Source organism: Acomys russatus, chromosome 23, assembly GCF_903995435.1.
Source record: "Acomys russatus chromosome 23, mAcoRus1.1, whole genome shotgun sequence".
Lineage (NCBI taxonomy): Eukaryota > Metazoa > Chordata > Mammalia > Rodentia > Muridae > Acomys > Acomys russatus.
Window position 1 is genome coordinate 6,787,296 of NC_067159.1, and position 107,220 is coordinate 6,894,515.

Consider the following 107,220-nt stretch of genomic DNA (forward strand, 5'->3'; position numbering starts at 1 on the left):
TTAGCCAGGGTTTTATCACAGCAACGGAGAAGCATGCTAGCACAGATGGACATACACAATGAAAGACAGTTGACTCTTAGAAACATGGCCACGAGTAGAAAATTCAAGAAACATAATAAAGGACCAGAAAGATGGCTCAAATGTTAAGAGTGCTTCCTGCTCATCTAGAGGACCTGAGGTTGACCCACATTGGGCAACTCACAACTGCTTGTAACTCCAGCACCAGAGGGTCCAAAGCTCTCTCGTGGCTTCTGTGGGTGTACCTACACATGTGGCATGCTCACATACAGACACACCTGTTGGAGGTTGGTCTGATGTATTGTGATGCTAATTACTGCTTGCTAGCTCTACCCCATTTGTACTATGCCTAAGAGCGTAACCTGTTTGACCAATAAAAAGCCATCTGGGCAGGGCAAATGGGATGGGGGTGGCTAAGGTTTCCAGGGCTTAAGGAGACAGAGAGAATTTTGGGAGGAGGAGAAACAGGAGGAGAGGAGAAAAAGGTGGAGGTTGCGCATGGATTAGGTGGAGGAGAAGCACATGGCCAGCGTGGATGGAGAGTTGGCCCAGATGATGATAATTAGCAAGTATTTGGGATTATGGATGGGAAGTAGCTTGATAGAAGTTACTAGAAGCAGATGGCGTGGGACTGGGGCCAGGTATCCCATACCTACCCTCACTATGGGAAGTAGTTTAGGGGATTAATATCTGCCCTGCCCCAGGTTAAATAAGACTATTTTAAAATATAACAGGTGTCTGTGTCTTGATTGATTGCTAACAGGTTAGAAAATACTGTAGTAATAATAATTATAGACCCAATAATAAACATTATTAGGCCATACAGGCAAATTAACTGCAACACATACCATACACATAAGTAAAATAATGAGCTATGTCACAATACTATTCACATGAATTAAAATACATGCTCATAAAACAACCATTACTTTTTTTTTTTTTTTTTTTTTTTTTTTTTTTGAGAATCCAACATTAAATAAATACAATAGAGATGGGGTGAGGATTTGGCATTAAGATGAATGAGTGAATGGCAGGGGTCTTGCATGAACCAGTGGCATCATGTGACACAAGGCACAGATTAACATAATCCTCCTCTGTACCTGAGGAAAAAAGTATCTGTATTATTGAACATCAGCTTCATATAAAAGAAGATGGACAATCTTTTGAGATGTGGCCATTCACTTACTTATTCACTGAGTAAAAACATTTGCTCAACATCTAGAGCATGAGGCTATGTGCCAATTACCAGGAGGATGGAGGGGTTTTGTTTTTGTTTTTGTTTTAATCCCTCCTCTACATTCTCTTGTTTGCAGACAGAGGTACAAATAGTCACAAGGCAGTAGGTAGTCTCCGTATGTGACTTGCTTTTGTGTCACTGTGACAAAACGCCTGACAGAAATAGTGCAGAGGGGATGATTTTACTTTGGCTGATGATGTCAGACCTTTCAGGCCATTATGGTGGGGAAGGTAAGGCAGAGCATCTCAGTCCGTGGCAGCAGAAGGATGAGGTGGAGGAGAGCCGCTCACATAGTGGCAGGCCAGGAAGCAGGGAGTGCCAGCAGGAACGAGGAGCGGGAGCTCATGTTCAAAGCTCACAACAGTCTGTAACTCCAGTTCCAGGGGGATCAGACATTCTTCTGACCTCCAAAGGCCCCAGGCATACATGTATTTTATATACATACGTGTGGAGAAAAATTCATATACGTGATATAAAAATAAATAACTATTAAGGAAGAAAATTCCTATAGTCTTAACACTTCAGCCTCCTGAACAGTCTTTACTAGCCTCATGTCTGTTGGCATTTGAGGTTTCCAAATTCCCACCAGAATTATAAGTTCCACTTCACAGCATTCAAGGGCTTTTCAAACCCACATTTCCAGTTTTCCATATTCTTTCGGCAAATCAGTTCCAAAGGCCTAAGGACCATGTGGTCAGGTTTAACCTCATGAACAACCCATTTTCTGTGTCTATTTTCGGTACGAGATACTTCTGTACCAGCGTGACATACTGCCTGGCAATTTACGGGAGGGGGGGGTTAATGTGGCTCATGGTTTCATTCCCTCTTAGTGTCAAGAGCAGGGAGGGACAGCTCAGTCTATGGTGGCAGGAGCCTGTGGGGATGAGATCTCTTTGCATAGCAGACCTAGAAGCAGAGTATAGGACTGGAACTAGGAGGAAGGAGCAAACATTCAAAGGTCACCCCCTTGCAACCTATTCCTGCCAGCTTAAGCCCGCCTCCTAGAGGTGGCATCATCCACCAGGGAGGAAGCATCCATGCTCTTGGGGGACATTAGAGATTCCAACCATAACAGTCTGGGGTCCAGAAAAAACAACCGCAGGGACAGATGCGGCACTGGCCTGGGAAGGGAGCGGACTGGACAGTCAGATGCATGGGCAGCAGTGGACAAAAGTGAGGACAGAAACATGAGGCCCAGTTCAGGGGTACTGAGATGAAAGGCAGTGTCTCCCCCAGTGACTGCCCCCTCCACGGAACCCAGAAGAGCTGAGCCAGGGGCGCAGGCATAAGCCCACTGCCGAGGACCTAGGAGAACAAGACAGGGAGTTTGAATTCCCCTAAAGACAAGCAAAGTGCAGCAAACTAATGAAAACACCATGCTCAAATCGTCCTTCAAGCTTCCACCCCAGACGCTACATGACAAATGGTTAAAGGAGAGGAATGTGAGAGGCGAGGATCCTATCCGGCTGCCATAGGAGCTTTGCCCGACACAACACAGTCATGGCTGAGGCTGGAGACAGAGAAGCCTGAAAGAGCAGGCCGCAGAATCTAGAATTGTGCTCATGGAGTCTGATTGTCTTCAGACTCCAGAACAAGAAACGCAGGAGGAAGGAGTGTGGGCAAGACCCTGAATGCAGTTTGGGAAGGATGGGGCTCAGGGAGCATGGGTAGTACACACACACAAAACAAGAGAGGATTCTGGGCTTGAATATCTGCATCAAGAGCACTGTGACATAGAGCCATGGAGAAATGGCAACTCTAGAAAGAGAGGAAAGAAGAGGGGGAAGAGAGAGGGGCAGTCAGAGAAGGGAATCAGAGTGAATGAGCCAGGTGGAGCGGCACACACCTGTAATCCCAGCACTCAGTAGTGAGAAGATCACTTGAGTCCAAGATTTAAGATCAGCCCAGTTCTCACTGAATAAGTAAGTGAATGAATTGATCAATCAAGTCGAGGAAGAGGCAGATTTAAAGAAGGAATCGGGCGGGGGGGGGGGTCAACAACAGGTCAACACAGACAAGTCAAATAACAGCTGTGGCAATATATTATGATAAAAAATATCTCTTACATTCTGAGAGACTAGAGCTTTTTGCTGAACCACATAGCCATAGTTAATAACACACCTTAAGGCTTAAGACTGCTATACTATTGTGTGCCCAGCCCTTTTGTTTTACGTGCTTTCTAATGTAACAGTCAACCTTACTTGCTTTGGACTGCCCATGTAATCATCTTTTGCAACCTAAATTAATGCACAGCTGTAATCTTAAGTTATGTACTCTCCCATGCCTCTGACCCGGAACAATGCACGTGCATCATTTGCTGAAAGCAGCAAATATGGAGGTTGAAAGCAATATTCTAAGATGAATATCCACCATAAATGCTGAACACAACATCTGTATATTAGTTGATAAAAAATGTTTGTTGTCTGGGTCAGTTGGGGGTCAGTTGGAGCCAGTGACTGAACCCCTTGTAAAGCTCTGTGCAAGATTTCTATAAAATATCTCTCTTTCCTTCTCATGCTGCTTTCTGTACAGTTCAATAAATACAGAGTGGAAGCCCTTCGTTAGGAGGACAAAAGATATTGGGAGCTTGAAGTAGAGATTTAGAATCCGGGCTTGCCCTTGGCTAAATGACTCCAAAGGGGAAGCACTTGTATTTCTTCCTTTAAGACACTGACGCATTCCTGGTGGGTTGGAGTTAACCACTGATGCATTTAACTCATGCAAACCTCAAGACTGGGGTTGTAACAACCAAAAGGTCACTGGTTGCAGTAGGAAATGGCTCCCACTGCAGAGTCTCAAGAAACAAAATAGAGACTTCAGGGGCACAAAAAAAAAATGTCCAAGAAGGGTCATTTGGGACAGATACATAGCTAGAGGGTCCAAAAAGATATTTAAGATTGTGGAGAGGACCAGTGGGGAAGGGAGAGGGTGGAGCCATAGGTGAGGGGGACGGTAGATGGAAGGAGATGCTGGGGAAGGAACGTAGGCTGCCATGCTGAAGGGATGTGGGTGGGTGGAAGAGGAACAGTTCTTCCCTGGATGCAATGAGATTTCCTAAACTGATACACCGTCCACAGCTACCCACTGCTCTGAAGGGTGATAATGTGAAAGTGTCTTTTCTTCTTCTGATGTGATTGCTATCTCCAAGGCTTACTGCCCCCATCTGATTACCTAGGCTTAGCCCTAGAAGCTTCTAGCCTCCATACAATCTAATCTAGGCTTAGAATGATTTCAGCCTCTGAGACCTACGGTGGAATAAGCTCACCCTTTCTAGATCTTTCTGAACTCTTGCTGGCTGATTCAACTCAGCTGTTCTGGCTCAAACTTCTCTCTGAGCTGACTGATTTGAACTGGCTTCTCTCAGCTTCTGAGTGAATTGCTCTGCTTGGCCTCAACCTAACTCTAGCAATTTATTCTAGTCTTCTGGCTCCTTCTCATTGACTGGCTTGTTCTGTTTTCACCTGAGTCTAGTTTGTTCTCTTTTCAACCTGTCTCTGTAAAACTCTCCTGTAAAACTGCCTCCTCCCCCTGCTCCTCTCTCTCTCTCTCTCTCTCTCTCTCTCTCTCTCTCTCTCTCTCTCTCTCTCTCTCTCTCCCTCTCAATCCACCTCTCTTTCCTCTATCTTCTCATGAGAGTTAGGCATATCCTATTCTGTCAAATCTTTCTCTGATCTGTCACTTTGCCTCTCAATTAGACATCACTTTCAAATGTGAGTGCTTCTTTCTACAAATTATCCTTCACTGTTAGTGATTAGAGGTGTGTGCTAAGGAGATGTCTGCATGCCAGCTGGATCACACAGAGAAGCCATGTTGCTGGATTAAAGTTCCTCTACAAGACAGGCATTGGCCGAAGAGACTCTACTCCATCATTGCCCCATTTCCTCTCCCAGGCTTCCTTCAATAGTGGCAAGAACACTGTATGACAAAGAGCCATGATGGAGGGCCACAGTGGAGAGCCAACAGAGAGGGAAATGGGAGGGGGAGCCCAGCCTGTGTGGGCACAGGGGTCCACAGCCCTCTAGCCTAAACTCAGGGCTCTGCTCAACTGTAAGACTACTAGCCTGGAAACTGTCGCATGTGGGCTCAATTTTCTTAATTGATATATTTTATTAACAACTTAGTGACTGAGCATACATCACTTATAACCCGACTAACCAAAACAATAGGAAATGAGGATTAATAGACACAATAACAAAACTGTAAGGATATCAGTTCTGAGGAACGATTCTCCTGGCACAATCTGCAGGATTTCTTCTGCTGGAACCTAGAGTAACCAGAACCCAGAACCTTAGCAGGAGTCAGAGCCCCGAAGCCTTTCCTCAAGCGGTTCTCTCTAGGAGCGTCTCGAAGTGCAGCGATGAACAGCCAAAATTATTCCAAGTCTCCAAAAAGCCCCGCCTCCATTTCTGGGCTCATTTATATATCTCCTCCCAGAGTCTGTTCATGAGATCTTTTCAGCTGGCAACAATCAAGCTCCCACACGAGGTGGTCAGTCTTCTAGTGGATTAGCCTCACCTGTTCTCTCATGAGACCGGTCCAATCCCACACTTGAAATCCTAAAAAACAGGTTTATCTCTCCTTCAGTCCTGGCTTTGTACTTTAAACCTGTTCTCACCGTCCCCAGATCCAAACTCTGGATCCACCTCGTGTGTGTGTGTGTGTGTGTGTGTGTGTGTGTGTGTGTGTGTGTGTGCATGTCTTCATGCAAGGCACATGTGTATGTATATGCATATGCAGGGACATAGTTGACACTGAGTGTCTTCTTTGGTCACTCTATATCTTTGGTCACATCTTCTATATTGAGTCAAGACTTCTTTTTTGTTTGTTTTGTTGTTGTTGTGTTGTTTTGTTTTGTTTTGTTTTCAGTTTTTTGAGACAAGGTTTCTCTGGATAGCCTGGGCTGTTCTGGACTCGCTTTGTAAACCAGGCTGGCCTCGAACTCACAGCTATCCGCCTGCCTCTGCCTCCCTAGTGCTGGGGTTATAAGTGTTTGCCACCATGGCTGGTGCAGGCCTTCTTGTTTAAGCCCAGAGTTTGCCAGTCTAGCTAGCCAGCTTGCTCTGAGTTTCCCTGTCTCTACCTCTGCTGTGCTGAGGTTATAGCCAAGACATTACACCTGCCCAGCATTTACACAGGTGCTAGGGATCTGAACCGTGGTCCTTACAATACTTGTGTAGCAAGCATTTTACCTGCTGGGCCATCTCCCTAGGTGCCCCACTGCCACCACTACCATGTCTCATTACTCACCCTGCCCTGGGTCTCAGAAGTCTGTTTCTTATCTCTGAGCTCTCATTCTTGGCTTAAGAGTTTTGTCTTGCTGCATTTTACACCATAGCTTTTGATAATCATGGACATAGTCGTGTACTGATGTCCCTTTCTTATTCAAAAAGGTATTCGGGTTATTTTAACAAGGACACACTGACTGTGGGTGCTGGCTAGTTTTGTATCAACTTGATACAAGCTCTAGTCATCTGAGAGGAGAGAGCCTCAACTGAAAAATTGAGAGAATGTTTTAAATTAGTGATTGATGGGGGAAGGCACAGCCCATTGCATAAGAAAGCAGGCTGAGCAAGCCATGAGGAGCAAACCAGTAAGCAGCACCCCTCCATGGTCTCCGTATCAGCTCCTGCCTCCAGGCTCCTGCCCCGCTTGAGTTCCTATCCTAATTTCCTTCAGCGATGGGCTATGATGTAGAAGTCAAATAAATCCTTTCCTCCCAAAATTGCTTTTGGTCTTAATGTTTCATTACAACAATAGTAACCCTAAGTAAGACACTGTGGGATAATAGAAGTTCCTAAACATGAGATAATGAGTAGGAATGAAATCAAAGTCAAAGGAAGAAGTATGATAAATCTAGTGATTGGGTTAAAATGTCAAAAATGCAATCCATTAGCTTTCACACATTTCTAAACAGTCACGCATTGAGTTCTGAGCTTCCCAGGAGACCTGTAAGGAAAGAAAGACAATGAGGTATGCAATTCATGGGGCGTTTGCATTCTCTTAAAGTACTGAAACATAAGAACCAGTCAATTCAAAGTAAGAGAGGCAAAAAGAACCTTCAGGGTGTGAATGAAAGAAAGCCCTCCTCAGGATCAAGATGCAGGCTGAGGACAGCAGCAGCCCTCCAGGAGCCTTCTCTGAACAGCTGTCTCCACTGGAGGAAATTGATGAGATATTTGATAAATTTAAAGTATTCAGATTCAGAAAGTTTAAACATAAGTGAGTGATAAAATACATGGAAATGAAGCAAGGAATTGAAGCAACAGTTAACCTCAGCTGCCACACACACACACCAAAAATTACATTACAGTGGTGTTCACATAGTCACAGTCATGTGATCCTCAAATGCTGATAGCAGCTTAAAAGAAGTGTTGATAAAACTCTCTCGTTGTAGATAGAAGAAGAAAGTGGCTGTGAGATAATGCTCACTGTTGTTTAATCTACTGGATTTTGGGGTAATTTACAGCTCAGTATAAAAATGCAAAAGTAGGACTCAATAATGTCTAAAACAAAATTCAATAAGTAGCAATCTAAACTTTTTATTTAGAGATGTGAAGGGTGCATATATATTTACACACATACACACATAAGTAAGCATATCTATACACACATATATAAGTAAGCATCTCTATACACACATATATACATATGTATATAGATGCATATATGTGTATTTATACATACATACATACATATGCACATATATGATTACAAAGGTTGGAATATGTTTATAATCTCACTTCTTTAGCCAAAAACAGAAAAACAGTTTATTACCTATGGTTAACTTCTGGTAGCTAACATTCTCTGGCAATCTAAACTTGTTATTTAGAGATAGGAAGAAAGATACATACACACACACACACACACACACACACACACACACACACACACATACATGAATGATAAAGGCTTATGAAAGTTAGAGTATGTTTATAATCCCAGCAAAAAGGAAACAGAGTCAGTAAAGATCCTGAGTTTGAGCCTAGCCTGGGTTACATAGTAAGAGCTTGTCTCAGAAAACAAAACAACAAATTAGAAAGCTGGGGCTAGAGATCTGCTTCCAGGATGGGTCACCCACGTGGCTGGCTAATTACTGCTGACTGTTGACAGGAGGCCTCATCCCTTGCCACAGGATCTCTCCATGGTGCTGCTTCCGTGCCCTCACAGCATGGCGCTTTGCCTAGAGTGGACAATATAAGAAAAAGACATGGTAGCAGCCATAGTGTGTTGTAGGGCACGCGGATGGTGCCACCAGAGGAACTGGCATAGAAATGGTGAGGTGGAGGGTGTTCAAAGCCCTGGAAATCTCAAACTTGAGATCCGCCGCAGTAAGAACCACTCCCTCCCTGCTCTGAGCCTGGCACAGGTAACCCTGCGACCCCCAACTCTCCAGTAGACATCTAGCTGACGCCTGGATGCAAACAGAGCATCACCAACGTGCCAGCCATAACCAATGGAATGTATTCACCCCCAAACCACTCCCTACTCCCCAAGGTTTATATAGTACTTGTTCACCATGAATAAACAGACATAAGCTGCTTTATTAATAAACAGTCACAAGCTGATTCACCAAAGATCGTCTAAGATGTGAGTATGGGGGGGGGGTGAGTGGGGGGGGGGATCCTAGGGACCAAAGCTGATGCCTCTGAGGTTCCTGCCCACTAGGCAAGTGCCCTATCACTGAGCTACACCCCAGCCTCTGTAACTACAGTATCATCTCTAGCCCAGGCTCAGAAGCCACACTATTATTGCTGGCACAACATATTAGTTAGACATATCAGCCCTATTTAGTGGGGGGATGTGAATATACAAAGGTGTGAATTGCTAGGAGGCATGAATCACTAAGATCGACAGCAAGTGTTCAGGCCGTAGAAACTTGCCCAGTACCTTGAACATTATCCATAACATTCTTCTAGTGTCTGAGGGGGTCAGAAGAAGGCATTAGATCCCCTGTAATGGCGTTACAGGGGGTCGTAAGCGATCATGCAGGTGCTGGGAACTTCCTCTGTAAAAGCAGCATGTGCTCTTATACACCGAACCACCTCCAGCCCCCATTCTGAACATTCATGATGAGTACCTGAGGAGTTAGGACAATTACATAACAGAAATCTTAATGAAAAGGCCTAGCTAAACAGAGGCCTCAAGTATGTATATAGGCACCCAATTCTCTTAAAGGTTGACTTTTCTGTGGCTTCAATTTATGGACTCTAGAGGAATGCTGGAAACGAGTGTCTTTTACCCCCAATAACTCTACTTTTTTTTTCCCTCCCAACTGAGCATTTGGTGAATGTTGGGCTGCAGGGATCTCAGTGTCCTGCTATCTGACAAGAACATGGAGTTCAGCTCCTCCCTGTTAGCAGTTAAGGGCAGACCAATATTCTTTAACAGGATGAGCTGGAGATGGGCAGCCAGCCATCTATGAAAGTTCAGGAGCCCGGCTAGGGCATCTGTTTGGCTGGCAGGAGAACTTCTTCCGAGGAGTACCTGCCCTAGTTACAGACAGCCTTGGCATTTTGAGTGTTCCAACTCTAAATCCACACCCCTCTTTTTAAGCCAAGACCAGGAAAACAACTCCTTCCCTCTGGTTCGTTTCTATGAACCCTCCAATTTTCAGTGCGCAAGCAGCCCCTCCAGTCCTGTCCTTCCAGCATGCAAACCAGTGTCTGAGCCCCTCATACCCTCCCCTGCTTCCTTGTGAAAACTTCCCAGCCAACGTCTAGTCACAGTGGGGGATTCATGGAGACAAAGCTATATGTGGTCCTGCATACCTGTAATTCCAGGGTGTGGGGGTCTGAGGCAGGATCTTAAGTTCGAGGCCAGCCTGAGCTACATAGCAAGACCCTGTTGCAAAAAGTAGTAGTCAAAAAAATCAAGTAGGGAAGGAAAAATGTCTAGACAACCCAGAGGTTGATCAACTGACCCCAAACCACCTCATGGTCTCTTTCAAACACAGCCCACGCAGTATTCACTTGCTAGAGGCTCAGCTTGTGCCATCTGAGACCTCAGCTCTCCTTTCTAGGAGCCCTTGTGCCTTTGTAATTGTAAGTTAGAAAAGGAAGGTTCCAGAGGCAAAGGAACAACCAGAAATTGCAGTAAAGATTTTTGTGTAGTTTGTTTTCCTGCTCCCTGTCACCCTGAAAAACACCTAAACATTTCTACCTAAGGAGGTAAAAGCCTTTGTCAAGGGACCCAAATCACAGCCCGGCAAACCAGATGTGGCCCTCCAGATCACAAACCAGATGTGGCCCTCCAGGGGGGTTGTTTGGACCTCATTGTGTTTGGGAAGGTTTTTTTTTTTTTTTTTTTTTTTTTTTTTTTTTGGCCAACATTTACAAGTCAGAAGATTTCGCACACACAAAACCAGATTTGTGGCTTTTAAAATATTTGGGGAACTAAGACAACCGTGAACCCACATTCCCTGGTGGGGAGAATTGGCAAGCTCCTGGCGGCAGCTGCTTTCAGATGGGGCATGGCTCTGCACGGTCCCCACCCAGAGCCAATTTGGTTTTTTTTTTTTTTTTTTTTTTTTATGACTGGATTGCTCCACCCCAATTTTTGTCTTTTGTTTGTGATCTTCATATACTGGTGAATGTTTCTTTCCCGGCAAGCAGTCTTGATTGGTTTGGCATTTCTTGTAAGGCCTTTGGCCTGGTAGTGGAGTCCACAGTGGGAGCAAAGCCTCACCCTTTTAAAGCAGAACAGACGTTTCAGCATCCTCAGAGGCCTACTCTGAGTGGGCGGGCCCTTCCCGGCCAAAGATGGTGCTCCATCACCACCAATCTAGAGTTGTGCACTTCCTCTGGGATTCAAGAATCATAGTGGCGCATGCCTTTAATCCTAGCACTTGGGAGGCAGAGGCAGGCGGATCTCTGTGAGTTCGAGGCCAGGCTGGTCCATAAAGTGAGTCCAGGACAGCCAAGGCTACACAGAGAAACCTTGTCTCGAAAAAAAAGAAAAAAATTAAACAAACAAATAAAAAAAAATCACACTGCATAACCTGGCTCAAGCCAGGAGCCTCTTAGCTGAGCCTGCCCATTTTCATCAATGCAGTGACCAATCTCCAGCTCTCTGGGGCCTCTGGCCCGCCCTCAGCTGCCACACTCACCTTTGAAAAACTACACCGCCTCTTGTTAACACCTTCCATGGGATGCCAGAAACTGTAGATTTCTCAGGGAGAACTTTAAAAGTCTGTGATGTTAGTTTAGGCATGCCGTTCAAATTTTGTCTTACAGACATACCATCGGAGCAACGCTTTCTTCCCTGAGAAATGGAAAAGCCAGTCCTCACTCTCAGGTTGGCCCAGGAACCCCCAGCATTCTCAGTCCACTTGTTCCCTCTGAACCGGGCACCCCTTTCCTTGTGGTTCAATCACTGCAGGTGGAGAGGAGCCTACCCAGGCAGGAGGTCCATCCTGCGATTTTCTCCTGGGTTACCCAGACTGCTCTAGAGAGATCCTGATAAAGCAGCACTGTGCCCTCTTCTTGATATATCTAGCATTCAGTAAAAGAACATACTAGAAACTCAATGAAATGTCACTTTAGGAGGGAATTCTTTCTTGACTTTGTAAAAATCGCAAGCCATTAGACTAGAGATGGTCTCACCCTGTGTTTATGCACCCCTCTTGGCCATTGTCACAGCCCAGACCTTTTTGTTTGGTTAGTTCTTTTGAGACGAGGTCTTATATATAGCCTAGGCTGGCCTGGAGTTCATGGCTCTTCAGCCTCCTCGGTTAGAGGCATGCTCCCCACTTACAGCTTCAGTCTAGTCTTTGCTGATTCTGTGTGTGAAGGCTAAGTCCCTTCCTGAGTGTGTGTGTGTGTGTGTGTGTGTGTGTGTGTGTGTGTGTGTGTGTGTGTATACACATATATATGTGAATATATGTTGGAAAATATAGATAGAGAGATATATGTATTGGAATTCTTGTCTCTTCACTGCCTAAAATGATGCCTCCCAAGGGTGATTCTTAAAAATCTAAGGGCATTGGCTTTGGGTTCAGGTTGGTATTTTGGTTGTTGCTGACTGTCTCATGTGGCACTGGTTAGTCATTTGGCCTCTAAGCTTCTTTCCCGCTCTGCCAAATGGACCTGGCGATGGTGATGCCTAGCTTCTGCTTCTGGTGCCATTGGAGTGAAATGAGCCACCGCCCAGCACTTGCAGCTGATGAAAAGCTTCATAAAGACAGTTGTTCTTGTTAGAATCACTGTGGAATATCCCTCAAGCTTGTGTAAAAGTCAGTCCTTTTAAAGAGGGAGTTTTTCCATAGGATCCCCAAGGATGCATGTACAGAAACCATGGCTAGCAGTAAGTTTCATGTTACAAATGGTATACAAAGTTTTGCACAGCATATTGGGCACTGAGAAATCAAAATTGAGGCAATTCTGGAGAACTTGCAGAACCCGAGGCATGTCCTCTGGCCCCAGTCTGAGAAGCTTCTGCTTACTAAGCTGGAAGATGAACAGGGAGAAAAGGTCTTTGCTCTCACTGGCCTTGCATGTCCCTGTGGAGGGCATTCTTCTTGTGGCTTCATGGGCCTCAAAGTCCTCAGCCTTTGTTCCCCCCATGGTGGCTGCAGGTAGCATATGAGGAAGAGTCAAAGGCCACTGCTTTGAACCCGGTGATTCTGCCTGGTGTGCAGCCAAGACGCAGCTTCATGCATCCCTCACTCCTACCCAGAAGCCAGCAGCGCTTTGCACAAAATGGAGGGGAGCAGCTGGTGGCAAGAGGAGGCCTCCTGGGGGGGGGGGGGGAGGGAGGGAGAGAGAGAGAGAGATTTGGTCCAGGGAAAACAATCTAAAATTTTACATCTTTAGCAGATGGGGAAATCGCCACAGCAGACAAGACCCAGCAGCTGAACAGAAAGAGGTTCTGTGTCCCCCTCTACCACTGCCCCAAGCCCATGGTGGCAGAAGCAGCCCTGTGCTATGCAAGACTCCTTTGGGGTTTGCACGTAGCCCATCTGTGGTGCCAGTCCTCAGCCCAGCCTGCGACCACATGCCTGGTCTGTCCTTTTCCCTAGCAAAAGCCAGTTTCTGGGAGTCACCCTGGCCACAGACCCAGATTGGAACCATCCAGATATTTCCATTGTTGGTCTCAAGAAGTCTCCGGTGCTCCCTCCCTACCAGTAGCATGTGGCATCTTTTCACACACACACACACACACACACACACACACACACACACACAAACACACGAGGTCTCAGTAATAAACAACTTAGCTGCCACCATTCTCTTTCCGCCAAAACCAAAGAACAACCATGAGGGTCATGAGGAAATTAGCACACTCATTCTGCAAGCATGGATTGGTGACATGTGGGAATAATCTGGGGACAGCAGCAGCCCTGCCTCAGGGAGGCCTCCCTGAAGCTCTTCCCCTGCTGGAAATGCAGCAGACAGAAGCTGTAGAGCTCGAATGTTATTTCTCTCACCCCAGGAGACTATGAGAAAGAGGGAGAAAAAGAAAATGAAGCGACGTTAACCAAGCCCAGCATTCTAGAATGTACCAGGAGCTGCTGTCCCCTCAGCAGCTGAAGGGACCTGCCCTAGGGAGCTCATCAGAGGGCCGTGGGTTCATTTGTGGCAGCTCTAGCGGAGGCAGGCCAGGTCCAAAGTGCCCCTCAGCAAAGTGTGAGGTTGGTGGGCGAATTAGCTATGTTCTAAATCACAACACAGGCTAGTCCAGCAATATCGGAAAGAAGAGGGTCGGCAGTGTTGACTGGCAGAGCTCAGAGAGCCAAGCAGAATCCCACAGCTTGGTTCCTACATTGAATGAGAAGAGTGTTGGGGAGGGGGGGGCAGCTCGGCGACGGGTGTCAGAGCTCTCACTAGATGACTTCTAGGAGTTTAGCCCAAGAAGATAACGAGGTTTGCGTCTTTGGAACGGACGTGCTCTCTTCAGTGTGTAGTTCTTCTCCTCCTCCTCCTCCTCCTCTTCCTCCTTCTTCTTCTTTTTAAGGTTTTTTTTTGAGACAGGGTTTCTCTGTGTAACTGTCCTGGCTGTCCTGGACTCACATTTACAGACCAGGCTAGCCTCGAACTCACAACGATCCACCTGCCTCTGCCATCCTCACTGTCACCTAGACAGCGTATCTGGGTGTGTCTGGGAGGGTGTTCCCAGAGAGGATTGAGAAAGGAAGGCTCTTCTTAAGTGTGAATATCACCATCCGGTTGGCTAGGGTCCTAGAATAAAGAAGAGGACAAGTGTGAACTGCGCACCACCGTTTGAGTCTGTTTCCTGTCAAGTTTCCTGTTTCTGTTGAGTTTCCTGTTTCCTGTTTGCCGTTGAGTGAACTGTCACCACGCCTTCACCTCCATGGTAGGACCCAGAACAAACCTTTTTTTCTCAAAGCTGCTTTTTGCCCGGTATTTTGTCACAGCTGCGAGAGAAGTAACTAATACAGAATGTTATTTGCAATAAACATAAATACTCCCCAACAGTCAGCGATGGGCCAAGAAAATGATGAGATTTTTATGCAGCAAAACTCTTATGCAGCCATAAAACTCTCTTGAAGAAAAATTACTGGCATGGGAAATTTTCTCCTACTGTACAGAGAAACCTAAAAACATCTTCCGAGACATTGTTTCTCAATATCTCCAATGGCATATCTGTAAATAAAACAAAAATAAATATAAAATGACTAGATAGGCATATTGTTGTATGGGGCAGGGAAAAGTGATTTTTTTTCTTTCACATTTTCCACAGTTAGCATGTATTATATTTTTAATTAGGCTATATTTTTAAAAAGCAATAATTTGTCTGTCTTCCTAAAAGGCATACTAATTTTTTTCATATATATGCTTTTAGGACAAATGTTTCCTCCTGAGAAGAGACCAGAGCCGGTTGAGACTAAGTGAACATAAGGCAAAGCTGTTGACACAAAAGAGTCCCCAGCAGGGCCAGCTATTAGCAGCATCAGTACAAAGTGAGAAGATGGGGTCCCATTTTCAGAAAGTAAGAATTCCAAGAGAGCAACAGCCCGGAGTCCTTGGAAGCAGAGATGCCAAGTAACATGTGAATACATGGTTCACAGTCCTCAGCCACTGACCTGAAGCAGTATACCTGGCCCAGCAGGTGAGGGGTTGTGCATGGGTACAGTTGCAGGACACCTGGCCCAGCAGGTGAGGGGTTGTGGATGGGTACAGCTGCAGAACACGTGGCCCAGCAGGTGAGGGGTTGTGCATGGGTACAGCTGCAGGACACCTGGCCCAGCAGGTGAGGGGTTGTGCATGAGTACAGCTGCAGGACACCTGGCCCAGGAGGTGAGGAGTTGTGGATGGGTACAGCTGCAGGACACCTGGCCCAGCAGGTGAGGGGTTGTGGATAGGTACAGCTGCAGGACACCTGGCCCAACAGGTGAGGGGTTATGGGTACAGCATCCAGAGATGCTGACAGGGCACATCGCTGCCTCCTCACTCTTCTCTCTGCACACATCTGCATTCAGCACAAGTCCAAGTTTCCAGCAATCAACCCCCAGAAGGGCCACGCTTTATCATATACATGCAAATCAGAGCCAGGGAGATTACTTAAACCCTGGATCACAACTTCTTTTTTTTTTTTTTTTTAAGGCAGTGCTTATTTATTTTAAGAATATCAAAAGAATGTCAAGCCACTTTCTACCTTAAAATTAATGACTGCCCTTAGCTTAGAACAGAATGTATGTGGTTTTTTTTTTTTTTTTTTTTAAGTAGTTTGATTATTTTTCTCTCCAGAATCCTCAAGAACCCTGATTTGTTGAGTTTCACGGCTTTTCTCTGGCCCAACACTCTTTTGTTTCCTCCAAGTCACCCCCACCCCCATCCATTTTTAGCAAAGAAATTCATTAACAAATTCACCACAGAGCATTATTCATTGTAGTTGTGTCACTGAGAGGTTTTTAATATCGCGAGTTACTGTAAATCACCCCTCAGTTGTGATCACATGAGCAGGAGAGCCATCTAAAGAGGTCCATGGGGCAGCTTCCTCACTCCTCACACTCCTCACCCTGCTCAGCAAGTCTGGAGGGGAGCAAACTCATTACCTCACCCCTGGGTTAAATTATGTGCAAAGTAAATCTCTCCTTCTGCAGATGGGTGAGGTGCTGCATGCTGCAGAAATGCAAACAAATCGGCTTCAAACCCAGCCAGGGTTGGTGAGGGGAAAAAAAAAATTGGAGATACTTAATCAGAAATGCAGACATTGAACTTCTACAGACAGCTTCATCTGAGGTTAAGCACAGAGACAGGTCAGACAGGGCCTCCTGTGGCCCTGACCCCAACAGCGAAAATCTCTCTCCTTTCTTAAAGGGGACATTGGAGGTTTGTCTGGTGACCATGTCAATGTCTGTCAATCTCCCCCCTCCTCCCCCCGCCCCCGCTCCACCCCAGGAGCAGGTGTGTGTGTGTGTGTGTGTGAGAGAGAGAGAGAGAGAGAGAGAGAGAGAGAGAGAGAGAGAGAGAGAGACATGCCCATGTGTGCTGTGTGTACCCTATTCTATCATCTCTGGCTTTGTTTTGAAACAGGGTCTTACTATGTAGCCCTGCCTGTCCTGAAACTGACTCTGTAGCCCAGGATAGCCTCAAACTCACAGAGATCCACCTGCCTCTGCCTACCATGTGCTGGGATGAAAGCTGTTTATCACTACACCTATTTCTGGACTTATTTTCTTAAGACAGGTCATCTCACTGAGCCTGAAGCTCTGTACTTTGGCTTGGCGGGTTACATTTTGTCAATCTGACAAACCCTAGAGTCTTTTGGAAAGAGGGACCTTCCGTTGAGGGATCGCCTCCATCAAATTGCCGATAGGCAAGTCCATGGGGCATTTTTTTCTTAATGTTGATGTGGGAGGGGCCCAGACCACAGTGCCTGGTGCCACCCCTGGGAAGGTGGTCTGGGTGGTATAAACAAGCTAGCTGAGCAGCACTCCTCCATGGTTCTGCATCAGGTCCTGCCTCCAGGTTCCTTCCTTGAGCTCCTGCAAGTTGCTTTTGGTCACTATGTTTACCATAGTAATAGAAAGCAATAGACAGCTGTCTAGCAGGCTCCTAGGATCTGTATGCCTCTCCCTCTCCCAAAACTTAAGTTGTAAAGCATTCTGCTTTTCATGTTTTAAAAAAAGATGTATTTATTTATTTAGTATATAGTGCTCTGTCTGCATGTACACCTGCAGGCCAGAAGAGGGCATCAGATCACATTATAAATGGTTGTGAGCCACCAGGTAGTTGCTGGGAATTGAACTCAGGACCTCTGGAGGGAGAGTCAGTGCTCTTAATCTCTGAGCCATCTCTCCAGCTCTCTGTTTTTTTCCTTTTTAAACATAGTGCTGAGAGTTTGCATTCAACTCCTCTTGCTCTTGAAGCAAGCATTCTTACCGCTGAGCCGTCTCCCCAACACCCGCCCTTCTACCCCTGACCTTCGCTTTTTTCATTTTACCGGAAATGGGAGGAAGAATGAATGCTGGAAAATATTGTGAAGGACATCTAGTTCCTCTCTGGGCTGGCTAGTTTTACGTCAACTTGACAGAACCAAGAGTCGTTTTAAAAGAGGGAGCCTTGATTGAGAAAATGCCCCCACCAGATTGACCCTTGGTAAGGCTTTGGTACAGTGTCTGGACTGATGACTGATGTGAGTGGGCCCCATTCCACAGGAAATTCCACCCTGGGCTGGTGCTCCTGGTGCTATAGGAAAGCAGGAAGAGTAATCCCTGAGGAGCGAGCCAGTCAGCAGCACCCCTCCACGGCCTCCGCTTCAGTTCCTGCCTCCAGGATTCTGTGAATTCCAGCCCCGACTTCCCTTACTGATGGGGAAGTGTGAGATGAAATAAATCCCTTCCTCCCCAAGCTGCTCTTGGTCCTGGTGTTTTACCACAACAAAACCCCTGACTGAGACACCGTCCTCAGCTCATAGGTATGCCCTCTATACCGCCCTGCCCAGCATTCTTCTGGCCTTTGCTGGAACATCCTCAGGACAAGGAGGGGTACTCCCAACACGTAACACAGCAATTGGGCACATCACTGACTCAAGCAGACCTATCCACTTACCTTTCTTTCCTTTTATTTCTTCATCTTCCTCTCCCTCTCCTCCATTTAACAGGATCTCAGGTAGCTCACTTACTATGTGGTGGGTACTGGCCTTGAGCTCCTGATCTTCTGCCTCGTGCTCCCAACATGCTGGGACTACACGCCTGGCTTTAAGTCTTCCGTGAAGAGTTTGTCTTAACTGTGTATAGCTTTGTGTAGTTGTGTGCATGTGTGTGTGTGTGTGTGTGTGTGTGTAGGTGGCCATGGAAACCAGTGACGTTGGATCCCTGTGGAGCTGGATTGACAGGTGGTGGTGAGTCACCTTGTGTGGGTGCTGAGAACTGAACTCAGGTTCTCTGCAAGAGTAGTACATGCTCATAGCCACTAAGCCATCTGTCTAGCCTACCCGGCTTTTAAATAGTCTAAGAGGTCATGAGCTGGAAAGATGCTATTGACTGAGAATGCAACTAGCATTTCCAGTTGCAACTCAAGGGGAAGAGGAGAGGAGAAAGAGAAGGAAGAGGAGGGGGAGGAGGAGGAAGAAGAGGGGGGAGAAAGAGGAGGAAGAGGAGGAGGAGGGGGAGGAAGAGGAGGAGGGGAGGGGAGGAAGGAGAGGAGGAGAGGGAGGAGGAGGAAAAAGAGGAGGAGGAGGAAGAGGAAGAGGAGGGGGAGGAAAAGGAAGAGGGGGAGGGGAGGAGGAGGAGAGGGAGGAGGAGGAAAAAGAGGAAGAAGAGGAGGAGGGGGAGGAGGAGGAAGAAGAGGTGGGGGGGAGAAAGAGGAGGGAGAGGAAGAGGAGGAGGAGGGGGAGGAAGAGGAGGAGGAGGTGGTTCCAGGAGGATCCACTGCAGCCGCACAGCCGCTCACTTCCACTCAGCCCAAGTTTTTGTTTGCCTCCTCTTACTCCAGGAGCTGTCCTCATTGGCATTCCAGCAAGTCACTCCCCTGTTGTTTCCCCAGCATGACTGGGATTTTCCAAGGCAAGGTTCCTCTAGTTCCAGATGCTTTCTGTACCCTTTGCTTGTCCCCTTGCTTTGGGAGGCTGAGGCAGGAACAAAACAACAAAAGACTTTCCCTCTCCTGGTAAGTAGCACAAAATAATAATAATAATAATAATAACAACAACAACAACAATACCATTTCACATTAATCAACAAACAATACTAAGTGGATGGTTGGGAGCACAAAGTCAGGAAAGCAGTGGTGTCCTCACGTTGTAGCAAGGCCCAGAGAAACTGTAGGCAGAGACACCTATGCCACAGGCATGCTTCCACTTCTTGGGGGTTTTGATAGTATTGTTAAATTGACAAAAATCTGGGCAATGGGCCCCTGGGTGTGCCTGGGGGGGGATTACCTCATGTTCGCTGATGTGCGATGACACACCCACTGTGGGCACTGCCATTCCCTAGCAGGAATCCCATGGACTAGACAAACAGAGAAAGGAAGTTGAGCAACAGTGTGAATTCCTCGCCCTCCGTTCCCGATTGTGGATGTGAGATGGCAGCTGCTTCAACCTCCTGCTGCCTTGGCCTCGCTGACATGGTGGACTGTGAGCGGAATAAAGCCTTTGTGAGCTGCTTTCATCAGAGCATTTATCCCTGCAGCAGAGCAATACCTAGGACAGAGGGATGACCCCATGCGGGAACTGGAGGCAGACACAGCTGTCCATTCAGCACTTGCTAACCAGGGGAATGGGAATGACTGAGGGGTATGGCAGAGGAGAAGAGAGCTGGTGTAGTCAGCAAACCAGGAACCACAGAGATGGCTCAGCAGACGAGAGCACCTGAGCTTCCTTCCACGTAAAGGTGGAGAGAGAGCACAGACTCCATAGAGCTGTCCTCAGACCTAAACACAAACACACAAAAACACTCACAAACACAAACACACGCACATAGACACAAACATAGACACATACACACATAAACACACACACACATATACACACACATACACACAAAATGCAGCACACACACCACCACCAATAATAATAATAACAACAATAATAATAATAACAACAATAGCAATGGTTTTTTAAAAGTGGGCTGTATGTGTCATTATAAGCAATCTCAATAATATCATGGTTTAAAAAATACACAAATGTGTTTATAGATACTTTTTACATGACTTTGAGACACTGTTATCAGGAGGTGGAGCAGGAAATCAAGAGGTCAAGGTTGTCAGTTGCTCGCAGAGCTTCCATCACGCAGACTTGTGTGCGTGCGCCCACCTTTCTGAGTTACTCAGAAAAACATAACTTGTCCTCTTCTTTTTTCCTAGTCATTCCTCTCAGCTAGTGTCCCAAATCTAAGCATGCTTTCCCTGAGGCTCTTGAGTTTCTTACTCTTTCTCTGAAGCACCCCTGCCCCATCTGCCCTACGGTTGCTTGCTGACCACCACTGCTGAACATGCCATCTTGCCTATTGATGGGGGATGGTCTAATGTGTTTTGATGTAATTACTGCGTGCTGCTTCTCTGACCCACCTGTTGATTAATAAAAAGCCATCTGGGCAGGGCAGAGGAGATAGAGGTGTGGCTAAGGTTCCTGGGCTGAGAGAGAGAGAGAGAGAGAGAGAGAGAGAGAGAGAGAGAGAGAGAGAGAGAGAGAGAGAGAGAGAGAGAGAGAGAAGAATCCTGGGAAGAAGAAAGACAGGAGAAGGAGAAGGGAAGGGAGGAAGGCCGCCATGGGTTAGGTGGAGAAGCACATGGCCGGTGTGGATGGAGATTCGGCCCAGATGAAGAACATTAGTAAGTATTTGGGATTATGGACGGGAGGTTTCTTAATAGAAATTACTAGAAGCAAATGGCCTGGGATTGTGATACCTGCCCCACTATGGGAGGTAGTTTAGATGATTGATATCTGCCTTGCCCCAGGTTAACTAAGGCTATTTTAAAATATAACAAGTGTCCGTGTCTTCATTGACTGCTAGCCAGGCACACTAAAGTGGAGGCCCACTCTGCCTCCAAGCACCAAAGAGTTTAAGATCATCCTTTGCTACATACTGAGTACAGGACGAGACTTATCTCTCAGCGTACACACACACACACACACACACACACACACACACACACACACACACTTGCATAGACTATATTAGCATAGAAATATATGGCAAGCTTATTTTTAAAGGCTTGGAAGGGACCTGGAGAGACGGCTGTCAGTAAAGCACCCATCATGCAAAAAACAAGGTCTTGAGTTCATTCCCCGGAACCTGCATAAAACCTGGTGTTGCAACACAAATTTGTAGCTCCCACACTGGGAGAAAGGAGAAAGGAGAAAGGAGAAAGGCAGATCCCTGGAGCTCTCTAGACAGTCAGTCTACCTGGTCGGTAAGCTCCAGGCTCAAGGAGAGGCCTTGTGTCAAAAATTAGAGAGTGAACAGGAGCCTGTATGAAAAGTCTCACCTACGTCCTCTGTATATATGCTTTGTGGTGTAGCTTGGTGTTCCTATGGGGCTCCTAACAGTAGGAGCAGGGGATGTCTCTGTGGTGCCTGCTCTTGGGACCCTTTTCCTACTAGGTTGCCTTGTCCAGCCTTGTCTAGCCTTGTCCAGCCTTGAGTTGAGGGTATGTATTCATCTTACTGTGACTTGCTATGCCATGTTTGGTTGATATACTGGGGGAGTCTGCTCTTTTCTGAAGGGAATTGGAGTAGGAGTGGATCTCGGGTGGGGGCGGGGAGAGGGGAGGTAGAGGGAGGGATGGAGAGGAGAGGAGGGAAAGGAAATTGTGGTCAGGATGTAACATATGAGAGAAGAATAAATAAAAAAATAATTTAAAAAAATAGTGACAGGGTTGGAGAGATGGCTCAGTGGTTAGGAGCACTGAGTGCTCTTCCAGAGGTCCTGAGTTCAATTCCCAGCAACCACATGGTGGCTCACAACCATCTATAATGTGATCTGATGCCCTCTTCTGGCCTGCAGGGGTACATGCAGGCAGAGCAATGTATACATAATAAATAAATAAATAAACAAATAAATAAATAAGTCTTAAAAAATAGTGACAGAGAAAGGCACTTGATGCCAATTCTTGGCCTACACATAAACATACATCACACACACACACACACACACACACACACATACACACACACACACATACACACACACACATACACACACACATACACACACACATACACACACACACATACACACACACATACACACACACACACACATACACACACACACACACACACACACACACACACACATACACACATACACCCCCTACTTCTCTTCAGCTCTCAATAGCCAGTGTCCCTGTGCAGGCTAAGTGTCACAGACTTCTGGCCATGGAGGGAGCCTTGGTGAGGGACAATGGGGTGCAGGGGTGCCTACACGACAAGGTTAAACCTGTCTCCTCATCTGTAGGCTTGTGGTAAGTATTAAACAAAGCAGGCTATTCACTGTTAGTTCATGGATATTCACACTTTCAATGTGTTTACCTCGATTCCAGTGAGTCCCCACAGCAATGCAGCCTTGGTGGCTGTTTGTTCATTTGCTGTTTGTTGCTTGCTGGGGTATTTCCCTCTACGGCTTTAGAGGCCATTTAAGAGTCTCACAAAAATAACTCGTTCTGCCTCGTTACCACGCTGTACCGACCCACCCCACCAGCACATGCATGCTTAGCTTCTTCCTGGAGACCCTGACCTTCTTTCCTGAGACTCTCCTTCCCTCTCTTCAAATACCTGCCATTGGCGGCATTCAGGCTCTCCCTCCCTCTGCAGGCTTCTCAGCACAAGCTGTCTCTTTCTCAGGGAGCTTGTCTTGGACTACTGAGGGAAACAGCACGTTTAATCACCCCACCCTGAGCCCCTGGATGTGCCCCTTCTTCATGAGCTGTAAGCGTTTGAAGGCAAAGAGCTATCCTGAGTGGTCCTCAGCCCCCAGCACAAAGCCCCGGCTCCTGCCAGAGGCTTGCAGGTGGCATCAGTTGGTTAGAGGATGATACAAGGCCACAGCAGGATGTCCACCAGCTTGAAGGAACAAGCGGTGCTATTGTTCATTGTTTCTGTGAGTGGCTGGGGCCAGAGGTGAGTGTCCTGCAGAAGCTGTAGCTCAAGGCAAAGATGAATTCACAGGTAAATTCAGACGTCCAAGGGACATAAACACTGGCGATGGAGGGGGGGGGTTGGGGGAGGGAGGCGGCAGAAGAAGCCAAACAAGCAAATTAAAAAACACTGCAACATAAGCTGGGTTCTAGCACTGGCTGCTGCCCGCTGGCACGGTCCTATGTTCAGGGGACAATCAACTGCCTCTGCAAGAACATAAGCCTGGAGAAAGACAAGGTGCTAAGCACTCACCTCCCGCATTCAAGGAGGTCGCACATCGGATATTTACAGTATGACTCACAACAGCAGCAAAATTACAGTTATGAAGTAGCAACAAAATAATTTTATGGTTTGGGGGTCACCACAACATGAGGAACTGTATTAAAAGGTCATCGTGCTAGGAAGGCTGAGAGCCACTGCTCTAAGGCTAATTAGAATCAGAATGCGATTGTCCCAGACTGCTTCCCCACGGAAAGGGACAAAGTCACCCACCGTCCAGTCTGCATCACCAGCATCTGTGAACCAATGGCGATGCATGAGAAGGCAAAAGCACATCTGCCAGGAGAAACTCTTGGCGCCGTCCACCCGGAGCTCCTGCAAGGCCAAGTTCAGCACAGCAGTATGAGCACGGGAAAGAGTCTTCGTGGGGCTCCTTAGCTTGGGCTGAGGGCCTGCCGGAGGTGATTCATTCACCACCCGAGGCAGAAGCAAAGCACTGTCACCCTACACAATGCCTGCCATACTTTGTAACATGCTGTCCCACTAAGACATTGCATGAGGTATGAAGGCAAGTCAATGTATGGATCTCCTCCTCCTCCTCCTCCTCTTCTCTCCTTTCTTCCTCTGCCTCCTCCTCCTCCTCCTCTTCCTCTTCTCTCCTTTCTTCCTCTGCCTCCTCCTCCTCTTCCTCCTCCTTTTCTTCTTCTTCTTCCTCCTTCTCCTCGACAGAGTTTTTCCTGTGTTTCCCTGGCTGACCACAGACTCCTCCAACTCCACAGCCTTCAGAGAGGAAAACTCAGCCTGATCTTTTCCAGACTGTGAATTGGTAAGAGTGTTTTTCTGCCTCACTTGCCCTCATTAAAAACCCTCAGAACATAAATCACAACTTATGGCCAATAATTTGCCTGTAATTTACAGGCTTCCAAATGAATAGTGAAGATGGGTTTAAGTGAGATTATTCCTATCGCCATTTAAACCTCCCCCACCCCCACCCCAGCACAATTAGCATTTCCCCCGTGGCCCCCTTACTACTTAATTATCCTAAGTGTTTCCCATTTACATTTTTTTGAGCTTGCCACAGATGTCTAACAAACACGAGACAGTAAAAATATTTCACTTCAATTAAGACTAAAGAGGGCTGGAAAGGACAGCGCAGGAAAGAGAAGTAAATGTGCTAGGTCATAATTAGACAGCAGTGGGGAAGTCACATCTGTGTGTGCTTACTTCTCCTGTGCTGGGAGGGAAAGACTCTTACAAATGCCGGTCACTGAGTAGCGATTCCAGGGGCTAGAGACTATGGCATCCTCAGCCATTACCATCAGAAAGCACACAGCTGCCTCGTGAGTCAAGAGCCAAACGAATATCACACATGGAAGGAACCAGACAGGGTGTGTGCTATACGATGTGTTCCCACGACTTGAAAGTGGGAATGGGTGGACCAGGTGTCTTTGAGGCTTCTTCCAGCTTAAAACAAGTGGTGCTTTTTGACTCTGGAAACGTCTGCCATCCTTCTGGTGATCAGTAAAGGTGCCTGACAGGCATGCCAACCTTAGGTCTTTCAAATCCTTCTTGTTCCAGTTTTGCCCCAAACTAGAGTAGACAGCTAGTTTAAAACCAGTGAGATAGAGTCCTCAGAGTTTTCCATCTACTGATGACAGGGAGGGATGACAGGTGACAGTGAGACCAGCAAGGGGAAACACCAAGCAGAAAAGCAGAGACATAAGGAGCCACATTCTGCACGGTGGAATTGGTCCTGATGGCATTTTGCTGTGGGATAGTAATTGAACTTGGCAATAACTAAGTCATCAAGAAAAAGTTAAATTGTGGCTATGTCGCTGGGAGCTGGCCATCAACTCATTTACAAAACACCATTCACACACGGAATGCGCCCGATTCTGTCTGAACCCTAGAAACAGAAAGACACGTGAGGCATGGTCCCTGCCCTCAAAAGACTTCAGTTTCAACAACAAAAAGATGAGGGAGCCGAAGCAGGTGATCCTAAGAGCCCTTCCCAAGAGGTCAGGATGCTTCATGCATTAGGACGTGAAGCATAAAATAGCTACTTTTAAATCACAGTGATCAAAATTGACAGAAACTTCCTACTGGAGCAAAGCCTTAGGTGAGCTCACTGTTTCGGTGGGATCAGCACGTGTTCATGTGGCTGCAGAACAGGAAACAGAGAGTGGTCCAAACTAGAAAGCTGGCTACTGACCTTCATGGCCTAGCCCCGGTGATGTGCTTCCCTCAGCTAGGACCCACCCCGCAAAGGCTTCACTGCTCCCCTTAAAGTAGGATCACCAGCTGATGAACAACCATTCAGAACATGAGCTTTTTGGGGACATCCGACTTCAAAGCCTAACACCCAACCATCCCAGGAGGCCCTGGACTGCAACAGAACAAACTGAAGCCCCGAAGAATGTGGATCTGGTTCAAGGTCACAGAGCTGCTGAGGTGCAGAGCCAAAACCCCCGATACATGACCCAGTCACCTGGGGTAAGGCTATGCTAAGGCCTGTGGAGATGGCTCAATGGGTGAAAGCAGCTGACGCATAATCCTGATGATTGCGCTTGCGCTCTGCATGTGCCGGTGTCACCTGCAATCCCAGGACTCCTACAGTGCAATGGGAAAACAGGAGACTCTGCGGAAGCTTGCAGAAACCAAAGAGATCTTACATCAACAAGGTGGAAGGACAGAACCAACCCCCAAAACTTGTCCTCTGGCCTCCATAAGTGCGCACACACACACACACACACACACACAAAACACACACAAACTCACACGTACACAAACTCACATAGACACACACCATACACACACACACACTACATACACACAAAACATGCACACAACATATACAAATGCACATCCATACACACACTACAAACACAAACCACACACAACACACACTACATACACACAAAACATACACACAACATATACAAACTCACACCCATACACACACACACCATATACACACACTACACACACACACAACATATACAAACTCACACAAATACACATACACCACACACATACACATATCATACACATTAATAATAAATTAAGATTTATTTTTAAAAGGAAAGGCCATCTTATTCCTACCATGTGCTCTTTCTCTACTAATTCCCTCTCTCCAAAAAAGGTAGTCAGAAAAGATGGGGAATAGCTCGTTTGGTATATGCATGGGATTGCAGGTCTGAAACACAAAAACATTCATGTGCAACTGGGCAATAATAAATATCTGTAAGATGAACTGCAACTACCATAGTATTAAAAGATCTGTCAAAGCCAGGCATGGAGGCGCACGCCTTTAATCCCAGCACTTGGGAGGCAGAGGCAGGCGGGTCACTGTGAGTTCGAGGCCAGCCTGGTTTACAAAGCAAGTCCAGGACAGCCAAGGCTACACAGAGAAACCCTGTCTCAAAAAAAAAAAAAAAAAAAATCTGTCAAAATCAACAGCAGGATTAAGTAAAAAAAAAAGTCAATAGCGATGACCACAGGGACACACGCTAGACAACTGAAATATCTTAGGAAATATTGTAGATGAAAAAAGCCAGATTGGGAAAACGATGAAACTACACCATACCCACATGTGTTCACACACATTCACATGCACTCACCTCTCACAGACTTGGTGCAGGCACAGAGATGGGACACACTGTAACCTACCATGCTTTCTTCCCTGATGCCTGGTACCCAGTGCCATCACTTCCACTGCTACAGAGGCCTGTGCTGTGAAACTGGTACCCTGTCTTTGGACAGAATAACGTGCAATTGAAGGAAGGCACCTTGAAAGCCACTGGTTCAAAGCAGATGGTTTCTAATGCCCCACAGAAACGGCAACCAGCAGACTGCCCAGCGTCAAGACAGCAAGCGGCATAACCTGGGGATGGGCACTTACTGAATGCCTACTGTGTGCTCTGCTGGGCACTTACTGAGCACCTACTGTGTGCTCTGCTGGGCATTTACTGAGCGCCTACTGTGTGCTTTGCTGGGCATTTACTGAGCGCCTACTGTGTGCTCTGCTGGGCATTTAATAAGCACCAGCTCCTCCACTCCTCACAACCAACCTCTGACACAGGAAATGCCCAGTGGTGCTCAGAGACCTAATCTGTACATGGCTAGTTCACCATGGAGCGAGGCTGTGAATCAACTCAAGCTTGTGCCTCTAGCTGTGCCCATGGTTATCAGCCAAATAATCTTAAAACAAATTAATTCCTCTGGTCCCTAGCTTCTTAGGACCTGCCCGTCTCCTGGGATTATGGTGAGGATCAAAGAGGAAACCCATGAATGCTTGCTGTTTTGTTTTTTTAAGGCCCTACACATGTGCAGGATCCTGGTCTTACTGCTCCACGAAGATTTCTTCACTTGATTCTCATGACATTCTGTCAAGTCGGAATTACATCTCCCTGCGTAGATGAAGTGAGACTCAGATGAACTAATTTGTCCCAAAGTCACAGTATAGCAGGTGGAAGGCTGGCTGTGTGAAGCCAGGCTGCAGATCTGCAGATCGCCATCACCTCCCGCCACCTTCTGTCGTCTCATTGTTTTCGTCCCCGTGAGGTCACCACTGTGGGAAGACTTGCAGTTGAACTGTGATCATTTTCCTTGCGTATGTATCGCTTGTCTTTGTCCAGCTGAACAGGGAAATGGCACCAAGAGCATTTCCTGCTTGCCCACAACGTGCTGCTCCTGAGTCAGGTTCTGAGTTCCAGGGATAGCATGCTCCTCTGCGGACTCGTCTCAAAGGCTCACAGTGTTGTGAATACTAAGTACATATATGTGTATATATATATATATATATATATATATATATATATCAGCATTTGTTCATTCTATAAGTACTTACTGATCCCCTTCTCTGAGCGCTGCATTAGGCTCTGAGGACACAAAGATGGCCCAAATAACCATGACACCAGAGGCTCCAGAGTGACCAGGTGCTCATAGCAGAGGCACCTGACCCTGTGTGCCTGACAGTGTAAATGATTGGGGAAACTGCCCAAAGCGGGTGGTACCTGGGACCACCACACGCTGTCTGCACCATTCCTGAGTTTGCATGTTGTCCTTACCACACAGTAAGACTCTTACTGAGTAGATAGTATTTTATGGATTTAAATAACTTGTACCAGAGGGCAGATTCTGACCTGAAACTCTCTCCAAGATTCTCGGACTCCCAAATCTTTATACATGCAGGTTGCCTCTGGAAACAATAAACTCCATCTGTGATGGGATAGAAAGACACCATCGTTGTATTAGGTTTTGCCACTTTGACCAGATACTTCAGGCCATGGTAAGCTAGCCTGGCTGCTTGGAGCCTGTGGCAAGGCAGAGCATCACACGGGCGGGGGTAGGGGGGATGGTGGGGGGATGGGTGGGGGTGGGGAGGTGGGGCACACGATGGAATAAAGGGCTCCCTAAGGTGGTGGAGAAGAGAGAGGAAAAGGGCGGGGAGTCCAATACTCTCTCCAAGGGCTAACTCTAACTGACTCACCTTTTGGAACCTTCCTAGTGACATCAGCTGGGGACCAAGCCTTCAGCACTTTGCAGGGGGCACTCAAGATGTAAACTATGTGGACTAAGTAGCTCAGTGGATGCTCTTCCAGAAATCTAGTGCCCATGTGGTGGCTCACAACCTTCTGTAACTTCAATTCCAGGGGACACAAGACCTTCTTTTCTTTCTTTTTTTCTTCTTTCTTTCTTTCTTTCTCCTTCTTCTGTTGTTGTTGGTGGTGGTGGTGGTGTTGGTGTTGGTGGTTTTTTGAGACAGGGTCTTTCTGTGTTAGCCTTGGCTGTCCTATACTCCCTTTGTAGACCAGGCTGGCCTCGAACTCACAGCAATCCACCTGCCTCTGCCTCCCAAGTGCTGGGATTAAAGGTATGCGCCACCACACCCAGCAAGACCTTCTTTTCATTTCAAGGGCAGCAGGCATACAATCGGTGCACAGACAAGCATGCAGGCAAAACACCCATGCATATAAAACAAGACAAAATTTAAAGATCCAGACTGTAACAATCATGAATGACTAAAACAGGCAAGCTGAGTGACTAGGCTGTATGGATGGCACCGTGGAGGAGGGATGGCTTGAGTGAGACTCGGCAGGAAGCCGCAGGTTCTTTCATTATTCTAGTAAGTCTCCTGAGTTATGCTCAGGGAAGAGGGTCCTAAGGGGACACAGGTCTTTTCCCAGCAGCTCACTCATGGTACAACTGTTTTTGGTTCGGGGCGGTAAAGTGAAGATGAGAAGTCCTTGGGTTGTAGGAAACAGAAATCTGGTCCTTATACCTTAAACCAAGCCAGCAAACCCAACTAAAGAGGTATGTAAGGATTCAGACATTTTGTGGGACCTAGGAGGCAGAAGGTGCTGCGCCCCACCACCACCCAAGGGGTGGCTGTAGGCAGGATGTGAGCACTGACCAGGGCCAGCCCCTCTTCCCTGCCTGCGCCTGAATAAATGTCCACTTTGGCTTGCAGTCTGCCTTTCACCATCTCTCTGCAGCAGACAAAAGGGTCTCCTAAGAGAAGACACTTTTTTTTTTTAACTGGAGAAGAATGTCCAAATATTCCTCGGGTCTAGCTTCTCTGATCTGTCATTTCTAAAAGGCCCAGAAAAGAGAATCTGACTTGTTCCTCCCTGAGCAGCCCAGCTGTGGTCAGACAGAAGGAAGTCAGTACTCAGAGAGGCAAATATTCAAGGGCGTGAGTCCCAGGGGCCCTGTGAACCGCTCTGCAGAGCTGGGTGAGCCGGGGCCAGGAGCACTTCCTTTTTCCTTTCTCACCCTGCTGCCCTTTAGATGATATACACCGGCATCTATGTTTCATTCTTCTGTGTAGTTATTAAACCCATAAATACAGACTTAATCTCAGAAACTCTGCCTGGTAAGTGTAGACACTAAAGAGGTGGAGGAGAGGGGCAGGAGATGGCTCGACGGTTAGGACACTGGCTGCTCTTCCAGAGGACCAGGGTTCAATTCCCAGCACATGGCTGCTCATAACCATCTGTGGCTGCAGTTTCAGGGATCCAACACCCTCTCCTGGACTCTGTGGGCATTGGGCATGTACAGATATACACACAGGCAAAGCATCCATATACACAAAACAAACTAAAGAAGAGAGAGAGGGGGAGGGGAGTGAGAGCTTAGCAGCCTGGGTGGCTGCAGCAGCAGAGGACATGGCATCCTCTCCCAGGCTGCTGGGACCAAGGAGACTCCCAACAAGCTAAACAGGTCTTGCCCTCCAGCCGGGAGAAACGGCCAGCTTCCCAAGAGCATGCCGTATAGCAGCCAGCCAGGCTGGCCAGCCAGCCCTAGAGACCCAACCTAAAGGCCAGGAGGGACAGACCACTAGGGGAGTCAGCAGCTCTCCAGATGAATGCGTTGTGACCTAAGCCAACTAGACAAAAAGGGAACTGTGGAAAGAGGCACTCCCAGGCCCCCCACCCCACCCCGGAAACTCTGAGGCTGGAGGAAGAAGCAAGCGAAAGGTCTCTGGTTCCTGCTTAGCTCAGAGCCCCATCACAGAGGAAGCAGTGACAGCCGAATCACTGTCATCCTCTCTATCTCTGCCCTAGCCCTCCCCACCACCTGGGGTTCTCGGGCCTACATTAACTTAAACAGACAGGCACTTCATTTTCCCTGGCAAGCACCAAGGAGGACAGCACACTGAGAGGAGAGAGATAGGGAGGGAGGGAGACAGAGAGAGAGAGAGAGAGAGAGAGAGAGAGAAGGAGAGAGAGATGAGAGAGAGAGGAGAGAGCTAGATAGAGAGATAAGAGAGAGAGAGAGAGAGATAGAGAGAGATAGGAGAGATATGATAGAGAGAGATATAAGAGAGAGAGAGAGAGAGAGAGAGAGAGAGAGTGAGAGAGAGAAAGAGAGAGAGAGATTAAACAGTGGTGAGCCAGGAAGTTTGGCAAGTTTGGGTGAGGTGAGAGGGTCCTCCCAACCCTAGCTCATGATAACATCCTACAGCTGGACCAGCAGTCAAAAGGACAGCGTCTCCAGAGCTGCGGCCCCTTTCCTGGTTTTTAATGGTGACTGTCCTCCGTCTGGCCTGGCACTGGAGGAAGATGTGGGACGTCTGTGTGGGCTTTCAACCTCCCTCTGCTCCAGTAGGGCCTTTGCCATCCATGCTGTTTTGGCCAACTAGAGGTCATAGAGGTCATAGCCTGTTTTGGCTAGGGTCTGCAGATGGAGGAAGGCAAGACTGCCCTTGATAGGCTTCAGCTGCTAAGGCTGTTTCCTGAGCAGCAGATTCTTTAGTGTAATGCATTTGGGCAGTTCACGGGATGTACCCATGCAGGGCCTCTCAGCTTCTGAAAGACTTCCAAAATAGCCCTAGCCACTATGCAAGGACCAAAAGGGGGTTAAAAAATGACTTAATGACAAGGCCCCAGAGATGTCTGCCCTCTCAGAGAAGTCTGTGCAAGCCTTTCCAAGGAAATTTCAAAACAAATCAACAACAAGCAAAAGCCAGTTGTTTTCTTTCCCATTAAGGATTCTGGCAAACCAAGACATCACACGTGCACACCTGTGTGAAACAGAAGATCCCAGTGTGTATTTATATGCACCATCTGAGCTATTGTCATTAGGGTCATCAAAAAGCCACTCCTACACCAACAAAACTCCACAGACTCAGTCCCACCCTCCAGTGGTTTCCCGCTAGGCACACAGTCACACTTGCCATGTGATCACACGCATGCAGTTGCATACAGTTACACACACAGAGTTCCAGACATTGAGCCCCTCAGTCTCCCTCACACAGATAACTCCCCTACCCGTTGCATGCACACAGCCTAACAGACCTGCTCCATTGTGTACATGCGTCTCACATGGTACCACAGTCTCACACAGTTGCTCAGCCTCAGGAGCCAGGAGCAGATGCGCACAAGCACATTACACATGCACACGGTGTCACAGCGCCACACTGCACCTTTCAACCCCCCCACCCCACCCCGACCTGCTCTCAAGGCTTCCACAGAAAACACCCTCCTCCGCACCTCCTATATGCCCTGCATTGCAGCCAGATGTTCCGTGGGCAGACCCCTCTATGGGCTGACAGGCGGTGATTACTGTTGCCAGCCCCACATTAGGAGAGAATTGAATGGGAGAGAGCCCCCACCCGCCTCAGGCTCCCCACAATAGCGCCTTTGTGAGGTGCTTTGCTGCCTTTCTTTTCCTCTTCCTCACCAACCTACGTCAGGAGCAGCTCTGCCTGCAGAGAGAAAAAAGAAAGACAAAAGGAGCATGGGGGGGGGGGGTTGTCTGACTGATCCACCCCATCCTCGGGGTGGAAGGAGGGCTGTACTTTGGCGAGAAAGCTATGTTCCTGTCCCCCTTTCTCTCTGAGTAAATAATCCAGAGGACTGCCTGAGATAAACTCCTCCACAGAAGCCAGGGTTTCTGTCCATCAGCAGGCCTTATGCCTGTGGGTTGAACATGCGGATGAGGCCCGGGAGTGGACATCATGCAGAGACCAGCAGATCCCCAGAGATTGGGGTCCAAAATCTGGCGCTCCTCCAGTTTTTTGGGTTTTTTTTTTGGGGGGGGGGTTGTTTTTTTCTTCTGCCCTTCCGGTGCGACCTGGTGCTCGAGGTTAGGGTATTAGACCAGCAGGAGTTAAGTTTCTGGGGACTCCAGGGCAGATTTCGCTCAGCTTCTGAGACTGGGGTAGGAGGAGGTGGGCAACTGAGGGTGGAGAGAAGGAAAGTGGGGCTGTGTTGGTGAAGTGGTGAGACCAACATCAGGGATAGTCACTGCTCCTCCTCCCTGCCCAAACCGCAGGCGCTATGGCAGCAGGAAAATCACAGCGGTTCACGGTTCAGACCAAGGATTGTGCAACCCAGACCCGGGGAAGAGCCGGTGCTAGAGGGAGTTGGGGACGTGGGCTGGGGACAGACTCCACTTCAGAGGTCAGACTAGGCACACATGTATACTGCTTCCTATACTAGACTTCAAAGCTGGGAAGATCCACTTTCTGGTTCAAAATCCATCAAGAGCTGAAACAGGAAGCGCTGCCTCTGGGCTCCCAGGGGCTGAACGCCATTGGTGGTTCTCTGCGGCTGCTGTGAGCACAGCGGGCACAGAGCAGGAGGCCCTTTGTCCAACCTCCCAAAGTGCCCCACAGTAAAATGTGTAACCAGAGAAGTTCCCGAGGGAGCTAAAGGAGCCTGGCCAAGCCCTAACGTGGCTGAGGAGTAGAGACTGGGGCGGGAGGAAAAATACAGGGCCATGAGAACTCTTGTCCGGAGGGTTACCGCAAAAACACAAGGAGAAGAATGGAGGGTTTTCCTTTTAATGCAAAATGTTGCCGTACAAACTGATGTGGGGAGAGAGCCCCGTCCTCCTCCACGTGGGAGGCATGGATGAGGAAAGGCAGAGTTGTCTGAGTTTTTCCTCTCCCTTGGGTTATGCTGAGGGCAAGAGTACTGCCGCCTGCCCTCCGGGGTTGACCCTATCCCGAGGTCAGGGCTCGGAATTTGGAACTAAAATTTGTGGGTACAGGGCAAGAGAGGGCAGGAGTGAAGATTTAGGGTGTTTGCTGTTTAGTTCCAAAAGGTTACTCAAAGGTCTGGAGTTCTGCATAAAACGGAGTGGTTATGAGAATTTGGTTGTCATTTAAAGAATAGTGTGTATAAGGCACCAAAGGCCTTCATTTTGAAGAACTAACAGCAGGGATCTGATAGGAATATAAATGTCTGGGGATAAGAGAAGCAACGCACAAGGCTAGCTGCTTAAATTTCCTCCTCTTTCTTCCTCATCTCCAGCTTGTAGACAATCTGGTAGCCGTCATCCCAGGCATACAGCTGGCGCTCACGGGGGTTATAGCGAAGGCTGGCATGGGCACCATATCGGCGTGGAAAATAAGAGAGCGCTGCCCGTTCAGGGGTGAGAGTGCCGCTGGCATCAAAAGAGCACTGAATGCGGGCCCGACTGGCAGGACGGGTGTTATAGACCACATACAGGGTCCCGCAGATGACAAAGGCAGCCTCTGCGTTCTCCCTGGGACATGGCGTGTCCCACTGTTGCTCTGTGTCAAGCGTCTGTGGATCGAGCTTGGCCAGACACAAATGCCTGTCATCTTCCCGAGTGGCATAGACAGCCCAAAGGCCTTCCTCATCAGCTGCCAGGTCGATATATGTGTCTACTGTCAGTCCGTAGGGGGGTATCAAGCGCTCTGCAGGGAACACTGAGCTGTCCACCACTGTTCGGTTGGCCAAGTGAAATTTGATCAGCTGCAGAGTAGTCTCCGAGTCACCACCACCACCCCCTCCAGGTCCTCCCGGAGGCCTCCGAGCGTAATAAAGGAAGCCGCCATATACCAGCTGCCCTGTGCCTACCCAGGGGAAGGGCACCCGAATTCGGGAAGCTTTCCGGGCGGCCATAGCGAGGGTGAAGTCACGCAGCCTCGGGAAGACGAAAGCCGTGTCATTCTGTGTGCCGTCTAACACGTAGATCTTTTCTGCTGGTCCCAGTGGGTCCTTGGTCCATAGACCCGCGGGGCTACCAAACCGCTTCAGGATCTTCATTGACCTCACCTGAGAGATGGTGTAGCTACAGTCTGGGGGGGGGGGGGGGGGGGGAAGAAAAGCACGGGAAAAGGACAATAGAGTTAGATACGTAGATCAGGAACTTCCTTCCTCAGGGGGAGCCATCTGGAGAACAGGAAAGCATTTCCTGTGCGCATGTCCGCTCCTGGAGGGTTGCGAGATGGGGGACGGGGGCGGGGGGTGGGGGAGGGGTAACCAATAAGATATGCGCCGTGAGAAACTCTTAATGGATTGTCATTAGGAATTTCCTCACAAGGTATTCTGAAACCCAGGGCCACGGTGGCTTGGGACAAGGAGAAGAGAGGCAGAGAGGGGAGATGTGAGATTGTTCGGGTCTCTTTGAGGTCACTCACCTGTCACAATGTTGTACTTCTCATTTCTCCGGCCCTTGCCTTTGGCCCCAGGGCCTCCGGTCACCGTCTCCTCCAGCTCCACGCAGGGCAATGCCGGGTTCTGGGTCTCCAGATAGTCCACCTCCCGTTCCAGACGGTCCACTCGCCCTGAGATGGTGTCCGCCTCAGTTCTGAGCGCTTCTCGCTCTTTCTCTGCCACCTCCAGCAGAGGCAGCATCTTGTTCTTGAAGTCCCGCAGCTCAGCAGCATGCCGACTACTCTGGTCCTGGCACTGGGCCAGCCGTTCCTGAAGGGATGGGGCGGGGTGGGGTGAGGGGGGGGGCACGGGCTGCAGGGTTAAAACTCCCAGGCAAAGCAGAGGCCCAGCCAGGGAGTCAAGACCGAGCAAGGGGGCAAACTCAGCTTTGCTCCAACAGCACCACCCCCCACCCCCACTCCACACCCCGCTGCTCCCACAGTGGTGGCATCCCATTCCAGGAACATGGTTTAATTCACCCGAATAAGAGTCCTTCAGCCTGCGCTCTCAGGGATCTGAGCCGCCAGGAAATTAGGATGCTACAGAATTCAAACTGTTTAAAAAGGGGACTGAGACGGAGGTGGGGTGCGGGAAAGAGATGGGCAGGAAGTTGCAGGCAGATGCCTGGGAGACTTCAACAGGATAGCCAGCTAGCTCTGAGCTACCACCACCCGACTCTGTGCCCTCATTCCATCTAATCCCGAGGGGAAAGTGTTGCGTTTATTTGCTGTGCAGTTGTTTTATGTTGGGGAAATGAGTCTGTCATTAGGAGGCTCCTCGTCATTAAGCCGTGCACTTCTCTGGACTTCGTACACAGCCTGGTGTTGTTGCTCCCAGAGCCCGGACAACCAGTTGCACCGAAAGATGTGGAATCACCCCGGGCTAGGCTGGAAGAGAAAGGAATCCCTCACCTCTAAGGCAGCAAGTCGGCGTTCCATGTACTCCACAAGGTGGTGCTGCTGTCCCTGAAGGGGTCCCGTCCATGACAAAAGGAAGAAGAGGAGCAGAGTAGCTTTGGGCCCCATGGCAGCCTTAAGTGGGGCCGGAGTAGGAGTGTGCAATCGGCCTCTTTCTCTCCAGCCGGTCAGCGCTGGAGGCGGGAAGGGGGAGGCACCTCCTCTTTTCTCATCTCTGGACCTCTCTCACTACTCTGGAATGCTTTCAGTCTCTTTGCAACCCCAACCCCCTCCTTCCCGCCTGGACTGATCAAACACAGATGGCCCCTTTGCACGGTCGCCAGAAGCCTTAACCACCAGCAGCTTGGATTTGTGAGCTCCTCAGGAAGGAGATGAGATGGTAATCTGAAGGCTGAGGCCTTCTGGGCAGTCACACGAGGGGCAAAGGAGCAAGCTGCAGGAGGCTGAGGCCCCGGGAAAACTCAGCAAACTCCATTTTAGGAGAGGGCTCCCAGTGCTGACTTAGCAAGAAACCGACACCCTTCATTAACCGGTCCCTTCTCCAGCAATAACAGAATGGATTTTCTGCCCTGTTCAGTGAAGCCAGAAGCACAGGAGATGAGGTTTGAGGGGATGGGGGTTGGGGGCAAAGTGAAGTCAAAATTCTATAAGCTCATTGGCGCCACCTTGTGCTGAGCACCTGGGTCCATCTCACGTGTCAAAGAAATCAGGCTAGGACTTCAGCCCGTGCTGGAAAATCTCTACCCAAGCAAGCCAAATGGATTGAATTTGTAGGTTTTTCTTTAAAAATACAGGGTTCCCTATGGAGTACCGAATCTCTAATTTAGCCCAAGGAAAGGAATATGGCAGATATAAATCAAGAACAAACACTCAGGTTGTTGAAAAGTGGTGGTGGTGGGGTTGTTTTTAAAACTAGCTGAATTAGTAATTTAGGACCTGAGAGCTATCTGACATGACTTTCCGGGTATTTCCTTGCCAAGATTGGAGGGTGCAGCAGGGGCATGCTAATTTACATGCATGGATTTAGGGGAGAAGCCTGAAATAGTGTGTTCAAAGTAGTCTAAGCCAAAACAAGTATATCCTGACCCTCCTATTACTGGGGGGAGGGGGGAGACTATTAATCATTTCTCTTGGTTAGGGTGCAGGAGGGTATTTCTAAGTATTTCTCATTTATTTGAAGTCTTATTATTTAGTTATGTATACTTTTGTGTGTCTGTATGTAGGTTTGTGCATGTGACACAGGTACCTGCAGAAACCAAAAGAGGGCATCAGGAGATGAGTAACAGGAGAATGTGACTGGCCTGACTGGTTGCTGAGACCTGAACTCCTGTCCTCTGCAAGAGCACTACATACTCTTGACTGCTAAGCCTTCTGTCCAGCCCGTTTTTCTCATTTCTACCCAGCTAAAGCTCAGGAGCCCAAGGTAAAATAGCTGACCACTGTCAAGTTAGGCAGGAACATACAGCAAAGCAAGGCAAATAAATCTCATTTACTCAAGGACCCTCAGTGATTAATACAAACAAAATCCTTCCTTTCCAGAAGAAAATTTTCACTTTGGAATCAAGGGAAATTTGATCAGAAGTTCTCCTTGTTTTTAAAGATATGTGTGGTTTGGATGTGGCCACATAGGCCAGAACCCCTGCAGCTGGAGTTATAATCAGTTGTGAGGGCTCTGGTGTGGGTGCTGGAAATGGAGCCCAGACCCTCCATAAGAGCAAGTGCTTTATCACTGAGCCATCTCTCAAGGGCCAAAGGAGGGAAACAAAAATATCTTTCTGTAACTCTCATTTTCACTGTGCTGCTTGAAATATTTGGTGTCACATGCTGGGAGACAAAGTGAATTAGCTAATCTCAAAAGTCATCTGCCAGCCAGGCGTGGTGGTGCACGCCTGTAATCTCAGCACTTGGGAGGCAGAGGCAGGCGGATCACATTGTGTTCCAGGCCAGCTTGGTTTATAAAGTGAGTCTAGGACAGCCAAGGTTACACAGACAAACTCTGTCAAATAAAAAAACAAACCAAAACAACAACAACAAAGCCATCGGCCTTTTCAAAGGGTCAACAGTCAGGAGCCCAGAGCTCTGGAGACACTTTATTCTTGGGAAATACTTCCTGCAAAACTATTCATTTCCGTTATAGAGACTTGTACAAAGATGTTCTAATGTACATGTTCTTCTCGTGTTCACACAGAATGTTTAATAATGCCAAAGATGCCATTTATTGATCCCTTTTATGCACTAACGCAGAATTAAAAACAGCCAGTCAGAAAATTTACCCATTTTATTGATGCATTGCAATTGCTCTACTTTTTACCATATTATGTAGAAAATACTGAAAATACAAGCTACTTTGTAAAACCAAAGACAAACATTGAATCCAAAGATAAACTATGTTTTACACAATGGACCCTTTTCCCATAGTTAGTATTAAATTTTAAATAGCTATTTCTTTTGTTAAAATGACTATTTTACATACTCCCTAAGTACACCTGCATTACAAACATAGCTCAGTAATTCTCAGAACTACCTGTTTCTAGAAGCTTGTTGTAAAAGGAAGCACACAACCAGAGAAGGGAAAAAGGAAAAAAAAAAAGTTTAAATCACACACAGTAACTAGCATATCAAACACATTTAATAAAGTAGGAATCCCATTGCAGTATCAAGGATTTGAAGCAGAAATACTAACATTACATATAATGTACATATAATGTACTGCTACATATAGTGAGATTATTTTTCAAGCTGAATTGAAGCCACACATTATATAAAGTTTAGCAACAAACAACCATGGAGACATGGAGACATGCTGCACCATCCATCAGTTTAAAAAAAAAAAAGTCAAATTACAAAGCAGGCTTGGCCATTCCTGTCACTGAGAGGCAATTTCATTTCCTAGCCTAAAACAAACCATCTCAACTAGTAGATTTCTGCATAATCATGCAGAATAAAACACACATTACTGTGCTGGCCTGGCTAAGGGCAGTCAAGCTAAGCCCCTCTAGTGGAGGATAATGGGTGAGCAACCACAAAAGCAGCTCTGAATGACCAGAATTGTTTGAAGTGGGGTTCTCATTCCTGGGGCTGGCATTTTAGCTAAATAGGACGAGGGTAACCATCATCTAGGTGTGACTGGGGACTCTGGAGAGACTAGACATCCTGGCGTGCCTCGGGGCCTCTATGCAGCCCTCTCCACTTCCTCTCTTGCCTGGAAAGGAAGAGGCTGGAAATGCAAGTTCTAAGAGAGGGCTCAAAGCCTTAAGCTGCTCCAAGGTCAGGCAATGCTGACCCAGGGCAGCGAGCGGCTCACTGAATCACAGGGTTTCCCTCCGTGCCGCCAGGGTGAGCGCCAATGACAAGCCCAGGACAGGACGAATGTACAGCATGCCCGGCACATGCACACTCAGCACACACGGTGGGTTATCTTGGAAACCCTGTAATGCCCGTTTGGAGACTGACAGCCTCAAGTCTGTGAAGCTACACTGCTAGCCAGACATGTGGGCACTCTCTTTCCTCATGGTTAAGGCTCCCATCTTCAATAACTGGATGAGGGGGGCAGGGTGAGGGTTGCTTTGTTTTATTTTCCCTGCATATCATTCCTTTAAAAAAAAAAAATCAACAACAAATCTTGTCCCTTGTAGAGAAAAGATAAGGTACAAAAATGTTCCAACTAGAAACTAGAACTCCTTTAGACAAGAAAGCCAGAATGCTTGGGGGAAAAGGAGACACAAAGATCACAAACACACACACACACTGACTTAAACTGTGTACCACTAGTGACAAACTACACAAATGCGTGGTTATTTCAACCAACAGACTGCTGAGCACACAGCTTAGTATAACGAGTAAAGAAAAGGCAGAGTACACACCATGTTCCTGGCAGGCTGACTCCTGCCCCGCCCGCCCTGGAAACCCTCACTCCCATGATGAAGAAACTCCAAAGTCGTTGACAGCTCCTCGGTGTTCCGCCTGGTCCAGCGCTTTGCTGAGCAGGCTCCATGAAATCTCCCGTCTCCATCCTGCACCTCCCCGACACCATCTCGATAGAGAACCAATCCTAGAATGACCACTCAAATGTAATCTTCAGTTCAGGTGGACCACATCTGTGGCTTAGAGTTAACCTTCTCCCTGCAAATCCTTCATGGGCAGGAATGTCCCCATCCCTAGTACCTTCACACCTTGACCCAAGTCCATGGAGGAGTTGAATACTAGGACAATTTCACAGCTTGAAGGGCTCCAAGAACATATACAAAGAAACCTCAAAACCCTGGTGATTCAAGAGGCTTTGGTTTCTTTGTAATATTCCTCACTGCTTAAGAAACCTTTCTGTGAGCTTCCTGTCACCAATAGTTCTACAAACCCTCCTCATGGTATGGGGACATGTTAAGCAATACAACAGGCTCTTTGGTATAAACACATCTGTTACATGCTTTAAAAAAAAAAACAAGCAAATAGTTTACTAGTAATGTCAGCTATGTGCAGGAACTGTCACGTGGAAAAGAGAAAAAGGAAATCCCATCCTAAGTGATTGCATACACTTTCAAATATGCATATTTAGCACTGGCTTCCCAGCTCTCCCTGCTTCCTGGACTCTCACAGAAGCCAGGTAGCAAGGCACAGCGTGAGAGCCACATATGGGGATGCTTCTGTGAGAACTGAGCTAAGGATCCAAAATGGAACAGGACTGTGGTGGCAGTAAAGACGGAAAGCTGCTGTTTGATTTTTCACTGTCGGCAGGGAGACTGAGAGCAATGCATTTACACAACACAGCTACTAAACCTGCTCTGTTAAATCCCAGTGACCGCCCTGGGGTCCACTGGGGCTTGCTGGTCCATCCTAAGGCAAGCTCACTGTAAACTCTATTAACCACTACATTATCATATAAGGCACTACAATAAGGGGAGAGGAGAGGGGGGGAGGAAAAGACACACACTGAACAACTCCTCACCAGACACACCTGTGCAAAACAATCCCAAGGGTCTCCTCTCCTCGCAGGCAATGCCCCTGCTCACTCAGCACTACAGTAATACGCTCTAGTATAATTGCAATTAGTTCACATACATTCCAACAAGTATCAGTTCATTTTGGTTTAAATACAATGGAGACATAATGCATCTCCGGGGTAACACTGGGGGATCAGATACACACTAAATACACAATTCAAGTGTAATCACTACACATTTGATTACAAATAACATTTTGGGTTAGAGGAAAAATTGTTATATTTTTCTAATCAATATGTACATATTTAATTATGCAAAATATTAAAACACCACCATTACAAAACTTCTAAAATATTTTTAAATTCAGTAATAAACTTTTAAAATATTTTCTGCAGTTCCTACATGCACTTATTATATAAGTCTTAGTAAGAGAGCATTCAATTTGCTGTTGGCATACAAAGGAAGCTACTTTAAAGTATAAAAGCTACACATAACTTATCTGGTTTTAGTTTCTTTAGCTTTCCCCTCAAATAAGTCACATGGAACAGAAGGTGGAGATGAGGAAAACACAGAGGCGTACTACTGGAAATTCACAGAAATCGTAGTCAGCACTCATCAGTGCCAGTGGCTCATCCTAGAGAGATTCTGCACACTATTGTACGCAAAACCCCACCACCATACGCTTATCATCTCACTGGCTTTTCTAGTCGGAGAATTTAACTTGAACCAGAGAGAGAAGGAGGACTTTAAAAGAAATAATCAAAGAAAGCATTCACGGTGCTTCATTTAAAAAGAACTCTGGTGGGCATAGATCCTCTCACACTGAGTAACCAGCAAGTGCTGGGCTGCCTTTCTAACGCCTCTCTTGTAATGAGCACAGAAGCAACTGCAAAATTTCAGTACTTAGCCAGTTTGCCAAAAAGTAGTAACAACTGCCCAATGAGGATAGTACAGCATGAAAAAATAACTAAATCACTGTAAGTTTCAATGTGCTATAAGTAAAGATCAACTTTTGAGGAGAAATGCCTAATAGGAAAGTATAGCCTTGCACAAGCTGCTTTTAAAATAAAAGGCAAGAAAGTCTTAGTTTTTAAACAAACAAAAAGTAATGACTTTTCTCATCTGTTACAAGATTCAAATCCTTTATCAGCATTTTTCCTCGTTAAGAAGGACTTCACTTGTTTTTAAAAGTATTTATAGAAATCAAGTCAAAGAGACAAAATGTATGTCAGAGGGTAACTTCAGAACGCTCTTTCTTCCTTGGTAACTGCAGAAGATGGGCTTCTGAGCTCTTCCAAAGTCCAAAACTGCTGTCACAAGAACAAAGAATTAAAAAACAGGGCAGACTTGGGAGACTACAACAATGCAGTCAGCACTGAGAGCCGGGCCCCAGAGAAAAGCCTTCTGCTTCAGTGGGCCCTGCAGAACGAGCTTGCTGGCTAGGAACTTTCAAGAGAAGACAATGGAGGCGCTCGCCAGGGCCCATGAAGAACTCAGGCCAGTAGCCGGCAGCCATGAGGCCCCCCTCGACCTCATCAACTACAAGTAAGAATACTGACTGATCTTGGTAGGACTCAGTGGGTATCCAGTGTAAATTGCTGAGCCTCGGGAAGACCCTATGTACGACTGAGTGGCAAACTGGTGTTGGTACTGAGCAGGGGCCACACTGGCAGAAGTGAGGAGGCTAGGCCCAACACTGACAGGAACCTGGTGCACCAGAGTGCTGGGGTGGGTGGTATAAGCTGTAGCATGCCTTGAGGAACCCTGGGGGGAGAAGAGATGAGCAATGGAACTGGTGGAACCCAGTGCAGCAGCAGAAGTGGGGGCAGCGTACGTATACAGGTGAGGCTGGCTTGGTAGGTGAGCAGGGGCTGGGGCCAAGTGTGGGTGCCCCGTCGAGTGCAGTGGGCTGCCATGCTGGAAGGCGTAGGGGGCTTGGGAGAGCGGGGCCACAAATGCCTGCTGTCTGCGGGGAGCAGGGTTGCTGCTTCTTTCCTGCGAGGTTGGAGCTGACGATGACTGCTGGTTCTGGAAGGAGGAAGAAGGGAATGAGGAATCTTGAGGTCATTCTGGCTCATAGCACTAAAGGCCTTGAGGTTCTGACGTGTACCATTTCGGGACTGCCTCGGCACAGAATCTCCCAGACTGGCAATGGAAGCTGTCAGAGGCGAGCCAACTATGCCTAGGCCTCTTGGAAGAACAGACCCTAACTGCTCGAGAAAGCAACAGTTTGCACCTAAATACGACGGTATGAGAGAGGAAGTGGAGAATCTTGAGTTCATTCATAAGGGGTGTCAACACGTGCATGTTAGTGACTTCATTTCCCCCTGGCCTGGGATCAGTGGTTCTTCTTTGACTAACCTTTCTTTCTGTTTTCTTTTGCTCTCCTCTAAGCCCCCCACAGTCCTCCTCGTGTGTGGAACCTCAAGCACATGGACTGACTCAACTGCCATCTGCACAGCTAAGCCTTCAATCTGCTACTCACTTCTCACAGAGAGCGTATGTATAAGCAGCAGAGTTTTCACTGAGAAAAGGGGGAGCATAAATGGAACAGAGAACCCCTCACTATCCCATCAGAGGGTCACATGGCAAGGCAGGATATGTCCCACACTCTAGGAACAGAATTAAAGCCACTGATGTAAGTGGCTTTCTCTGCCTTGACTCAAGTTCCTTATGGCCTGAGGGTAAGGAGGAAGGCCCGGCTCCAAAGCATGTATGGTGGGCAGTGCATCCCAAACACACGCACAGGCTAAGTGACGACACAGACGGAGCACATGCAGGTACGACGCAGGCCACAGAACACCAGATGTTCCACACAAAAACAGCTTCACTTGGCTTTATTCAGCAGTCCAGCCAGAAGCAGGGTTCTCCAAAGAGTAACAGGGGAGAACTCAAACAGAAGGTAGCAGCCCCTAGCGCTTACCTGGCTAAGGTTGAGTGGCTGCACCGCGCTGGTTCCCCCGCGTTGAGCTCGGTACCCTGTGGGGGTGATACAGCACCCAGATGACTGCCCACTCACCGAGGCCACTGGCTTGGTCTTACTGCTAAGGAGACCTAAAAAGGGGTCAAGGGTTAGCATCACTGACCTAACACAGTACCACAGAAGTCAAGTCCACATTTGTCTGTAGTTTGCAAGAGCTAGGTCTCAGTATACCTGACTTCAATTAGTTTGTACCACAGCAACAGAAACTGTACTGTCAGTTTCCTTTCTGTTTTGCCACAAAGATCTTTAAATAGTTACCTAAGTTATCTGATCTCTTAGCACATATAAGGAAACACTAGCACACAGAAGACACACTCGATACTCCCGAGGAGCCTATAGTTTTACATAGGATGGAATTGTGACAATGAGAAGCTGAGAGAGAATCTTGGTAATTCTTAGACTATTTGAAGGTTCAAAGGGTCTATAGTGAAGGCAAAATTCTATCCTTTGAGACATGTACTGTCTTCATATTCTATTAAAAGACAGTAAAATACAAACGTTGGCTTCCTTCTATGTTCCCAGTAGGAAAACTGGAATGTGGACTATATTATTAAGGATTAATATTATTAAGGCATAAGTCCTAATAATTATATTCAGAAACCTGGCATCAGGAAGTTCTACTTTGTCTTCAAGGCAGCTGACTGTCACTATGGAGGAGAAGCACACTGACTTAACACAAATGATCTTAAGCTAGATCACCCTTTTATGGCCTATAAGCAATAAGTAGCATGACCCTAATAAAACACTATGTAAAGCACAGATGGCCATTCTAACACCAAAGCCATTCCTCTCTTCTTTTGCAATCATGTTGCCGAAGGGAAGCAGCTGCCGAACAAGACTGCCTGTCCTAGACCTGAGGAGAAGAAAGGTCTGTCCCTCCAAACTTCTGACAGGATGCTAAGAATTCTAAGGTTATAGTCCTTAACGCCACGCAAGCCTACAAACCAAGGACACTTGCAGCAAGAAGTCATAAGTAAAAGTTAACTTTTGTTATAAACTTGTTTCTGCGGGACTTGCCTACGTGCTAGTGCTACACAACTAACGCAACAACTAAATTGAGGACCTGAGCTCAGTATCCAATAGCAAAATGGATGGAGATAATCAGGTAAAAGTAAAACTAACAATGCATCACTGCTATGGCTGAAAGACTAAAGAGCATGTTAAAGCCATTAAAAAATTTCTTTTATTTTTATGCATGTGTATGTGTGTCTATATTTAAGGATGCTCACAGAGCCCAGAAGGTGTCGCTAGAGCTGGAGTTATAGGTAGTAAGTGGTATGCTGCCTGATGTGGGTAACAGGAACCAAACGCAGGTCTTCTGCAAGAACAGCAAGCACTCTTAACCACCACGCCATCTCCAGCTCACAGCCACCTCTAATATTACTAAGTCCTTTCCAATTCTGCACAATCAAAGCAAGCACCTGTGGCAAGCCAAACTGCTTACTAGAGTCTTCCTGCTATTTAAGATATGGCTTATCAACTAACTTTTCCCACCAGAGGCGACTATATCGAAAACACTATGCTGACACCAAACACAACCTCATTTTCAAATTAATCCAAACAAATGTAGGAAGACAAGCTGATCAAACAAAATTTCCTATTACAGGGAATTGATTTCTGAATTAAGTACTATTTAAGAATACCTGGTTTTTTCCAACTTGGGTCTGACAGAATGATTCCCCCCAGAAGGGCCAAGCTGCTATCAATGCACTATCAACAGTGCTAAGTGCATCTGCGGAGTGGGCCGTGAAGGAGATGGGGACTGCAGATATGCTCAGAGACACGAGGGTCAATAAAACCAGGGTCAACAGAGCTGTTTGGGCCGAAGAAATAAAGGAGGTTCCACACTGCACCGGAGAATGTTTATCCAGAAAACGTAATGAAGATGAGGAGTCAAACAACCTCTACACACTGTGCCTGTTACCATATTCAAAAATCTACAGTCAGTGGATGAGAACTAACCTGCTGAATATCAAAGTTGTAGAATTGCCTTCCTCCAAAAGAATATCCATGCTCAGCCTTAACCAAATATTAAACTTACACACATACAAGGAAAACGCAACTCTAACGTCAAAGATCCTACTCACCTGAGGCCTGTGTTGCTACAGTGCAGTCACCAAGCTGTGTTTTCAATGGAGGCACAATGATGGTACGGGTGCCAGTGCCCTCTGCCGCAGTTCTGCCAGGTCCCTCCAGAAGTGCCCCACTGTTGCCCCGGAGAGCACTCAGAGCGTCAGTGGAATACGGGCTGCTCAGGGAAGAGTCCGAGTCTGGAGAGTCATTCACAGTCACATAACTGATGACATTAGACCTTGCCTTCAGGCCCGAGCTGAGGAGAAGGAAACAGAGAAAACTGTGAACTGTCCTTCTAAGCAATGTGTCTTACATGCTCTGTGGCTCGCTCCTAAATGAGGGCAGGAACCTCAGCAGCAAATAGCTAAGAAGTATTTACTCTCCATCAGGCACCGTTTTCACACAATACAAGTGAGGGAATCGTTTCAACCCTGCACATTAGGCACTATCACCCCCATTTTGTAGATAAGGACATTACAACATAGTCAAGGAATTTATACCAGGTAAGGACAGCACTCAGACCCAGGGCAAAATAATGATGGCGTCTACAATTACTCCACATCGCTTCTTAGCTATTCTCACTCACAGTTCTTTCAGTAATATTCTTCAAGAGCTGCTTTTTCTTCTTTATCATTTCCTTAGACTAAAATGTTCATGACTATCTTTAATCAAACTTCTCATACAGGCTTTGTCTTTTGTTTGTTTGAGGCAGGGTCTGGCTATGTAGCCCAGGATATCCTTAAACTCAAAATCCTCCCGCCTCTGCCTCCCAAATACCAGCAAACAGGTGTGTGCTGCACTGCCACAGCCAGCTTCATGATGGTTCTGACAAACACATTCCTTCATGACTCTCACTTTACCGTTTTCAGCTACCCTTCCTCCGATCCCCACCCTTTGAAAAAAGGTTTCTCTATGTAGCCTTGGCTGTCCTGGACTCAATTTGTAGACCAGGCTGGCCTCAAACTCAGAGTGATCCACCTGCCTCTGCCTCCCTGAGTGCTGGGATTAAAGGTGTGCCCCACCATGCCTGGCTTCCCTTATTTTTTAATAGGATTAATTCAGTCAAAGAAATTATACTGGCTATACCTCATATATACATAATACCTTGCTATTACTCTGTCATTTTCTCTCACCAAAAGGTTTAATTTTCTCTTCTCTGAATCAGTTCAATGAGCACTTTCAAAACCTGACTTGCAAGTTCACAAGCTTTCAAATGGTCCTTTCGAATTAAAAGGCATGAAATGTTCTGGAACTTTGTTTCTCTAAGTTCACTCAAACTTCACTTGCTCGTTGCTCTTCCAGAGGTCCAGAGCTCAGGTCCAGCTCCCAAGTCAGGCAGCTCAAACCCACTGTACCTCCAGCTTTACTGGACCCCATGTCCTCCTCCAGCCTCCAAAGGCCCCCGAACCCATCGGCACATCAGCATAAATAATAAATTTTTTATTTATTTATCTGTTTATTCATAGATCTTTTTCTTTTTTGAGACAGGATTTCTCTGTGTAGACTTGGCTGTCCTGGACTCGCTGTGTAGACCAGGCTGGCCTCAAACTCACAGTGATCTGCCTGCCTCTGCCTCCTGAGTACTGGGATTACAGGCGTGTGCCCACACCCAGATGCATAGATTTTTTTTTTTTAAAGATTTATTATGTATACAGTGTTCTGTGTTCTGCCTGCAGGCCAGAAGAGGGCACCAGCTCTCATTATAGATGATTGTGAGCCACCATGTGGTTGTTTGGAATTGAATTCAGGACCTTTGGAAGAACAGCCAGTGAGTGCTCTTAACCTCTGAGTCATCTCTCCAGGCCTAGATTTAAGAAAACAAACAAACAAAAAAAAAACCAACAAGGTCTCACTGTGTAGACCTTGGCTAGTCTAAGACCAAGCTGGCTTCAAACTCATAGATTTGCCGGCCCCTGCCTCCTGAGTGTTGGGATTAAAAGCATGTGCCACCACACCTGAAAATAATTAATCTTTAAAGCTCGCCTAGTTGCAATTCTGTTAAGTCTCTTAGCTCACTTTCACACATGAGTCTGTCTTATCTTCATGGGTAAAAGGCCATACCAAACACCACAAGCTCAATGAAGAACAAAACACAGATCAAGCAAGGCATTAGGCATTCGTGCTAAGAAAAAGGCACTTCTCACAGTCCCTCTCGGTAAACTGCCTATCTAAGGGCGCGGTGGAAGTGTCCTGAAAGAGCTCACCTGGTCACAGGTTGGTAGCAATGTCTGGGAATGTTATGGAACCTGGAGGAGATGGGGCTTAGCCAGAGAAAGCAAACCACTGGAGCTGGCTTTGAGAGTTTACAGCCTGGCCTCACACGCTGTACCCTCTCCTCTCCTCTCCCCACCCCCTTCTGCTTCCTCCATGTGAATCAAATGTGGCCAGCCAGCTTGCGGCCAGTGCAGACTCACACCTGTGTCCATGCCTTCCCCACCATAACTGATTGACTATATTTATCCTCTCTGAAACCCCAAGCCAAAATGTACTGTTTCACCTGAGTTGCTTTTTGTCAAGGTGTTCTATCACAGGCACAGAAAAACAACTAATACACTTGGCAAAAATGCTAGGGTAAAAGGAAATAAACTGATATTAGAGCTCTTCAGTTTTTAAATCATAAAAGGGAAAGAGTCCTACCTCTCCCAAGAAATCCTTCCCAGAATAAGACATTATATGAGTTCCAAGTAATCTATCTGTTGATGCCAATAAACTGTTCCTTGGACACACCTGTTATGGCTTGTTCTGTTAATCATGTCTTTCAAGCCAGAGTAGTTATATCGAACTGTTCTCTAATGTGTCTGAAAGACTAATTGAATTGATGAATAACATTTACAGAAAGTTTGACACAGCTCAGTTATGAGAGCTTCTGTGTTTCACCAACTTATGCACACTCTGCTTACAAACGACCCTTTTCTGTTTGTTGTTTGTTTTCTCAGTCAAACTGTCCTTGAATAAAGCTATCAGTCAAAGACCAAGGGTATACAGATGTTAACAGTCAAAGCCACTCAGTGCCTGGCAACCGTTTGCCCAACTTACCTATTGGGCTTGTATTTGTTGTCCTCTTCTTCATCAGTGTCACTACGGATGGTGATGACACTCACAGGAGGGCTGGGAGTATCTGGAATGATGATTGGCTGATGCTGGTCTTGGACAGGGACTAGGGAATTGTAAGAAGATGTGGAGCGGAGAGGACTACTCCCAACCAGAGAATAAACTTGGGAAGGCAGGACTTCAAGAGAAGATCTGTGGGGAAAGTTCACAAGTTAAGAGTTGTCCTTGCCCCCTACCCTCCCACACTGTATATCTCTTCCTTTGACTTTCTAATTGTTTTCTGGTTGTTGTTGTTGTTGTTGTTTTGTTTTTTTTTTTAAACCTAATCATTAAGATAATACACTTAACTATAAAAGGTCTAATGAAAAACTAATGATTCTGGCTAGTGTTTCCAAGGATAAGAATTTACATTTTTTTAAAAGATTTATTTATTATGTATACGATGTTGTGTCTGCATGTACCCCTGCATGCCAGAAGAGGGCACCAGGTCTCATTATACATGATTGTGAGCCATCATGTGGTTGCTGGGAACTGACCTCTGAGCCATCGCTCCAGCCCTACATTTTTATGCACCTCTTCCCAGGTTAAATTTCACTCTGCAAAGCACAGGCAGAAAAATGAAAATATGCCTGGCCAAACACCTCAGTGCTTGCCACCCTGACCTGATGACCTGAGTTCAATCCCAGAAACCAATATAGTAGGGCAAAACTGATTGCTGTGCATTGTCCTGTGACCCACATCTGGTAAGGCATGTGCAGTGCACAAGTACACACAGACACATACACACAGACACATACACACGCCACCTCACATCACACAAATATTAAACATGAAAAGCTAAAACATAAAGTTAGCCTGGATCCAAAGTGACAGCAGAGATAAAGGATAATCGTATTGAGGACATAGCTGCCGGATGAAAAGATCAGCCCACACTCACTTTGGCAGGCACTTGCTGCTTTCTACCCCAAATACCTGTCCTGAATGCGGCACAACCTCCCTCAAAGCTTTAACCACAGGATCGAACACAGACTTACTTGGAAGAGACTGGAGCAGACTGCTTATTCTTCTTTGAAGGGAGGGAACTAGACTGCTGCTGTCTGACAACATGGGCAACACCAACATTCAGAGGCTGAGCAGTGGCCAGCGTCACATGGTTAGTCAGCAGAGACGGCTGCTGCATGATAGCGCTGTACTGGCTGCCATGAGAGTGGGCATTCCTGTACACACAGAAACAGGAGGGTGACTCCCCAAACCACTAACATCCAGCACCAAATGGCTATTTGCATGATTAAGACACTAAGCAGAGCTGCGTTTTGCAGTCATTCACTGTGATTATAAGCCTATAAGAACTTGCTGTATTTAAATATGAAGCAAATGACTCCTGACCACAGAACCGACATTTTCCTATAGACTGCTGAGTCCTTTTCTCAAAGGATTTCAAACATAAAACTTGCATAATTTTCTTTCTAGTCTCTTCATATCAAGGATTCCTACTTTATAAGATCCCACTCATACAAATCTCCCATAGAGAAGGACAGGGTGCTTGCCTCCAGTCGGCCAGCTGCTGACTGCTCCCCATGGCTTCTGGAAGCACTGCAGTGGGCTGGACAGAGTTGTGTAGAGCTACTCCAGGCAACTGCTGCCAAGCTGAAGGGAGGAGAATTTGTTGGGTCCCTCCAGGCCAAGCTTGCTGCAAGGAAACACACAGAAAACATCCACACTTGACTCATTCTTAGCTTTTTAATTTTGTTTTTCAGATGAAAAGAAAAAATTGTATCTTAAAAAAAAGTTTGTAGATTGTTAACTTGCAGAGATTTTTTAAAAAGAAAGAGAGAGGGTACAGGGGGCTTACTATGAGTGTGAGAAGGGAAGGGCATGCTGTCTCTCCCACTATCAGCATAACCTGACCAGCAGGGTACTAAGAAATGAACACATGTCCCCACAATGTCCCAGTTTCTGTGATAGCAAGAAAAAGAACCAGGGGGTCAATAAACCCTGGCGAAATAAATTTTTTTTAATACAAAAGCCTGTAAGACATATCCCTAGAAAGAGTTAAGAGGACTTGCTTAGGATTAAAAAACAGAAATTCTAAAATTTGAAAGCCAATCAGATTCAATCCAACCCATAAAATATAGGGCAGAACTGTCCTCTTTATTAGAGGGGTAGAAACTGCAGCAGACGTGGATGGCCACATACTAAATGCTTTGGTAAATAAGCTGATACCAGCCAAAGAGAGCTAACATTACTTATAGCAGCTATATGATAGAATTAAAAATTAAGTCAATGAACAAAAATTTTTTAAATGTATTTTAAAGCTCCATATTTGTTTTTAAAAGTTGCCCAATCCATATTTGTCTTATGTATCATTTGTAGAAATGTATTTTAGTACAAAACTCATCACCATAGGAAAATAGAGTACTTGTAGTTTTTAAGAAACAATGATGATACGTTTGATATATTGAATAACAAAATACATTTTCTGTACTTCTAATAGAAACTGACATTTCCTGAGAAAAAAAAAATATGTAACAAGAAGTTTCCTTTTTAAACCTGAATTTGGTAGTGCAATTATCTACTAGGGTACATATGGTTCTGTTTCATGAATTTCAAATTGCAAGGCCATCAAAACAGCTTTAAAAATATTTCTGCAAGTAACAGATCCACTTGTTACAAATACTGGTTCCAAACAAGAAGCCTTCTGAGCAGAGAAACTGCAAACACGTCTGCTATCATACGCAGAATTTAAAACAAAACAAAACAGAACAGAAAATAAGAGAAGATGTTAAGTCACACCATGCGTCTTTCCATAAGCCAACACCTGCACAAGACAAAGCATGTAGTTTAATACAAAGCAAGAAATAACATTCCAATGTGAGGCAGAAATCTGGCGTTCCAAGCGACGAACTGTTTTGACAGAGAAAGAACAAAAATATGCAAAGCTTAACAAATGACTAGAGCAAACTTAAGAAGAGCAGCAAGGGTGAAGGGTCAACTGACATTCCCAATCTCAAAACTACAAGTGCGCAAGTTAAAATGCGGGCCAACCAAGCTGGAGTTAGATCTGACTCCCTAGCTCTCAGGGCCTATGCTTATAGAAACAATCCACAGGAGGCAAAGACTTTAAACTGAGAACCAAACCAGTTCCATCCAAGTATGCTTCTGTAAGTGTTTTCATTCAGGAATACTTGAGAGATAACAAAAGGGACTTAGATCCTCTGTGATACAAAAGCACCAGGAGATTCAACAGCAGTTTAGGCGTGCAGAGGCATACCCAATTTTAAATTTCAAATAATGAAATGCTGGATTTGAAATAATTCTAACTCACCCAAATAAACCAAAACAAAACACAGCTAAAATCACTCTGCAAGCTACAAATCCTGAAATACACTTAAAAAAAAAAAAAAAAAAGCCGTATTTGTTTTTTCATCTCTAAGCTGGACACACCTACAAATTACAGCTATCAGCACTGACTTTTCACTCAGGACTTTGAAAACCAAAAATACTGTATGTGCAAATTTGTCAGCAAATTTCCATCTTTGTATTATAATTTATTTGTAAAATAATTTCTTTAAAAAAATCCCTACAAATAAGTTAATTTTGATCATCAATGACTTATAAGTGTGCATTTTGAAGAGAACATCTTTAAGTAGAAGATAAAAGGTGCCACTGATTGTGAATGCCAAAAAGAACTCTCTTCAGAGAGTCACGGGAGGAAGTTAATGTTATGATAAAGTAATACATTAATACCATTTTAAGCATTTCTATATACACAAAAGTTTTAGAAGATTAAAATAGCAAGAGGGAGCAGTGCAGCTAGCTTGATAGAGAGTTCACACTTTGGCACCTGGATACCTGTGGCCAAACGGAAGGCATTTCCTTCCATCTCAAAAGCCAAGGGTAAGAGAGGGCAGAAAACAGGTGAGAGTACTGGCGTGCTCCTGAGGCTACACAGAGAGCGTTAACCACACTAGGCTGGCAGAGAAGAACCACACTGATCCTCAGAGTCAAACAGTGCTTCAGCAAATGTTGGGGAGAAAACAATGAGACATTAAGGATGCAGCAAGAACACAGCCACAAGATGGCACATGCTTCCATGCCCTCCGAGAAGACTAAGCTAGGGTTTGGGTTTTTATGTTTTTGAATGAGAAAACCAGAAGAACAGAACAAAAACAAACAGGAAGAAAATAAAAAAAAAGAAAGAAACCAAAGAAACTCCGTTAGTAACACAATCAAGTGAGGGAATTACCAGTACAGCAGCAGTCTGTTCAACCAGCGCCGGCCGGCCGGCTGCGCAGCTCAGGGTAAAGGGCACCGCATACTGCGGCGTGATGGTGGCTACTTGAGGGTGGAGAGTTGCTACCATTAGTGGTGTACAGCTTCCCTGAAACGTAGACAGGCAGGTGAGTGAGATCAGCACCGAGGCAGGCTAGCTGGGTTCAGAGGGTTCTCACTCCCCCCAAGGTATTGCTGACAATGAACTAATTCCATGTCACTTAAAACACACATGCCAAACACAACTTTTCCTTTTCAGCTGTGCATGGCTTTGACCCACTAGGGTAAAAGTCAATGTATCAGGCCCAAAAAAAAAAAAAAAAAGTATAGGGATCTTTCTTGGACAAGATTCAGAGCATCCATTCTATAAAACATTTATGACGAAATCTTCCTCTTACTCACAAAGTAAGTTTTTGGATTTCAGAATTTCTTGTACATCATGGGCCACAAACATTTACATATAGAATTCAAAGTGGAATGTGGCAGACTATATAAATCCTTCACGACTTTGTTTATGACCTTAGTTTCTCAAATCGTCTGGAAAATATAACATTTTAAAGTTTTCTTCTAAACGTAGGGAATGAAGGATTATAGTATTTGAGGACATAGTCTGATGTGAGTTAGCTTTATGGTTATCAATTCTACAGTACAACAGGGACACAAGAAGGGCAGGAATGAAACCATACATTTTACAATAAAAACCTTATGCATGTGTGCTATCATGACCACATCTCATGTCTGCAATGTTGTCACTACAAGACTAAGGATATAATAAGAGAACTGTAAAAGACAGAATAAAGTATTCTCTTATAGATATTTCATTTTAAGACGTCTGAATCATGAGCAAGAAAGATCTTATAGACAAAGCAAATACCACCTTTTTTTTTTTTCAGGACAAAATATCTGAATCTCAATAGTACTTAGCAATATTGCATACTCTGTCTGGCATTTACCTGCGTGAGTACTCCTGACTGTATCTGCAGTGGCTGAGCAGCGGGAGCCTGGGGCACAATTGGCACAGCATTATCCATCCTCACAGGGAATCCAGAATGTTTTGTTGTTGCTTGCAGCCCAGCTGGTGGAGAAAGCATCAAAGTTAAATTGCTTGGCTGGGTCTAAGAATACTGTGGGTTGTTACTGGGGGTTTTTTGTTTTTCGGTGGTGGTCTTTTGGGGGGGGCAGGTGGCTTTTAGCTTGTTTTTACTGCTCAGGTTTTAGTTCTAGACACTTAAGACAAAGCCTTTCCACTCACAAGTCACTGGGGTTAAGAAAAGGAGGCTGTTCCCTTCAGATTAAATCAGTGCGAAGGCATTTAATATAGGGAAGGCTGGCTTAAGGGGATGCAAACTCTTCTGACGGTATAATACGTATTCCATCCCCATTACTGGCACAGGTAAAAAGCCAGACAACCTTCACTCGAAGTCACATTTGCCTTCCAGTTCACTGGGGGAATGGGTGAGAAAGAACATGCTTTCAGACTGTAATCTATCAAAACCACAGCTGAACATCATTCAGTAATTTATAATCTGTTACCCTCTTGTGTAGAATGCCTTAAAGAATATGTTCCTCCTCAAAAAGTGTAACCTAGTTCAAAAATTAGTTACATGCCATAACTAAAGATAAAAGTAAAAAATAAAATAAAATAAAATAAAATAAAATAAAATAAAATAAAATAAAATAAAATAAAGTCAACAGAAAATTATGCCTAGAATAAAAAATAGGCATGCCGGCTTCTAGAAACCTCCTCTGTTTAGTGGCTTCCGCATCTGACTCTGGTTGATAAGGAGCAGCTGGGAAATGAACTGCTGCTTGTAAATAGTGCCTGTGGCGACTTATCTCAATGTTTTGGCATAAACAACAAATAAATGTCTTCTGTAAACAGCAGTGTCTTGATCTGGGGGGGGGTGCAACACAGTTCCTTTTGTCAAGACTAAACAACCCAGAGAGACTTCTTATAAACCTACCCCCTGTCAGCACAGTCACTAGAGTTTACATTTCAGTCATGCCCCCTGCCTGCAATTCTGCTAAGTGAAGACTCTAAAACTATTCCCAACCTTAATCTCTCTCTGCCTCTCCCTTACTCCAACTCGGCAGTGTCTCCTTACGCAGCTCTGACTGGTTATGACCCTGTGGTCTTGCTGCTTCGGTCTTTCAAATGCTGGGAGCACAGGTGTGCCACCATCCCTGGCCTACTTTGTATTAACATTACTACAGAAGTGCCATGCGAGCATAATTTATAGTGCATAATACTGCCATTTTCAGTCAGTCTCCCAATTTTCTGTTATAGGAAATAGCAACAAGCTGTGATAAAGAAAAGTGTATTCTAGAAATGTTCAGGGAGGAAATAATAAAATCAGATTTAAATTTACTTAAATATGCCTTTTATATATATAAAAAGTGCTACTTATAAAAATAAAAATAAAGATATTAAAACTTAAAGGTAGTCAGCTAGGCTGCCTGAGGCAATATTATCCAACAGGAAAGCTAAGCCATGCAAAACTGTAGTTTCTGGTGCATGACTAACTCCAGGTCAGCACTGTGTAAGAGCTTCCCAAAACATGTAGGGACTGAGGAGGGAAACTCTGGGAGGAAATGGTCACTACGGTAGCTCATCTGTGGCTCCCAGAGTGATAAAATAAAAGAGGACAAACTTACAGACTAGTTGCCACTGGGCATAAGATGTGCTGCACAAGTCAACTGGAATAGTATGGAAAGTAATTTGCAGTCCTGACCTATAAATGCTTGACTGCTGCAAGGCACAGCAGTATGGCTAAGTTAAAGCTAGTTGCTTCTTTCTACCACTAAAGAAAGCAACGAATGACAAGAGACAATCATTTGTCCTGAAATCCTGAGCTAAGAGAACGGGAGTTATTTTTTGTTCTCTTTCTTTGTTTGAATATAGTATTTTAAATATAGAGAACTGGAGGAAGGTGGAAAGAAGAGTAAACTGCCTGATACTCTTAAGAACAGCGATGTGTAAAAGAAGATAGAAAGGTGAGCAGCTCTCAGGTTGTGGCCTGCTGGGCAGAAATCAGCAGCACGTGGCTGCGGCTGACTGAATCAAGCAGCGCCTGTACACAGCTATCTCTGTTTAAACACCAAAAGGCAGCATCAACATTTCAAAACGTATGTGATGATAGCCCACCGCCTAGGCTCCGACTGCTCTGCTGTAAGTGACTACAATACTTCGGACATAATCAGGTTTCATCATTTATAAACTGGGGTGATATTACCCTCCCCAGAGCCATACACAGACGAACTGATTCCTGCAACAGGAGGGTCTGGTGTGTATTACAACACAGCCCAGGTGTCATCGTCACTGCCTCGTTTGCAAACTCCCTCTCATCCAAACATTTTAAATCTTCTCTATTATCTCCTCAGGTTATCTAGACTATCTTGACCAAGATTTTTTTTTCCCCCCCAAAGCTTGTATTTATTGCCAAATTATACCAAAAGGAGTTCTTCCAACTCTCCTCCTTTACTGCCTCAGTTTACATTTTGTTCTGTTAAAGAACTCAAAAGTTCTTTTATCTCAGTATCATCTGAGATACAGCAGAGAATCTCAGAACATCACTTCTGAAATTGGTGATGGGGGATAACTAATTTGCTACTTTCTATATAAGAAACCCAAAGTATGGACTCTACTCCTATGAGGTATATATAGAAAATAATTTGGTAACTTAGGCTAAATGTGCATTTACGGGTTGTGACTCTGCTCCTCCGCTCGCCCTGCAGCCTCGCCCTGGGTAACATGGCTACCGCTCTCCTGGCCTTCCTGGCCTCCCGGTAAGCTCTCAGTCTCCCCCAGCCCCTCATTTCCTTCCGAAGGCTCCGACTCTGCCAGAAACCAAACAAACAAAAGTCACAATCAATGAGTAAAAAGATAAAAATGCTACCTACTTCTATATAAAAAGCTATGAGAAGCCTAAATCCCGGTTTATTCCCATACTGATAACAAGTTTCTCTTCCCCTTTCTTCTTTTTATAATTTATTTTATTTTATGTTCACTGGTGTTTTGCCTGCATGTATGTCTGTGTGAGGGTGTCAGATTTTGGAGTTACAGTTGTGAGCTGTCATGTGGGTACAGGGAATTAAACCTGGGTCTTTTGGAAGAGGAGTCAGTGCTCTTAACCTCTGAAGCATCATTCCAGCCCCCTCTGGCCACAAACCCTTCTCTTTTTTCAAAAGTAGTGTTTTCAGTTTGCACACAAACAGCATCCTCATAGAGGCCACGACACCTTCTTCTCATTCATCTCTTTCCTGTTGTCCTGGTCCGCCCCACCCCCTGCAGGAGTTTCTTTTCTCTTCCCAGCTGCTTTCTAATTACAGGTACTCCACCACCCGTCTCCCACCTCCCTGAAGATCTCTTCCTTCCCTCTTCCCTGCCACAATCTCCTTTCTAACTTTATGACCTACAAACATGTATCAGTACACACACACACACACACACACACACACACACACACACAATTTTAAATCTAGGATCTACATAAGAGAAAATTACATATTACATATAAGAGAAATTACATATATCAGGAAATATGATGTTTGTTATCTGAGTCTGGCTAATTTGTTGTTTTTATTTTTACTTTTTTGGGAAAGGGTATCTTTCTATAACACTTGACTAGCTCCACAATCCTTCTGCAGTATGAGCCACTACTCAGGCCTGATACTGACTTGCTAAGGAAAAGCCAAGTGTGTTTCAAAAAAGACTTAAAATAATTTAACCTTCTAAATAGCTCACCAAAACAACCAACACACATTTCTCATATTTGGGGGGCGGGGGGACACAGAACTGAACAGACTGGATTGTAAAACAATGAAAAATAAGGAAGCATGGAAATGTGAAAATTAATCTTATTGGAACACAGAGCTTGAAGAATATGAATCATACACTGAAGCAGATGTCTTAATGTCTTCCCCAAGTGCCTCAGCTTGTAGAATTTTCAGTTAAAAAAATAACGATACGTATTACTGAAATTTTTTAGTTTCTATATTCTTAACTGTTTATATCCTATAATAAAATAACATCTTATTTTAGTTTAAAATGGAATGAGATTAGATTCAATACATATCAATTCTGGTTATAGTAATTTAAAGATGTATATATTCTTTATACTGAGATATATATGCTTATACAAGATAATATTTTGCTTCAGTGAGCACAAACACATAAAGCAATTCAGTTAAGGAACTAGAAACTGAGCTCCTTTAATCTGTCAGGCAGTATCGTAATTAGAGAAAAATCAATGTAAAGGGAAAATCTACTTCATGACAGCTCCCAATCTCAGTTACCCTCACCATCAGTTTAAACTTGTGAGAGATCAGACCTGACCAACTACATCTGCCCAGAGCAGGCAGGTGCGTGTAAGGCTGCGGGCAGCGGCGTTTCTGTACTTACTCTGAAAAGCAGGTGGACATACTATGAATGTTTGTTGGAAGGGATCTGTCTGAGTGCAGATCTGGGTTGTCCCAGGCTGTAAGGAGACGCCCTGCTGGGCGACTCCAGGGACTGGTGCAGCAGACGATGGGTACAGAGCTGACTGGTAGTTTAGCAGTGAGACATCTGAATTAGCCAGAGAAAGAGTAGCAGCTGCTGCAGTGGAACTGGAAGCTAAAACACTGGCCTGAAAGCAAAAGGATTACAAACACACTAGTGTAAGATGGAGAGAAACAATACGCATGTATTCTTAACAAAATTTATAAAGAAAACTTTTGAGGTGGGGTCTCATGCAGTCCAGGCTGGCACCGAGCCCCGTATGTATCTAAGAGTAACATTTGAACTCCTGACCCGCCTGTCTCCGCCTCCTGGCTGTGTGAATTATAAGTGTGTACCACCATACGTGCTTTATGCAAGCCGGTAAGCACTCTGCCAACTAAAGTATATCTCTAGCCTTAAAAAAACAAAACAACAACAACAAAATAACCATAGAATGCAGGGTTTGTTCTACTTTGTTTTGTTTTTTGTAACAAGGTTTTTCTGTGTAGTCCTGGATGGCCTGAAATATGCAGACCAGGCTGTCCTAGAACTCAAAGAAATCTGTCTGCCGTTGCCTATGATAAAAGGTGTGCACCACTACATTTCTTTAAACATGTATTTCTTTATTGCACCATGTGTAAGTGAAGTCGAAAGACAATTCGAGGAAGAGTCAGTGCTCTCCTACCATCCAGGAGTCAAACTCAGGTGTCAGGCTGGACAGCAAGCACCCTGACTCGTGATGGAGCCATCTTGTCAGCCCAGAACACACTTTAAAATGTAACGGGATCTATCCCAAAAATAAGCAATGATACAGACAGACCATAAAGGTGGGTGAGCATATAAAGAGCGCCAAGGAGCTGCTCTCTGGCACTGGCTGGTTGTAACTGTGTAAAAAGTCAGCTACTTCTGCACAAAATACACTTCATAGGAGATTCCACTAAAACTCATATGCACTTCCAGTTTTTTAAAAGTAGACCAAACTAAGAAATTAGGAAGCTTACATTTTTAGAAACAACAAAAAAGGTGTATTTCTTATTAACAAGCACCCCTCTAAGATCAGGACTCAAAGAACTCCTGAATAAAGTACAATCAAGTAAAATCCTATTAGAAAGAGTGAGTTATTTGGTTAAACTTAGTAAAACTAGCAACAACAAATAGTTCAGCGTCCAGAGCCCACATACACCAGGACTCACAAGGACTTGGAGCAGGCTCTGTATTTAAATGCTGTCAGCTCATGACTGACAAGTAAAGTCAGGCTAGTTTATCTTTTAGTATGTTTGCCAAGCAGAAAATTCTTTTTCTCCCCTAACAGAGGAAACTGAATCTTAAAACTGACCTTTACTATTATTGCCCACGTCTGTACATGACACTCCTGAGTGTGGGCATGCATGTTCCACAGTCTGAGGACGACTTTTGGATATTTGTTTTCTCCCTCTACTGCGAGTTCTCTTGATAAATCTGAGATCATTAGGCCTGCACAGCAAGTACTTTTACCTGATGAGCCATCTTGCCCAGGCCCTCAAACAGAAAATGCTTAAGAAGCAGCACAAATGCCAACACAAGGACTGGTGTCCTTGCCTCGCTGCCTCCTGTCCCCCTTAGACCTGGGTCCCACAGGCAGTCACTGAGTACCTGATTGTGCACTGTGTTGAGCTGGTTGCTGAAGCTCATGGTTAGGTTTGTGCTTGTATTTGGAGCAACATGTGTAGTGAAGGGGCTCTTGATCTGACTCACTGTGTCGTACATGTGAACCCTCCGCTTGCAGATCTCCATGTTCTGGAAACAAGACTTAACACTGAAAAAGATTAGAAATTCACTAAATGAATGCTGGCACTTAAACAACAAAAAACTGAAGACAAACACTGAACAAAGTATTTTTTTTTTCCAAACATTTTTAGGAAAAAAAAAAAAAAAAGAATCCAGGACCTTCATAATAATAAGAAAAATATCCACTTCTCTTTAAGCCCCACAACTTTTCAGTAAAAATGAAAAGCAGCAGTGAACCAGTACCTAGCACCAGAGTTCCTGCTAGCCTGATAGCTTCCTTTATAAGACAACAAGTCAACCAAGAGCCACATGCTGGCAGAAAGCCCCATACTCACTGGTTACTGTGTGGAAAATCCAGAAGGTGAGTCATTGTCACAAACTGGTGGTTAAGAGTTTTCAGAGGCGTGATTCTCTTATCTGCATCAATCGTCAGCATTTTCTTTAAGAGATCAATGTATTCTCTCCGATCTGCCTTCTCTGCCAACATGTCTGTTCCCTCTAAGTCTGTAGACATATTTACCTTCCAAAGAAAATTAGAAATATTACATCTCTCCACTTAAGTTAAATAGTAAATTAAGGATTTGCTGTGTCTGCTTTTGTCTCCAAATGAGAGAAAGCAGATATTTAATACTGGCATTTTATAAAAAGCCGGGGAAATTAAGTTTAATTACAGAGTAATAATTTCCACAGGAGGAATCTCTGCTGCTATGTGGCACAACAGAGCCAAACTGATTCTTGGCATTAAAATTTCTAAACAAGTTAAGCAAACAAAATCTTTGTTTTTATTGAAATACACAAATTTCTATTGTTGAAAAGATTGAATGGCATGGTACAACATTAGTTTAAATTTGGAGCCCAATAAGTACTCTCTGTAAATGTGAGCTCTTATGAAATCATTTATTTAGTAGAGAAAATGAGACAAGAAAGAAACCTTTATAAATACTACTCTGAAATAATGGCATGTAACAAGACCCAGTGAACAGAAGAAAGGGGAAGCAGGCACCGGTTAACTCTTGTTTAAAATGTTTCAGATTTCAGAGCCTTAAGATTTTGGAATGCTCATACAGAGCAGTGGTGGTGCACGTCTTTAATCCCAGCACTCAGGAGGCACAGGCAGGCGGATCTCCGTGAGTTTGAGACCGGCCTGGTCTACAAATAAGTTCCAGGACAGCCAGGGCTACACAGAGAATCTGTGTCTTGAAAAAAGAAAAACAACCAAAGATTCTGGAATATTCACACAGACTTCACCCAGTTGAACAGCCCTGACCCAAAAACCCCAACCCTGAAACTTGTAAAATCTGAGGTTTTAGTAATACTTGGAGCTCACAGAACTTCAGATTTGAGGACATTTCTCAGTGTTGTGAGTTTGGGAAAGCTCAATCACATCTCTTTAAAGTATCCACTGTTGGGATTCAAATGTTCTTTTAACACGTGGCACAATCCTCAGAGCCGTGTCTGACAGAAGCATCATGTACTCTCCATGCCTCTCTCTTACCTGAGCCATGTCGTCTAAACAGTTAAAAATGTACTTCCGGGCTTCTTTTGACTTTATTCCAGTCTCCAATTCATGTTCTTCAGGTGTCTATAAAACATGAATTAAAAAAAAAAAAACAAAAACCTCGACATTTTACTTTAATGCAAAGAGACCGTGTCGTCACCTTGCCCACTATAGATGGCAAAAACAACCTGAAAATCTTGCCGTGGAGAAGTGTGGCCTTACCATGGGGCATCCTCTTAACAGTGCTAAAGACAGGAGCAGCAACAGTGACGCTACACACTGCTAGGCATCAGGGGAACAGGACATCACCAGTTCTCTTAAAGCTGCTTGGACACGGACACCACACCCCAACACTAACTGTTTAACAGACTCACAGGCAGACAATCATGAGGCTAACTCAATTTCTCACACTGCAGGAGTAGGCTCAGAATTAAAAACAGACTCTTATTTTAGAAAAATCTCTAAGGCCTGAATGTAACAAGTTAGAGAGTTAGGTTGTCTTACCATATCTAGTGAGACTTCTCTGTGACAGTCTTCATGACATTTCTCTGGGTCCCACACCACTTACTGAGCCCTGTTCTCCATAATTCCCTCAAATGCTGATGCTAATTAGCAGCCCAAGCTCGGCCCTCTGAACTGGCTTCATTAGCTTGATTTTTATCCAGTCAGTAGGCTATATAGGTGCATTAAAATAATTTTCAAAGGTTGTCTCCTACAAATACTCCCCCCCCACACACACACACACACTTTCCTTCCTCTAAGTCAAAAAAATAATTTACTAAATTCAAAGTTGGGGCAGACGTACAGAAACGTGCAATAAAGTAGGGAAGACACACCTTAAGCCTCCACAGTGGGTACCCCAAATTAGGATCTCTGTTGAAAAACCTGGTTGTTTTTGTCCCAGCGCTGAGAAGATATTCAGCAGGCAGGCCTTGTGTTTGTGAAATATAGCGAATCTGAAACAGCAAAACCATCAAACATCAGTTTCAAGTAAAAAAATTATCAAAAGCTTTTACGCTGAAATAGTAACTTTGGCCAGAAAAGAGGTGTTTTTATGATGACATTAACCCTCTGATCAACACAAGTGAAATGGACCAGTAAACAATCTACACACAAAATGCACAGCCACAAGGAATATCCAAATATTCACTTAGCAACTACTGTGAAGTACTATTTTAGAGAAAACTCAGTTTTAAAATATTTTTAGGGTAATCTATTTTTCTGTCAGACTTTTAATAAAAAGTTAAAAAAGTTCTTTTGTTGAGGTCTTTAATCCAGGCGTCTACTCCTCTTGGGTGTTTCTGCTTCTTTTTTTTCTAGGGCTTCCAGTTGTGTTGTTAAGATGCTTATGTGCGATGTTTCCAATTTCTTTTTAAAGGCACTTAGTGCTATGAATTTTCCTCTTAGCACTGCTTTCAATGTATCCCACAAATTTGGGTATGTTGTTTCTTCATTATCATTGAAATTCAGAAACTCCTTGATTTCTTTCTTTATTTCTTCCCTGACCCAGATGTCATTTAGCAGAGAAGGACAGCAAGTAGCCAAGAAGAGACTTGATACCCTATGAGAATATATAGGGGGACGTAATGCCCCTCAGGAACAGTCATAGGGGAGGGGAATAATGGGAAAATGGGGGGGGGGGGGGAGAGGAATGGGAGGATACAAGGGATGGGATAAACATTGAGATGTAACAAGAATAAATTAATAAAAAAAAAAACAAAAAACAAAAAAACAAAACAAAACAACAACAACAAAAAAAAGTTAAAAAAGAAAAAACCAAAAAATAAGATTCTGGGACAGACCAGAATAGTTTCCAGTTCAGGAAAAATAATGAGCCTAGAGCAGTGTGGGGGCCATGGAGAGCAGCGGCTGCACCCGAGAGGCTCCGAGAAGGTGACAGACGTATGCCCTGATGTGTGCATGTCACACGCGTAAACAAACTACACATCTCTTCATAGAGTGTGTCAACTGTGGGGACTACCAGTTAAGAACACTAGCTGCTCTCGCAGAGGATCTAGGCTCAGTTCTCACAGCCACATAGCATATTACAACCACTGTTAACTCCAGTTCCACGGGATCTGGTGCCTTCTGCTTCTGCTAGCACATGTGGGTTACATACATACAAACCATAAAATTAAAATAAATCTAAGAAAGAACTTATTAATCTATTACCCAACTATCAGCATGTAATTTTTCTTAATGTCTTTCTTAATCTACAGCCCACACGAGGGCACACAATGTTTCACTCATCAGTGAGTTCGTACAGTAACCCACAGAGTATGGCTATCCAAGGACAATCAAAACCCTAAGTGCAAGAGCTTAGAATGATAAAGCTATCAAAAGAAAACTGATGGGGAAGCCGTATGATACTGGATTTTGCAATTATTTCTTGAATATAATACCAAAAAGAACAAACAAAGGAAGAAAACACAAACTAGGCTTCAAAGTAAAAAATATTTGTGCACCAAAACCCATCATCAACAGCTAAAAAAGCAGCCCCCTCAACAAGTTAACAGAACACTCAGAAAAGAAACAACTACAACTCGGCAACGGAAAAGAAGCCACAGTAAAAGACAGGCAATGAAGCCAGAATGGTGGTGCAAGCCCGTGATCCCAGCACAAAACAAGCAAAGCGAAGCAAAATAAAGCAATGAACCTACAGACACAAAATACCCAAATATTCAAGAAGCACATGGATAGACAAAGATGTCCAGCATCACTAACCATTAGGGAAATGCAAATCTAAATTACAACAAAATAACACACTCACAAAGATGGCTAATTTTAGAAAAAATAAAAATAATGTTTTCTGCCCTGTGAAATAGTAAAGCCTTGGGTACTGCTGGTGAAATGTTGAGGCCTTCAGGAAGGTAAATACAGTCATTCTATGACCTAGTGACTCCACACTAAGCTATATATGTAAATGAGGGGATTTTGCTCCTTTTGCAGAATAAAGCCTAGCATTTATAAGGCTTTATGTATCGCTATCAAACCAAAGAGGAAATAGAAAGGAAGGAAGGAAGGATGGATGGATGGATGGATGGATAGATGGATGGATGGATGGATACCGGACATCTGTATACCAATGTGGACAGAAGCATTATTCACGATGGGCAAAGGTGGTGATAAGCATGTGTGCTGCTACTAACATGTGGATAACAGAATGTGGGACGTACACACAGTGAAACAGCAGTCAGGCGTGCAGTATGTGCCACGCCTATCACAGAACAACACATTCCTATATGATGATTATTTATGATATGTCAGAATAGGCGAATTAAAATAGAGAAAAACTAGACTGGTATTGATGTAGAGGTAAGAGAAACTGAGACGTGTGGAAGAAACGGGCATTAACAGCTAAAGGATAGTAGGTGTCATTATGAATAACAGAACGCTCTAAAACTAATAGTGGTTGGACATTCCTGTAAGCATACTGAAGCCCATCAGTCTGTACACTTCAGATAGCTGATAGTATGAAAATTCTAACTCTAAAGTTATTTTTTATAAAAGCAAACAAACAAACAAAAACCTTAGCTGGACCCTGCTGTGTGAGTCCTTTTGTACGGCCCAGATGCACTAAGATACACTCTCCCCGCTCCTGCTCCCCAGCAGCATACTATTTATTTGACCCAGGCCAACTATTCCTCCTCCTGCCCATCAACGCAGGAACTTTCACACTCCGTTCTTCTCTACAAGTGCTGACTGCTGTCTCAGCTCCGAAACCCAACTTCCTAGGAAACCAAGCTTCCACTTCCTAGGAAAGTTACGCCAACCTGTTGCTAGGCTTGAACTCATGCCACCCAATACTTGGACTAGGAACTGTATTCCTGAAGGATCTAATTGCTTGGAGCAGGAGCCATGAGTCCCCTCAGTTGTACAAAAACAAAAAGTAGATATTTTCGGGGGTGAGGGGGAAGAGAATCTATCGCTTTCATCAGATTCTTAAGAGCTTAGAAAACCAAGGAATCAATAAGATTATGGATTCACATAATTTCCTATCCCTCGTACTTTTTCTTTTAAATTAGCCAGCTTGTTTCTAACAAGGTAGGAAAGGTTGAAAACTTACAAAGCACAACATAACTGGTTTCTTATAAACAATCTATATTATAGTCACTCCAAGCCATTTCAAAAAGAAAATCAAGTTCTAAGCTAGGAGAAAACAAGTTTTGCTCTTTTCACCTTCTAATTTCAAATAATTATTTCTCAAAAACTAACTAACTAACTAACCTTATGTATCTGGTGTGTCAAGGGTGAAGGCAGCTGAAGATAGACTGCTAACATGGAAATCCTCCCCCATCCCCCCACCCCTCTGGTTTTTCGAGACAGGGTTTCTCTGTGTAGCTCGGCTGGCCTGGAACTCATAGAGATCCACCTACCTCTGCCTCCTGGAGTGTTGGGACTAAAGGCATGCACCACCATGCCCAGCTTTTTCTTTCCTTCCTTCCTTCCTTCCTTTCTTTCTTTAAGAGCAAGAAATGGGACTTTAAATTACTTCTACAGTAAAGTTTTCTCAATAGACCAATTTCTTAGGAAACGGAAGCCTGTCTTCTAACTTGTCAATTTTAACCCAGTAGCAGCATTTTACAGGTTATGAGTCAGTCAAGGTGGCACACACCTAGAATCCCACCCAGTACTTGGGGGAGAAGCCAAAAGGTTGGGAGTTAAAGGTGAGCCTCCACAACATAGTAAATTCAAAAAATTTTATAACTCAAATGATTTCTCCCATAAAACCTATCTCAGAAGAGAGGTAATCTGTAGCACAGCTTTGGGGCCTCACGTGTTTCAGTTACTTCATTCCGAGCTATGGATAACAAAACAGCAACAGCTCTGAGTGAGCCAAGGTTTACCCCCAAAACTCCAGATAAGCCTTACCTTACTTTCAGCTCTGAACTCACAAGACATAGTTGACTAGACCAGAGTTAATCAGCACAGAGCTAGAAAAATATCAATCATATGTAATATAAAATAGAATCCTTGTTTCTCACAGAGATGAAAACAACTCTAGACCAAATGGATCATAGAGGGGGAAAATTGTTTTTGTTTCAAAACATGGTTTTTCTATATAGCCTTGAATACCCTGGAACTCAGTAAAATAGGCTAGCCTCTGCCTCTAGAGTGCTGGGTTAAAGGTGTGAGCCACCAGTGGAAAAAACTGTTTTTAATCTTCAGTGAGAATTAGCCTCCTTTTTCTCTATCTAAGTACTTTGCTACATTTATTTTTCTAGACTATGTTGTACTAGTAACTACAGTTGACCAACCCTTGACCAACACAAGGGTTATGGCACCAATGCTCTGTAGTAAAAAAGTTGCATATACCTCCTCCACACCAATCTTGGGTATCAAATTTAGCCTACATGTTAAACAAGTGCTCTACCACTGAAGCTATCACCGCCATCCTGACTATTCTGCATCCTCCAAACTTAATTACTAGTAGCCTAGTGTTAAGCAGAAACCTTACCAAAAGAATAAATGGGCAATTAACATATACTTATTTATAAAAATGCAAAAGCAGCTGGGCGGTGGTGCACGCCTTTAATCCCAGCACTTGGAAGGCAGAGGCAAAAAGATCTCTGTGAGTTCAAGGCCAGCCTGGTCTACAGAGAGAATTCCAGGACATCTAAAGCTGTTACACAGAGAAACCCTGTCTCAAAAAACAAAACAACAGAGGCTGGAGAGATGGCTCAGGGGTTAAGAGCACTGTCTTGTTCTTCCAAACGTCCTAAATTCAATCCCCAGCAACCACATGGTGGCTCACAACCATCTACAATGAGATCTGGTGCCCTCTTCTGGGGGGCAGGAGTACATGCAGGCAAAACACTGTATATGTAATAAATAAATACATCTTAAAAAAAAAGAAAACAAAAATGCAGAAGCATGGGAGATCAACTCTGTCAACAAAACAGAGTACTTAGATAGAAATGATCAGCATGCATTTTAAATAGATGCTCACTTCCCTTGAGTCCAGAATATCAATACCAAGAGGTGGCCGCAAATGACTACACTAGCATAATACACACCAAGTTATGCACACTGCACTGTGAAATGTTTGAGTTCCTGTTTAAGAATGTCACATGCCTTTAATCCTATCACTCAGGAGGCAGAGGCCAGCCTGCTCTACATAGTGAGTTTCAGAACACCCAGGGCTACGCAGAGAGACCCAGTCTTTTAAAAAGAATTGCATCATGTGTGGTCTTATATGTAAGGTTTTGGAAAGTTTTAACCTTTTAAGAATAGATCTGATAGCCGGGCACAGTGCCGCACACCTGTAATTCCAGGACTGGGGGAAGCAGAGGCAGGGGGATCTCTGCGAGTTTGAGGCCAGCCTGGTCTACAAAGCAAGTCCAATAGATTTGTACATATTTTTGGTAAGTAACAAAATAATAAACAACTTGTCCATATCTATATTATGCACTTAGGATACCCCTAATTTTTTCAATATTCCTCTGCTGTGTAGTCTGTCTCTTCACGTTGCTGTAGAAGCACTCAGTGCGTGTGTGGACCTGTGTGTTCTGAGCGTTGCCGCTTTCCCTGTCCATTCAAATACGCAGCACTCTCACCTGATCATACTCTGAAGCACCAGGATAAAGAGGCCATCCCAGGAACAGCTCGGCTATTACACAGCCCAGGGACCACATGTCAATAGCTTCACAGAACGGCAATCCAAGAATAATTTCAGGGGCTCTAGCAAAACACAAAGATATCAGATAAAATAACAAACATTGCTCGGGGAAATTAACTATGGACACTGAATTCAGCAACAGGCACATTTATTTAAAGAAACTAAAAACCATCAGTACACAACTACTCAGTCAAAACTCAGGAGGCCTGACATGTTTTTAGAATTCAGAAGTTTTTGAACTGCAGAAAGGTAATATGGAACATAACCTACATATCCCACAATACCACAGAGTTCATGACAGTGCCCCATAACTGAATACATTAATATCTCTGTAATAATACACTGAGCAGGCAGATTAAGTTGACTTAATAAAGACATTAACCTTATAATGGTTCAAGGTCGGTCCTGGTGATAAAGAAGTTTATATTAGTCAGGCATGGTGGCCCACACCTTTAATCCCAGCACTTAGGAGGCAGAGGCAGCAGGATCTCTGTAAACTCAGATTTCTGTAAATTCAAGGCCAGCCTGGTCTACAAAGTGAGTCCAGGACACCAGGGCTACCCAGAGAAACCCTCTTGGGAGGGGGGAGTTGATACTAAACTCAGGGGAATGTTTCTCCATTGAGAGCTCTTTAAATATTAGAATTTTCAAAAAAGATCATAAATAATTTTTCTTCTATGTAACTTAAGAGTTGTTTTACTCCCTTAATAACAAAAATGATTTCTAAAAAGATGATACAGCAGACTCAAAGGCCACCCTGTGAGACTTTGAACCATAGGCCCAACATTTAATAGCAGACAGTAGGAGTTCCTATCATACAAGGTTGTTACAAAGTTTAAATAATAAAGTCATGAGCCAGGGCTTGGCCCAAAATAAGCATATGTAAATGTCAGGCATAATAACAATGATTATTGTTAGAGTACCATTATTTTGAGTCTTCAAGCTCTATACTTCCAGAAATTTCATTTTCATTAATGCTTCAAGTATAGTAACTCATAAACTAAGAGCTCTATATAGATGACCACACCTGAAATGAAGTCGCTGCTCGCATCTATAGAGTAGGAAACTGAACAAGGAGAGACTTAAAATAAACTGCTTAGTAACTGATAGAGCAAAGCTGGCTCTCAAAATTCTGACTGCAGAATGAAATACATGATGCTAACTTGTAATGAGTAAAAGTTACCTATATAAGTCGTCTTCATAAATGTATCTTTAATTGTGACATGTATAAATGGTTTTTCTGAAACTGTGGTTAAAATGACTGCGCTGTGAAGTGGATCAAAGGGAAAACCAAATCCATGGACCTGAGTTCTAGCCCCAAAGACCACTGGTGGGAGGGGAGAACCAACTTGCAGAAATCATCATCTGACCTCCATATGCATGTTTCCCCATGAAAGAAATTAAGAAACAAACAAAAACCCACTAAAATCTCAACTCCCAAATATTAAAAAATAAAATCCAGAGAAAATAGTTTCAAGGAGAAATGGCCAACGCTGAAAGCACACCTGAGTGGTAGAGCATGTTCTTAGCATGTGCAACGGGCTGGATGTGATCCTCCGACAGCAAAGAGGGGTAGAGCACCAAGTGGCAGCAGGTAACACGAACATCAGCGCCATGATAATAAGTGACAGTGCACACTATGTGCTGTGCGCTTCCTGTGAAATCCTAAGTTTTGTTACATGTTTTCACTTCCTAACGTCTTACAAATGAAGACATACTTCAGTTTAGTGGCAATGCTGCTCCTGCTCACGTGGCACATCTTGTAGCAATGGCATTTTACAGTTGCTGAGCTGAGGCACTATCTCCATTTCTCCATTTGACAGACGAGGAGAGGTTACATTATTTGTCTGACACTACACTTCAAAATGACGGCAGCTGGGCAGTCTGAACTCAGGATCTAAACTCTGACGCCATCATCACTTTCTCTAATAATATCCTTTTCTTCTGATAAGTCAAAGAATTTGGGTCTGAAATCTTATTCCTGATACAACTTCTTCTCATGTAAGAGGAAAACAAAAAGGCAGATCCCTGCATGGAGAGCCACCTAACTGGCCATGGACCCTCACAGATCCCTGCGTGGAGAGCCACCTAACTGGCCATGGACCCTCACAGATCCCTGCATGGAGAGCCACCTAACTGGCCATGGACCCTCACAGATCCCTCTAACTGGTCATGGACCCTCAGACTACCAACGTTTCCCAAACTTTAGTTTCAGACAAAACGTGATTATTGTTGTGTTTATGTATATGTTAAGGATATAAAGATCCAATGGTGCTGGGTGGTGGTGGTGGCGGGACACACGCCTTTAATCCTAGCACTGAGGAGGCAGAGACAAGTGGATCTCTGTTAGTTGGAGACCAGCCTGGTTTACAGAGCAAGCTCCGGGACAGCCAAGGCTACTGAGGTGCTGGGGTGACAGGCAAGCGCCACACCTGGTAGATGGGGGGCAGGTGAGGGGGTAGGCGGCAGAACCCAAGTTTTGTGTCAATTGATTGAGCACTCTGCCCCAGCCCATAATTTTTCCTAAAATTAAAAGAAGCCGGAAGTGGTTGTGATGTCTCTCATTCCAACACTGGGAGACTGAGGCAGGGAGATGGCCTCAGTCAATGAGACACAGTAACAGTTCCTTGCAGGCCAGTGGGATGGATCCGTGAGAAAGAGTGTTGCTGCCAATCCAGAAGACCTGAGTACAATCTTCAGGCCCTGCCTGGAAAAACAAACAATAACAAAACGACCCACCGCTTACTTTTGTTGTTGAGTTTTGGCTGTCTGCTATTTTGGTATTTTGAGACAGGGTCTTACTATGTAGCTACATTTGGCCTTGAACTCATTTCATAACCCAGTCTAACCTTGAACTTGGGATTCTTCTGTCTTGGTCTCCCAAGTGCTGGGTCTACAGGCATGTCTTACCTAGAATATTTTCCCAAAAAGTAGCTTCTACAATTAAATATTAATGCCCTTACAGGTGGACTGGGAGAATGCACAGACTCTGAGATGTTTTCTGATCTTCACCCTGGACTCAGTAGCAGATCTAGGCCTGCTCAGACTCACTCTGCTACACAGCTAGAGTAGAACAGCTAGTACCACCAGTTTTTGTAGCATTTAATATGAACTTCAGCTTAGTTCACTAACTAAGCAACCCTAGGTAGTTACATTTCTACTGGGTATGCCTGCATACTCCTGTAATTCCAGCAGGAGAGCACTGCAAATTTGAGGCCCGCCTGGTCTACAATGTAGTTTCAGGACTTGTCTTTCAGAAAAAGAAAAAGAAGGAAGAAAGGTGACTTGTATGTTGCAAGTAACTACAGCCATCTATGGCTTCTGGAATTTTAAATTTAAATTAAATTCCAACCATTGTGACATGTTCTTAAGCTCACACAAGCCTGATAGGAACATTAATAAAGCTGAAAATAAGAGTACCCAGAAAAATTATAAAAGCTTTTCTAAAACTGAAAAGGAAAAAAAAAATGTCTTACTTTTTAGTGAGCAGCAACATTAATTTCCAAGTTCATGACAGTGCCAGAAATAGCTGGCAGGGCAAGTGCACATGGCTTGGTGCCAAAATAAAAACTGGGCTGAGAACATTCCGCAGCACCAACTGACAAGCAGGAGGATTTAGCAGTCCCACCTTATAGCAAGACATTTTTGGAAAGGTAGATCGGGAGGGAATAGGTAGAAAAAAAAGGAGGGAGGGAGGAAGAGAGAGAGGGGGGGAACACACAGCTTAAAATTTCAAAAGAAATTAAGGAAAACATTAATCTCAGCCTTTAAGCAAAACAAAACAGGAGAGGCTGGCTGGAATCTGGAACATCCGGCCGCCTGGTTCTGGAATGACAGAAGCAGCTAGATTCTCAGGGAGAACTCACACAGGACAGCAAAGCCTCCCTTACACAAAGGCAAGTACCAAAGAAAACCTTAAGATTTCCACTAATGAAAAGTAACCGAACAGAAGTGGAGTAGGGGAAAAGAAAGGAAGACAGACAGGCAAAGGGTAAGACAGGGGAAAAGAGCTGGGTGGTTGGTGTTGGTGTTGGTGCACGCCTTTAATCTCAGCACTCAGGGAGGGAGAGGCAGGTGGATCTCTGTGAGTTCGAACCCAGCCTGGTCTACAGTTCCAGGACAGCCTAGGGACAAAAGAAGGCTGTGCCAGGCACACACCTATGATCCCAGCAGCGAGGAAACAGAAGCAGGAGGAGTGTTCAAGGCCAGCCCAAGCTACACCATGAGACTGTCTCACGAATGAATGAAGAAAGGACAGAGGAAAGTAAAGGATGAGTTAGATAGTTACTCATTGGTGTGTTTCTAGCTCTAACACTGTAATAAGCATCAGGCAATAAAATGACTATCTACTCAAGTGTAGGAGAAAGCTAGGGGAAAAATGCCACTAATTGTGCTTGGAAGTAGTGGTGGGTCACACAGATTTTACCAGTGGTTTTCAACGTGTGGGTCCTGACTCCTGGGGGTCACATATCAGATATTTTCATTACAGTTCACAACAATAGCAAAATTAGTTATGAAGTAGTTAAAACATTTTGTTATGGTGGGGGGATCACCACAACATGAGGAACTGTATGAAAGGGTCACAGCGTTAGGAAGGTTGAGAACCACTGCCTTAAAAGGTACAGCCCCAGTTCTTACAGCTTAACACTGGAGGCACTGACTTCTTTCTACTCAAAGCTCCTCCAAGGTCACGAAGCCCTAGTTCACTGGCAACCACAGCAAGCTGAGCACAAACCACTCTCTGGTTGTTGTCATGAACATTCAGTTTCTTTCTTCCCATCTGAGGCAGCAAACGTACTTATTTACCAGATTAGAGACGTTACATAAAGTCCAACTTCCTGCATCTGTGGCTTAGACAGAAACTGCAGTTTCACTGTTACGGGAAATTAGATTGTTTGTGTAGGAAAAATTAAACTATACTTTTCTCCTGTAGGCAGTGTCCACCCATAAATAACAGTGATCCTAACCTGAAATAAATGCTGGCTAGTTCATTTAAAGAGTAAAGCATTGGCACTGTTCAGTGTGGCAAACTTCTGTCCCTAAAACCGAAGCCTCTAAGGACAGCAACGTTGTTTGGAGTGAGTCTACACTCAGTAGGCTAGAGAAACATGTCCAGTGCCTGATCATCTGCCATGCATACGGCTAACAGCGTGGCAAATCTCTGCCAAATGGTAGTAGCTGCACATGCTTATCATCAGGACAAAGCAATGCAAAGTTAAAAGAGTAAAAAGGCTGATCTGAAAGCAGCTTCACCATGCAAAAGGGCTTCACAGGGCTTTGCAAAAGACAAGAACGTACGGTGCTGGTGAATTCTAATAAGGAAACAGAGTGAGGAGGCTATTTAAGGCCCAGTGAGGATAAAGCCAGTAATGAGGGAGGACTGTCCGCAGAGCTCCTCAACCTGCCTTAGGCTTGTCATCAAGTATTACTGTGAGACAATATAACTCAGGTAAATCCTAGCAGCCCTGGATGTTGAACTGCATGCAGTGATGGCTTAGGAACAGAATGTGTTTCTCTGTGTCACCTTGGCTGTCCTGAACTCGCTTTGTAGATCAGGCTGGCCTCAAACTCACAGAGATCCAGCTGCCTCTGCCACCCTGAGTGCTGGGATTTAAGACATGTGTCACCACGCCTGGCTTAACAGAATTAATTTTTAAGACGTAAATTTACTTTCTCTTGAAATTATTCTTAAAGCCACAACCAAATTTGTAAGAAGCTTTGAAGAATATTTTTAAAATTTAGGCACCTTAATTATAAAATGAAAACCAAAATTACAAGGATAAGGAAAAGGCACAAAGATTAGCAACCCAGCATCACTGTCATTTGAGAGGCTTCACCCAGCAGCGGATGGAAACAGGGCAGCTTGGGAAATCTTATGGAAGATGGGGAGGAAGGATTGAAGGAGCCAGGCGGGTAAAGGACACCACAAGAAAACCTACAGAATCAACTAACCTGGGCCCATAAGAGCTCACAGAGACTGAACCACCAACCAAAGAGCATGCATGCGATGGACAGACTTAAGCCCCCTATACATATGCAGCTCGGTCAACTTGTGGGTACCCTAACAACTGGTATAGGGGCTGTCTCTGACTCTGTTGCCTGCCTCTGGACCCCTTTCCCCTACGTGGGCTCCCTGGCTTAGCTTCAATAAAAGAAGATGCACCTAGTCCTACTGTAACTTGATATGCCAAGGCAGGTTAATATCCATGGGAGGTCTCCATTCTGAGGAGAAAGGGAGGGAGCATGGGGGAAGGGGAAGAGAGGAAAAGGAGAAACTAAGAGAGAGGAAGGGAGGCTTAGATCAGGATGTAAAGTAAATAAACTAATTAATAAAAAAATAAAAAATTTTTAAAAAAGAAAAAAAGATTAGTAACCTCATACTGAAAATTAGTCACCTGGATTGCAAACTAGCAAAGGCTAGGCGGAATAAATTGTCCCACAAGTCATTTTGACTCTTCATGTAAAAATCCTGTCAGAAAATGATTTCATAAAACAACTTGCATCTCCTTTTGTTCTACCATTTTCCGTTTTAAAACTGCTTGGCTGTCTCTGCAAGGACACATGAACAGCTACTGAACACCTGCATTCACCAAGGAAACACTCACGACACAGCCCAGAGCCTAAGCTGCTCCCTCTCACCTCTGGGCTTCAGAGAAAGGAAGTGGGGCACACCTGTCAGCCAGTGTGGCGTTAGTACCGTACTGGGGAAGGGGGGAGGCACTCAGAGGGATCAGAAGCAAATGTACTTGGAGCCTAAATTTCCCAAGTCATAAATAAACTGAAGTGAAAATCTCAAAATTAGCCTAGGTTGCCCAGAGTAGCATGAAACCAGAAACCACAGGCTCTGTGAGTTCCTTTGTCTCATTTCAAGTAAAACAGGTCATAATTTTGTAAAACTATAAGGATTTTTAAAATGAGGATGGACTAAAAGATTATCATCAAGATCTCAGACTGTACTGCCCAAGGAAATTTGCAATGTCAATGTTATTTTTATTAAATCTTATGATTTTTTTTAGAAAGAAAAAAAATAGAAAAATCTATCCTACAGACAGACATGCAGAGATAACAATAGAATTGAGGACCCAGAAATAAACTCTTAAATATATGGTTGAGTGATCTTAACAACAGTGCCAAGACCACTCAATGGGGGAACAGTTTGAAAAGCAATGGTCACTGTGTGAACTAAATAGTCGCATGCAAAAGAATTAAAGTGGACCATCATCTTAAAAAATAAAAATTGAACAAGGAGCTGGGAGCAGTGGTGCATACCTGTAATCCCAGCACTCAGGGAGGCAGAAGCAGGTGGTTATCTGTGAGTTTGAGGCCAGTCTGGTCTACAAAGGGAGTCCAGGACAGTCAAGGCCACACAGAGAAACCCTGTCTAAAAAAGAACACACACACACACCGCACACACCCCAAAAATTGAACAAGGTGCAGTAGACCATGCCTACAATCCAAGTACTCAGGAGTCTGAGGCAAAGAGAACTGCTGGGTTCAAAGCCAGCCTAAGCTACCAAGTGAGTGCCAGGCCAACCAGTTATATAACAAAACCTTGTCCCCAAAATAAATTAACTCAAAATTAAGTGGCTAAGGCCCGGTGTGGGGGCACACACCTTTAATCTCAGCACTCGAGAGGCAGAGGCAGAGGCAGGCGGATCACTGTGAGTTCAAGGCCAGCCTCGTCTACATGGGGAGTCCAGGACAGCCAAGGCTACACAGAGAAACCCTGTCTCAAAAAAAAACAAAAAACAAACAAACAAAAAAAATTAAGTGGCTAAATGCAAAAGCTAACAGTCTAAGACTTGTCTACAAGACGGTGGATTTGTGATGGACGACACCTGAAGAATAAGCAAGAAAAAAGAAGACCAACAAGGCAGACTTCATCAAGCATTTGTGTTCAAGCATCTGTGTATCAAACACTAGCAATAGGTTCAAAAAAACTATAAAAGGAGACAAAATGTTTTCAAATGATATCGGCTAATGTCTAGAATGTATTTTTTTAATTTCTAAAACTTAGCAAAATCAACTGAAAATTTGGGCATAAACTTGAATAAATATCTCTCCAAACAAAGTGTAAGGTATATAATAAGAGCATTGAAAAAAATGTCAGTATCACTAATTAGGAAAATGTAAATCAAAACTCCACATAAAGATAACTGATAGTGTGCAGGCCATTCTGCTAGCCTGCCTCAGGGACCTAGCAATGTCTTAAGTCATCACCTGCAGCCACCAAGTGGTCATCATCTGCCACCACTAGGTGGCTGCCGGATAAAAGCCCTCCCACCCCACCTAGGGAGCTGTGTTCCCTCTGTTGCAGCTCCCTCTCTGTTAGTGGCCCCTTTATCTCCCCTGCCCTCATAACTCACTTACTGCTTCTACTCCTCCAGGCTCTCCTCCCCTCCCCCGGTAAACTTCCTTATACCAGATCTGCTGCATGGAGTAGTATCTCAGGGGGTACACCTTGGCATGAGCCCACCATGGTACCCCCTCACCACATCATTATGTATCATAATAGCTATTTTAAAATACATAGAAATAACAAATGCTGGAGGAAACATAAAGAAACTGGAACTCTCACGCACTGCTGGTAGGAATGTAAAGAGCACAGCCTCTGTGGAAAAGTCTAGTACCTTCTCAAAGCTACATTCAACTCCCTAGAACCTAGCAAGTCTACTCAAGCTCTACAGCTAAAAGGCTTGAAAATAAGAACTTAGCTTCATGTACAGCAATGTTCATAGCAGCAGCATTCTCAAAAGTCTAAAAGTGGGAACAACCCAAGTGCCTACTAAAAGATGGATGAACAAAATGCAATGTATATAGAAACATTATTCAACATAAGAAAGAATGGCATCCTGATGGGTGCTACAGAATAGACTAACTTCAAAATCATAAATCCTAACATCTAGGGATGGAGCTGGCGAGACGGTTTGGTGGTTAAGAGGACCAGCTGGTCTTCCAGAGGACCCAGGTTCAATCCCCAGCACCCACACGGCAGCTCACAACTGTCAAACTCCAGAGGACTGGTTCTAGCCTCTGCAGGCACCAGGCACACTCTTGGTACAGAGATGCATACTGACAAAACGCCCATAGTCATAAAATAAACTTTAAAGAAAAAAGATGGCAAATCTACTAGTCCTAATACTCAGACAGACTGCTGTGAGTTCAAGTCCAGCCTGGTCTACATAGCAAGCTCCAGGCCAGACAAGGCTACATAACGAGACCTTTCTTCAAAAAAAGAGAAGACTCTTCCTCTAAAGAAAAGTGGTTGTCTTTTTTTGGGGGGGTGGAAATTTTTTTGGGGGGTGGAGGGCATTAAACTCAGGCTCCTGCAGGCTAGGCTAGCCTTGTATCTCTGAGCTACACACACCAACCCATGCTCATTTCTTGATTGATATTTGTATAATCAATATTCAATTTATATATATTAAATTAGGTATCAGATTCTTTAAGATTAATAACTAGATAAATTATAGATCTTGGAAGTAAAAGCACATTTTAAAGCTTTGGTTATAGTATACCCCAAATTGTGTGTACCAACATTTAAGTACTGTTACACATTTTTAAAAATATATTATAAGTACTAATCTAGAAATATAAATCACTAATGTATTTAGGTCAGCTATCCTAGGATAATTAAGTTTAAAATTTTGTAGAGAATGTTCAAACAGAAGGTCACAGCAATCATCTAATACGATTTTTGCTATCATTAAAAAAAAAAATCAGAATAAACTGCTCCTAGGGTTAAACCTAAAGGTATTTCAGGACATTTTCCATGCCAAGGTATGAGCTAAGGAAAACAGCCGCCACGACTGAGCCTCTCTGCACAGTCCTTCAAGTGAGGAAAGTTAGGTGCACTAGTCAAAGGTGAACTAGATACCGGCACAAGCCTTCAGAATTAAATGTGAGGTATTTGGTAACTAACGAGGAGTTCAGCAAGAACAGCGTGCCACTTATAGGAACGCCACATATACATGCAAGAAGCTGAGACAAGTCCTGCTGAAACAAGCAGACTCCAGGGTAGAATATTCTGGGCTGTGCATGTTAAACACAAGGACTGATCCCCAGTATTTTGCACTTGCCTGTAGTAGCGTGACTGCAGGTAGGTTGAACACACAGCTTTGGAAACATGGCTAGCAGAACCAAAGTCAATGACCTTCACTCGGTAGGGTTGGCGAACTGGGTCAACCAGCATGATGTTTTCAGGTTTAAGGTCAGCATGAATCAGGCCAAGGCTCTTGAGCTTCATCAGCGCTGTGGCCACCTGCTGCAGGATTGGCCTGATGTACTTGAGTGGCAGTGGGCTAAACTTGTTCTGCTTTAGAAAATCATACAGGTTCTGCTCCAACATCTCAAACACAAGGCAAGTATGATTCTTGTGCTGAAAACACTCGTAGGAACGGACAAAGTTATACTCATCAGCATTTTCGCTGCTGAGGCGGGAAAGGATGCTCACTTCAATCTGTCCTTGTCTGGCATAGGACGGGTGGTTCTTCAAGATCTTAATAGCCACGATTTCCTTGGTGCTCCGCTTCCAGCACTTTGCCACCTGCCCAAACGTCCCTCGGCCTAGGAACTCCAAAACTTCATAGCTGTTGGTCATGGAGCAAAGGATCTCATGCTGGACCAGCTGGTAGTCCCCTTCTCCGCTAGAACTACTACTCTTCGTGGTCACAGTGGTGGTCGTGGCAGCAGCACCCACCACAGTTCTGTTTTGCAGCATGAGAGGGGGGTGTTCTTCTATGATCTGCACGCTGCCGTTGCTGTCCACTTCCTCACTTTTTCTTTTCAGTCCACATTTTTGATATGGCTCAAGCAAGGAGACGTTGCTGCTGTGAGTCAGGGCCTGGCTGCTTTGGAAGGTTGCCGTGGCGGCACTGCCTGAGCTGTCAGCAGCTGTCACCACAATATGCTCCACCGCAGGAGCTGGGAGGAGCAGGCCCTGGTCGTAAGCAGGAATACTGAAATTTGCTACCTGGTGAGAGGAGCTGGCTTGCCCTTGTGTAGCTGGGAGGGTTTTGCTGTGGGTATAGTATTTGTCGTTGCTGCTCTGTCCTGAAACATCCCAGCCAGAGGGCTCTATTTTCAGTTTCTTCGCACTGCAGAAGGCACTCGACGACACTGATGGGGGGGAAAACACCTGCAGCTGTGATGCCATACCTACATGGAAAGAAAGGAAGAGTGAGACCACAAGGGCTCCAGATGCAGAGCTCACCAAGAGCGCATATGAGACACTTGTAGCTGATGAGACCCACTGTACTGTTTCCCCTCTCTCAAAAGCTAACTCTCTCTTAACTGACATTCCCAGATACAGTGTCATACTGTACCAAAGCGAAGGCTAACTACTCTGTACAAGTCAAACATAAAACACTGCTCTGCTCTTCAACACTGGAAAAGACTGCCACTGACTGGAAGAAATCAGGCTGATGATAAGGCTAGAGGGTATCTTCTCAAGAGGAAAACTTTCTACAGAGTTAACTCTTAGAACTAGACGGTATTAGGAGGGGAGACAGCTCAGGGCTACAGCAGCATAAGCAACTGCTGACCAGCCCAACTACCCGAGTTTCCTTCCTAGACACGCACGGTGGAAGGAGACAGGTGACTCCCACAAGGTGTTCTATGGCCTCCACAGTCTTACCAGGACATCCAGACACATATATGCACATCATGTGTGTGACTACACAGTGAGACAAAGTCAGAGAAAAAGAAAAAGGGGGAGAAAGAAAGAGGAGAGAAATGTAAAGACGAAATATCTGAGGAGAGGAAGTGAGACAGGCCAGCTGTCCTGCATATCTCACAGATCCTTCAAGTTCAGTAAGCCAAAACTAAATTCAAAGCTTTTTTTTTTTTTTAAAGAATAAAGCCCATTTAGCACAGAATGCAAACCGCTTCATATTTTCATATTTATCTGCTCTTATCTCGCCATTAGGACCTTCAGAGACTTTGTGGCTCTACAGTAAACACTTTCCTAACCCTACATTTTTCAGTAATTATAAACAAGTGTATCATTTGCAAAAACAAAAAACAAAAAAAACAAAACAAAAAACCTCTAAGAATTTCTATCTCAAATCCAGACCCCTCTCTCACTTGCTCTTTCTACCCCTCCCACCAAATCTACAAATCTTATTCAAATGTCCATTTGATTATAAAACAGTCACCTCAAATTCAGTAGGTCCAAAATTAAATTTACAAGCCTCCACTCCACTCTCAATTTTCTACCTCAATTATGGGATGGCACCAAACACCCACTGACAAAAGCCAAAAACCAGGGAGCAACAGGTCTCAGCTTCCTCATCTGTATCATGGTAACAGCACAGGCACCTCGTTCAGCTATACTGAGACTTCAGCCATCTAACCCGGGTAAAGTGCTGGCTCCTGGCACAAGCTCATTATCTGGACTCACTCTTCTCCCTTTCTTCACAAACTACTACTTGGCTCATTTATATCCTAAGTGTAGTTCAAGCCAGCCATTCTCCTCCACCAGGCTAGTTCACAGCCTCTTAAGAACTGCCTGGGGGCTGGAGAGATGGCTCAGCAGTTTAAGAGTACTAACTGCTCTTCCAGAGGACCCGGGTTCAATACCCAGATCCCACATGGCGGCTCACAACTGCCTGAAACTCCAAGATCTGACACTCTCACATAGACATACATACAGGCAAAACACCAAAGTACATAAAAAATTTTTTTAAATAATTAATTTTTGTGCCAGGCACATAGGGCACACCTGTAATCCCAGCACTTGGGGAAGCAGAGGCAGGCAGGTCTCTGTGAGTTCAGGTCTACAAAGCAAGTCCTGCATAGCCAAAACCACACAGAGAAACCGTCTTAAAAAAAAAAAAAAAAAAAAAAAAAATTGCACTCAGGGGATTCTTTGCTTTTATTTGCTGTCGGGGTTATGTTTTGTTATTCTGTTTTTGAGTCAGGACCTTCAGTGTCCAAACCGCCTTCAAGCTTGCTATGTGGCTGAGGAGGACCTTGAACTCTGACGTCTTTGCTTTTAACCAGCAACCTAGATATAACCATCCTCTTAACTCCTCCCACTCCTCCCAGAAGTTTTCCATTACTCTGGGCAAAAAGTTAAAGATCTTCAAAACAGCATTCCCCCACTTTGATTCATCTCCTCCCGCCTCAGCCTCCTGAGGGCTGAGATTACAGGCACACACCACCATACCCAGCTCTTTAGTTCCTGCAAACCAACTGCAGTTTCTCTCAAGATCGGGCTCCTAACACAAAACTCTTCTGCCCACCCCCCACATCTCTCTCACCCACACACACACCCCCCCCACAGCCATCCCTTCCACTCTGGATTTGCTGCTCCTCTCTTGTAATTGTAAATTGCCTAGTGCCATACCCCCAGCTACAGTATAATTCCATGAGGATGGATACCATCTGTTTTCGTCTTCACTTCTATCACCTAGACCTTCCAGATTCTATTAATGTAACATAAACACAGTATTTGCCTCCCGCCTACCAACTTCGCTATCTACAACTCACCAGCACTCATCTATAAACTGCAATGTGTTCAAATGCTTGGCTTTGGTTTTGTTTTCTTTACCTGTCCTTCTGTTTTACTTTCATGGTTCTTAAGATACAGGTGAAGTCTTCACTACAACCCACATAGTACAATTTTACAAGGCATAAGAAAATAAACATACAATTAGAAAGGAAGGAAACATGACAAAGGACGTTACAGAACATCAAAAAGCACTGTGTAGGGGCTGGAGCGGGACTGAGGTGGTGCCTGCCCAGCATGGACAGGGCCTTGGATTTGATCCCTGGCACTGCATATAAAGGAAAGATGAAGGGAGCAAATGCGTGCCCTTCTTTGAGCCTGATTACAACTTAGAGCTATCTGCCCTGGAGACAGCTGCAAAGAAAAAACGTATCTTTAACCTTCAATTTCTAAAATGTGGTATGGATTTACTTTAAGCAAGAGTTTCCGTAATTTATATAAACCTCAAAAAGAAAAAAAGCACAAATTAAAAGCTAAGGCCAGTGCACTTCAACTTACAAGGTCAATGAATATAGAAAGCATCTTGGCCTACTTACTATCACCAATGTAAAACCAAATATAATAAAAGAAAAATCTGAAACCAAGCAGTTCCTTTACAAAATTTGCCTATTAAAATAAATGCAAAGCACTACTTGCCATCATTAAACTGAGCCAACCTAAAAAGAGGAAGCCAATCTTTCAAGTTGTTTTTCCTATTAAAATACAAATTTAACAACTCATCCAAAAAACATGGAGCACAATATGTAAGTAGCTAATAGTGAAATTTTTTAAATATACAATTTACAGTTTGCAGCAACTACAAAAGGACAGAGGGTCATTGGGCAATGGTGGCACATACTTGTAATCCTAGGACTTGAAAAGGCAGGACAGGAGGATCAAGGCCACCCTTCTTTACAGTGTGAGACCAACCTAGGCTTTATGCCCTACCTCAAAAACAAAACTGTAAAGTAATACTGGAAAGAACTCATGAAATACCCATTTGTTTATTATTTTAGGTTTTGGGTTTTTTGTTTTGTTTTGTTGGTTTTTTGCAGGGGGAAGGTGTTCAATACAAGGTTTCTCTGCATATAGCTTTGGCTGTTCTGGAACTCTCTTTGTAGACCAGGCTGGCCTGGAACTCACAGAGATCTGGATTAAAGGAGTGCGCCACCACACCTGGCTTATTGTTTCCATTTTTAAAGAGCCCAGGTTAGCCTCAAATTCACTATGTAGCTGAGGACACCTTGAATTCCTGTTCTTCCTCCACCTTCTGAGAGTAGGGTTTACAGGCATGTACCACCACTCTTGGCCAATTTTTCTTTGCAATGTTCATAACCTAGATATATAGACTTTAAAATACTACATTTTTAAAGTGATGTTATTACCAACTTTTGACCCTATAACAAAATAGGAACTATTAAATTTTTCACTCAATATTATCAAGAAGGAAGGAGAGAGAGAGAAAGGAGTGGAGAGAAATATGTTCTAGGATATTTTGAATATAACTTACTCAGAAAAACAAACCTAATCCATGCAAGAGGAAAAAACAAGCAGCACTTCACCAGCCTTCCTCACAGGTGCACATTTTATCACCAGGACTCTTCGTGTGGCTGACACTCACTCAGACCTCAGTAACGAGGTGAGAAGAAAACACAGAACCAAAGTGACCTAGAAAAACCAACACTGTTATTTATATTCCACTCTGAAATAAGACTTTAAAAAGCCAATTCTGGGCACAAATCTGCCTTTGCAAATGGGGATCAATTCTCTTCCTAGGCAAGACTTCCCAACCAAAAATATGGAGCAGAACTAACAACCTTGGGTATTTTACTGTATAGAATGCTCTGTTAAACAAATCACAAAACTTTTCACTGCACGTGAAGATAGCTCCAGATAAATAAATGCTATTTCTGACTTCCTGAAATGTTTCACCTCTTGACACCAGCAATAAACAAAGCTTGTTTCATTTCAAAGTTCACTTTCCAATGGCTTAACTAATGTGAAGTAATGACAAATTTGCTCCTTGCAATAATCCCAAACCAGAACTAACAGCCAAAGACTGCTTAGGACTTGTATTTACTACTCAAAGAGCACCGCCCCATGCTGGGGTGAAAGGCCTTCAGACACGGCCATTTGAGAGCATCTCTCCTCCCAGCCATGCACTCCACACTGCAATTACTATAGGGAGGTGGTCCTGCCTCAAAGAATTAAAATCTTAACACTGCGTGGACTGGTTTGGTACCACAGCCAAGATAACCATTTTTTCAAAGACTTTTGTCCTCTTTTTTCAAGACAGGGTTTCTTGGTGTAGCCCTGGTTGTCTTGAGACTTGCTCTGTAGACCAAGGCAGCCTCAAACTCAGAGATCCCCTTGCCTCTGCCTCCCCAGTGCTGGGATTAAAGGTGTATGTAACTTCCACTAACCCCCCCACCCCCACCCATTTTACCTATAATAAATCCATGCTGCTTTTGTTCAATGCCCTCTTTCTTCTCTGACACAATTTACCAAGTAATGACCTAAATAATCTAAAACCAGCCAATACTTTACATTGAGCTCTTCTCCCAGTCACCTAGAGAAGTTTATATTCTCCAATATACGCTCTCATATACACTCATCATTAGACAAGTAAGTTAAAAAACATGTTTTATTTTTATTATTAGTGTGTGTATGTGTGTGTGCATGATGCAATGGTGTTTGTACATGCCACGGGCGGGGGGGGGGGGCGCGGGCGGGGAGGAATGTATAGAAGTCAGAAAACAACTCTGTGGAATAGGTTTTCTCCTTCCACCTTTACATAGGTTCCAAGGATAAATGCCAGTGGCCAGGCCAGGCATGAGCAGCGAAGCACCTTTACCCACTAAACCATTTTCCCAGTGCAAGAATACAACATGTTTTGTAGACGTGAAGCAGGAAGGGGAGGGGCTCAGTAAGTGCACATGAGGACCTGAGTTCAGATCCCCAGCACCCATGAGAAGATTAGGTGCTGGGGTGCATGCCGGTGTGAGGAGGCAGACAGTGGTGCATCCCTGGAGCTCCCTGGGCAATTGGCAAATGAGAGACCCTGTCTCAAAAAATAAGGTGGCTACCGAAAGAGGAGGGCACACAGCCTCAATTAGGTCTCCACATGGGCATACGGGGGTGTGTCCACCTACATACAAAATCTGGGAGGAAAGTTGATTTGTTAGAAACCTAAGTATCTTTTATTCCGTTCAGTTTTCTCCAGCCCTCCTGCACTACTTACTTAAAACTCTTAGCTACGTACTTAAACAACCTAAATGGTCTCTCAAGCACACCCTGTCCACACGCAGTTTTCCAACTCCTTCTTCACTTCCTAGCCTGCTTTAAAAACACACATCTGGAAAAGCAATATACATCTGCCCCCCCCCCCCCCCGCCCCACTTAAGCCTTCAGGATAAAGCCTAAAAGTCCAATTTTTTTTTTAAGCAGACCTTATAAAAAGTCTGACCTATGGCTTCTTTTATAGATTTTTTTTTTTTTTTAATCTCTTTTCCCAGGGCACTCTCTTAAGTTTCAATGCTTCATAGACTATGTGGGCCTTGACTTCTCCAGCCTGAGTTCCTTCATAGACAATGTGTTCTTTCTGAACTAAACTTCATTTCCCTTCTTAGCCTGTTTTCCCTGGTGTCGTAGTGCCCTCGGCCCACATAAGTCTCACGTCAGTGTGGTAGGGCCTGTTGACCTGTACCCAGATCTACTTCCTCCTTCCTTAGGCACACGGCTAGACTCTGCTGAGCAGTCTTCCCACTACTGGAGAACAATGCGTGAACGAGGCCTCCAGAGACGCAAGCGTGTGCCTGGAGACAGCATCTGGGCAATGCAGAGCAACAAGATGGAGGAAGCATGGGCCTTTTTGGTGGCTAAGCACAGTGGGCACGTGACTAACCTGGGCCTCTGTTCTGACACAACATTTACGGTGGGCCGCTACATAAAACAACTTTACTTCTACTAGATTATTTAGTCAGGCAAAAATACTCAGAAGTCGGGCTGGAGAGATGGCTCAGCAGTTAAAAGCGCTGACTGTTCTTCCAGAAGACTGGGGTTCAATTACCAGCACCCACATGGCAGCTCACAATTGTCACTTCAAGGCAAGATCTGACACCATCACCAAGACATACATGCAGGCAAATAAATGAAAATAAATTATTTTTAAAAATACTCAGAAGTCTTCCCTAGGGCTACTTTATAGTACGTCAGGCTCCTGATAAAGGTTCCCAAAACACACACTACTTTCTTTACAGTTACTTATTTAATTTAGTCCCTTAACAAACATATATTGAGGACCTGGTGTCTGTCTGCCAGGAACTGTTCTAAACACAAAGAGACACAATAGTATTCAAGATAGATATGGTCTTTTATCTCTCTGAGTTTACATTTAACTGGGCATAGTTTGTTGTAGCGCTCCCCCAAGGTGGGGGGAGGGGGTGGGGTGGGGAATGCAACTAGTGATTAGCTATGAAGAAAACACAATCTAATATATAATAGAGACGGTGGTCAGAGAAACCCTTGTATGATGTTCCCATTTAAACTGAGCTCTAAATGACGGAAGAAGTTAGGACACAGATAGGAATGTTCTGTGTATACAGACTGGAAGAAAGGAGAAAGCAGATGTAGGGCTCGAAGAGGCGGGTAGAGGTAATTCCCAGAACTTGTGGGCCACTCTGGATTTTAAGTGTCCCCCATTTAGACTTATTTATTTAAAAGTTAACTTCTGGGGCTTGTGGGTAGAGGTTAGAAAGTCGGCGCCATGGCTGGCTCACTTGTTGAAGGCCAGGTTCAGGCTCAGTTCCCAGCTCTCACATGGGGGCTCACAGCCCTCCAGCTGAGGGGAACCTGGCATCTCCTCAGGCACCAAGTATACACACGGCACACATACACAGGCAAGTAAAACACTGATACATACAAATTAATCTCAAAAAGAAAATATTTTAATGTTAACTTCTGGTTCAGTGAGATAGTTGAGTAAATGCACAAGCCTCACCACCTGAGACTAACCCCAAAGCACAGTAGAAGAGAGCTGTCCCCTGACTCTGTGTGTGTGTGTGTGTGTGTGTGTGTGTGTGTGTGTGTGTGTGTTTAAATTCTGTAAGGATGATCCTTAATGTCAGGGTAGTAAGACATTCTAGTTATTTTCTTCTTTCTTTCCTGCCATCACTGGCATCCATCATAACGCTGACATGCAGTATGTGCCAACTACTTCCTAGCATGACTGAATATAAAGAGATCACACTACTGCCCCATACATAAATGATAGGAACTCAGACATGATTCTGACTGAATTAGAAAAATGCGTCTTATGATAGAAATTATAGTCTTTTGTCTGTAATAACATATTAGTTTTCTAAGCATAGTAACATAGAAGCAACAAACTAAGCTAGAAACCCTAGAGCATAGCATTTGAATCAAAGGTTGCCACCTCTCTGCAGTGCCTCTTCAGATGGGGCTGTGTGTGACAAACAGGTTTCCCAACTAATATTGCAAAAACAGGGTGTGGCGAGGTGGTGTCAGCTGCCAGGAGAGCATCTATTTTGTGTATCTTCAGCCATTTGAAAAATGCTCTGATGCTTTGGTAAAATGGCTAAAGGATGCTTTCCTGCTAGGTAGGGCGTTTTCCCAAGTTTCAATACCTGCTTAGACTGGTTCTGCATAGTAAATCTGCAGCAATAGAAGAAAAGAAATGTAGGTGTTAGGAAAAGGTTATTATTTTACTATGTGTACAAGATAGTCAACAAGGTTTATAAAGTTTGAAATAGAGAAAATGATAGCACAAAGTTTCCAACATAAGGGCGATGTCAAATTAACAACACAGCGCTATAAAAAAACAACTGAGACCCAGTGAGGGCCCTGTTCAGCTCAAAAGGAAGCAGGGCTTGAGCTAACAATGGCTTGGCAGATGGGAGGGAGGATGAGGCTCTTTCAAGAAGAATGAGGTGACTTCTGCCAGGCTGCAAGGGACATGGAACATGAGTAACTGTGTAGAGGAAGGAACTGTATTTGACTGGAGAAGTAGAAAAAGGAATTTAAAAAGTGCTGGACTTTTACAGCTAACAGAGACTTAAGAGGAATCTTTCTAAAATCCCTTAATTCTAAAATGGAAAAAAAAAAAAAAAAAAGAAACTCAAAAAAGCCAAATAAGTTTTACACAGAGCTAATGAACAAAATGCTGGCAAAAATTTCAGGTCTCCTTTTCATTAAGCAACAAAGAAAACATGGTACCAGGTGCCAAAGGCGGGGAGGGGGGGGGGATCTAAAGAAATATAGAGTTTTATGTAATAACCTTAGAAGGCTACTGAAGTGATGTGGCACCCAAAAAGGGAAAGAAAAAAGAAAAACAAAGAAAGAAAAAAGAAAAAATGCTAAAAGGCCCCAGAGGGCCAGAAAATTTGCTCAGTGGGTAAAGGCACTTGCTGCTAAGCCTGAAAAAATGTTTGGCTCCCTGGACCCACATGAGAGGAAAAAACCAATTCCTTAACTTTGTCTTCTCCTGCATGCACATGGTAAATAAAATAAGTAAATAAATAAATGTAACAAAGTATGTACTACTACAGAAATACATTATGCATGCACTAGCTGAATTTTTACAACTAAAAAAAAAAAAAGATAGAAGACAAACTCAAAACCAAAAATAGACCCACAGCAGGCACCGTGGAGTTTCAGAGACACTGATGCAGAGCCCACCAACCCTTCAGCTCAGGGGTGTGAGGTCAACAAGGCTTTGCCCATCTTCTTTAAAACAAAGAGAAGAAACAAAAATAAAATCAAAGTAAGTGTTAGTTCAGGGAAATGATGTATCTGACTGGCGAGGAAGTAGTAAGGGGGAAAGGCCTGTAACAAAAACATATTGTTGTCACACAGTCCAAGAAAGGGCAGTTCACAGATCAGGCTGCTCAGGCTTACAGAATTATTCAAATGACAAAAGGGCCAATTAAAAGACATAACTAACAAGCTGTTACAAGTTCCAAGTGCCAGGCAGCTTAGGCTCCCTGACTTCTACCAACAAACCACTGATGGATCTGTGCTTATAAAAACAAAGAAGGAAAGAATTCTGTTTTCCAGAGAAATGTGAACTTCGACATACTTTTTTTTTTTTTTTCAGGAGGAAGATCTGGTTTGATTTTAAATCTCATTACCAATCATCTTGCTCTGCAATCTGTAACATACAACGTCCAGAGAGCAACTGATCAGGAGGCTATCACAAAGTGCTTGTCAGCCAGAGCCAACATCTTTTCAGAGCTCAGTCACCATTTCTGTCAGATGCTTTACCGCTTTGGCAGCCTCCAAATTCAGTCTCAAAATATGTTACCAAAATATCCTTCAAGCCAAGAAGAGTTCTGGTGGGGTTTTTGTTGTTATTGTTGTTTTGTTTTGTTTTTTGTTTGTTTGTCTGTGGTTCTCCAAGACATCGTTTCTCTAACAGGCTGTCCTGGAACTCACTCTGTAGAACAGCCTAGCCTTGAACTCAAGAGATCCACCTGCCTCTGCTGAGATTAAAGGTGTGGGCCACCACCTCCCTGGCCGGAAGACTTTTCTTAAAGCCTTAATCATATTGCAAAACACCGAATCCTTAGAAAACTTCATGCAAATACCCAAAATAATCAGATGATAACAATAATTAGGTTAAAAAAAAAAAAAGCTGGCATGGTTTTCATTCTCTATAATCTTACACAAAAATTTAAAAAAATTAAAATTAAAAATCCTACAGACCATGAATCAAAAATAGTTTTACACAAACGAGCAAATTTGTAGGTTTTGCTGAGGGCATCAGCCGCTTCATTTAACCCCATTTCACCTACAGTAAGAAGCCAAGCTGCTGTTTTCACCAGTTACTAAGAAACAAGATGAAGGGCAGGCTGGACAGGAGCTGCAGAGTCCTCAGTTAAAACTAGTACGTGGCTGCACTACACTACTGAGAATTCTCCAAGTGTCACTAAATAGACAAGAACGGATATCTTAAAATGAGTATCCACAGCTGAGTCGGGGGTTGTGTAGAAAAAAAGACTTACTGGAGCTTGGGGTTGGTTTGCTCCCTTCCTGTCCCAGTACCCATCCCCAAACAGGAAAGAAAGCGCGCCCAGCATAAACACTCAGGCCATTGCTCATGGCTCGTCACCACAACAAACTGGAGGTTAGACCAACGCTCCTGGAGACCAAGTTTCAGGTCTCTTGGTTGCCAAGCACAGAGGGGACTCTTCCCCCACGGAGCTGTTTATAGTGTGGGCCCTCCCAGAGAAAGAGTTTTTAGGGTGTTTCCCACCTTTCCCTTTAATGTTTTTGGGGTTTTATTGGTTTTGACTGTGAAAGTAACGACGGGCTGCAAAAGTTTCCCTTTGAAAAAGATCTCCAGCTTTGCCTTGCAAAGACAAACATATAGGTGGGCTGGTCCCCACATAGCCTCACCATCATCACAAATTACGAACTCTGAAGATTACAGAACATGAGCGAAGAGATAAGAAAAAGCTTCCAAAGCAACCCGACCACTACGGATTTTCTCTGGACGCGATTTCCCGGTTCCTAGAGGCACAAATAAGCCCGAACTACAGCGACAGGCAGTGGGGTGACATGCACACACGCACACAAGCTTTTATACAGACAACCTGCCACCGCAGCCCGGGGTTGGGGTGGGGACCCGTACGGTGGGGAGAGGACTCCAGACGGGGCCCTGTCACCTGAGGACAACCGCACACCAGGGAGGGAAGCGGCGGGAGGCAGGGGGAGTTGCCCACTTCTCCCCCACCCCCCACCCACCCACCCACCCCCCGCCACTCAGTCGCGTCCCGCCGCTCGCCGCCAGGCAGCCGGACACCGCGTCCAGGGCCGCGCGGGGCCTGCCCAGGAGAGGCGCCCCGCTCAAGCCGGCCACCCACAGGGGTCCGCGGCTCGCTCGGCCCCAACCCGGGGCGCCGATCCCAGGGCGCCCGGGGCCCCCAGCCCCTACGCCCGACCTGACTCACCGCCGGTGTGTGTGGTTCTCAGCCGCGAGCCGGGGCCGCCGCGAGGAGGCGGCGGAGGAGACGCGATCCGGGGCCCCGCCGCCGGGTCATCATACCCCCCGCACGAGCCGGCCCCGGCCCCGGCCCCCGCCCCCCGGAGCCGTCCCCGCGCCCGTCCCGCGGCCGGAGCCTCGCCAGCCTCCCGCCTGCCCCGCCGCCCGGCCCCTTCCCGCCGCCGCCGCCGCCGCCTCAACGCCGCGCGCTCCCGCCTCGGCCTCCCGCTGCCGTCCGGGGCCACAGCCCGGCCCTTCGCTCCGCAGCCGCCGTTGTCACCAGACCCGACGAGTAGAGCCCCGAACGCCCGCCTTCATCCGGCCGGCCCCGCCTCGCCGGAACCATTCAGCCACCTAGCGCCATGACACCTACTGAGGCGGAAGTGCGGAGGAGCGGGAGGGCTGAGATCACTGCATCTTGCGTCTGGCCGCGGGTGTGGGTGGGCCTCCGTGGGGAGCCAGTGTGGACGGCGTGGGTGGGGATCGGATTCCCCGACCCCTCCGCACAGCAGTCTCCGAGAGGTGGTTTACCGGAGTTTGGTGGCGGTCGGGTTTCCCGCTATTAGATGTCATCTCAGCCAGTGTGACATCACCCCCAAACCAGTGTGATTTTCCCCCCACCCCACTCCCCTTCTAACCGCATCCTAGCAATTGGGCAGCGCGGGGAGACTTAAACTACCTGGGAAGCCCGGTAGTTTATACAATTGCTCGCTGCCGTGTAGAGGCTGTATGGCAGCGGAAGGGGTTTGGATGCCTCCCTATACTAAAGCCCTCCCATTGCAGAATCTGTTAGGAGAAAAAGAAAACTACTTTGAGCTCAGCTCCTCAATGCATGCAATAAACAATAACTTAGCTCAACAGAGAGTAGAAAGGCGGAGGGTTCACAAACAGCGCGTTGGACACAATGCTCTTAAGAAAATGGACCCTGAAATTAGGTTATCTTTGTAGACAGTTACCAACTCAACCTCAAGAGATTCTGAGGGACCTAAGATATGCCTTCTGCTGTGTACACAAAGAAGCCTTGTATTGGAAGAAACCAAACAAACATAACAACAAAAAAGGCTGAAGCCGGGTGGCCCACGCCTTCAATCCCAGCACTTAAGAGGCAGATGCAGGCTACTTGCTGTGAGTTCGAGGTCAGCCTGGTCTACAAAGCGAGTCCAATACAGCCAAAGCTACACAGAGAAACCTTGCCCCCCCCCCAAAAAAAAGAAGAAGAAGAAGAAGAAAGAAATTAAAGGAAAAAGAAAAGAAAAGAAATAGAGAAAAAATTAGCATTAAAAGTACTGCCAGAAGCCAGGTGTGGTGGTGCACGCCTTTAATTCCAGCATTCGGAAGGCAGAGGCAGGCGGATCTCTGTGAGTTCAAGGCCAGCCTGGTCTACAAGGTGAGTCCAGGACAGCCAAGGCTACACAGAGAAACCCTGCCAGGCGTGGTAGTTTATGACTGTAAGGCCAAACCTTGGAAGATGCAGCAAGAGGATCACGGAGTTCCAGGCCAGCCTAGACTACACAGTGAGCTCCCATGCAGTCTGAGTGATAAGGTGAAATCCTGTCTCAAAAAACCCAAACAAACAAATCCCAGGACTCAGGAGGCAAAGGTAGATGGATCTCTGTGAGTTCCAGGACAGCTTGATCCATACAGCGAGGTCCTGCCTAAGAGGGAAAAAAAAAAAAAAAAAGAGAGAGAGAGAGAGAGAGAGAGAGAGAGAGAGAGAGAGAAGAAGCTGAAGAAGGAAAGAATAATTCATGTGTTCCGTCTGACAAGTACTAAAGTCAAACATGTTCTGAACCCCCAAAGCGACTGTCCACTGCCATGGGTGTTCACTTGTACTCTCTGAGTAGGGAGCAGGTCTCGGAGACGCCTTTCTACCAGTTATATTTCTCAGACCTCACTCATCCATCCTTGATGTCTTTGGATCTTCACCTCACAATTTTTTTCCCCTCAAATATCCTACAATGCCTTTTAAGGAAAGTCATTTGAGTTTCTCCTCTTAACACTGGGAACAGGGAAGTTCATTTCCCTGGAGAGCCAGGGTTAGCAAAAAACGTTCAGTCCCACAGGACAGACTCTTTTGCTTATTTTCAAAGAAACTTCCTCCTTGGCTGTTTAGAGAACATAAAGTCCTCACAGTGGGCTGGTCTTGGAAATATCAAGACACAAGAATGAATGAGCACGCCTTCGCAGGGAGCCAAGAAAAGGGCAGAACCCCAAGGCCTGGTGTAGAACAGATACTGCTTAACAAGCAGGCTTTAGTCATGAAGTGCTCTGTGACTGGCTCCTAATCTTCTCTCTCAAGTTATGTCCCTTTTGTGTTTTAAAAGCATCTCAAGTTTTACCTGTCAAGAGCTTTTCCTGCCTGACTCCTGTATTTAATTCAGCACCATCCTCTGCCTGTTTATTTGTACCTTTGTTACAATAATTAGTCTCTATTTTCACTGTTCTTAACTCATTTCCTCAATCTGTCTCAGTCCTCGGGAACTTGTAAAGGTCGAGGTTTTTTTCCTTGCTAATGTCATTCGCTCATTCACCCGACAAGCTCCTTATGCCAGGCACTTCATACACACTGGTTCAGATGAAAGATGAGCAAGATCCAGCCTCTTCCCTCCCAGAGTTCTCAGTCTAGTAAGAAAAACGCACACAAATACACATGACTTGAATAACGGAGTCAGAGAAGGTATCCTAGCAGCATGTTTTAGTCAGCAGTGCTTTAAAGTTTAGTGCCTCTACAAGTCTGCTTTCCACTCAACAGATCCACAGACTGTTTCCTGTGTGCAGGTCATTGCTAGAAATGAAGGCGGAAATGGCACAATCTATGCACTGCAGGAGCTTTTGGTCCAGCTCCCCCAACTGGATAGGGATTGATTGGGAAGGCAGGCAGTCTTGGGTTTTGAAGAGTAGAGAGGCTTGATCAGAGCAGTAATTAGCGGTAGTGAGGAAGCCAGCTGTCTGGAACCGGAGAATGGCTGGAGATGAGGCAGATGAAGTATTCCCTCCCCAGACAAGGGCAGAGCAGCTGGAAAAGGAGCTGTGGCTGCTAGAAATTGGAAGGGCGGAGCCTGAAGTCAGTTCTGGAGGTAAGAAGTTACGTGCAGCCAGACTTGGCACCTGGCGATAAGCCCAGCGCTTGTTTTGTTTTCGAGGCAAGGTTTCTCCATGTGTATAACCTTGGTGTCCTGGACTAGCTCTGTAGACCAGGCTGGCCTCGAACTCATAGCAACTGTCTGCCTCTGCCTCCCTGAGTGCTGGGATTACAGGCATGGGCCACCGCGCCCGGCTGCAGTCATATTTTGATTAAAAAGGAGTCTTAAGTCTCTAGTTAAATAGAGACTAGAGCTTTACAATAGAAGACTGCAACCTCTCATCAACCTTCTGCATTTAGATGCTCTTTTAAATGATACAGAATATTACAATGCTGAATTAAGTGAATTGGCCCAATTCAGACTGGGTTTAACTAGGATGTACCCTGCATGATAGCATCAAGAGAGAGGACATCCCTGGCCTGAAGCTCTTCCATTTAAGCTATCCCCCTCCACAGCCAACAAAGTAGGTGGAACTCAGAGAGCACACAACAGCCATTCCGCCTTATTATATCTTACGGATCTCTCTGCTAACATGCAGATACTCAAAGACCAAGAGCTGCATTTTTCTGTATATGTACTATTAAATTTTTATCATCATTCAAAATAACTAAAGTAATATTAAGTCCTCTCTAATAAATTATATTTTTCTCATTGAAGAATCCTAGTCTCAGCCAGGTAAAAGACTTAAGGTGATCGTGGGCTAGAGGAATGGCTCAGAGGTTAAGAGTAATCTCAGCACTCCAGGCAGAGGTGGGCAGCTCTCTGAGTTCAAGGCCAGCCTGGTCTACAAAATGAGTTCCGGGACAACCAGGACGACGCAGAGAAACCCTGTCTCAAAAGCAAAACAAAAAAATGAGCCTGTTCTCCGTTCCACACTAGGATCACAGCAGTGAACCAAACAAGCTAAAACCAAACGCCTTGTCATTTGCAGTCCAGTAGAAACGGGCACACAAGAAACCAAGCTATGGCTTGTACTTTGCAAAAGTGTAAGTGTTCTACGAGGAGGGAAAAGAGAGGGGTTAGGGAACACAGGCAGGTGGTTGCAATTTTAAATAAGGTAGCTGTGTCAGCCTTCCGCTGGTAGGACAAACTACTCAACTTAAACTATGTGAAAAGGGAAAAGATACAGTTTGAGCTGTGGTTTCAGAGGTCTCAGTCCACAGCTTCTTGGCCCATCACCATGGGCTTCTGTGGGGCGCCCATGGCAGAGCAAAGCTGCTTGCCTCATGGGAGACATGAAGCCAAGAGACAGAGAGGAAGGAAGATAAATCCTTCCTAGGCACTTCCTCCCAGCAGGCTCCATCTCCTAACAGCCCATTCAGCTATGAACTCATTAATGGATGAAGTTAGCATCTTTTCATGATCCAACATCCAAGGCGGGAACCAAACCTTCAAAACATGGCTAGGGTTGTGTGTGTCATAGCTAAACTAAAACAGTAACCAAGGAAAACCTTGCTGGGCAATAAAACCTTGAGGGAGTTGAGGGAGCCACGTGCCAAGTGGAACACTGTAGGGAGAGGGAACAAGAGAAGTGTTTGCCGCTTCCCACACCGGGGTAACCGCAAAGTTAGTAGGTAAAGGTGGTATGCAAAGCGCTCAAGGACCTTTGACTCCTATGAGTAAGTGCCTCTGGAGGATTTAAACAGAGAACTAGTGTAATCTGACCTGTATCGTCCTTGCTGCGGGCACTGGGCTGTGTGTTTGGGGAGCAGAGAGGAGCAAGCGTGGAAGCAGGAGAATGCTCAGGAGGACTGTGGTGGCTCAAAGAAGACACATAGGTTTCTTCAAGGGCCCAGGAGGTGAAGTGGTGAAAAGCAGTAAGATTTAGGGTCGTGTCCAGGTCAAGTTCACAGGATTTGCTGGCAGTGTGGTGAGAAGGGAAATAAAAGAGAAAGGACTGAATTCTCACCTGATTAATGCTGGCACTCAGGATGTACACAGGATCACACAGGGTGATCTCTGTGAGCTGGAAGCTGGCCTGGTTTATGTAACAAAGTTTGAGACTAATAAGGGTTATAAAGACCCATCTAAAAGAAAACAAAACACCACCAACAACAACCCAGTGAACTCTGGGACTAGAGAGAGATGGCTCAGTGGGTAGAAGCACTTGTTGCTCTTGCAGAGGACACAGGGTCAGTTTCTAGACCAACATGGCAGTTCACAATCATCTGTAACTCCAGTCCCAGGGGGATCCAATACCCTCTACTGCCTCCCATCAGGCACCAAGTACATATGTGACACACAGACATGCATGCTGGTAAAACACTTACACATAAAATACTTAATTTACTTTTTTTTGAAAGAGGGTCACACTATGTAGTCCTAGCTGCCCTTAAACTGGATATGTAGTCCAGACTGGCTTCGAATTGAGATTTTCCCATCTGTGTTTCCCGAGTGCAGGGATGAAAGGCATACACCCCCATGCCTGGACTAAAAAACAATAAATAAAGCTGGGCATGGTGGTGCACGCCTTTCATCCCAGCACTCAGGAGGCAGAGGCAGGTGGATCTCTGTGAGTTCAAGGCCAGCCTGGTGTACAGAGAGAGTTCCAGGATAGCCAAGGCTTCACAGAGAAACTGTCTCTAAAAAACAAAAAACAAGAAAACTAAAACAACAACAACAACAACAAATAAATAAGTAAAAGAATGAGAAATGGACACTGTTAGAGAAACAGTGAGATTTGTCAGCAGTGTCGAAGGCCATTTAATGTGTAAGATCTTGACGTTGGCCCTTATAGGACAAGCCTGCAATCCCAGCACTCAGGGGCTAAGGAGGAGGAGCATGAGACTGAGACATGCCTACATGGTGAGATCCTGGATTATAGGAGAGATAGACATGTTTTTGTGTTGATCCCAAGTGTGGAATGGGGAACAGACTTGTGAGAGAGCAGGGTGTTTTTCCACTTAGAAGTCGAACCACTTGGTGGGGGAGCTTGGATGTTGCCAGCTGAAAACATCCCAGTAGAGACTCTGATTATATATATATCCCCAAAACAAGAGGCTAGAGAGAGAGAGAGAGGACTTGGGATTGTTTTGGCTGTTCATCAACTGCTCCAGGCAAAACTTCAAGGCTTTGGATTCCAGCTGAGGCATCAGGTTCTGGTTGCTCCAGGTCCCAGCAGCAACTTTGGTGGGATTGCTGGTTTGCTAAGTTCCTGCTGACCACACCAGGAGAATCGTTCCTCGGAACTAATATCCTTAAGGTTTCATTATTGTGTTCTTTAATCTCCTTTTCCTATTGTTTGGGTTAGTTGGGTTGTAAGGGAGGTAGGCTTGTTTAATAAGTTCATATTAAAATGTAGTTGTTGAGAAAATTGAGCCTACACTGTATCCAGATGGAAACAAAGGGCTGTAAAAATAACTTTTATTGGCCTGATATGACTGTAAGCCTAAATTTACTGCCTCTTGTAATCTAGGCCTAGTCCTAGAAGCTTTTAGGCTCTGTACAATCTGATCCAGGCCTGGAATGTTTCAGCCTCTGAGACTTACCACTGAATAAGCTCACCCTTTCTAGTGCTTTCTGAACTCTGGCTGGCTGGTTCAACTCAGTTGTTCTGACTCAGACCCTTCTCCAAGATGACTGATTCAAGCTGGCATGTCCCTCGGCCTCTGAACTACTCTGCCTGGCCTCAAACTAGCTCTACCAATGTTTTCATCTTCCGGCTCCTCATTTTCTGTCTCGTTCTGCCTTTATCTGTGCCTAGTTTTTTCTTTCTTCAACCTGTCTCTATAGAACTTTCCTGTAAAACTGCCTCTGAATTCCACTAACTGAACTGCCACGAACTCAACTCTACTGCACTGCCTCTCAAATCACTGACTCAACCAAACTGCCTGAACAGAACTGACTAGATCTCAGAGCTCTGCGTGCCTCTGTCTCCTGAGTGCTGGGATTAGAGGTGTGTACTACCACACACGTGGACCTAAGCTTTTCTTTACCTGAGACTTGCTCTATACTAGGCTGGCCTTGAACTCAGAGATCTGCTTGCTTCTGTCTCCTGGGATTAAAGGCCTGTCTGTATTCCAGCCAGATCACATAGACCTAGAAAATCCTTTACTGTGATCTCTTGCCAGAGCAGCCACTTCCTGATTTAAAATTCCTCTACAGAGGGTTGGAGAGAGGGCTCAGCAGAGGACTGGGCTTTGGTTTCCAGCATTCACATGGTAGCTCACAGCAATGTGAGACTCCACTTCCAGGAGATCCAACTTACAACCATAACACAACCATAGGAAGGGAATTTTGAGGCTAAGTATGGTAGTTCCCACCGGTAACCTCAGCACACAGTTGCCTGAGAAAGAAGACAACAAATTCTGGGCTAGCCTGGGACACATGGCAAGACTGTGTGTGTCCCTGTGTATAGACATATATGGAGGCCAGAGGTTGATGTCAGGTGTTTTCCTTAATTTCTTGCCATTTTATTTATTTTTTGGTTTTTCAAGACAGAGTTTCTTTGTGTAACCTTGGTTGGTCTGGACTCTATTTGTAGACCAGGCTAGCCTCGAACTCACAGAGATCCACCTACCTCTGCCTCCTGAGTGCTGGGATTAAAGGCATATGTCAGCACTCCTGGCTCCCAGCAGGTTAATCTACAATGCTGGGATTAAAGGTATGGGTCACCACGCCCGGCTTTTGCCATCTTATTTTTGAGACAGGGTTTTCCACTGAACCTAGAACTAGACTGAGTAGTCAGCATGCCTTGGGGCTCTGTGTGTCTGAGCCTTGCCAGCAGCTCTGGGAAGAGCATCCTACCTACGCTTGGGTACTGGGGTTCTAAACTCAGGTTTCATGTTTTCATGTCAGGCTCTTAACTAACTGACACATTTCCCAAGATCTTGTTTTAAAATAAAATAAAAAAGTAGCCTGGAAAGGGGTGGGGTGCACCGGGGCGCCCGAAGAGACTGACTCAAGGGATGAGGCCCAGCAGCAGGAGCGGCAGTACAAGCTACTATCAGTGCTGCAGCCTGGCTATCAGCTGGACCAGGCGGTCAAGGGGGCTGCCCATCTCCTTTCAGCAGTGCCTGACCTACAGCACGCTCAGCAACTTGGCCCTGGCGCTGCGCGACGGCACGGTGTTTGAAATTGTGCAGGGGCTGCTGGAGATCCAGCACCTCACCGAAAAGAGCCTGTACACCCAGCGACTGTGGCTGCAGAACACCTAGGCAGACTCTGAGGCAGAAACATCTGGAAGCCCAGCAGTCCTGACGGTCCCACAACTTGCTCCAGGCAGCCCAGCCACGTGAGCCAGAGGCCTTGGAACATCAGATCTGTAGGAGCAACAGGCAAAGGACCTCAAGATGTCTTGGAGCTGGACCGGAAGATTGCTGACTAGCAGAGTACACTGGAGAAGGCATGGGTAGCTGATTTCTAAATGACCATGACAACTGTAGATAAACCTACTTACTGGGAGCCAGACGGGGTGGCGTATGCCTTTAATCCCAGCACTCGGGAGACAGAGGTGGGCGGATCTCTGTGAGCTCGAGGCTAGCCTGGTCTACAAAGTCTGGACCAACCAAGGCTACACAGAGAAATCCTGTCTCGAAAAACCAAAAAACAACAAGAAAAAAGACGAACTTATTGGAACTCACCAGGAAGCTACAGCAGAGGGGCTGCTAAGTGGGACAGGCGGCCCTGCGAACCTTGTTGGGGGGCGGGTCCCTGCTGTGCTCGCTTGCCTGTGTGGGATCTTTCTGAGAGGCTGACTAGACTTTGACTACACCAGCCGCCATTCACTGTGCAGATTTGGAGGGGACGGGTCCAAGCAATAGGAACGGTGTCATGAAAAGGCCCCATGACTGAATGTTGAGTGGGACCATTGGTTCCGGCACTTTCTTCTCTGGGCACATCTCATGTTCCCTCCAGGCTTGGGTTCTGTCTTGTTCTGACATGGGCCCTTCTTGACAGCCTCAGCCCTGGGTGGAAGAAGCTCCAAAGCCCAAGCCCTGTATGGCCTAGAAAAATAAAGACCACAACACATGGCTTGTGTCAAAAAAAAAAAAAAAAAAAAAAGCCTGGAGTTATTTCTCCAAAAACATCCAGCTGTTCCAGTGGTGGTAGAGTAGATACTATGATTTATCCAGATGTGGGGCTCTTCATTTATCTTTTTTGCTTTTCTGAGACATGGTTTCTCTGTGTAACAGCCCTTGGCTGTCTTAGACTAGCTTTGTAGACCAGGCTGGTTTCAAACTCACAGAGATAAGCCTGTCTCTGCCTCCCAAGTACTGGGATTAAAGGTGTGTGCCACCACGCCTAGCTTCAGATGTAGGCTTTTTAAAGCCAGAGGGTGGCATTATCCTGATGGCTCATGGGGTACAGCCAAGTAAAGGCAGGAATCTAAGCTTTCAGGAAGGTTATGAAATCAGACACAGGCCAAGCAGATATTTGAGCAAGTTAACTGTGAGGAAAGGAAAAAAAAAAAAAAAAAGATTTCAAGCTGAAATTCCAAGTATAGAACAATTTCTGGTAATGATGGATGGGGCGGGGGGGGGGGGGGGAGAGGAAGGGGGTGAAGGGAGATTAAAGCTTTAGAGATAAGAAGTCAAGGAACCTGAGCATCCTTAGTACCGGCATTGTCCAGAATGATGAGTTACGAAGGAGAAGAGCATTCTGAGTTAGTGAGTGACTCCACTTAAAAATCCAGGAGAGGTGAGGATGGTGTAGCCGAATGGCAGCCACTTGAAGGAGAGATGATCACAGGCAGGCCTAGGGTGACAGTCAGGAGGCAGCAAGGAGAGCAAGGAAGACCACAACTGCATTTCCTTTCCCTGAGCTCCGGGAAGAGAGAAGTGTGTTCTACAGTTACGTGGGCTTCATGTAGGTCAGAAGGGCCTTAAATCTAGTATGTGGCTGAGGATGACCTTTGAACTCTTGACCCTATTGCTTCCACCTCTCAAGTGCTGGAATTATAGGAATGCTGTGTCACCTCTGGCAACACGACTTGTCTTTGAGGAGAGGCTGGCCAGAAAGCAGTGTGCTCAGAGGACAGCCAGGCTTCAATTAAGGAATGGGAGGTAAAGGAGACTGTAAGATACTGAAGACAAGGAGGAATTTGCTTATCACAGAGTTAGACCTGAAAGCCTGGTGAAGAAAGGCCTAGGTGACGCTAAGACTTTAAAGACTTGAATTCCTGAGCAACTGGGGCTTAAATTGAGCTGTAAAGTACAGAAACATTTAGTTCTGCCATCCTCGGGATGACAGTGGGCAACCAGATTTATTTCTATATTGCAAGGACATTGCTTCAGGGTGTCATGGCTTGGTACTCTTGATCTCTTCCTGAGGCTTCAAATGTTGCCGCCGTTTACGTCATAAAGGTCTGGGATGACCACTGAGGCGCACAGAAGAGGGATCCAGGGCGCAGGGCAGTGCAAAGCAGCTTTGATGCTACCACAGGCTACAGTCTGTGGCGATGCTAGTTATGTGTTCTCTCCCAGCAGGTACTCCAGCTTCTTGATGCAGGAGTTGAAACGAAATCCAGAGCTGATTCAAAGCTAATGCTTTATAAAGATGGCATAAGAGCCTAGGACCAGATTAAGCGTAGCATCTAGTTCACCCCAGCCCACTCTGCTCTGTGTAATTCTCTCACTTTAGGGCCTCTGATCGACCACTTGTTCTTCTGTTGGCTCTTGGCCTTGTCTGAGGATTTTCCAGGTCAACTTACTCACCACAATAACATTTGAAATTTACCATGGTTTCACTCTAATACTTTTCCACTTGGGCAAGATGCATCCTTGGGTGCTTCAGGTAACAGCCCTTCAGGTTCAAATGACTAACCTAGGTGCAGTCAGAAATTTCCTATGATTGAAAGGTGATTCTATAAGCTATCTGTCTAGAAAAAGAAACAAGGCCGAGATTTGGTGAAATTCTTGTGATCCAGTGGGCCATGGATATGCTAAAAGACAAGAAATCAGGGGCTGGAGACATGACTCAGTTGTTGTGAGCAATTGCTACTCTTCCAGGGGACCCTAGTTCATTTCCAGAGCCTATGTTCTACAAGCCACAACTTCCTATAACCCCAGTTCTAGAGTATCCAATGCCTCTGGCCTCTGTGGGTACTCATGAGCCCACATACTGACAGATAATTTAAAAGAATAAAGAAAACAGTTAAACACAAATGAGATAGCCAAGGTAGAGGGCTATCACTAAGTGAAAGCACTGTGGTGGAGAGACAGACTAAAACAATCTGAGAACCCCTTGTAGGCAGTGTGGACTCTGATGGTACATGAGTCGCACTTTCAACACAGGCGTAGGTGGGACGCCCTGGGGAAGGAAGGGGAACGCCATGAACTCCCGATGAAGAAGTTTCTGCTGAGGTTTGAGAGGCAAGCAATAGACAACTCATGAGCGGTAGCAGCCAACAGTGTGCATGTGGAAGAGGCAGGTGTGATGGTGTATGCCTTTAATCCCAGCACTTGAGAGGCAGAGGCAAAGGCAGGCAGATCTTTGAGTTAAAGGCCAAGCCTGCTCTACAGAATGAATTCCAGGACAGCCAGGGCTACACAGAGAAACCCTGACTTGAAAAACCAAAAATCAAACAACTAAACAAATAAACAACAACAACAAATCAAACCAACAGACCCAAAAAGGGGCTAGAGAGTTGACTCAATGGTTAAAAGCACTTGCTGTTCTTGGAAAGGGCCTGGGTTCCATTCCAAGCACTCAGATGGAGGTTCGCCACTTCCTCAGGCGCCAGGCATGCATGTGGTACACAGACATATATGCAGGCAAAACACTCATACACAACTAAGGGAAATTATATATACACACATACAGAAAGAGCTGGGCAAAGTGGCATAGGCCTTTAATCCCAGCATTCTGGGGGGCAGAGGCAAGTAGGTAGCTGTGAGTTCAAGGCCAGCCTGGCCTACAAATTAAGTCCAGGACAGCCAAGGCTACACAGACAAACCCTGTCTCGAAAAACCAAAATAAAAAACAAAACAAAAAATCAAACAAACAATCAAATCCAAACCAAAATAACAACAACAACAAAATGCAGAAAGAACTGTCTCTCTCAGAGTTGCCTTGGAGAACCTAGGTCAGAATCTCTTTTCTAAAAAACAAAAGAAGCTGGGTGTGGTGGCCCATGCCTTTAATCCTAGCACTCAGAAGGCAGAGGCAGGCAGATCGCTGTGAGTTCGAGGCCAGCCTGGTCTACAAAGTGAGTCCAGGACAGCCAAGGCTAACATAGACAGACTGTCACAAAAAACAAAAACAAAACAAAAATCAAAAGAAAGCAACAAGCCAACCCACATATCTCCTATTTCTTACCACAAAGGGCAATCTGGGTCGGATGTGAGAGATGGTCCTTCAAAGTCTACTGGGCAGATTTCTTTTTTTCTCTGTAAAGGACTTTGAGCCTGTGGAAAAGTACAAGTTCTCCCACTGATCATGAAACAAGGCACTAATGAATCTCTAGGGATATTTTTTTTTTCCTTTCCAGGCACCTTCCAACCTAATTGCAAGATTGTCATGTAGCTGCGGGGAGGACGGGTCCTTCTTAGATTCTAAAAATAAGATAATTTCAATTGGCGGACTTACAGATAGACGGGACACAGTTGCCGTTATATGTGGAAGTTCTGAGAAAGCAAAGCAGCTGCTCACCCTCTGTTAGGACAGGAGTTTTTAGTCTAGTAAAATGGTATGGGGTCCTCTCATTATTGAAGCATAAAGTACTACCCCAAACTGCATTCCTTGAAGCCTTTCCTTCCGCGCCCATCTGCATTCACATAAATGCTTCTTCAAGGAACACATATGATACAGCAGGTACCAGAAGTGGGCGGGCCCCTTGTTGCTAGAGGATAACAGCAATATGATGGCCCTGATGCTAGGACCTGCTTTATCTCTTCCAGCCACCTGTGGGTCAACCAGAGGGAGCGGCCTAAAGAAGTTCTAGAGAAGGGTTAGCACTAAATATTAGTAAACTATTATTAATTAGCTAAATATTATTGAACTATTATTATAAGATTAATTGACTCGTATTAATGTGCCAGTCTAGTGATTTCATCTGGACTTGCTATCATCTTCTGAAGAAATAATGGGAGCTTTTCTGAAAGGTAATTTGTCACCATCTGCATTAAGAATAGAAAACGGTAATTCCTTAATTCCAATAATTTAATGATTTACTCCAAGGATATAAATTAAAATGCAAGATATATGCATAAATATGTTCATACGAGGGCTGGAAATGTGGTTCACTTGCAGAGCATTTGCCTAGCGTGCTCAGTGCCCTGAGTCTGAGCCCCAGCACTGCCAAAAGAAAAGTTCACTGTAAAGGGCATAATTACCAACAGCATTAAGGGGCTGGAGAGACGGCCCAGCAGTTAGGAACATTTGTTGCTCTTGGAGAAGACCCCCACATTCAGCTTCCAGCACCCGTAAGATGGTTTGTAACCATCCATAACTCCAATTCCAGGGGATTTTACACTCTCTGCTGATTTCCACAGGCATCAAGCATGCATGCGTTGCACATAACACACACAGAGGCAGAAATACTTCCCCACGTACATGAATCTGAAAAAGATTTTTTAAAAAAGTACACAAATGTTGGATACTATGAGAGTGGTTTAATTAACATTTAGGCACAAGACATGAGCTTATTAAAATAGGCATTTTTGATACTGGCATTATTATTATTATTTTTGTCTTTTGTTTTTTTTCAAGACAGGGTTTCCCTTGTGGCCTTGGCTGTCGTGAACTCACTTTGTAGACCAGGCTGACCTTGAACTCACAGAGATCTGCCTGCCTCTGCCTCCCTGAGTACTGGGATTAAAGGCATGTGCCACAGAGCCCAGCTCAGTATTAGCATTTTAGGTTCCAATTAAGGAATTAAGTAAAACACAGAATTTAAAATTATATACAGAATTATTCTCACTCCTCCCCTCCCCCCTTTCTAGCACTGTTAGTGTATAGCTCTGCATGCCAGTCTGTTGGAGGACAACTTTATGGACTCGGTTCTCCTTTTCCACTTTTATGGGGGGTGGGGTGTCTGGGGATTGAACTCAGTTCTCCAGTTTGTGTGGCAAGTGCCTTTACCCACCAAGACACCTCACTGGCCCTTTTAAAATGTTTTTAAAATTTTTATTTATGTGTACTATGTGGTGCTGCATGGGTTTATATGCAGTAGTTCTTGGAGATCAGGAGGCATCAACCTCCCTGGAACCTGAGTTATGATCCATCTGATGTGGATGCTGGAACCAGACCCAGGTCCTCTTCACATTAAAAGCTCCTAATCACTTAATCATTTGTCCAGCACCCTTTTCGTGTTTTAAACAATATATCATTGTGTGTGTATGTATACACATATGAATTATTCTGAAAAGGTATACCTTTAACATTTACATCTTCAGAAAAACTTCAGAAAAAGCCCATCAGTTGATACACATGAAAGACATTTTACTTTTTTTAGGTTTCTCTGCAGTCCTGGCTCTCCTGGACTCGCTTTTATAGACCAGGCTGGCCTTCAACTCATATAGAGATCTGCCTGCCTCCACCTCCCAGAGTGCAGGGATTAAAGGTGTGTGCCACCATGCCCGATTTACTTTCTATTTTTATAGAGAATTGTTTTGAAGGTCAAAGGCTAAGAAATGAGTCTTTGTTGCATTATTATTATTATTATTATTACTATTACTACTACTACTTTTATTGGTGGGGGACATGCAGGATAGAACCCAAGATTCCAGCTTGCTAAACACAGCCTACCAGAGCTACATTTAGCTACAAAGACCAATATTTGAAATGCTGCCATGTGCCAGACAATGAGCTAGATACCAGCGATGTAAACTGCACAGCAATCATGGGAGGCAGGTATCTCAGCCCCCACACTACAGCTGAGTATGGCTCCTCTATCTAAACCATTTGCTGTGTGCCCTGGATTCCAGCCCAGACAATGTCCAGGTTTCCTGCTGAACCGCATGCCTTACCTGCTACAGCTCCTACGAGGCCCTCAGAGGTTGACGGGAGGTCACCGACAAAAACAGCACTGAGTATGGTGAGCCCAAAGGCAAAGTCTCATTTTGCTCTCTAAACTTTACCTTTTCCCTTCCCAAGTAGCAAAACTGGCCCCTCCTTCCCAAGGGTAAGAGAGCCTTACTCTTGAGCTGAAGCTCAAGGTTCCAAGCGAGAGCTATTCCTGGCCTGCACCTTCCCAGAAAACACTTCCTCATGGCTCGGCCATCAGCCGTCTTACATACTGGCTTGGCATTTTGTCAGTTAGGAGCAGGACAGGATAGAACTGCACACTCTTGACCTGTTCTAGCCAGCTGGCTCCTGTTCTCTCTCTTGGATACTAAAACAAACAGGCTCTGTGCTCTGGCTCCTTAACTCAAACTTGTGGGGGTAGGGGGAAAAATCCCTGCTATGTCAACAATCAGAGGAATATCTGGCCCCATGTTTGATCTTTCGTAGCCTTATTTTAACAAAGTGGTGTCTCCAAGCACCCCAGTAGCTCTGACACTCTAAACCTTAATGTTCATCTTTTTCCATGCCCCACCTTGGCGTGGGGTGCCCAACCCTAAATGGCTCTGTTCCAGGTGGCTTCCTCGTGACAGTTACTAAACTCCTTCATGAAGGAGGAAGTTGTTATTTTCCCAACACTGTTCCAGTGCCTCTTCATGGTTTCCTGTTCCATCTGTG

General features: G+C 45.0%; 2 protein-coding genes and 1 pseudogene across 2 annotated transcripts; 1 reads left to right on the plus strand and 2 right to left on the minus strand.

Moving 5' to 3' along the window:
- Positions 1-33,892: 33,892 nt before the first annotated feature.
- Positions 33,893-36,596, minus strand: Olfml3 (olfactomedin like 3). Its single transcript, XM_051165741.1, has 3 exons — positions 36,342-36,596; positions 35,415-35,700; positions 33,893-35,072 (listed from the first exon to the last, which is right to left on the minus strand). Exons 1-3 carry the CDS (start codon positions 36,453-36,455, stop codon positions 34,246-34,248), a joined length of 1,227 nt encoding a protein of 408 aa, XP_051021698.1. The 5' UTR covers positions 36,456-36,596; the 3' UTR covers positions 33,893-34,245.
- A 5,631-nt stretch (positions 36,597-42,227) lies between these two features.
- Positions 42,228-91,607, minus strand: Hipk1 (homeodomain interacting protein kinase 1). The gene is made up of 17 exons (XM_051165966.1): positions 91,485-91,607; positions 84,026-84,183; positions 79,106-80,183; positions 68,965-69,088; positions 63,244-63,363; positions 62,405-62,491; positions 61,245-61,429; positions 60,775-60,937; positions 59,065-59,290; positions 54,617-54,738; positions 53,638-53,772; positions 50,939-51,081; positions 50,426-50,608; positions 49,377-49,583; positions 46,355-46,596; positions 44,208-44,338; positions 42,228-43,312 (listed from the first exon to the last, which is right to left on the minus strand). Exons 3-17 carry the CDS (start codon positions 80,179-80,181, stop codon positions 42,824-42,826), a joined length of 3,633 nt encoding a protein of 1,210 aa, XP_051021923.1. The 5' UTR covers positions 80,182-80,183; positions 84,026-84,183; positions 91,485-91,607; the 3' UTR covers positions 42,228-42,823.
- A 2,871-nt stretch (positions 91,608-94,478) lies between these two features.
- LOC127206136 (protein DGCR6-like) lies at positions 94,479-100,287 on the plus strand (annotated as a pseudogene).
- Positions 100,288-107,220: the final 6,933 nt, after the last annotated feature.

Bases quoted from the DNA above. Each gene is read 5' to 3' on its own strand.
- Olfml3 (XM_051165741.1), bottom strand. From the start codon at position 36,455: ATGGGGCCCAAAGCTACTCTGCTCCTCTTCTTCCTTTTGTCATGGACG. The intron at 35,701-36,341 runs GTGAGGGATTCC...CCATCCCTTCAG, and splicing joins GCCGACTTGCTGCCTTAGAG to GAACGGCTGGCCCAGTGCCA. The intron at 35,073-35,414 runs GTGAGTGACCTC...CCCCCCCCCCAG, and splicing joins GAAGTACAACATTGTGACAG to ACTGTAGCTACACCATCTCT.
- Hipk1 (XM_051165966.1), bottom strand. From the start codon at position 80,181: ATGGCATCACAGCTGCAGGTGTTTTCCCCCCCATCAGTGTCGTCGAGT. The intron at 51,082-53,637 runs GTAATTCCCTCA...GTTTCCTTGCAG, and splicing joins AACAGACTGCTGCTGTACTG to CAAGCTTGGCCTGGAGGGAC. The intron at 46,597-49,376 runs GTAAGTTGGGCA...CCTTCTCCTCAG, and splicing joins AACAAATACAAGCCCAATAG to CTCGGGCCTGAAGGCAAGGT.